Source organism: Ascaphus truei, unplaced genomic scaffold, assembly GCF_040206685.1.
Source record: "Ascaphus truei isolate aAscTru1 unplaced genomic scaffold, aAscTru1.hap1 HAP1_SCAFFOLD_329, whole genome shotgun sequence".
NCBI lineage: Eukaryota > Metazoa > Chordata > Amphibia > Anura > Ascaphidae > Ascaphus > Ascaphus truei.
Window position 1 is genome coordinate 277,893 of NW_027456279.1, and position 144,179 is coordinate 422,071.

The following is a 144,179-nucleotide window of genomic DNA, read 5'->3' on the forward strand; positions in this document are numbered from 1 at the left end:
AATCAACACTTAAACTGTAAAGTGCAGGTGGTTAGTGGAATCATAGGAGCAGTCTCTCTGCTCACAATGACACCAAGTCGTCTGGAAATTGTCCCTCCAGTGGTGTTTATGTGGAATGAGCAGTAGAGGGTTGTAGCAATAAGCCAACTAGTTACCAAGCTAAGAGTTCTGGTTAAGTACAGTTATAAGAAGTAAGATGATCATCTCTATGACCACTATTGGTAGTAATTGATGGATTAGTGTGGCCTCTCACTGCTAATGCTATACAGTAGGGCCCCGCTTCTCTGCGTTTCGCTTCTCGGTGATCTGCCAATACGGCGTTACCGAGAAGGGGGCCGCCATGTTTGCGCATGCGGGGACGGCCGAGGTCGCGCATGCGCAGAAGGGGGAGCGGCCGTGGTCGCTCATGTGCAGAAGGTGGGGAGCGGCCGAGGTCGCGCATGCGCATAAGGGGGAGCGGCCGTGGTCGCTCATGTGCAGAAGGTGGGGGAGCGGCCGAGGTCGCGCATGCGCAGAAGGGGTAGGAAAAATGGAAAATCGCCGGTGGACAAGCAAATGCTATGTTCTGCTTTTCGGCAAATTTTGCTTTCCGGCAGCAGCCTAGAATGAAACCCACCGTATGAGTGGGGCCCTCCTGTATATATCTCATAATATCAGAGATAAAGTCCATAGGTATCAGTACCCTTTCTTGGTATATTAATAGCTGATGATAATAGTGAGTTTGCCTCTCACTGTTACTGCTACAAAAATCTCAAAGTGCCAGAGATAAAGTCAATAGGGATCAGTACCCTCTACCAGTTTAGCTCATATCCTATGAAATCAACAAAGAACCAGAAGATGAAACAACCACTCATGTGCTAGCAACCTTGTATCAGTTTTAGTAGTCACTTTGTTGCACTGTACTGTACATAGGGTTGTTCCCTGCTAACAGCACAAACAAGCAGTAGCTAAATCCCCCTTTCACAGACTTACACTCTGCAGGGAACCGCTGGAGGATAAGGAACACCTCCGTTGGAAAGCTATTCCACGGATCAACCACCCTTTGCGTGAAGAAGTACGTCCTCGTGTATATATCACGGCTACGGAGATGGAGTTCTGTAGGTTACATCCAAAATTCCTTATCAATTCAATAAGAGGTCAATAAAACTCTTCCAAATGTCAAATAGTTTGTACTATTCCTAATACTCATGAGTACATCCCGGCGATAACATTACAGAATTCCTCGGGGGGGAACACATGCTCCAAGCAGCATTTCTTCCACTAGCTTGGCACATTGTGACCTGACCTGTTGGGGTCCTAATGATGTTAAAGAAGGGATCGCCCACATTTTCCCACCCGTGAGTGGCGTGCAATGAGGTCTTTTTGCAGCATAGAGAACAAATGTTCATTAAGTTATCCATTTAGGGGGATACAAAATCCTTACGGTATTTTGAGTTTCATTTCTAAACATATATTTCCCAGGCTGGTATACATGGTCATCACCATCATTTGCATTTAACCCAACAACAGAAATTGAAAACCACCCAGAGTATCTGCACCAAAGGTGGTTACATAATGGTTTACTCCAGCCCCCACCCACTTTCGTTACAGTTTCTGTGCAAGGAATGAGAGTACCCCAAGATATGGTAAACACGAGAGTTGGCTCAGAAACCGTTCCCTAATTAAGTGTTCCAAGCACTATTTGTATTGGACTATGCACAGATTGGTTGACAGCCCAGGAAATGAGGGACTCACTTGACATTTGAGGACATTTCCTTGATCGAGTCTATCTGTTAAGTATATAAGGACTGATCGGTTTGTATCAGTCTATCCAAAGCCATCTAGAAGAATCCTACAGTACAGTCAGAGTTCTCTGTCAGCTGAGGTAAGAACTTGGTGTGTTGTTGACGTCAGCTCTATACAACGAAGACCAATTTTCAATGTATCAACTATTCCTTTCCCTCGATCCCCAGACTTTACTCGGGCATGAGTTATACGTATGTTGTTGTGTTTGTGGGTTTCTGCACATTGTTGTTCCTCATCTCTCAGTCTTTAATGGTGTTGTATGCAGGTATCAGAAGCCAAGATGTTGAAGCTGTGGATCCTGGTGAATCTTGGGTTCCTGGCATGTATGGCCCAACCATCACAAGTACCGTACTGTTCATCACCAGACCTATTGGTTCCACGTAAGTACAAAGTTCTCTTTCCAGGATAGATTTTCAGTGTCCTTCTTGTGGCTTCTCTTTCTTCATCGTGTTACTTTAAAGCTAACAAAGGCTCTCAAGTGTGAAACAATGATGCGATCCTTCCAGTGTGGCCGTTACCTGTATAATAAAGACACTCACTTCTACACAGGTCCAAAAGTGAAGGAAACACAGTATCTGGTATATTTAGGAAAGCTAGCCACATTGCATTATCCAGTCTTATGTACTTCTCTGAGCACAACTTACGCAGACGGTTTCTAGAGATATTTGTACCAACGCTAGTTTTTTTCCAAGACTGTGTGTACCTGTAGTCAGGCTAAAAGCAGAACTGGGAGTACGTAACTCCTGAGGTAGCAGTGAGGCCCATACTGTAGATATGCCTTCCTGGTAGCTGCAGCACTCATCTCAATAACTTTCCTCATTTTCAGTTATAACAGATGGAATTAACACAATCAAAAGTTTAATCGGACCCCAGAAGGGAGACGCTCTTAGTGTCGGTGCGATTACCAAGTAAGTTGACCAGTCCCTTCTCGGTTAATGTAATAATGTTAACACGTTGATCGGTGGATGTTATCTGAGTGTTACAGTACATTTTACTGTGCAAAAAAAAAAACACAGCAGAAAAGTAGAGCCCTCGGGTGACAGACATGCTGCGCATGCAACAGCCACATGGCTTTTCTTGTATAGGGCTGACACTGTACACAGTGCTGTACATAGAATTCTGCAGGCACAAGGCATCACTCTATGTTTGGCGCCTGAGGCACAGGGAGATACAGTGACTCGCCCAAGGAGACCTTACTCACTGAGCCGTGTCATTTAATGTGCCAGCTCCATAAGACACCGCTCACCTTATTGCAAATTGATCCGTTCCCCTCCTATTAACTCTTTGGCAGCAAGAGGAGCTTGCAATGCTGTAGCAGTGAACAGGTTAATGTATCGTGGGTTATTTCAACATTTGGCAACTTGAAAGACGCTTTATCTACCTAGGACTGGCCAGGTGATCTCTCCCCCGCCACCCTCCTCAACCAATCCCCAATCCCCCCAATAAACGTTACTTCCTTGACTATTAAAATGTTATTAGCTCAGCGGGCCATAAGCATAAATAAATGCATTTAGAAATAAGGGGATAATACCCGTGTTTCTAGTGCTACTTCCTACGTTTTATGATGAAACGTTATATTAAAATACCCTGTTAGTGTCTATTTAATGAGATCCTCGCACAGAGCGCAAGAACCTGGGAAGGGAGACGGGTTCCGTGTCTCCTGTTCCCATGTTGTAAATAAACAGACAATTCATGTTTAGGGCGTACACTTTCAGACCCTACAGGATAAGAAAACCATTTAACTGATTATACAAATAACATTACACTCAATTCTAACTTGACAAACGACTTTGCGTTTCCCAGAATGATACCGTGTAATAATCTCTTTCATTTATCAGCATTGTTACCAAAACGGTCAACATAAAAACATTGACTATAACCCCCAAGCCCGGAGTCGCCCTCGACCTTGAAATTGAACTGGAAGTCACTCTGGGAAGTGATCAGTAAGTACATGTTCCATAATGGGATGGGATCAGTAAGTATATGTTCCAAACTGGGATGGGATCAGTAAATACATGTTCCAAAATGGGATGGGATCAGTAAGTATATGTTCCAAACTGGGATGGGATCAGTAAGTACATGTTCCAAACTGGGATGGGATCAGTAAATACATGTTCCAAACTGGGATGGGATCAGTATGTACATGTTCTAAACTGGGATGGGATCAGTAAATACATGTTCCAAACTGGGATGGGATCAGTAAGTACATGTTCCAAACTGGGATGGGATCAGTAAGTACATGTTACAAACTGGGATGGGATCAGTAAGGGCATGTTCCAAACTGGGATGGGATCAGTAAGTACATGTTCCAAACTGGGATGGGATCAGTAAGGGCATGCTCCAAACTTGGTTGTTTTTTGATCTTTTTCTACATGTTTCTGGATTATAAATCATTGTTCTGTAGCGAAACAGCTTTTCAGAAACACAGCGTAACAAGCTCACCATGTCACTCATAAATATATATATTTGTGTCAACACATTCCAAGGTGTTCAAACACACACAAATTGGTCATACATCCCTTCTCAGAAGTACTGCTGCGGCACAGTTTATTCGAGCATTTGCCCGTTCTGTGCCGCAGCAGTAGCCTGGCGCACGCCCGAGTGTGACGGGCGCACGCCGAAGCAGCGGAAGAGCGCCCTCCGATCGGGGCGCTCTCCCTACCGCTGCCGGGTCCGCCGGGTCCCCCGGAACCCCCTGCCGCTGTCCCGCGATCGCGGGACACCAGGGCTCCCTCGGGGAGCTCCTGGACACGCGTGCAGCGGGCGCACGCTCCCGATGACGCGTGACCGCGCGTCTATGACGCGCGGCACGCCGAGGGGCGGCCACTAGCAAGCCGGGAGATTTCCCGGCTTGCGGTAAAGACCACACTTCAATAAAGTGTGTCGGTAGTGTACATCTTTTATCTGATGTTATATACATAAAAAATGGGATTTATAGATGCACTACGCATGTTCTTGTCATAGCTGCCCACTGTGTGCTAGGAATCCACCGCAGACTATAGAAAAGACCCATTATATGAATGCTGACCCCACTACAAAACCTCTGTGAACTTTACCCTTTATCTGGGAAGAATTGACTGGACTATACTTCCTTCTTCATTGTGTAAGAAATGTATATTTACAAATCTCCACCGGCCATGGTTGGATGATAAGAGGTTAACAGATTTACCCTTTAGTCCATCGTCAATTCTCCCCAGATCATTCAGCCTGATAAAGCTGAAATAGGTTATTCTATAGGTCTCAAAAGGAATACCCCACAAATGACTGTACCCTATTGCTCCTACATGGGACCATGTTCAGGGAGATGCAGTACCCAATTTCATTTGGTTTAGGTAGTTGGATTTGGATATCACTGTATGGCAGGATTTGAAAGAAAATACAATATATTAGGTAATCCCCGGTCAGAGCTGCTAAACCTTTGCAGCATTTCAGTGCTATTGTGACCACGTGTGAAGTCTCAAAAGGGCAGCAAGGCAATTAGGGGTAATGATGTCATGTATTTATTATCATTATACATCCGCCATTTGTATTTTCACCTAGAGTTGCAGATATTAAGGTAATAGTGAAAGTCCATGCAGCGATCAAAGTGGGAATAAAAACTGGCTGCCTTATTCTGATCATGGAGAACCCGGACGACATTGCAGTTACAATTACGATATCGGGTCTGTAAGTACTTTTCTCACCAAACACTCACCTACCAAACCATTCATGTCCAAGTTTTAGGCAGAGATGAACTGAATAGTCGGACACTAAACAGGAAAGACAGGGACAATGAAACCAACGGGAACGATGCTGCCGACTGACACAAATTAAGGCACACATGGTGAACAAATAAAAATACACAAGATTATATCCCTAAAGGGAGACTGTATTTTGAACAGATCCCACAGAAGAAGATTTGCTTTTGTAACATATTTATCTGTAAAAACTATTAATAAGTAACACGTTCTTCCCATGACACTTAGCTCCTCTTATAGATTAAACATTTCAATTTTGGAAGGGCTTGTAGTACTCCGTGGAACAAGCATTCCTTGGTATGTATAATACTGTATATGTATATTTCCCTCTGTTAGTGGACTTCTTGACTCGATATCTGGCGCGCTGACGAAACTACTCAACGGCGTCTTCCAAAAAACGGTAAGTTTTAATTCCGAGAACTTGCAAGCACCTAGTAATTACATCTTCCCACACACGTGTATATGTGCAGGGGCTGCCGCACCACAAGAGTGCCTGCTCAGTGGGTCATTTCCTGTTTCAATCAGACTTCAGATTTCTTGTCACGCGCTAATATCAATTCCGTGTAATGATTGTAACATGGTTTTTTTTTGTAATAGCAAGCGTCTGTGCGTGTGTATTGTTGTAACATGATTGCACAAAGACACCACACACACAGGAATATAACAACACCTTCTCCTATGTGGTGACATATCTGGAGTACAGAAGGGCGATTTTTATTTTTTGCGAATCAGACATTTCCTTTGCGTTTTTTGTATTATTTTTTTTTACACCGGTGATCCATCCGCGGATCCTGCAATCCTTCGGGTTGGATTCCTAAAATCCGCCAGCGGATTGCGGAATCCCGCAGATGGATCATGGCAATCCGCCATCGTGTTGTATCCGAATGGCGGTTTTGGGTTCGGATTGTGAATGGCAAACTCGGGGGGGAAACAGATTCACCTAAATCTAGTCTGGACATACAATTCTCCGCTGTGAATGGTGTTTTATTAAACGTTCCTGTTACCAGCCCGGGCGCGCGTCATTATAATGGAACATGTGCCATGGCGTTTGTTTTTCTGTTGCAGCTTTACAGCGTCCTGCAGCAGGTGGTCACCGTCGTCAACGTGAATTTGTCAGCAATTCTAGGTACAAATCATTGCCTATATACGAATGCTTAATGTACTAGGGGGTCAGCCTGCCCAAGGACTAACGTGACGTGTTTAAGTGGTTACATCAGTGTGACTGCCACGTCATAACCGGACACCAAGACGTATTTTTTACATGTTAAAGTTAGTTTGTAAAAACGGAGGGGCTTGGGGTCGGTGCGGTGTCTTTTGTTCTTATGATATTCCTGTGTCCGGCAAACTCTGCAGAGGCGCCAGGATAATGACAGAGTGGTGGCTTCAAAGAGATTCAAACACTTGGTTGACAAACAATTCCTAATTATGCTTAATTTCCACAGAAATAAAAGCAGCAGCATCTTTGCTATAAGCACCGCTACATTTGTTGAAGGAAAACAATTAGAATGTTCTGTATGAAATGTTGTTTCTGGGTCAGAACCAGGGATTCAAAGTGCATTTCAGGGATAACACCTAAATCACACAACCTCAATCTCTCATGCGGGAGTTGGGCTGGAGTTGTAATATTTTGAGAACTAGCTGTACCCGGTGTAACATACGCCGATCTAGCAGATCTTAAAGCTTATTAATGAAACATTAATCTTTGTTTTCATCCCTCCCTGTAATGCCTTGCTGTCTCTTGTCCTCTCTTCCCCACCTTACTCTCTTCTCCATCATACCCTTCTCCTCTCTGTACTTCCTCCTCCCCTCTTTCCACTCTCTGTCTTACTGTGTCTGCTCCTGTCTGTGCACACTACACTCCCTCCTCGCCTACTTATCCCATCCTCTCCTTGCTGTCTTTCTGTCTCCTCCTCTCCCTGCTGTCTCTCATTTTCCTCCTCCTACTCACCTCACTGTCTCTCCTCTCCTCTCTGTGCACTCCCTCTTGTCCCATGTGCCCACTACGCTCCATTCCCTCTCCTCTTCATCCATCAGTCTCCACCTCTCCTTGCTGTCTCTCTATGTCTACTCTCCTTGATGTCTCTCCTCTCTCTTTACACTCCCTCCTGCCGTATGTGCACAATGCTCTTAATTCCCTATATGTCATCCCTCCATTTCCTCCCCTCCATGCAGTCTAATCTCCTCTCCACACCTTGCTATCTCTCTCCATCTCCTGCTGTCTCTCTGTCTCCTCTCCTTGCTGTCTCTCCTTCTCCCTCTCCTCTGCCCCTACTTGCTGTCTGTCTTCATCCTCTCCTTGCTGTCTCTCCTCGTCCCCTTCTTGCTGTCTGTCTTCTCATCTCCTTGCTGTCTCTCCTCCCCTCCTTGCTGTCTGTCTCCTCCTCTCCTTGCTGTCTCTCCTGCTCCTCTCCTTGCTGTCTCTCCTCCTCTCCTTTCTGTCTCTCCTCCTCTCCTTGCTGTCTTTCTTCCCCTCCTTGCTGTCTCTCCTCCTCCTCTCCTTGCTGCCTCTCCTCTCCTTGCTGTCTGTCTTCTCCTCTCCTTGCTGTCTCTCCTCCTCCCCTCCTTGCTGTCTGTCTCCTCCTCTCCTTGCTGTCTCTCCTGCTCCTCTCCTTGCTGTCTCTCCTCCTCTCCTTGCTGTCTCTCCTCCTCTCCTTGCTGTCTTTCCTCCCCTCCTTGCTGTCTCTCCTCCTCCTCTCCTTGCTGCCTCTCCTCTCCTTGCTGTCTGCCTTCTCCTCTCATTGCTGTCTCTCCTCCTCCCCTCCTTGCTGTCTGTCTCCTCCTCTCCTTGCTGTCTCTCCTGCTCCTCTCCTTGCTGTCTCTCCTCCTCTCCTTGCTGTCTCTCCTCCTCTCCTTGCTGTCTTCCTCCCCTCCTTGCTGTCTCTCCTCCTCCTCTCCTTGCTGCCTCTCCTCTCCTTGCTGTCTGTCTTCTCCTCTCCTTGCTGTCTCTCCTCCTCCCCTCCTTGCTGTCTGTCTCCTCCTCTCCTTGCTGTCTCTCCTGCTCCTCTGCTTGCTGTCTCTCCTCCTCTCCTTGCTGTCTCTCCTCCTCTCCTTGCTGTCTTTCCTCCTCTCCTTGCTGTCTCTCCTCCTCCTCTCCTTGCTACCTCTCCTCTCCTTGCTGTCTGTCTTCTCCTCTCCTTGCTGTCTCTCCTCCTCCCCTCCTTGCTGTCTGTCTCCTCCTCTTTTTGCTGTCTCTCCTGCTCCTCTCTTTGCTGTCTCTCCTCCTCTCCTTGCTGTCTCTCCTCCTCTCCTTGCTGTCTCTCCTCCTCTCCTTGCTGTCTTTCCTCCCCTCCTTGCTGTATTTCCCCCCCGTATCATATGGGAGAAAAAAGAACCCAGTCTTCCAGCACTCAATCACAAACAAATGTATAATTGTAAATTTTAAAATACTTTATTAATGCCAAGAATAAAAAAATGGGTGTTAAAACGTAATTAAACGATGTATTGCAACAGCACGTGACTGTGTCCAATTGTTACCCACCTAGAGCTGGATGGGTGGATGTTGTAATAAAATCCCTTATAGATATTCGGGATTTGGACTGCTATATGTTATAGCTTCCTAAAAGGTATAGGAAAGGAGCCTATAGAAACTCACCCAGAGGTGTTGTCAATATAAGTGTATCCGGGTATGTAATACACACTCACAAGATACACTTATGGCGCACTTGTATTCGTACAGTATAATGTGCAAGGTCAGACCGTGTATTTCCCCCCCTCCTTGCTGTCTATCCTCCTCTCCTTGCTGTCTTTCCTCCCCTCCTTGCTGTCTCTTCTCCTCTCCTTGCTGTCTCTCCTCCTCTCCTTGCTGTCTTTCCTCCCCTCCTTGCTGTCTCTTCTCCTCTCCTTGCTGTCTCTCCTCTCCTTGCTGTCTCTCCTCCCCTCCTTGCTGTCTTTCCTCCCCTCCTTCCTCCCCTCCTCGAGGAGGCATTCTGGTTGCTGCAGACATCCTTAGCTTATTGTTACATTGTTGCTTAGCAACCCTGTAACAGCTGAACCTTTGTATGGAAACACACCTAAGGCCAAGTCCCCGCTAGCGCTGAGCGGGCGGCGCTTGCGTCGGGGACTTGCATATATAAATATATGTAAGTCCCCGCTCACGCGGCGCGCGCAGCACTCGTGCGCGGGCACACATGCTCACATGCGCTTAGGTAAACAAAAACCTATACTTACCCGCGCGCTCAACTACCCGCAATGCCCCCCCCCCAACCCCCGCGTACAAGCAGGACACCCGGCACTCATGCTTGGAGCACTCTCCAAACATGAGCGCGCTCAGCGCTAGCGGGACTCAGCCTAAGCTATATATATAACACACACACATAGATACTCCTCAAAGTCTGAACCTACTGTAAACTGAACCAGGGCACAAGCCCCAAAAAAGCTGGAGAACACACGCATGGCTGCACCGCACACGTCACCCCTCGCCCACACGGACATCTTCATGCTCTCACACCCGTCGCTCAATCTGTTCAGGTGCACCTCTTCTTAACTTGCCGACTCTCTCTTACTTTGCAGTGAATCTCCCTATCGGTGAAAATGGCCTGATCAGTTACTCTGTCCTGTCGGTGGACCTGACGACGACCATTAATTTATTACTAGAGGTAAGTTTGTTACGTGTCCTTGCTTCAACCAGAAATGGGTTATTTTCCGGTCCCTAATTGGGAAGCAGTGCCACGTTACCATTGTTTATCTTTCTTTCTCCGTTACACCCGTTTCAGGGTATGAGTTAGTGGCTTGCCCCGAGAGACTTCACGGCTCTCCATGTTTGGTGTGAGGGAAGAATTGGCACCCTTGCCTAGCAGGCAGCAGTACCAGTTTCTAATTTTACTACACATGGGTCTCTTTATTACAGACAGTGGAGAAAATGTGCGGAAATGTAGCGTTGTCACACTGCGCCATTTTGTGCTCCCGCATGGTAACAAAGTTTAACCAAGTAGACTAATAGCCAGAGGTTTACTCCACATCAGACCTAGCGGGAGACGTGGCACACAGAGATGGAGATTGATGTCCACCCTTCTTTATATGACCTAGTGCCGGGGTTCTCAAGACTGCCCGCCCCTAATGGTTGGGTTTTCAGGATATCCCTGCTTCAGCACAGGGGGCTCAATCAGTGGCTCAGTCGAAGACTGTGTTGAAGCACAGATATCCCTAACACCTGGCCTGTTGGTGGCCCTTGAGAACGAGAGTGGGGCACCCCTGCCTTAGATCGGTCCCCTCACCGACTCCCCAAATGGCAAAGTTGAGTAGAGCAGCTTGACCGGTTGGCACAGAGAGGTGACCACGCCTCTCCCTGCATCCGTGGAAGCGAGAGCCCGTTTGGTGGTCTGCGTCCTGCCGCCAGCATGCGAGATGACGCAACCCCAACGGTGCCAGCCTTTCTTCCCAGGGAGCACCTCTACATCTGGCAAGAATGGGAGGAAACACTGGGGGGGGGGGTGCAAGATGGGTGGGGGTGCAGGACTTATAACAGCTTGAAGGGGCGAGGGTGCTGGTCATGGCAGTAGAGCTGCACCTCAAATTCTGATGTATGCAAGGGGATAACGGGGAAGGGCAGGGTGGCAGACCTGGCTGAGGCGTGTGAAGGTCTGCTTGAGTCTGCGTATGTCTGTGTGTGTGTGTGTGTGTGTGTGTGTCTGAATCTGAGTGTGTCTGCGTGTCTGTTTCTGTGTGTGTGTGTTTGTGTGTGTGTGTGTGTGTGTGTGTGTGTCTGTGTGTCTGTGTGTCTGTGTGTCTGCAGCTGCTGAGTAATGGTTTCATTTGTAAAAGACAGATTTCACAATGTTCAAAAAGATCATTTTTTGTGCTTTTATATATTTTCTAGCTTGTTCTCACAGTAGCAGGAACCGTTCTGGACACAAGTTGCCCCAAAATACCATCTCTACCACTGAATGTCGGACAGCTGTTGAATTATAGAGTTCCTGATTGCCTTTTAAATTCTGTTCTTAGAATAGTAAAGATTCCAACATCAATAGTAAGTAATAAAGTCTGTGTTATACGTGCGCCCACTGACAATTACTCGTTACCAGCAATCTAAGGCCCATATTCACTAAACAGTGCTAAGTTTCAGCATCCATTCATACCCTATGTTGGGTCTGTGCCAACGTGAATAACCTTCAATGTTATGAATAACTTTCCTTTTGCGTGTGCTGCTTTTATATAAAACTAAAAGGTTAAACTCCCCAACAATTTAACTGCAAAATGTGTTTGTTATCTGGGATGTGTATGCGCGCTTTGTACTGATGGCTACTGCATGGTGAAACGCGTGTGCACACTTTGTACTGACAGCTGCTGCATGGTGAAATGCGTGTGCACGTTTTGTACTAAAGGCTACTGCATGGTGAAACGCATGTAGACACTTCGTACTGTGACCGCTCTCCTTCATTGTGAAACGCGTTTGCACGCTTTGTACTGTGACCACTCCATTGTGAAATGCGTGTGTAAGCTTTGTACTGTGACGGCTCTCCTTCATGGTGAAAAGCGTGTGCGCGCTTTGTACTGTGACCACTCTCCTTCATGGTGAAACGCGTGTGCACTTGTTAAAAAATGTACGAGAACCCGCACAACCTGCACTCGTACACTTCTCTGCTGTGCAATCGTTTGAGTGTAAAATGTGTTTATTCAAAAGCAGCAAAAAAAATCAGAAAAACTGGAATTTACCACATTTCAGACATCTGTCGATTCTCTTCTCTGCTTATCTTGCTGCATACAGTTCTAGATTCGGGGTTGTCTTACATTCTCTTCTCTGCTTATCTTGTTGCATTCAGTTCTAGATTTGGGGTTCTCTTAGATTCTCCTCCCTGCTTATCTTGTTGCATTCAGTTCTAGATTAGGGGTTCTCTAACATTCTCCTCTCTGCTTATATTGCTGCATTCAGTTCTAGATTTGGGGTCCTCTTATATTCCCTTCTCTGCTTATCTTGCTGCATTACGTTCTAGATTGGGGGTTCTCTTACATTCTCCTCTCTTCTTATCTTGCCTTCAGTTCTAGATTTGGGGTTCTCTTAGATTCTCCTCTCTGCTTATCTTGCTGCATTCAGTTCTAGATTAGGGGTTATTTTACTTTCTCCTCTCTGCTTATCTTGCTACGTTCAGTTCTAGATTCAGAGTTCTCTTAGATTCCCTTCTCTGCTTATCTTGCTGCATTAAGTTCTTGATGGGAGGTTCTCTTAGATTCTCTTCTCTGCTTATCTTGCTGCATTCAGTTCTAGATTTGGGTTCTCTTACATTCTCCTCTCTGATTATATTGCTGTATTCAGTTCTAGATTCGGGGTTCTCTTAGATTCTCTTCTCTGCTTATCTTGCTGCATTCAGTTCTAGATTTGGGATTCTTTTGCACATTGGCAGAGCGAGTTTCTTGTTCCTCATGCTTTGAAAAATGTTCCAAAATGGCATCAATTTGACGGCCGCACAAACTGGGAGAGTTCCCCATGAGTGGGACGGGATATCACGTGCCAGTTGGAGAATATCACGGTGCCCGTTAATGTTGTTACTACCGGGTAATGATTTCTTGTTGCTTTCCCCACAGCTCGACCTATCCACACTCAAACTCATAGAAATTTTCCCTGGGGTAAGTGAATTTTATTAAACATTCTATGACTCGGGATGTGCTAAGCAGCAATGGCGTGTATCACACACTAACGCAGCGTTAACAGCCACAATGCCGAGTATAACGCAGCGTTAACAGCCACAATGCAGAGTATCACACACCAATGCAGCGTTAACAGTCACAATGCAGAGTATCACACACTAGCACAGTGTTGACTGTCATTATGCAGAGTATCACACACCAATGCATCGTCAACAGTCACAATGCAGAGTATCACACACCAACGCAGTCACGCAGTCACAATGCCGAGTATCACACACCAACACAGCGGTGACAGTCATTATGCAGAGTATCACACACCAACGCAGCGTTAACAGTCACAATGCAGAGTATCACACACCAACGCAGCGTTAACAGTCACAATGCAGAGTATCACACACCAACGCAGTGTTAACAGTCACAATGCCGAGTATCACACACCAACGCAGCGCTAACAGTCACAATGCAGAGTATCACACACCAACGCGACAATATTCCAAAATATTTAATTGGCCCATTTCAATGGAAAAGAATCTTCCCAAGTATGTTTTGTCGGTCTAAGGCAGTTGTGGTGGCTAACTTCCTTTTTTAAGGGCCACCAACAGGTCAGGTTATCAGGATATCCCTGCATCAGCACAGGTGGGTCAATCAGCGGCTCAGTCTTCGATATATATCAGGAATATCCTGAAAACCTGACCTGTTGGTGGCCCTAGAAGCCTGGAGTTGCCCCCTTTGTCTATGGGCGAAGCTTCTGACTTTGTAAAGCGCATCACAAGATCTGAGAATTTTGACAAAGTCCGTCATTAAATCAATGTCATTTTTAACCGACTGAGCCACCTGTGCTGACTCTGGGATAGCCTGAAAACCTGACCTGTTGGGGGCGGGTGGGGGGGGGGCAAAAGAAATACCAGTTTAACATCCTTCGATTGTTTTTCCGCTCAGGGAGCATTTGTGTTAGTGTCAGGATATCCAAATGGCCGCCCCTTTTCTTTAGCGACAGTTGAATGAAAGGTCACAATATTGTGCCCAATCTGTATATTTTAGGTGATTTAATAATATTATTATTATTATATTATACAGAGCATATATGAAATGCCGGCATGACCTCAGGACGATTCACGTTTCTGTGTTTGTTTTCCGTAGTTACTCGATGTTGCTGTAGGAGACGTCCTGAAGGTGGAAATTAACGCCAAAAATCCTGTGATAAAAACAATAGCTGGATCAGCGTCAGTGACCATTACCTTGAACGTGGTCATAAGCAGCGAATCCGACACGTTGATTGAATTAGATGTTGTAAGTATAAAAACGGGCTGCGGGGTACCGGGGACCCGGACAATATGGTTACGCGAGGAAGGGGAGGGGGGCTGAAGTTGGAATTTCTGCGGCTGGGATCGACCCCAGAGGTTTGGATGAGGGCCAAACGTGTCCGTTCCACCACGGGGCACAGGACACCACGGGGCACAGGACACCAGGTGTGACTCTGCCCGGCCTGAAAAACATTGATTCCATCACATCCACGGCTGCGCCGATCCACGTCTTCTGGTTGTATCATTAGAGGGCCCCTAAGACACGACGATTCAGTTGGGGGTCTCTTGCCACAGACGGCATGATGGGTTTTCATCTCAGGAAAACGTTAACAAACCCCCCCCCCCCAAAAAAAAAGAAATACTATTAACTTTATTTGGTTTATTGTAGACCGTGGATTTAGTTGCGACCCATAACATCATTGGAGGCAACTTGGAACTTGAGCTGTGTCTAAACAGGTAATATAATTTATAGGAATATTGGGAATATGTAGATAAGAGAACCTGGGTATACTTTATTAATAGGAGAAACAAAAATGTTACCCATAAAACAGCACAGGTCACAGATGGATACTTACAGCTGCTAGGAAGCAGAAAGTAGCAATGCCTCCTACTCTGTTATACTACTCATTGGCTTTTTCGAAGACCAAGCTACATTCAGTTCCGGGGGTTTCCCCTCCTCCCTCCTCCTCCTCCCCCCCTCCATTAATCCCCCACTCCCCCCTAATCCCCCCTACCAACCCCTCTCAGTTCCCGAGATAATTACCTGTGAAGTTCCCGGCCAAATATGGGGCACACAGGAAGTGGCCACATCCTCAGTTACAGCTTCCTATTGGTCAGTCATTTCAATCCCTTTAAAAAAGATGTCTTTCCAGCCAATGGGCTCTAAAGTGGTCTTATAGAATAGCATAGCTTAGTCACTATGGGCAACAATGTGCTCAGTGCTAGAGGTGAGAGTTACTGTATGCCTTCACAAAAATGTATTTATTCTAGTAACTATTTACATGTTAAATTATTATTTGTAGTGAAATTGAAGTTGAAATAACTGTGGTCACCACACACCAACAGTGCGGCTGCGCAGTAAGTATTCACACTGTAAATACACACGACTGTAACTCTGTGACATTACTGCACCGACACACTTTATTCGAGCAAATACCCGGTATGTACCTGGCAGATACCTGGAATGCGCCACTCCTAACCTCTGACAAGCCCCGTTGCATTTGCCTTCCCAGCCTGGGTTCATGCCTGGCTGATGGGCGGCTGATCTGTTAAATGATAATGATTAGGATTTAATAGGCTGCAATGCTTCGCGTGTCTACCAGATGGCATAAATTCATGAATTGTAATGCAGTTTATATATATATACTGTGCAGTATTGCAGCCAGCGGGAATAAAATGCTTCAATCCCTGCTTGGAAAATAACTCAATGTACTCGGGCAGAAAACAGTCACAAACCTCAATACACCCGGGTATATCCGAATTCGTGGGACTAGCCAAGCTCGAATAAAGTGTGTCGCCAGTGTATATGCCACTGAACTCCGTGACAGTGTAAATACATGCCAGTGTAACTCTGTGACATTATACGGCCACTGAACTCCGTGACAGTGTAAATACACGCCAGTATAACTCTGTGACAGTGTAAATACACGCCAGTATAACTCTGTGACAGTGTAAATACACGCCAGTGTAACTCTGTTTCAGCTTAAATACACGCCAGTATAACTCTGTGACAGTGTAAATACACGCCAGTATAACTCTGTGACAGTGTAAATACACGCCAGTATAACTCCGTGACAGTGTAAATACACGCCAGTATAACTCTGTGACAGTGTAAATACACGCCAGTATAACTCTGTGACAGTGTAAATACACGCCAGTGTAACTCTGTGACAGTGTAAATACACGCCAGTGTAACTCTGTGACAGTGTAAATACATGCAACTGTAATGCCAAGTAATTACAAGTCTCGATTTCTCTCACACTGCCGGGACAGAAGGAGTGAGTGTTTTCCAGAACTATTCTAGTTCTTTAGGGTAATTATATTGGGATAAAATGTATCGGAGTCTCTGAAGCAGCTTGTGTAAATCTCAGCGAGACCCTTTTAAGAACATCAATCAAATATACCCTCAAATGATCTACACAAAATGAAACCTTTTTGCCTTCAGGAGCAAGACATCTTTCTATGTCACTGAAAATAATGAGAAGGCCAAGAGACTTTGAGAGTCATTATTAGCCATTAAACGCCCCCGCTGCCCCGACTCACACTTAGGCCGAGAAGGGAATTGTGAAGTTTAAGAACCAGATCTCATAGGGAGAAGTAAAGTATCTCAACATATTTCTTATAAGCCCAGTATCATCAATGACAGCATACATCCAAGATGGCCGCCTCACAACACGCTAAGGATATTCCCATGGTTTCATTGAATTGGATTACATATTATGTAGCTCCAAGAACGTACAGTACGTGTGTTTCATTTCCTTAAATGAGTGGGATACACGGTGTAAACAAGCATCTGGATTACACAACGCTTTGATTAAACTAAAAAATGCTTTGTTTTCGTTCTGAAACATTTAGAACGCAGCCACCGAAGTCAAGCAGACGGTGATCGATCTACTCAACTTGTACCTGAACGTATGCCTAAAAGGTGAGTACAGATATTTACTAACCCACTGTGTCATATCGCTGAAGTGTTTCTTGGGTGGGCACGGATAATGAGAAACCTTCGATCTTTCCCCGAGCACTTCTGTGGGTATTTCCATTCGATCGCCACCTCCGGCATGCATATGCATTAGCACCAACGCGCTGTAGAACTGGGGCGATATATATATATATATCTACTATATATTTCTCAAAGTGTCCTATGTGTCGTTGTCTGTCTGTCTATATGTGTCTCCCTGTGTCCCTCCCTGTGTCCCTAGCGGCAATCAGATTGGACCTTGGGCCAGGCCAATGAGATTGCTCCCTTGGGCCGCCCGCCCCGCACACACACACACTTCCTCTCCCCGGGTCTCCCTCTTTCCCGTGCTTTTTCCTCCCCTCCCCCCCCCCCCCGCCGCTACAGTCAGTGAGGGAGCGGAGCGAGCGCCCGGGATACAGCGAGGGACTCTCACCTCACCACCCATAGGCCACTCCCTTACCCGGCGCTCTCCCTCACCCCCCCACCCGCTCACCCCCCCCCCCACACACACACACACACACACACACAGAGAGAGCACGTGGCTCTCCCCTCACAGAGGTTGCTCCCTCACCTGGCGCTCTCCTTCACCCCCCACCCGCTCACCCCCCCTCCCCACCCGACCTGCTCACCCCCCCATCCCCCCCACACACACACAGAGTGCGCTCTCTGCGGCATCTCCCCGTCCCAGAGGCCTCTCGTCCGGCTGTCTCCGCCTCTCCTCCGGCTGTCTCCGCCTCTCCCCGTGAGAGGCACAGCACCTCCTCACCGGAGCGTCTCAGCCTCTCCGCGGAGGACCCGAAGGGGGAGTAGGAGGGCGGCCGGGACCCGGAGGAACAGGAGCGCGGCCGTGTGCAAGGTGAGTAAACTTATTTACCGCGTCCCTGACTCCCCCCGCACTTTGCCCTCCCTGCCCTCCCTCCCCCTGCCCTTTGACCCCCCTTGCCCTCCCTCCCCCTGCCCTTTGCCCCCCCTTCCCCCTGCCCTTAGACCCCCTGCCCTCCCTCCCCCTGTCCTTTGCCCGCCCTGCCCTCCCTCCCCCTGCCCTTTGACCCCCCTTGCCCTCCCTCCCCCTGCCCTTTGCCCCCCCTGCCCTCTGCCCCTCCTGCCCTCCCTCCCCTCTGCCCCCCTGTCCTCCCTTCCCTCTGCCCTCCCTCTCCTCCGCCCCCTGCCCTTAGCCCCCCCTGCCCTCCCTCCCCGTCCTTTGCCCGCCCTCCCCCTGCCCTTTGACCCCCCTTGCCCTCCCTCCCCCTGCCCTTTGCCCCCCCTGCCCTCTCTCCCCTCTGCCCCTCCTGCCCTACCTCCCCTCTGCCCCCCTGTCCTCCCTCCCCTCTGCCCCCCCTGCCCTCCCTCTCCCTGCCCTTTGGCCCCCCCGCCCCTCCCTGCCCTTTGGCCCTCCCGACCCTCCCTGCCCTTTGGCCCCCCCGGCCGTCCCTGCCCTTTGGCCCCTCTGCCTCTCCCTGCCCTTTGGCCCCCCCCCCCGCCCCTCCCTTTGGCACCCCCGCCCCTCCCTGCCTTTTGGCACCCCTGCCCCTCCCTGTCCTTTGGCACCCCCGCCCCTCCCTGCCCTTTGGCCCCCCCACCCCTCCCTGCCCTTTGGCCCCCCCACCCCTCCCTGCCCTTTGGCCCCCCACCCCTCCCTGCCCTTTGCCCCCCCTGCCCTCTTGCCCCCCTCCCTCCCCTTAGCCCCCCCTGCCCTCTTGCCCCTCCCTGCCCTTAGCCCCCCACCCCTCCCTGCCCTTAGCCCCCCGAACCTCCCTGCCCTTAGCCCCCCCGCCGCTCCTGCCCTTAGCCACCCAGCCCCTCCCTGCCCTTTGGCCCCCCTGCCCCTCCCTGCCCTTTGGCCCCCTGCCCCTCCCTGCCCTTTGCCCCCCCCCCCCCGCCCCTCCCTGCCCTTTCCCCCCCCCACCCCTCCCTGCCCTTTTCCCCCCCAGCCCTTTGCCCCCTCCCTCCCAACCCTCTTCCCCCCTCCCTCCCTCCCTGCCCTCTTGCCCCTCCCTGCCCTTAGCCCCCCCGACCCTCCCTGCCCTTGGCCCCCCTGCCCCTCCATGCCCTTTGGCCCCCCTGCCCCTCCCTGCCCTTTGGCCCACACGCCCCTCCCTGCCCTTTGCCCCCCCCCACCCCCCCTGCCCTTTGCCCCCCCGCCCTTTGCCCCCCGCCACCCCTCCCTGCCATTTTCCCCCCTCCGCCCCTCCCTGCCCTTTACCCCCCCCACCCCTCTCTGCCCTTTGCCCCCCCCGCCCCTCTCTGCCCTTTGCCCCCCATGCCCTTTGCCCCCCTGCCCTTTGCCCTCCCCGCCCCTTGACCCCCCCGCCCTTCCACGCCCCTCCCCCCTGCCCCTCCACGCCCCTCCCCCCCCACCCTTCCACTCCATGCCCCCTGTCCTTCCACGCCCGGGCAACGCCCAACGCCGGGTATATCAGCTAGTATATATATTTTCCACCGCGATCAATTCCTATGGTAGAGTATGTACGGAAGTGCAGCACAAAACCAGATGATAATATATGCAGATAAATTTGAGAAGCACGCGCACGATATTAGGAGGAGGCGTGTGTATGAGGAACTCCTGTATAATGTGGATTTATTCAGACACTACTTGCAAATAATCAGTTTGCATCTGTGACCACAAGTCCAGGGACACATGAGTGTCTCTTTAATAACATACTAGGGTCAGAGTTATTTATAGGTAGGAATTCCTCCTTCCCATTACCCCCTCGCCCAGAGAAAACCTGGGGTCTCTGCACCCGAACATTGGATTATTTAATCACCGGGGAGCCCCTGGTTTCGGAGATACTTACTGCCAAGGTTCCCACCGATTGCATCTCATCCAGGGGGAAACAAAATGGAGGGAAAATCTCCCGCGTTACGATCGGCAGCGGCTTCCGATTGGCCGGCGTGACGCAGGGATTTTAATACCAGGGACTAACCAGTATATATCTCGGGATACAGGGGGTCCCCGTAGCTGAAAATAACGGTTTTAGACCCCCACTCCGGAGACCCCCTGCTTCCCACCCATGTAAGCAGGTGGTGGATTAGAGGAACAGCCTAGTCTGGCGCAGACCTTCACGGTCTCGCCATGCGCCTGCCACCATATTCTCCATGTCACGTGCGACAAATAAACCCCCATGTGTGAGCGGCACAACCTGTCCTCGTAGTAACAGAGCGCTGTCCAACGGTTCATGCCGTATCGAAAGGTAAATCGCCGTGTTGTACCGCGTGTAGTCCGGCCGCTACCTTGCAAAGCTCAACACTGGCCAAGGAAACCCTACGGGGTAACTCCACCCTACCTCTAATACCCTCGCTGCCTCCCACCATTAACAAAGTAATTTTCACCAAGTTACTGCCTTCTAAGCACTCACTGATGTGATTAATGCCTTGTCTTGCAGTCCCCACTATACCTTTACCAGTACCAATTCCGGTACCAATTCCAACGACACCAATACCACCATGCCAACAAGTCGAGGTGAGCACGTCCAAATTGATCCCATCCCTAAGAACGTTTATAAAACCTTTACAATGCACCGATACTCATCAACGAACCTCAAGGAAGTTATTTTACAGCCTCGATGTGTTACCCAAATAATGTGTCATTGGTATCAACAGTGCAGAAGTGGGAGGCTATACCAAATATATGTGAGGGTTACAGTGGGCATTGGGTCACTATGTTGGGTATACAGAATATATATATATATATATATATATATATATATATATATATATATATATATATATATATATATATATATATATATATATATATATATATATATATATATATATATATATATATATATATATATATATATATATATATATATATATATATATATGCACAGGATTAAGCCCCATGGGCGGGCTTCACTAAGCGCTGAGGTCTGAAATGGCAGTTAATACAAAATCAGGGGGCGATCCCCCTATCCAGTGAGAATAAAGGTTTGGATGTTTATTAGATCATGGGGAAAAAAAATATGTTAGGCAAGCACATGTTATACATATGTTAGGCACATGTTATACATATGTTAGGCACATGTTATACATATGTTAGGCACATGTTATTAAATCACTTTTCTAGCAGAAATCCGTAGTGCCTAGGTCTTTCCTTACATACATGCTATTGGGGGTACATGCTATTGGGGGTACCACGCAGAGATTCCTGGACCAGGAGCACTGGTATTTGTATTGTTTTGATTTCTTTTGGGGAGTGCAGCATTATCCTTCACATTTGTAGGCAAACGTCAGGCCATTTTCTTTCTTCGAGCTTCAATCTCATGCCCGCTTTGGTAAATAGCCTTGTGAATATTGTGTTCTGCCGCAGTGACGCGTCACCCTCACAAACCGCCAGAAAGTAACCGTTTCTCCGTCTCTCGTCAGGCATCTTGCTCTTGTGCCATTCCAAAGTGAAGCCTGGCCTCCCAGCCCCGCGAGGTAAACGCCTTCCACGCAGAAGAGCGTTGAGTTCTTCACATCCTTTCCTTATCTTTTGAATCAAACGCTGCTTCTTCCGCTCGCACACAACCTGGTTTGTGGTTAAAGAATTGAAACATCGCTGTGCGCCTTCAAAGCAAGACGCCCTATGTAACGCCTGGCGCTTTGTGTCGCTGTGTACGCACAGTGTAACCTGCACAATAAATGATTGAATTTTCTCTGCAATTTTGTTTGTTATCTTTTATAGAAAATGGTTTTGACACATTCTCCACTTTCCCCAGTTCATAGCTGCGTGTAAAACCTCGGCAAACTGCCGGTGAAGTGAATGTAGTGTTAGGGCAGAAATCCCAGCCAAATGACATACTCCATATGCATTATTTGTGGGCCAATCATGTCATGTTACTGTGTACACGACAGCTTGAGATGCATACAGCATATGCCCTGGGATATCTCTAGCCTGCCCATGCCCTGGGACATCGCTAGCCTGCCTATGCCCTGGGATATCTCTAGCCAAACCATTGTGACAGGAGGGGGTAACCAGGCTCTATAATAAAGGTCAAGCCCATTTGGTTACCCCTGCTCCGCGTATAAGGGTCCCAGAGAGTTAGCTCTTGGACCCAGTAACATAGTATGATCACATTGTACGCAGGGTAATAACAATGTGTGTGTGTGTTTCCCTTTCCGGGCATGCCATCAATCAGGGATTGCTAGTGTATGAGTTTCAAGGGGTGGGGAGGGGGTTTGCGGAGGAACCGTTGACAGAATGTGCCTGGGAGGTTGGAGTCCTGAGTTACCGGGTCCCCAATAAATGTACCAGGGAATCATGCCTGATTCTCGGATACATGTAGGCATATTGTCCCAGCAATACCTCCCCATGAAAACATAAGCGCAACTCACCACTAGGGTACCCTGCTTCAGCACAGCCCAGAAAGTTGAATGAGGCACAGGGATAAATATGTATCCCTGTAGCTGAGGGAATCACTAGATTAAGGGGGATACCCCGGCTAGTGTCAAGGTGACCCAGAACCAGTATAGGGTTTGTGGGTGCCCATCCGTATATAAGATTGGGGGTGGCGGGGAGTCAGAGTCCAAGGGAAAGTGTGTGGGGAATAAGGCAGACAGAAATAAAACGACAAGACTCGGTGTGTATTAAAATATAGTTTTAATATGTTTAAATATTCGTAACTGATGTCCAAACAGGCAGCCCGTGCAAACCCATAGGCGCCGGTAAGTCTGCTGGACATCGGAGTTCAAAGCAGCCAGAGGATGGCCAGAACGTGATGTGTGAACGGCATTTGGTCAGCGGGGAAAGGCGTAGTACCAAGTCCGGAGATCTATGGTTGTCCTCCGTTATGCCACTTGTTCTGCCAGACCTAGGGTCGTGCCTGCCCAGCGGGTGGCATTGGGATAGCTGGGGGGAGATGTGGCAGGCTTGCGCATGACCCGTGGCCATTTCAAATTTCATGCAGATCCGGATTTTCTACCCGGCTTGGCTCTGATTGGCTGCTTGATAAAGTTCCCACACGCTGATTGGCTGTCCGCTCTGCTTCTATTTAATGAATGAAGCAGAGAATACTATAAGAAGCCTTGAGCCAATCAGATTGTGTGTTCCCCTTGAGTCAGAGCCGGAAGAGAGCGGGCAGACTTTTCATAGATGCTTTGTTTGTAATAGCAAAGCTACGGTACTAGCTTCGATTTCGAGTCTGAAAAGCCTGCCCGCCAGAGACTAAGTCCAGCATTTTGCGCCCAAGTTCTCGGAATCGAACGTAGTGGTCGTGGCTGGGATCTTATGCCGATTTGAGTTCCTGGAGATTTGGAGTAGCTCGCGGTCAGGAGGGACCAAGTTATCAGAAGCGAACATAGCGGTGGCGTATGGCATTATATGCCGATTTGGGTACCAGGAGCTCCCGGGCTAAGTCTCGGTCAGGGTAAAACTCTCACAAAGAGTTCCCTGCACCTAGGAAAGTCTAGTTTCCTACCCCAGCCCCAAAGTAAGTGTGTCTTTCGTCTGTATTTTGTGTATCATTGTGTGTAAGCGAATTTATGCCGAATAAATTACAATTTATTTCAATAACCTTGTTTTGCTCAATGATCCCGATAAAAGGTGTAAATAACCCGGTCACCCGTGACACCCATGTCCTGGGCTATCTCTAGCCTGCCTATGCCCTGGGATATAATCTAGCCTGCTTTTGCAATGGGATATCTCTAGCCCGCCCATGCCCTGGGCCACCTCTAGCCTGCCCATGCCCTAGGCTATCTCTAGCCTGCCCATGCCCTGGGTCATCTCTAACCTGCCTATGCCCTGGACTATCCCTAACCTGCCTATGCCCTGGACTATCTCTAGCCTGCCTATGCCCTGGGATATCTCTAGCCTGCCTATGCCCTGGGCCATCTCTAGCCTGCATATGCCCTGGACTATCCCTAACCTGCCTATGCCCTGGACTATCCCTAGCCTGCCTATGCCCTGGGATCTCTCTGGCCTGCCCATGCCCTGTATGCCATCACTTTGCATCCCAGGTGAGGTGGCAAACTTGGTTCTAATGACACAAAGCTGTTTTAGGGCGAAGCTTCTGCGGGTGAGAAAGTGATGGAAAGGTAAACAGACGTCAGTTTAAAAAAAGGGGGGAATAATATTGCAGATTGCGTTCTGACGTTTGGGACGACAACAGCACTTCCGAGAGTTGTAAAACACACGTGTATTTCCAGGTCCAGCCGTGTTACACCGAATAACATGCGGTGTGAGAATTACATGCCAGGACGAGGGATAATGTCGGTAAAACGAGCTTGACACAATAATAAATAAATAAACATGTCCTGTAACTCATAGCAATCCCAGAATAAGCTTCCACCTTTATCTGGGCTCGGTGCATCAGGGATACGCTGGGATGACACATACTCTTCGCCCTCAGTCTGCTGTCTCTTTACAATCGGCCACAGGCGGGGACTTCTGCAGTGTCGTGTGACCAAGCAGGGTCCCTCTCAGGCTCTGCGAGCTGGTGGAGGTGATCTAGGAAAGGAAAATTCCAACGTTATACTCAGCAAGGTATCACGTCACAGATTACACCCAATGCAATACATCCCAGTATAGAGTATTACACCCAATGCAATACCTTCCAGTATAGAGTATTACACCCAATGCAATACCTTCCAGTATAGAGTATTACATCCAATGCAATACCTTCCATCAATAGAGTATTACACCCAATGCAATACCTTCCAGTATAGAGTATTACACCCAATGCAATACCTTCGAAGTATCGAGTATTACACCCAATGCAATACCTTCCATCAATAGAGTATTACACCCAATGCAATACCTTCCAGTATAGAGTATTACACCCAATGCAATACTTCGAAGAATCGAGTATTACACCCAATGCAATACCTTCCAGTTTAGAGTATTACACCCAATGCAATACCTTCCAGTATAGAGTATTACATCCAATGCAATACCTTCCAGTATAGAGTATTACATCCAATGCAATACCTTCCAGTATAGAGTATTACATCCAATGCAATACCTTCCAGTATAGAGTATTACACCTAATGCAATACCGTCCAGTATAGAGTATTACATCCAATGCAATACCTTCCAGTATAGAGTATTAAACCCAAATGCAATATGTTCCAGTATAGAGTATTAAACCCAAATTCAATACCTTCCAGTATAGAGTACAGGCATACCCCGGTTTAAGGACACTAACTTTAAGTACACTCGCAAGTAAGTACATATCGCTCAATAGGCAAACGGCAGCTCACGCATTCGCCGTTCAGCACGTCCTTAACAGCAATACCAGCTCCCTACCTGTACCAAAGCTGTATGCAAGCGGGGAGACTATAGAGCCTATTACAAATGCATTATTTACATCAGTTATGCATGTATATGACGATTGCAGTACAGTACATGCATCAATAAGTGGGAAAAAGGTAGTGCTTCACTTTAAGTACATTTTCGCTTTACATACATGCTCCGATCCCATTGCGTACGGAAATGTGGGGTATGCCTGTATGCAATACCTTCCAGTATAGAGTATTACATCCAAAGCAATACCTTCCAGTATAGAGTAATACACCCAATGCAATACCTTCCAGTATCGAGTATTACACCCAATGCAATACCTTCCAGTATAGAGTATTACACCAATGCAATACCTTCCAGTATAGAGTATTACATCCAATGCAATACCTTCCAGTACAGAGTAGTACACCCAATGCAATACCTTCCAGTATAGAGTATTACACCAATGCAACACCTTCCAGTATAGAGTATTACACCCAATGCAATACATTCCAGTATAGAGTATTACATCCAATGCAATACCTTCCAGTATAGAGTATTACACCAATGCAACACCTTCCAGTATAGAGTATTACACCCAATGCAATAACTACCAGTATAGAGTATTACATCCAATGCAATACCTTCCAGTATAGAGTATTACATCCAATGCAATACATTTCAGTATAGAGTATTACACCCAATGCAATACATTCCAGTATAGAGTATTACACCCAATGCAATACCTTCCAGTATAGAGTATTACACCCAATGCAATACATTCCAGTATAGAGTATTACACCCAATGCAATACCTTCCAGTATAGAGTATTACATCCAATGCAATACCTTCCAGTATAGAGAATTACATCCATTACAATACCTTCCACTATAGAGTATTACACCCAATGCAATACCTTCCAGTATAGAGTATTATACCAATGCAATACCTTCCAGTATAGATTATTACATCCAATGCAATACCTGCCAGTATAGAGTATTACACCCAATGCAATTCCTTCCAGTATACAGTATTACATCCAATGCAATACCTTCCAGTATAGAGTATTACACCCAATGCAATACCTTTCAGTATAGAGTATTACACCCAATGCAATACCTTCCAGTATAGAGTATTACATCCAATGCAATACCTTCCAGTATAGAGAATTACATCCATTACAATACCTTCCACTATAGAGTATTACACCCAATGCAATACCTTCCAGTATAGAGTATTATACCAATGCAATACCTTCCAGTATAGATTATTACATCCAATGCAATACCTGCCAGTATAGAGTATTACACCCAATGCAATTCATTCCAGTATACAGTATTACATCCAATGCAATACCTTCCAGTATAGAGTATTATATCCAATGCAATACCTTCCAGTATAGAGTATTACACCCAATGCAATGTATTCCAGTATAGAGTATTACACCTAATGCAATACCGTCCAGTATAGAGTATTACATCCAATGCAATACCTTCCAGTATAGAGTATTAAACCCAAATGCAATATGTTCCAGTATAGAGTATTAAACTCAAATTCAATACCTTCCAGTATAGAGTACAGGCATACCCCGGTTTAAGGACACTAACTTTAAGTACACTCGCAAGTAAGTACATATCGCTCAATAGGCAAACGGCAGCTCACGCATGCGCCTGTCAGCACGTCCTTAACAGCAATACCAGCTCCCTACCTGTACCAAAGCTGTATGCAAGCGGGGAGACTATAGAGCCTATTACAAATGCATTATTTACATCAGTTATGCATGTATATGACGATTGCAGTACAGTACATGCATCAATAAGTGGGAAAAAGGTAGTGCTTCACTTTAAGTACATTTTCGCTTTACATACATGCTCCGATCCCATTGCGTATGGAAATGTGGGGTATGCCTGTATGCAATACCTTCCAGTATAGAGTATTACATCCAAAGCAATACCTTCCAGTATAGATTATTACATCCAATGCAATACCTGCCAGTATAGAGTATTACACCCAATGCAATTCCTTCCAGTATACAGTATTACATCCAATGCAATACCTTCCAGTATAGAGTATTATATCCAATGCAATACCTTCCAGTATAGAGTATTACACCCAATGCAATGTATTCCAGTATAGAGTATTACACCCAATGCAATACCTTTAGAGAATTACACCAAACGTTATACTCAGCAAGGTATCACATCACAAATTACACCCAATGCAATATTCCAATATAGAGTATAAAACCCAAATGCAATACCTTCCAGTATAGAGAATTACACCCAATGCAATACCTTCCAGTATAGAGTATTACACCCAATGCAATACCTTCCAGTATACAGTATAAAATCCAATGCAAGCCTGCCAGTATAGAGTATTACACCCAATGCAATACCTTCCGGTATAGAGTATTACATCCAATGCAATACCTTCTAGTATAGAGCATTATATCCAATGCAATACCTTCCAGTATAGAGTATTACACCAAATGCAATACATTCCAGTATAGAGTATTACACCCAATGCAATACCTTCCAGTATAAAGAATTACACCCAACGTTATACTCAGCAAGGTATCACATCACAAATTACACCCAATGCAATACATTCCAGTATAGAGTACTACACCCAATGCAATACCTTCCAGTATAGAGAATTACACCCAATGCAATAACTTCCAGTACAGAGTATTACACCCAATGCAATACCTTCCAGTATAGAGTATTATATCCAATGCAATACCTTCCAGTATAGAGTATTACACCCAATGCAATACATTCCAGTATAGAGTATTACACCCAATGCAATACATTCCAATATAGAGTATTACATCCAATGCAATACCTTCCACTATAGAGTATTACAGCCAACGCAATACTTTCCACTATAGAGTATTACATCCAATGCAATACCTTCCACTATAGAGTATTACATCCAATGCAATACCTTCCACTATAGAGTATGGATGTGGCGATGCGCTCACTGAACGGCAGTTTCCAATCGGAGGAGATACGCCACCACGTCAATCAACGTGAGACGGGATGAGACACAGGTACTGGTATCGGCGCATCGTCACAGCGACGGTGGTGGATGTGAGGCTGGTCTCCCTATAGGGATTACCAACCTCCATTATATACCATACACACTGCTTGAAGGAAATTCACAATTGTGAATTTAAATATGTTGAGATTAAGCGATATAACCATACCTTGTATAGTACGATCTGCACCACCTTGCTGCTCTTTTGTTTCTGGGGGAACGAGTACTACATCTCTCCAACATACCACAGAGGAGAGGCCCTAAGCCTGGCCAAAGACGTTTCCGCCTGGGTTTACATATTAGATGTGTCTGCTATCGATGGATACTTTGTGAGTGTGCACGTGTGGCGCTTGTTTCCAATATATTCCAATACAGCATTGCACTATTATACATTTTTGTCTTGTTTCGGTTTTTGTGCTCCCCGTGTTTACAAAATCACATATTAAAGAAATTCAGAGGACGGTTCCTTTTCGGGTTCGGAGCTGCGTACTGGTTCTACTTGTTTCAACATATTGAACACTGTCATTAATTTAAAGTTGCACATAAGTTATATCACTATACTGCATCACGCGTATGTACATTTTGTATTGTTCACACTTTATTATCACATTTGTTGTGTGGGTTTTATATATTTAGAGCGCAAGGTTCTTTTTTTATTAGTTCCCGTGTCCATATACACCCATCCGGTACCTTGTCCATGTAAACCCATCTGGAACCGTGTCCATGTAAATCCACCCTGTACCATGTCCATGTAAACCTATCCGGTACGTGTCCATGTAAATCCACCCGGTATCGTATCCATGTAAACCCACCGGGTGCCGTGTCCATGTAAACCCATCCGGTACTGTGTCCATGTAAACCCACCTGGTACCGTGTCCATGTAAACCCACCCGGTACCGTGTCCATGTAAACCCACCCGGTACCGTGTCCATGTAAACCCATCCGGTACCGTATCCATATAAACCCATCCAGTACCGTGTCTGTAACAGGGTATTTATCCCTGTTCAGGAAATGTGCCTCTAATCCAGCAGTGTGGTGGTTAACTGCTGGTAGTCAATTAACAAACACCACCTGACTGATTAGGTTTGTTAGACAAGCCTGCCTTTGAGACAGGAAGTGAGATTTTTCCTGAGTCTCACAAATTGTGGGACTGACCATAGGAACAGATGTCTTAAGCCTGCCAAAAGAAACTGCACACTGCCTGCAAGACACAGGGGAAAGTACTTCTAAACCTGGAGAACAAAGAAGCCTTTCCCTACAAGAGAGAGATAAGACTTTCCTTTCTAAGACTTTTTGTATATCTACACATTACAAGATATATGTTTGGGGCTGAGAGACATGCTAATCTAAAGGGAGTTGTGGACTGCATAGGTTTCACTAGAAATACTCCCAAGTGGAACAGAAGCTTTGTTTGACCCCTTATTTGCATATGCTTGGATGATTTTCTTGTGTTAAAGAAACAGGCGCAATAAAAGCCTTATTTAATTTCACCTTAAAAAAGTCTCCATTGCATACCTCTGCACACATCCTCTAACATATGGTGTCAGAAGTGGGATTGAGGTAGCTCTTGAAGTTAAAAGGGGCCCCGGAGATTGCCTGTGAAATTTTTTTGTGCTTTTTGCCTACAAACAGCCTGAGCAACATTAGCAAAGAACACATGCAGCAGAGACCAGAATTAAAGGGATACACATCCAGGCAGGACATCTAAACTGCACTGAAAGCCACACAACCACACACGGACTCTTTTCCCCAATCCCAAGAGGAGAGAGAGAGACTGCTGAGCAGGTAAACCTTACTTGCCTATCACAATAAGTGTAATATGGTTATTGAAATAGGGGTTTTGCCTTCCAGCCGTAGTCAGGGTTCAAGAAGTAAGTTAGCCCTTAAAAGGGATAGGCGTTTGTTGTTTTCAAATGTTTCGCTGAAGCACTGAATACAGATGGTGACCCACAAGTGGTACAGATTCTGCAAGTAAAGGCTGCCACACCGCATAGGACTACCAGCTGTTAATGGAGTATATGCAGAAAAGTGTGAAAATTGATGCAAGACTGTGCTGAAGCAGGGGAATTTTCAGCAAACAAATGCTGAGTGTAAAATTGCCCCGCCGGGTAAAAAGGGATTGCTGAACTGTGTAAAAGGTATCCCAAAGCCAATTGCTGAGTGTTGAGTCGCCCTGCCGGGAGTGAAAGAAATATTCCACTGCAAAGAATATATTTTTTTTTCTGCAAGTAAAGTCTATCTATGTATCTTGGGAGTAAAACAGGCACCCAATTTGTGAAGAGTGAATGTCATAATACCCAAAGATGAGACTGAAAATTACTGAACTAAAGCAGAAAAACAAATTCTGTTGCTGAAGCGGAGGGATTGCACATGGCAAATAAATGGTGTAATGCAAATGCCTTTGCTGAAGCCAGAAAATGGGCAGCTAGCAAGCATTGTATTTAAAGAAAATAATGTCGCAAGCACGAACATGACAGCACGAGGCACGGGGAGTATTGGGCTCAAAGTCAGCTTCGTGTGGGAGTCCTAACTAAAAACACGTCTCCCAGGAAGAAGAGACGGGAACCTGCCGTCCAAGTTAAACAGGCGAGATCCGATCTTGCATCACTCCGGGAACTGGCGAAGAGTTTGCTTTACAGGGAGACGTTCTCGTGCTCTCCACACAGATTTTCAGGCAGGTCCGGGGCCCTCAACTTCAGTCCTCAAGCTTTCCCCCCCACCCCCAAAATGGTCAGGTTTTCAGGATATCCCTGCTTCAGCACAGGTGGCTCAATCAGTCCCTGCTTCAGTACAAGTGGCTCAATGTATCCCTGCTTCAGCATAGCTGGATCAGACTCTGCTTCAGCACAAGTGGCTCAATCAGTCCCTGCTTCAGCACAGGTGGCTCAATCAGTCCCTGCTTCAGCATAGGTGGCTCAATCAGATCAGATCTTCAACTGAGACTCTCATTGAGCCACCTGTGCAGAAGCTGGGATAACCTGAAACCCTGACCTGTTGGGGGGGGGGGCGAGCCTTGAAGACTGGTTTTGAGCCCCTTGGGGTAGATCATTGGAAAGTACGATGAGCAAACTGACAGATTAAAAACGTAAAACAGAAACAGCACAGGTTCTTTCTACTGATATTTAGCAGAATTTCCCTTCCCTCGGCCACAGGTGTTATATATGGGATTCTGAACCTATAGAAAAGAAGGCCTAAACACAATCTACTAAGAATCATATACCACCATATAGAAGATAATACATATAACAGCAATAGGTATACATATAGATACAAACAGTATAGGTAGTAACAGGATATCATGAACAAGAAATAAACAAATATTCACTATATACTTTGATAAGGTATAGATATAGGATAGAGTAGCACTATGTAATAGAAATATAGGGTACCTGTTGTGAATGGTAATGAATCTATGTATATATCAAATTATATATTTTAGCTGATAAAGCAAATAAAAGCGGAAAACATCAAGGCATGTGGCATGTATGTACAGTATGTATGTATGTATGTATGTATGTATGTATGTGCGTATGTCTTTATATAGCGCCTTTAATATACATAGCGCTTCACAGCAGTAATACACGTGACAATCATATAAATAACAAATAATACAAATAACAGATCATGGGAATAAGCGCTTCAGACATAACAGTAACAATTAGGAAAAGGAGTCCCTGCTCCGAAGAGCTTACAATCTAATTGGTGGGGAGAACGTACAGAGGCAGTAGGAGTGCGTTCTGGTAAGTGCGTCTGCAGGGGGCCAAGCTTTATGTATGAGATGTATATTGACGTTTATGACATGTGTAATTATATGTCATGGTTGTTTAGCAGAATGTACTGTAATTGTTCCAAAAGGTGATAGCATCTTAAACTCACCTTGTTGCTGGAAGTAAACTATCTTAGCGAACGAGCCAAATGAATGCTGAAGTATTTGTTTTATCATACATGAATGGGAGAGGCACACAGTGAGTTGCGTTCCCCGTTCATGCTGCCGGCTCCCTGGCTTGGAAGGTCTGCACTCGACTGCCAGATTCCTCATATATAAAAGCATTGTTCCACCCGAATCCCCAATAAGGCTGCGCCCATACTCCCCCTGACCGCGGCGTGAACAAAAGGCCGTGCCTCTATGAGGACGGCCATAGGTCACGCGATTCCCGGGCAGACAAAATAATTAGATTTTGATGCGTGACGGCTGGGTCATATGGGCGGTTCAGCCAATGAGAGCGAACCGCTCACGGGACGTCACGGGCACACCTCCGACACGCCTCTCCGTCCCATATGCCATGGATCGCCTCGGCAGCAGTTGCGCGGAACGTCTGCACTATGGCCTTGGCCTAAGACATACACTTTATTTGGATGTTAACGGTCACGGCATTTGGTAACGTAAGCTTGCCAGCTCCATAACATAAAAATAAAGCAATGGAACCAGCCACGGACCCTAAAGCCACGTCAAAACTATAACCAACCAAAGGTTAGCTCGACCTACGCCACAGAGCTGAAGGGTTGCGGTTACAGTACTTTCCCATAATACCCCAATTAGGGGCAAAACACATGTTTATTTTCCTTTTCTGTCTCGCTGCAAAGGTATCCCCCTAACCTTACCCCCAAAACCCCTAACATTAAGACCGTACCCTAATGTGTTAACCCAAATTCAGCTCCTTAATAACTTACCTTAGCGGTGAGACGGCCGACGGTGAGTTGCCCTCAGTAGCGGCGAGTTGGATGCAGCAAGATGTCACATTCCACCATTATTTGCCTTAGCTGGAAATGCCACCCCACCACCAGCAAGGCTACTCCACCACAAGCAAGGGAACCCTGCCACAAGCAATGCCACCCCACCACCAGCAAGGCTACTCCACCACAAGCAAGGGAACCCTGCCACAAGCAATGCCACCCCGCCACCAGCAAGGCTACTCCACCACAAGCAAGGGAACCCTGCCACAAGCAATGCCACCCCGCCACCAGCAAGGCTACTCCACCACAAGCAAGGGAACCCTGCCACAAGCAATGCTACCCCGCCACCAGCAAGGCTACTCCACCACAAGTGAGGCCACCTGCCACAAGCAATGCCACCCCGCCACCAGCAAGGCTACTCCACCACAAGCAAGGGAACCCTGCCATAAGCAATGCCACCCCGCCACCAGCAAGGTTACTCCACCACAAGCAAGGGAATCCTGCCACAAGCAATGCTACCCCGCCACCAGCAAGGCTACTCCACCACAAGTGAGGCCACCTGCCACAAGCAATGCCACCCCGCCACCAGCAAGGCTACTCCACCACAAGCAAGGGAACCCTGCCACAAGCAATGCAACCCCGCCACCAGCAAGGCTACTCCACCACAAGTGAGGCCACCTGCCACAAGCAATGCCACCCCGCCACCAGCAAGGCTACTCCACCACAAGCAAGGGAACCCTGCCACCAGCAATGCCACTCTGCCACCAGCAATGCCACCCCGCCACCAGCAAGGCCACCCCGCCACCAGCAAGGCCACCCCGCTACCAGCAATGCCACTCCACCACCAGCAAGGTCAACCTGCCACCAGCAAGGCCACCCCGCTACCAGAAATGCCACTCCGCCACCAGCAAGGCCACCCCGCCACCAGCAATGCCACTCTGCCACCAGCAATGCTACCCCGCCACCAGCAATGCCACGCCACCACCAGAAAGGCCACCCCGACACCAGCAAGACCACTCCGCTACCAGCAATTCCACTCTGCCACCAGCAAGGCCACCCTGCCACCAGCAATGTCACCCTGCCACCAGCAAGGCCACCCCGCTACCAGCAATGCCACTCCGCCACAAGCAAGGCCACCCCGCTACCAGAAATGCCACTCTTCCACCAGCAAGGCCATCCCACCACCAGGGAGGCCACCCCACCACCAGCAAGGCCACCCCGCCACCAGCAATGCCACTCCATCATCATCAATGTCACCCTAGCACCAGCAAGGCTACTCTACCACAAGCATGGCCACCCCACCACCAGCAAGGCCACAAGTGTTTTACCTCACACGGCTGACCGCCCTACACAAGCTTATCACCTTATAAAACTCACGGTAACACTCACTAGCCCCCCACCCCAATCACAACCCCTATCCGTGCCGGACTCGTCACTGCCGCCATCTGCCCACTCGCTATTATTCCCTGGCACAATGCTGTTGATTAACTGTATATGACAGAATAAAAGATGCCCGGAACTGGACATCGATACCTCTTGCTCTCTCCTCATTGGGTAACCCGGGAGGGTTGTGTCCGGCTACCCGACTTAGGCAAAGAGTGAGAGTTTGCTCGCCGACGTCGAAATTTTCCACTTGGCATTTATATATATATATATATATTTATATTTACTGTATATACAGTATACACAGGCAAGATCAGCTAAACCAGCATGGAATAGGTGATCAAATATTACATAACATTAAATATTAACCCCCTAGTAGCCCAAGTGTTAAACTAGTTATGCTGTAAGAAGGGGTTAATATATACATGACAATACACTACACTAATGTACCCACCCCTCCTTGGCCACCGTAGTGGCTAGTAAAGTATTACCATGCAATACTTCACTAACCGGTAAGGTAATCGAGGGGTTAACCCATAGCACCCCTCACGGGGAGGGGCCTAAACACCCCCGGGGAAAACTACCCCCACCCCATTCCTTTGCTGTGCAGGTGGTGTGTGACGCACATGTGCACATACTGAATGTGGTTACGGGCTCCCCAGAGTCACGCCGCGATTCTCATATTCAGCGCCAGCCTACCGCGTTGGTAGATTTAGAAGCTGGAACGATGGCGAGCGAATTGCGAGTAGATACGTGTATTTGATATCCTTTTAGATCCATGGGGGGTGGGGGGAAAGCCACGCACTTGCCGCCCCTTCTTGAAGTGAAAGTGTGTGTAAGAAGAACGCTGAGGATTCTTGGTATTGACTTGCTGATGTTTTTTTTTAAGTTCGTTTTAGGTGACGCAGAATATGGAGTCCGGCCGCGGCTTCTCACTCCTGTGACTGAAGCACGGCGTTCGTATAATGAGGCACACGTCCACTCGCAGTGTAACTCATCGGCGTGATTCGGGAGCCCGGATACATCAGGTGGTGTGCTGCAGTATTCCCCTGGTAACGTGGCTGACACGGTTTGGCTGGTTGTGTTTTTGCACAATACACTGTAGCCCTTTGCAATAACACAGCTGTAGAGATAGCTCAGGGGCGGCCAACTCCAGTCCTCAAAGGCCGTTAACAGGTCAGCTTTTCAGGATATCCCTGCTTCAGCACAGGGGGTTCAGTCAAAGACTGAGCCATCTGTGCTGACGAAGGGATATCCTTAAAACCTGACCTGTTTGTGGCGGTACTCAGCACATAGGCATGTTGCAGACAGTCCCTGCCCCGCAGAGCTTACACTATGTTTTTGGTGCCTGAGGCACAAGGAGATAAAGTGACTTGCCCAAGGTCGTTGAACCAGCTTGCCCTGCTTCACACACCGTGTCATTGGTTACAGAGTCAGCGTCTTTACTCACTGAGCCTTTACTCACTGAGCCTATACTCACAGAGCCTTTACTCACAGAGCCTATACTCACTGAGTCTTTACTTACTGAGTCTTTACTCACCGAGTCTTTACTCACTGAGCCTTTACTCACTGAGCCTTTACTCACCGAGCCTTTACTCACCGAGCCTTAACCCACCGAGCCTTTACTCACTGAGCCTTTACTCACTGAGCCTATACTCACTGAGCCTATACTCACAGAGCCTATACTCACTGAGTCTTTACTCACCGAGTCTTTATTCACTGAGCCTTTACTCACCGAGTCATTACTCACTGAGTCGTTACACACTGAGCCTTTACTCATCGAGCCTTTACTCACCGAGTCGTTACTTACCGAGTCATTACTCACCGAGCCGTTACTCTCCATGTCTTTACTCGCTGAGTCTTTACTCACTGAGCATTTACTCACTGAGCATTTACTCACCAAGTCTTTACTCACTGAGCATTAACTCACACCGAGTCATTACTCACCGAGTCGTTACTCACTGAGCATTTACTCACTGAGCATTTACTCACCAAGTCTTTACTCACTGAGCATTAACTCACGAGTCGTTACTCACCGAGTCATTACTCACTGAGTCTTTACTCACTGAGCCTTTACTCACTGAGCCTTTACTCACTGAGCCTTTACTCATGAGCCTTTGCTCACCGAGCCTTTGCTCACTGAGTCCCTTCTCTGACTTTTATAAATGTTCTACTTACTGATTTGGGTAACATAGCGTATATAGAAGGAAGTTGGTCAGTGTTTGGGGCAATAAAACCATTCATTATACTGTACATGTTAATGCTGCTTATTATTATCCAAATAATGTTTTACTAAGAACCATGCAGCGTGTTCAATTACTGTCGTTTCCTTTAATTGACTTGAACATGGAGCGGTTTCATCACCCGGCAGTAATGTGTTCTATACAAATGTGCTTATAAATCCTTAAATCCACCCAGGGGTTCTCAACTCCAGCCCTCAGGACCACCCCCGACAGGTCAGGTTTTGAGGATATCCCTGCTTCACAACAGGTGGCTCAATCAGTCCCTGCTTCAGCACAGGTGGCTCAATAAGTCCCAGCTTCAGCACAAGTGGCACAATCAGGTTTGTTTCCCCCAGAACGCGATACTATCACACTTTAACAAGAGTGCAATGTATCCAGGTCAATGTGTCAAACATCTCACCTTGGGAGGCCTCTAACCGCAGTGTTTCTTATGAGTTGTACACATGGAGATGCGTTTAGCGACTCACCCTAGCTAACCTCTGTGATATACAGGATTGGGACTATGGGGTGACTGTGTCTTCCAGAGCGGAACCCCCAACACTTCCAGGTCCTCGGATTGCTGAGATACTTTCTGTTTTATTTTTAATTTAAATGGCCATCCACAAGGCAGCCACCGGGAGAAACAGGCAGGGGCCATTTTTAGTGCGGTCCCATAATCATTCAAATGTCTGATAGTGCCGACCCGTGTAACAATACATATGTTGGAATTACACTGAAGTCAAAGCACTCAACAACATTGCAGCCTCAACGACATTTTAATATCTGTTTTCAAGATGTGTTTAGTGGCAGTGGAAGTATACACCCAAAATTAAATTCCATACAAGCAACATATAATGCTATCATACCTATCCATTCTCAGTTAGGTAAGTGCTTATATAAATTGCCCAAACGTCACTGAGAAAATCCCCCCCAGCACCCAGATTCTACGTCTCCTCGCGTAACCTCCGTGATAATTAATGTCATAAATACTTAAAGTACAGTACACAAGGGTGGTTTTTACCTGTGTGCCTGCCAGCCAATTAAAAATTGAAATGTCAACGATATTTGGCTGGAAACTAGTAACAAATCCGTGCAGGCTTCGAGATTGCTCAACTACCACAACAGCGCCGAATTCTACGTGGCGACAAGAATTATGCAACCAGATCAAAGTTAGCTAAGGCGATTTAAGAAAAATCCAGTAGATATTTACTGCAAAAAAGCCTTTCTGATGTATTAGGAATCACTTTGTAGTATCCCTTCTGCAAATCCCCGGGATATCCCAGCGCTGCTATCTTCCCCGGGATATCCCAGCGCTGCTATCTTCCCCGGGATATCCCAGCGCTGCTATCTTCCCCGGGATATCCCAGCGCTGTTATCTTCCCCGGATATTTCAGCGCTGCTATCTTCCCCGGGATATCCCAGCGCTGCTCTCTTCCCCGGGATATCTCAGCGCTGCTATCTTCCCCGGGATATCTCAGAGCTGCTATCTTCCCCGGGATATCCCAGCGCTGCTATCTTCCCCGGGATATCCCAGCGCTGCTCTCTTCCCCGGGATATCCCAGCGCTGCTATCTTCCCCGGGATATCCCAGCGCTGTTATCTTCCCCGCATATTTCAGCGCTGCTATCTTCCCCAGGAAATGCCAGCTCTGCTATCTTCCCCGGGATATCCCAGCGCTGCTCTCTTCCCCGGGATATCTCAGCGCTGCTATCTTCCCCGGGATACCTCTTCCCCGGGATATCCCAGCGCTGTTATCTTCCCCGGGATATCCCAGCGCTGCTATCTTCCCCGGGATATCCCAGCGCTCCTCTCTTCCCCGGGATATCCCAGCGCTGCTATCTTCCCCGGGATATCTCAGCGCTGCTATCTTCCCCGGGATACCTCTTCCCCGGGATATCCCAGCGCTGTTATCTTCCCCGGGATATCCCAGCTCTGCTATCTTCCCAGGGATATCCCAGTGCTGTTCTCTTCCCCGGGATATCCCAGCGCTCCTCTCTTCCCCGGGATATCCCAGCGCTGCTATCTTCCCCGGGATATACCAGCGCTGCTATCTTCCCCGGGATATCTCAGCGCTGCTATCTTCCCCGGGATATCTCAGCGCTGCTATCTTCCCCGGGATATCTCAGCGCTGCTATCTTCCCCGGTATATCTCAGAGCTGCTATCTTCCCCGGGATATCCCAGCGCTGCTACCTTCCCCGGGATATCCCAGCGCTGCTCTCTTCCCCGGGATATACCAGCGCTGATATCTTCCCCGGGATATCTCAGCGCTGCTATCTTCCCCGGGATATCCCAGCGCTGCTATCTTCCCCGGGATATCCCAGCGCTGCTCTCTTCCCCGAGATATCCCAGCGCTGCTATCTTCCCCGGGATATCCCAGCGCTGTTATCTTCCCCGCATATTTCAGCGCTGCTATCTTCCCCGGGATATACCAGCTTTGCTATCTTCCCCGGGATATCCCAGCGCTGCTCTCTTCCCCGGGATATTCCAGAGCTGCTATCTTCCCCGGGATATCCCAGCGCTGCTCTCTTCCCCGGGATATCTCAGCGCTGATATCTTCCCCGGGATACCTCTTCCCCGGGATATCCCAGCGCTGTTATCTTCCCCGGGATACCTCTTCCCCGGGATATCCCAGCGCTGTTATCTTCCCCGGGATATCCCAGCGCTGCTATCTTCCCCAGGATATCCCAGCGCTGCTCTCTTCCCGGGATATCCCAGTGCTGCTCACTTCCCCGGGATATCCCAGCGCTGCGATCTTCCCCGGGATATACCAGAGCTGCTATCTTCCCCGGGATATCTCAGCGCTGCTATCTTCCCCTGGATATCTCAGCGCTGCTATCTTCCCTGGGATATCCCAGCGCTGCTCTCTTCCCCGGGATATACCAGCGCTGCTATCTTCCCCGGGATATCTCAGCGCTGCTATCTTCCCCGGGATATCTCAGCGCTGCTATCTTCCCCGGGATATCTCAGAGCTGCTATCTTCCCCGGGATATCCCAGCGCTGCTATCTTCCCCGGGATATCCCAGCGCTGCTCTCTTCCCCGGGATATCCCAGCGCTGCTATCTTCCCCGGGATATCTCAGCTCTGCTCTCTTCCCCGGGATATCCCAGCGCTGCTCTCTTCCCCGGGATATTCCAGAGCTGCTATCTTCCCCGGGATATCCCAGCGCTGCTATCTTCCCCGGGATATCTCAGCGCTGCTATCTTCCCCGGGATACCTCTTCCCCGGGATATCCCAGCACTGTTATTTTCCCCGGGATATCCCAGCGCTGCTATCTTCCCCGGGATATCCCAGCGCTGTTATCTTCCCCGCATATTTCAGCGCTGCTATCTTCCCCGGGATATACCAGCTTTGCTATCTTCCCCGGGATATCCCAGCGCTGCTCTCTTCCCCGGGATATCCCAGCGCTGCTATCTTCCCCGGGATATCCCAGCGCTGCTCTCTTCCCCGGGATATCCCAGCGCTGCTATCTTCCCCGGGATATCTCAGCTCTGCTCTCTTCCCCGGGATATCCCAGCGCTGCTCTCTACCCCGGGATATTCCAGAGCTGCTATCTTCCCCGGGATATCTCAGCGCTGCTATCTTCCCCGGGATATCTCAGCGCTGCTATCTTCCCCGGGATACCTCTTCCCCGGGATATCCCAGCACTGTTATCTTCCCCGGGATATCCCAGCGCTGCTATCTTCCCCGGGATATCCCAGCGCTGCTATTTTCCCCGGGATATCCCAGTGCTGCTCTCTTCCCCGGGATATCCCAGGGCTCCTCTCTTCCCCGGGATATCCCAGCGCTGCGATCTTCCCCGGGATATACCAGCGCTGCTATCTTCCCCGGGATATCTCAGCGCTGCTATCTTCCCCTGGATATCTCAGCGCTGCTATCTTCCCCGGGATATCCCAGCGCTGCTCTCTTCCCCGGGATATTCCAGAGCTGCTATCTTCCCCGGGATATCCCAGCGCTGCTCTCTTCCCCGGGATATCTTAGCGCTGCTATCTTCCCCGGGATATCCCAGCACTGCTATCTTCCCCGGGATATCCCAGCGCTGCTCTCTTCCCCGGGATATCCCAGCGCTGCTATCTTCCCCGGGATATCCCAGCGCTGCTATCTTCCCCGGGATATCCCAGCGCTGCTGTCTTCCCCGGGATATCCCAGCGCTGCTATCTTCCCCGGGATATCCCAGCACTGCTGTTTTCCCCGGGATATCCCAGCGCTGCTCTCTTCCCCGGGATATCCCAGCGCTGCTCTCTTCCCCGGGATATCCCAGCGCTGCTATCTTCCCCGGGATATCCCAGCGCTGCTCTCTTCCCCGGGATATCCCAGCGCTGCTATCTTCCCCGGGATATCCCAGCGCTGCTCTCTTCCCCGGGATATCCCAGCGCTGCTATCTTGCCCGGGATATCCCAGCGCTGCTCTCTTCCCTGGGATATCCCAGCGCTGCTATCTTCCCCGGGATATCCTAGCGCTGCTATCTTCCCCGGGATATCCCAGCGCTGCTATCTTCCCCGGGATATCCCAGCGCTGCTATCTTCCCCGGGATATCCCAGCGCTGCTCTCTTCCCCGGGATATCCCAGCGCTGCTATCTTCCCCGGGATATCCCAGCGCTGCTACCTTCCCCGGGATATCCCAGCGCTGCTACCTTCCCCGGGATATCCCAGCGCTGCTCTCTTCCCCGGGATATCCCAGCGCTGCTATCTTCCCCGGGATATCTCAGCTCTGCTCTCTTCCCTGGGATATCCCAGCGCTGCTCTCTTCCCCGGGATATTCCAGAGCTGCTATCTTCCCCGGGATATCCCAGCGCTGCTATCTTCCCCGGGATATCTCAGCGCTGCTAACTTCCCCGGGATACCTCTTCCCCGGGATATCCCAGCACTGTTATCTTCCCCGGGATATCCCAGCGCTGCTATCTTCCCCGGGATATCCCAGCGCTGCTATCTTCCCCGGGATATCTCAGAGCTGCTATCTTCCCCGGGATATCCCAGCGCTGCTATCTTCCCCGGGATATCCCAGCGCTGCTCTCTTCCCCGGGATATCCCAGCGCTGCTATCTTCCCCGGGATATCTCAGCTCTGCTCTCTTCCCCGGGATATCCCAGCGCTGCTCTCTACCCCGGGATATTCCAGAGCTGCTATCTTCCCCGGGATATCTCAGCGCTGCTATCTTCCCCGGGATATCTCAGCGCTGCTATCTTCCCCGGGATACCTCTTCCCCGGGATATCCCAAGCACTGTTATCTTCCCCGGGATATCCCAGCGCTGCTATCTTCCCCGGGATATCCCAGCGCTGCTATCTTCCCCGGGATATCCCAGTGCTGCTCTCTTCCCCGGGATATCCCAGCGCTCCTCTCTTCCCCGGGATATCCCAGCGCTGCGATCTTCCTCGGGATATACCAGCGCTGCTATCTTCCCCGGGATATCTCAGCGCTGCTATCTTCCCCTGGATATCTCAGCGCTGCTATCTTCCCCGGGATATCCCAGCGCTGCTCTCTTCCCCGGGATATTCCAGAGCTGCTATCTTCCCCGGGATATCCCAGCGCTGCTCTCTTCCCCGGGATATCTTAGCGCTGCTATCTTCCCCGGGATATCCCAGCGCTGCTATCTTCCCCGGGATATCCCAGCGCTGCTCTCTTCCCCGGGATATCCCAGCGCTGCTATCTTCCCCGGGATATCCCAGCGCTGCTGTCTTCCCCGGGATATCCCAGCGCTGCTATCTTCCCCGGGATATCCCAGCGCTGCTATCTTCCCCGGGATATCCCAGCGCTGCTATCTTCCCCGGGATATCCCAGCGCTGCTATCTTCCCCGGGATATCCCAGCGCTGCTCTCTTCCCCGGGATATCCCAGCGCTGCTATCTTCCCCGGGATATCCCAGCGCTGCTATCTTCCCCAGGATATCCCAGCGCTGCTTTCTTCCCCGGGATATCCCAGCGCTGCTATCTTCCCCGGGATATCCCAGCGCTGCTATCTTCCCCGGGATATCCCAGCGCTGCTATCTTACCCGGGATATCCCAGCGCTGCTATCTTCCCCGGGATATTCCAGCGCTGCTATCTTCCCCGGGATATCCCAGCGCTGCTACCTTCCCCGGGATATCCCAGCGCTGCTACCTTCCCCGGGATATCCCAGCGCTGCTATCTTCCCCGGGATATCCCTGCGCTGCTATCTTCCCCGGGATATCCCAGCGCTGCTCTCTTCCCCGGGATATCCCAGCGCTGCTATCTTCCCCGGGATATCCCAGCGCTGCTATCTTCCCCGGGATATCCCAGCGCTGCTATCTTCCCCGGGATATTCCAGCGCTGCTATCTTCCCCGGGATATCCCAGCGCTGCTACCTTCCCCGGGATATCCCAGCGCTGCTACCTTCCCCGGGATATCCCAGCGCTGCTACCTTCCCCGGGATATCCCAGCGCTGCTACCTTCCCCGGGATATCCCAGCGCTGCTATCTTCCCCGGGATATCCCAGCGCTGCTACCTTTCCCGGGATATCTCAGCGCTGCTATCTTCCCCGGGATATCCTAGCGCTGCTATCTTCCCCGGGATATCCCAGCGCTGCTCTCTTCCCCGGGATATCCCAGCGCTGCTATCTTCCCCAGGATATCCCAGCGCTGCTCTCTTCCCCGGGATATCCCAGCGCTGCTATCTTCCCCGGGATATCCCAGCGCTGCTACCTTCCCCGGGATATCCCAGCGCTGCTACCTTCCCCGGGATATCCCAGCGCTGCTCTCTTCCCCGGGATATCCCAGCGCTGCTATCTTCCCCGGGATATCTCAGCTCTGCTCTCTTCCCCGGGATATCCCAGCGCTGCTCTCTTCCCCGGGATATTCCAGAGCTGCTATCTTCCCCGGGATATCCCAGCGCTGCTATCTTCCCCGGGATATCTCAGCGCTGCTAACTTCCCCGGGATACCTCTTCCCCGGGATATCCCAGCACTGTTATCTTCCCCGGGATATCCCAGCGCTGCTATCTTCCCCGGGATATCCCAGCGCTGCTATCTTCCCCGGGATATCCCAGTGCTGCTCTCTTCCCCGGGATATCCCAGCACTCCTCTCTTCCCCGGGATATCCCAGCGCTGCGATCTTCCCCGGGATATACCAGCGCTGCTATCTTCCCCGGGATATCTCAGCGCTGCTATCTTCCCCTGGATATCTCAGCGCTGCTATCTTCCCCGGGATATCCCAGCGCTGCTCTCTTCCCCGGGATATTCCATAGCTGCTATCTTCCCCGGGATATCCCAGCGCTGCTCTCTTCCCTGGGATATCTTAGCGCTGCTATCTTCCCCGGGATATCCCAGCGCTGCTCTCTTCCCCGGGATATCCCAGCGCTGCTATCTTCCCCGGGATATCCCAGTGCTGCTATCTTCCCCGGGATATCCCAGCGCTGCTGTCTTCCCCGGGATATCCCAGCGCTGCTATCTTCCCCGGGATATCCCAGCGCTGCTATCTTCCCCGGGATATCTCAGAGCTGCTATCTTCCCCGGGATATCCCAGCGCTGCTACCTTCCCCGGGATATCCCAGCGCTGCTCTCTTCCCCGGGATATACCAGCGCTGATATCTTCCCCGGGATATCTCAGCGCTGCTATCTTCCCCGGGATATCTCAGCGCTGCTATCTTCCCCGGGATATCTCAGAGCTGCTATCTTCCCCGGGATATCCCAGCGCTGCTATCTTCCCCGGGATATCCCAGCGCTGCTCTCTTCCCCGAGATATCCCAGCGCTGCTATCTTCCCCGGGATATCCCAGCGCTGTTATCTTCCCCGCATATTTCAGCGCTGCTATCTTCCCCGGGATATGCCAGCTCTGCTATCTTCCCCGGGATATCCCAGCGCTGCTCTCTTCCCCGGGATATCCCAGCGCTGCTATCTTCCCCGGGATATCCCAGCGCTGCTCTCTTCCCCGGGATATTCCAGAGCTGCTATCTTCCCCGGGATATCCCAGCGCTGCTCTCTTCCCCGGGATATCTCAGCGCTGCTATCTTCCCCGGGATACCTCTTCCCCGGGATATCCCAGCACTGTTATCTTCCCCGCATATTTCAGCGCTGCTATCTTCCCCGGGATATGCCAGCTCTGCTCTCTTCCCCGGGATATCCCAGCGCTGCTATCTTCCCCGGGATATCCCAGCGCTGCTATCTTCCCCGGGATATCCCAGCGCTGCTCTCTTCCCCGGGATATTCCAGAGCTGCTATCTTCCCCGGGATATCCCAGCGCTGCTCTCTTCCCCGGGATATCTCAGCGCTGTTATCTTCCCCGGGATACCTCTTCCCCGGGATATCCCAGCGCTGTTATCTTCCCCGGGATATCCCAGCGCTGCTATCTTCCCCAGGATATCCCAGCGCTGCTACCTTCCCCGGGATATCCCAGCGCTGCTCTCTTCCCCGGGATATACCAGCGCTGATATCTTCCCCGGGATATCTCAGCGCTGCTATCTTCCCCGGGATATCTCAGCGCTGCTATCTTCCCCGGGATATCTCAGAGCTGCTATCTTCCCCGGGATATCCCAGCGCTGCTATCTTCCCCGGGATATCCCAGCGCTGCTCTCTTCCCCGAGATATCCCAGCGCTGCTATCTTCCCCAGGATATCCCAGCGCTGTTATCTTCCCCGCATATTTCAGCGCTGCTATCTTCCCCGGGATATGCCAGCTCTGCTATCTTCCCCGGGATATCCCAGCGCTGCTCTCTTCCCCGGGATATCCCAGCGCTGCTATCTTCCCCGGGATATCCCAGCGCTGCTCTCTTCCCCGGGATATTCCAGAGCTGCTATCTTCCCCGGGATATCCCAGCGCTGCTCTATTCCCCGGGATATCTCAGCGCTGCTATCTTCCCCGGGATACCTCTTCCCCGGGATATCCCAGCACTGTTATCTTCCCCGGGATATCCCAGCGCTGCTCTCTGCCCCGAGATATCCCAGCGCTGCTATCTTCCCCGGGATATCCCAGCGCTGCTCTCTTCCCCGGGATATCTCAGCGCTGCTATCTTCCCCGGGATACCTCTTCCCCGGGATATCCCAGCACTGCTATCTTCCCCGGGATATCCCAGCGCTGCTCTCTTCCCCGAGATATCCCAGCGCTGCTATCTTCCCCGGGATATCCCAGCGCTGTTATCTTCCCCGCATATTTCAGCGCTGCTATCTTCCCCGGGATATGCCAGCTCTGCTCTCTTCCCCGGGATATCCCAGCGCTGCTATCTTCCCCGGGATATCCCAGCGCTGCTATCTTCCCCGGGATATCCCAGCGCTGCTCTCTTCCCCGGGATATTCCAGAGCTGCTATCTTCCCCGGGATATCCCAGCGCTGCTCTCTTCCCCGGGATATCTCAGCGCTGCTATCTTCCCCGGGATACCTCTTCCCCGGGATATCCCAGCGCTGTTATCTTCCCCGGGATATCCCAGCGCTGCTATCTTCCCCAGGATATCCCAGCGCTGCTCTCTTCCCCGGGATATCCCAGTGCTGCTCTCTTCCCCGGGATATCCCAGCACTGCGATCTTCCCCGGGATATACCAGCGCTGCTATCTTCCCCGGGATATCTCAGCGCTGCTATCTTCCCCTGGATATCTCAGCGCTGCTATCTTCCCTGGGATATCCCAGCGCTGCTCTCTTCCCCGGGATATACCAGCGCTGCTATCTTCCCCGGGATATCTCAGCGCTGATATCTTCCCCGGGATATCTCAGCGCTGCTATCTTCCCCGGGATATCTCAGAGCTGCTATCTTCCCCGGGATATCCCAGCGCTGCTATCTTCCCCGGGATATCCCAGCGCTGCTCTCTTCCCCGGGATATCCCAGCGCTGCTATCTTCCCCGGGATATCTCAGCTCTGCTCTCTTCATCGGGATATCCCAGCGCTGCTCTCTTCCCCGGGATATTCCAGAGCTGCTACCTTCCCCGGGATATCCCAGCGCTGCTATCTTCCCCGGGATATCTCAGCGCTGCTATCTTCCCCGGGATACCTCTTCCCCGGGATATCCCAGCACTGTTATCTTCCCCGGGATATCCCAGCGCTGCTATCTTCCCCGGGATATCCCAGCGCTGCTATCTTCCCCGGGATATGCCAGTGCTGCTCTCTTCCCCGGGATATCCCAGCGCTCCTCTCTTCCCCGGGATATCCCAGCGCTGCGATCTTCCCCGGGATATACCAGCGCTGCTATCTTCCCCGGGATATCTCATCGCTGCTATCTTCCCCTGGATATCTCAGCGCTGCTATCTTCCCCGGGATATCCCAGCGCTGCTCTCTTCCCCGGGATATTCCAGAGCTGCTATCTTCCCCGGGATATCCCAGCGCTGCTCTCTTCCCCGGGATATCTAAGCGCTGCTATCTTCCCCGGGATATCCCAGCGCTGCTGTCTTCCCCGGGATATCCCAGCGCTGCTATCTTCCCCGGGATATCCCAGCGCTGCTGTCTTCCCCGGGATATCCCAGCGCTGCTATCTTCCCCGGGATATCCCAGCGCTGCTGTTTTCCCCGGGATATCCCAGCGCTGCTCTCTTCCCCGGGATATCCCAGCGCTGCTCTCTTCCCCGGGATATCCCAGCGCTGCTATCTTCCCCGGGATATCCCAGAGCTGCTCTCTTCCCCGGGATATCCCAGCGCTGCTATCTTCCCCGGGATATCCCAGCGCTGCTCTCTTCCCCGGGATATCCCAGCGCTGCTATCTTGCCCGGGATATCCTAGCGCTGCTCTCTTCCCCGGGATATCCCAGCGCTGCTATCTTCCCCGGGATATCCCAGCGCTGCTATCTTGCCCGGGATATCCCAGCGCTGCTCTCTTCCCCGGGATATCCCAGCGCTGCTATCTTCCCCGGGATATCCCAGCGCTGCTATCTTCCCCGGGATATCCCAGCGCTGCTTTCTTCCCCGGGATATCCCAGCGCTGCTATCTTCCCCGGGATATCCCAGCGCTGCTATCTTCCCCGGGATATCCCAGCGCTGCTATCTTCCCCGGGATATCCCAGCGCTGCTATCTTCCCCGGGATATTCCAGCGCTGCTATCTTCCCCGGGATATCCCAGCGCTGCTACCTTCCCCGGGATATCCCAGCGCTGCTACCTTCCCCGGGATATCCCAGCGCTGCTACCTTCCCCGGGATATCCCAGCGCTGCTTTCTTCCCCGGGATATCCCAGCGCTGCTATCTTCCCCGGGATATCCCAGCGCTGCTATCTTCCCCGGGATATCCCAGCGCTGCTATCTTCCCCGGGATATCCCAGCGCTGCTACCTTCCCCGGGATATCCCAGCGCTGCTACCTTCCCCGGGATATCCCAGCGCTGCTACCTTCCCCGGGATATCCCAGCGCTACTACCTTCCCCGGGATATCCCAGCGCTGCTATCTTCCCCGGGATATCCCAGCGCTGCTACCTTCCCCGGGATATCTCAGCGCTGCTCTCTTCCCCGGGATATCCCAGCGCTGCTATCTTCCCCGGGATATCCCAGCGCTGCTCTCTTCCCCGGGATATCCCAGCGCTGCTATCTTCCCCGGGATATCCCAGCGCTGCTACCTTCCCCGGGATATCTCAGCGCTGCTATCTTCCCCGGGATATCCCAGCGCTGCTATCTTCCCCGGGATATCCCAGCGCTGCTCTCTTCCCCGGGATATCCCAGCGCTGCTATCTTCCCCGGGATATCCCAGCGCTGCTATCTTCCCGAAAGCCTCCCACCCGCTAAAAAATCTCCTGCGTGAGCAGGAGAGCATGAGCGTCAGCGCTGCCCAGCACCGCTCCCTGCACCATGTCCCAGGCCTTAGTATTAGATATCCAAATTGTGAAGGGAGCGATATTCAGGAACACCCCAAAAAAGAAACACAAATATAGTGTAATAAAATCACACAATGATTGGCTTATTAAAATCTTGGCTCGTATGAATCTTCTACTTACAAGAAGTAAGTGAAGAGTCAGCATTTAGCAGGATAGTGGAGAATCAGCATTGATCAGGAAAGCAGGATTGGATATGTTCTTATTCGGAGTTGTGGTCATGTAAAAAATATCAAAGGAAGACCATAGTGTGGACCAATTGGCACAGGTTTATCAAGTAATAAACGTAAGAAATGTACTCACAATATGTACATCAAATGTAGGCGCATAAAGGGATCTTTTGAGGTAGGGTGAGAGTCTGCTCTTTCAGTGTGAAACCTCCTCGATCTGTCCATGGTAACCGGCGTCTGACGTCACATCCTTCTGAGACGGACTGCTTCCGGTGCAGCGGAGGACAGGAGCGGATGGTAAGCGGATGGTAAGTCAGGAAGCTGACTGTGAGATCAGCGAAACGCGTAGAGCTACGCCTGTACACCGTATGCGACCATTCCTGTTCCAAGATTGTGGTGAAGAGTTTTTTCGTGCCGCCTTACCATCCGCTTACCATCCGCTCCTGTCCTCCGCTGCACCGGAAGCAGTCCGTCTCAGAAGGATGTGACGTCAGACGCCGGTTACCATGGACAGATCGAGGAGGTTTCACACTGAAAGAGCAGACTCTCACCCTACCTCAAAAGATCCCTTTATGCGCCTACATTTGATGTACATATTGTGAGTACATTTCTTACGTTTATTACTTGATAAACCTGTGCCAATTGGTCCACACTATGGTCTTCCTTTGATATTTTTTACATGACCACAACTCCGAATAAGAACATATCCAATCCTGCTTTCCTGATCAATGCTGATTCTCCACTATCCTGCTAAATGCTGACTCTTCACTTACTTCTTGTAAGTAGAAGATTCATACGAGCCAAGATTTTAATAAGCCAATCATTGTGTGATTTTATTACACTATATTTGTGTTTCTTTTTTGGGGTGTTCCTGAATATCGCTCCCTTCACAATTTGGATATCTACTACTGCTTATTAGGGAATTCGTACAAATTTCCCTGTGAAGGTTGAGAATTTCTCTGAACACCTTACATATTATTCCTGGTATTCACTATAATGTGTCAAAGCGCCTTCTAAATCACTTGGGTTAACCAGGCCTTAGTATGTCAGCGCTGCCCAGCGCCGCTCCCTGCACGACGTCCCAGGCCTTAGTATCTCAGCGCTGCCCAGCGCCGCTCCCTGCACCATGTCCCAGGCCTTAGTATGTCAGCGTTGCCCAGCGCCGCTCCCTGCACGACGTCCCAGGCCTTAGTATGTCAGCGCTGCCCAGCGCCGCTCACCTGCACCATGTCCCAGGCCTTAGTATGTCAGCGCTGCCCAGCGCCGCTCCCTGCACCATGTCCCAGGCCCTAGTATGTCAGCGCTGCCCAGCGCCGCTCCCTGCACCATGTCCCAGGCCCTAGTATGTCAGCGCTGCCCAGCGCCGCTCCCTGCACCATGTCCCAGGCCTTAGTATGTCAGCGCTGCCCAGCGCCGCTCCCTGCACCACGTCCCAGGCCTTAGTATGTCAGCGCTGCCCAGCGCTGCTCCCTGCACCATGTCCCAGGCCTTAGTATGTCAGCGCTGCCCAGCGCCGCTCCCTGCACAGTGTCCCAGGCCCTAGTATGTCAGCGCTGCCCAGCGCTGCTCCCTGCACCATGTCCCAGGCCTAAGTATTAGATATCCAAATTGTGAAGGACTACAATACGTGGGAAAAACTAAAAGAGCCATCAGAACACGTATTGTAGAACACCTCAGCAATATTAGGAGAAGCATACTAACGCATAGTGTGTCCAAACATTTGCTAAGTACCACAATTCCAATACTAAAGGACTAAAATTCACTGCCATTGAGCATGTGCGACAACACTGGAGGGGTCGCAGCAGAGATGTAGATCTGAGCAGACGTGAGATGTATTGGATACACAAATTAAAAACATTAATGCCAAATGGGCTTAATGCAGAATTTGAGATTATCCCATTTCTTATCTAATGCACGGTCTGCTCGGGCCCCTTATCTCTGTATATCCTTTCTGCGACCTCTCCCACTGACATTAGCTATATGTCAGGTGCCTTTTATTATCAATATTGGGTCACTTACTAAATGAACAAAGGTTTTTTTATATATATTTTTTTATATATATTTTATGTATATTTATATTTTTAATACTTTTGATACATATAAGTGTATATTTTAATCAATCTTAATATGTTACTAATATGTTACTAATTCACTCTTATATTCTTCTCCCCTCTCTCTCCCTCGTTTTTGCTCTGCGAGTACATAAGAACCAATTAGTTATGGCTCCCTATAAATACCTAGAATATTATCATGATTAGATCCTGAATTTTATTTACTTAGATATTTTATTTACTTAGATGTTGTTTTAAATGCCTATTTGTATTAACACTGCGCCGTTTTTTGAACACTGAGTTATGTACCTATTTATTGGAGAACCAGTGTATCTTTTAAATTTTCAATTATATAATTGTTATATTAAATTGGTTAATTGCTTATTTGTTCAATTGTTTAGTATATATAAACCCACAACTCATTAGAGAATTATTCATTGCTCCTGAGGAAGTTGTCTAGTACGACGAAACGCGTAGAGCCACTTTCATTGCTGCAGCTGCTCTTTCTACTGAAGGCTTCAGAGTTGCTGAGTTCCCCCACCGTTTGCCTCCAAGACCGGATGCCGTCACCCCAACAACGGATGTGACGTCAGACGCCATCTCCCACCCGGTCTGTTGTGAGTCTAAGGAGAAGATCCCCGATGAGCTGCTCCACACTGAACCAGCACTCCATTTGCCTCAAGTAAAGCCTTATGTGAACTATGATTATGTACACAATGTGAGTACAATTCCTAAAATTTGTTGTTTGTTTATATAAATTTTATGCACGATCGACACTATGGTCTGCCTTTCTTTTGCATGTCTCTGATCCACTCACATCTACTGACGTCTGAGCTGAGGTGCTGATTTCTTGTGCTGTAAACCTGGGCTGTTCCTGAAGATCTTGACACCTTTCTACCTGCTGTGTAGATCAATGCTTTTTACCTTTTGACCTGCTGTAAGTAGGCATTGCTATAGAGCCAAGACATACATGTTTTATCCAGATTGAAAAGAACTTATTACACTATTGTATGCATTTATTTTTTATTTTTCATGGTGTATCCCTGCTATCTTCGCTCCCTTCCCATCCCGGACAAGCTACCAGGCCTTAGTATGTCAGTGCTGCCCAGCGCCGCTCCCTGCACCATGTCCCAGGCCTTAGTATGTCAGCGCTGCCCAGCGCCGCTCCCTGCACCATGTCCCAGGCCTTAGTATGTCAGCGCTGCCCAGCGCCGCTCCCTGCTGTCCCAGGCCTTAGTATGTCAGCGCTGCCCAGCGCCGCTCCCTGCTGTCCCAGGCCTTAGTATGTCAGCGCTGCCCAGCGCCGCTCCCTGCACCATGTCCCAGGCCTTAGTATGTCAGCGCTGCCCAGCGCCGCTCCCTGCACCGTGTCCCAGACCTTAGTATGTCAGCGCTGCCCAGCGCCGCTCCCTGCACCATGTCCCAGGCCTTAGTATGTCAGCACAGCCCAGCGCCGCTCCCTGCACCGTGTCCCAGGCCTTAGTATGTCAGCGCTGCCCAGCGCCGCTCCCTGCATCATGTCCCAGGCCTTAGTATGTCAGCGCTGCCCAGCGCCGCTCCCTGCACCGTGTCCCAGACCTTAGTATGTCAGCGCTGCCCAGCGCCGCTCGCTGCACCATGTCCCAGGCCTTAGTATGTCAGCACAGCCCAGCGCCGCTCCCTGCACCGTGTCCCAGGCCTTAGTATGTCAGCGCTGCCCAGCGCCGCTCCCTGCATCATGTCCCAGGCCTTAGTATGTCAGCGCTGCCCAGCGCCGCTCCCTGCACCGTGTCCCAGGCCTTAGTATGTCAGCGCTGCCCAGCACCGCTCCCTGCACCATGTCCCAGGCCTTAGTATGTCAGCGCTGCCCAGCGCCGCTCCCTGCACCATGTCCCAGGCCTTAGTATGTCAGCGCTGCCCAGCGCCGCTCCCTGCACCATGTCCCAGGCCTTAGTATGTCAGCACAGCCCAGCGCCGCTCCCTGCACCATGTCCCAGGCCTTAGTATGTCAGCGCTGCCCAGCGCCGCTCCCTGCACCATGTCCCAGGCCTTAGTATGTCAGCGCTGCCCAGCGCCGCTCCCTGCACCACGTCCCAGGCCTTAGTATGTCAGCGCTGCCCAGCGCCGCTCCCTGCACCACGTCCCAGGCCTTAGTATGTCAGCGCTGCCCAGCGCCGCTCCCTGCACCGTGTCCCAGGCCTTAGTATGTCAGCGCTGCCCAGCGCCGCTCCCTGCACCGTGTCCCAGGCCTTAGTATGTCAGCGCTGCCCAGCGCCGCTCCCTGCACCGTGTCCCAGGCCTTAGTATGTCAGCGCTGCCCAGCGCCGCTCCCTGCACCATGTCCCAGGCCTTAGTATGTCAGCGCTGCCCAGCGCCGCTCCCTGCACCATGTCCCAGGCCTTAGTATGTCAGCACAGCCCAGCGCCGCTCCCTGCACCACGTCCCAGGCCTTAGTATGTCAGCACAGCCCAGCGCCGCTCCCTGCACCACGTCCCAGGCCTAAATGGGGACGCTGCTAGATAAATAACCTTATCATATTTGTCGATTGTTTTATAAATACTTTTTTCATGTGTCCCAGTTATTACTTGTGACAATCTGGTCCCCCTGTCCCTACAGAATTACTAATCAGGGTGAAACGTTTCCTTACAGTCAATGAAAATATACTTAACGAGCTCAAATAAGGCGATAGGCATTCAACCATCTTCAATCTAAATCAAGACATAACAAGTATCAGATGCAGTTATTAAAAATGATCTACCACAATATTTAACTTCCTTATAATGAAGCAATCCAAGTTAATCAGCTGCTGTTTGGCTTATTGGAATTAATTGTGTAGACATTGGCTCCATTTAGTCATTGAAGTAACTGAAATGTAAATACAACTGTTGCGTGTACGCATCACAGCGCTATTACCAGCCATTACTTGCCAAGAATGGAACAACCTCTGCACTGCGCTGTTTGCTAAAAGTTCAGGATCAATTATCTACTTTTTAAATTGAGTAACATAATACAGATAATTTGTATGGGTTTGGTAAATATCTTAATTCACAAATACCTACATGTGTTTTATTTAATTCATGCCATGTTTTATGAGTTTTAGTACTGTACTCTGAGCCTCCTTTGCAGGTTCAGCCCACCTCCCCAGCAGTGCAAGATCTTTCTAACACATTCCTGTTTGTGACAATTTGTTAAATAATACACTACGGAGGGAAGACCCCCGCTCAGCGTGACTATGTATAGGAAGGGAAGAGGTGCACTTCTGGGTAGAAGGGTTAGATACAACTGAACAAAGAAAAGTCAGCCCAGTTGTGGGCACTCAGCCTCCCTACTGGATGCCAAATTGCATATTTCAAATTGCAGAGCCAGTACCACAAGCCTCGCACAGATGAGACCCGAATGGTCAAAACAGCTGTCTGTGAAAAACCCACGCGGTGCTGAGCAGCTGTGTAAGGCTGGTTCTGTAGTGGCGGTGCGTGCTACGCCGTACACGCACGGCAGTTATAGATGGCTGAGGTTAGCCAGCCCTTCTATACAAGAGCCGCGCGCGCGCGAATGGCAGGGAGCGGGGAGCCGACATACAGCGGCGAAGACGGGGAAAATAATCTTTTCACGCCGTTACCGGCGCTGAATGTATGTATATGTGTGTGTGTGTGTGTGTGTGTGTGTGTGTGTGTGTGTGTGTGTGTGTGTGTGTGTGTGTGTGTGTGTATTTATTTGTGTGTGTGTGTGTATGTATGTATTTGTGTGTCTGCACAAATGTAATAAATATTTTATTTTTACCAATGTTTTTTTTTAATAAATAATAAATTACACACATAAACACACACACAAACACACAGTATCTTCACAGCTCACAGTATACTTACAAAAAGCATGCGGCACGTGCACGCGCCTTCGAACAGGCACGCGTGCGCGCACGGCCACACACACTATATAACAGCCTTAATGCAGCAAGCATAAGCTCGTAAGGGTTCCATGTAAAAATGGAGTTCAAGCAAAAGGTGACGCTGTGTGCTGATTCGCATGTCATTTCCCAGAATCCCTTGCTGCAGTGGGAGCACTGTATGCTGGGTGATAATGGTGAAAGGCAGGGTTGCAGACCTGTCTAAGACAATTTTCTTGCTATATGCTATACAGTGGCGGTTTCTTGTTGCCTTTTTCACCCACAATAACTTATTTATATCTATATATATATATCTATATATATATATATATATATATTTGAAAATATTGTATATCCCTGTGTCTAGGGGCAATCACATTGGACCTTTGGCCCATCACTCCGCCTCAGGCCAATGAGATGGCTCCCTTGGCCCACCCGCCGCCGCACACCTCTCATTGGCCGGTGTGGTCTAACAGTGACACACACACACCAGCCGCCGCCACAACCCGCCCAGGTAAGTAACTAAACCGCCGCCTCACACCCGTGCGCCTACAGCCTCCCCTCCCAGCTCACACCCCTGTGCCTACAGCCTCCCCTCCCAGCTCACACCCCTGTGCCTACAGCCCCAGCTCTGTTTTCGACCACCCCAGCTCCGTTTTTGATAACCCCCAGCTCCGTTTTTGACCCCCCCACAGCTCCTTTTTTGACCCCCCCAAACTCCGTTTTTAACCCCCCCCAGCTCCGTTTTTACCCCCCCCCCAGCTCCGTTTTTACCCCCCCCCCAGCTCCGTTTTTAACCCACCCCAGCTCCGTTTTTGACCCCCCAGCTCCGTTTTTTGACCCCCGCCCAGCCCCGTTTTTGACCTCCCCCCTCCGTTTTTGACATCCCCGACACACACAGTGAAAGACACACTGACACACACAGTGACAGACACACAGACACACTGACACACACAGGGACAGACATAATGACACACACAGGGACAGACATAATGACACACACAGGGACAGACACACTGACACACACAGTGACACCCCCCCTCGCCCCCCACCCCTGCCTTCCCTCCCCACCCCTGCTTTCCCCCACTGCCCCGGCCTTCACCCCCTGCCCCTGCTTTCCCCCCCCCCCCGCCCCTGCCTTTCCTCCCCTCCCGTTCCTGCCTTTCCCCCCCTGCCTTCCCACCCTCCCCCCTGCCTTTCCACCCCTCCCGTCCCTGCCTTTCCCTCTCTGCCTTTCCCCCCTCCCGCCCCTGCCTTTCACTCACCCGCCGCCCATACTCCCGCCACCTCCCGCCTCTCCCCCCCCTCCCGCCTCTGCCCCCCTCCCGCCTCGGCCTTTCACCCACCCGCCGCACTCCCGCCTCGGCCTTTCACCCACCCGCACTCCCGCCACCTCCCGCCTCTGCCTTTCAGCCACCCACCGCCTCACACCCCTGCGCCCCAAGGCCGCCGCCCTCACTCAACAGACACCTGCCGCCTCTCACCCACCTGCAACACTCGACACACACCCGTCGCCTCCCGCCTCACACCCACCCACCGCACTCACGCCCCTACGCACTGACATCACTGACCAGCCGCCGCCCTCACTCAACAGACAGCTGCCGCCTCAAACCCACCTGCCACACTCGACACACACCCGTCGCCTCCCGCTTCACACCCACCCACCGCACTCACGCCCCTACACACTGACATCACTGACCAGCCGCCGCCCGCACTCGCCAGACACCCGCCGCTTCACACTTTAGCGGCACCCCCACCCACAGCCAGCACTCACTACCCGTTCTGAACACCCAGCCGACGCCTCACACCCGCTCACACCATAGCGGGACACACACCTCACATTTTTACATCATTTATGTCACCAAAATATACATTGTACTGTAAACTGTATTGTACTGTGGTGTGTTTACAATAAACCATTTTTAAACAACATCGTATTACATTTTCTTCCATGTTTCTTTTCAACATTAATATACAACCTTTCCACCAAATAGTCATCCTATTGTTACCCTATTTATAAATAATACTACCTATTATGGATTTACATCCCGGGCAACGCCGGGTATATCAGCTAATATATATATATATATATATATATATATATATGGTTGTAGACCTAAATAGGTGAATCAACACTTAAACTGTAAAGTGCAGGTGGTTAGTGGAATCATAGGAGCAGTCTCTCTGCTCACAATGACACCAAGTCGTCTGGAAATTGTCCCTCCAGTGGTGTTTATGTGGAATGAGCAGTAGAGGGTTGTAGCAATAAGCCAACTAGTTACCAAGCTAAGAGTTCTGGTTAAGTACAGTTATAAGAAGTAAGATGATCATCTCTATGACCACTATTGGTAGTAATTGATGGATTAGTGTGGCCTCTCACTGCTAATGCTATACAGTAGGGCCCCGCTTCTCTGCGTTTCGCTTCTCGGTGATCTGCCAATACGGCGTTACCGAGAAGGGGGCCGCCATGTTTGCGCATGCGGGGACGGCCGAGGTCGCGCATGCGCAGAAGGGGGAGCGGCCGTGGTCGCTCATGTGCAGAAGGTGGGGAGCGGCCGAGGTCGCGCATGCGCATAAGGGGGAGCGGCCGTGGTCGCTCATGTGCAGAAGGTGGGGGAGCGGCCGAGGTCGCGCATGCGCAGAAGGGGTAGGAAAAATGGAAAATCGCCGGTGGACAAGCAAATGCTATGTTCTGCTTTTCGGCAAATTTTGCTTTCCGGCAGCAGCCTAGAATGAAACCCACCGTATGAGTGGGGCCCTCCTGTATATATCTCATAATATCAGAGATAAAGTCCATAGGTATCAGTACCCTTTCTTGGTATATTAATAGCTGATGATAATAGTGAGTTTGCCTCTCACTGTTACTGCTACAAAAATCTCAAAGTGCCAGAGATAAAGTCAATAGGGATCAGTACCCTCTACCAGTTTAGCTCATATCCTATGAAATCAACAAAGAACCAGAAGATGAAACAACCACTCATGTGCTAGCAACCTTGTATCAGTTTTAGTAGTCACTTTGTTGCACTGTACTGTACATAGGGTTGTTCCCTGCTAACAGCACAAACAAGCAGTAGCTAAATCCCCCTTTCACAGACTTACACTCTGCAGGGAACCGCTGGAGGATAAGGAACACCTCCGTTGGAAAGCTATTCCACGGATCAACCACCCTTTGCGTGAAGAAGTACGTCCTCGTGTATATATCACGGCTACGGAGATGGAGTTCTGTAGGTTACATCCAAAATGCCTTATCAATTCAATAAGAGGTCAATAAAACTCTTCCAAATGTCAAATAGTTTGTACTATTCCTAATACTCATGAGTACATCCCGGCGATAACATTACAGAATTCCTCGGGGGGGAACACATGCTCCAAGCAGCATTTCTTCCACTAGCTTGGCACATTGTGACCTGACCTGTTGGGGTCCTAATGATGTTAAAGAAGGGATCGCCCACATTTACCCACCCGTGAGTGGCGTGCAATGAGGTCTTTTTGCAGCATAGAGAACAAATGTTCATTAAGTTATCCATTTAGGGGGTTACAAAATCCTTACGGTATTTTGAGTTTCATTTCTAAACAGATATTTCCCAGGCTGGTATACATGGTCGTCACCATCATTTACATTTAACCCAACCACAGAAATTGAAAACCACCCAGAGTATCTGCACCAAAGGTGGTTACATAATGGTTTACTCCAGCCCCCACCCACTTTCATTACAGTTTCTGTGCCCGGAATGAGAGTACCCCAAGATATGGTAAACAAGAGAGTTGGCTCAGAAACCGTTCCCTAATTAAGTGTTCCAACCACTATTTGTATTGGACTATGCACAGATTGGTTGACAGCCCAGGAAATGTGGGACTCACTTGACATTTGAGGACATTTCCTTGATCGAGTCTATGTGTTAAGTATATAAGGACTGATCGGTTTGTATCAGTCTATCCAAAGCCAGCCAGAAGAATCCTACAGTACAGTCAGAGTTCTCTGTCAGCTGAGGTAAGAACTTGGTGTGTTGTTGACGTCAGCTCTATACAACGAAGACCAATTTTCAATGTACCAACTATTCCTTTCCCTCGATCCCCAGACTTTACTCGGGCATGAGTTATACGTATGTTGTTGTGTTTGTGGGTTTCTGCACATTGTTGTTCCTCATCTCTCACTCTTTAATGGTGTTGTATGCAGGTATCAGAAGCCAAGATGTTGAAGCTGTGGATCCTGGTGAATCTTGGGTTCCTGGCATGTATGGCCCAACCATCACAAGTACCGTACTGTTCATCACCAGACCTATTGGTTCCACGTAAGTACAAAGTTCTCTTTCCAGGATAGATTTTCAGTGTCCTTCTTGTGGCTTCTCTTTCTTCACCGTGTTACTTTAAAGCTAACAAAGGCTCTCAAGTGTTAAACAATGATGCGATCCTTCCAGTGTGGCCGTTACCTGTATAATAAAGACACTCACTTCTACACAGGTCCAAAAGTGAAGGAAACACAGTATCTGGAATATTTAGGAAAGCTAGCCACATTGCATTATCCAGTCTTATGTACTTCTCTGAGCACAACTTACGCAGACGGTTTCTAGAGATATTTGTACCAACGCTAGTTTTTTTCCAAGACTGTGTGTACCTGTAGTCAGGCTAAAAGCAGAACTGGGAGTACGTAACTCCTGAGGTAGCAGTGAGGCCCATAGATATGCCTTCCTGGTAGCTGCAGCACTCATCTCAATAACTTTCCTCATTTTCAGTTATAACAGATGGAATTAACACAATCAAAAGTTTAATCGGACCCCAGAAGGGAGACGCTCTTAGTGTCGGTGCGATTACCAAGTAAGTTGACCAGTCCCTTCTCGGTTAATGTAATAATGTTAACACGTTGATCGGTGGATGTTATCTGAGTGTTACAGTACATTTTACTGTGCAAAAAAAAAAAAACACAGCAGAAAAGTAGAGCCCTCGGGTGACAGACATGCTGCGCATGCAACAGCCACATGGCTTTTCTTGTATAGGGCTGACACTGTACACAGTGCTGTACATAGAATTCTGCAGGCACAAGGCATCACTCTATGTTTGGCGCCTGAGGCACAGGGAGATACAGTGACTCGCCCAAGGAGACCTTACTCACTGAGCCGTGTCATTTAATGTGCCAGCTCCATAAGACACCGCTCACCTTATTGCAAATTGATCCGTTCCCCTCCTATTAACTCTTTGGCAGCAAGAGGAGCTTGCAATGCTGTAGCAGTGAACAGGTTAATGTATCGTGGGTTATTTCAACATTTGGCAACTTGAAAGACGCTTTATCTACCTAGGACTGGCCAGGTGATCCCTCCCCCGCCACCCTCCTCAACCCAGCCCTAATCGCCCCAATAAACGTTACTTCCTTGACTATTAAAATGTTATTAGCTCAGCGGGCCATAAGCATAAATAAATGCATTTAGAAATAAGGGGATAATACCCGTGTTTCTAGTGCTACTTCCTACGTTTTATGATGAAACGTTATATTAAAATACCCTGTTAGTGTCTATTTAATGAGATCCTCCCACAGAGCGCAAGAACCTCGGAAGGGAGACGGGTTCCGTGTCTCCTGTTCCCATGTTGTAAATAAACAGACAATTCATGTTTAGGGCGTACACTTTCAGACCCTACAGGATAAGAAAACCATTTAACTGATTATACAAATAACATTACACTCAATTCTAATTTGACAAACGACTTTGCGTTTCCCAGAATGATACCGTGTAATAATCTCTTTCATTTATCAGCATTGTTACCAAAACGGTCAACATAAAAACATTGACTATAACCCCCAAGCCCGGAGTCGCCCTCGACCTTGAAATTGAACTGGAAGTCAATCTGGGATGTGATCAGTAAGTACATGTTCTAAACTGGGATGGGATCAGTAAGTACATGTTCCAAACTGGGATGGGATCAGTAAGTACATGTTCCAAACTGGGATGGGATCAGTAAGGGCATGCTCCAAACTGGGATGGGATCAGTAAGGGCATGTTCCAAACTGGGATGGGATCAGTAAGTACATGTTCCAAACTGGGATGGGATCAGTAAGTACATGTTCAAAACTGGGATGGGATCAGTAAGTACATGTTCCAAACTGGGATGGGATCAGTAAGTACATGTTCCAAACTGGGATGGGACCAGTAAGGGCATGCTCCAAACTTGGTTGTTTTTTGATCTTTTTCTACATGTTTCTGGATTATAAATCATTGTTCTGTAGCGAAACAGCTTTTCAGAAACACAGCGTAACAAGCTCACCATGTCACTCATAAATATATATATTTGTGTCAATACATTCCAAGGTGTTCAAACACACACAAATTGGTCATACATCCCTTCTCAGAAGTACATCTTTTATCTGATGTTATATACATAAAAAATGGGATTTATAGATGCACTACGCATGTTCTTGTCATAGCTGCCCACTGTGTGCTAGGAATCCACCGCAGACTATAGAAAAGACCCATTATATGAATGCTGACCCCACTACAAAACCTCTGTGAACTTTACCCTTTATCTGGGAAGAATTGACTGGACTATACTTCCTTCTTCATTGTGTAAGAAATGTATATTTACAAATCTCCACCGGCCATGGTTGGATGATAAGAGGTTAACAGATTTACCCTTTAGTCCATCGTCAATTCTCCCCAGATCATTCAGCCTGATAAAGCTGAAATAGGTTATTCTATAGGTCTCAAAAGGAATACCCCACAAATGACTGTACCCTATTGCTCCTACATGGGACCATGTTCAGGGAGATGCAGTGCCCAATTTCATTTGGTTTAGGTAGTTGGATTTGGATATCACTGTATGGCAGGATTTGAAAGAAAATACAATATATTAGGTAATCCCCGGTCAGAGCTGCTAAACCTTTGCAGCATTTCAGTGCTATTGTGACCACGTGTGAAGTCTCAAAAGGGCAGCAAGGCAATTAGGGGTAATGATGTCATGTATTTATTATCATTATACATCCGCCATTTGTATTTTCACCTAGAGTTGCAGATATTAAGGTAATAGTGAAAGTCCATGCAGCGATCAAAGTGGGAATAAAAACTGGCTGCCTTATTCTGATCATGGAGAACCCGGACGACATTGCAGTTACAATTACGATATCGGGTCTGTAAGTACTTTTCTCACCAAACACTCACCTACCAAACCATTCATGTCCAAGTTTTAGGCAGAGATGAACTGAATAGTCGGACACTAAACAGGAAAGACAGGGACAATGAAACCAACGGGAACGATGCTGCCGACTGACACAAATTAAGGCACACATGGTGAACAAATAAAAATACACAAGATTATATCCCTAAAGGGAGACTGTATTTTGAACAGATCCCACAGAAGAAGATTTGCTTTTGTAACATATTTATCTGTAAAAACTATTAATAAGTAACACGTTCTTCCCATGACACTTAGCTCCTCTTATAGATTAAACATTTCAATTTTGGAAGGGCTTGTAGTACTCCGTGGAACAAGCATTCCTTGGTATGTATAATATATGTATATTTCCCTCTGTTAGTGGACTTCTTGACTCGATATCTGGCGCGCTGACGACACTACTCAACGGCGTCTTCCAAAAAACGGTAAGTTTTAATTCCGAGAACTTGCAAGCACCTAGTAATTACATCTTCCCACACACGTGTATATGTGCAGGGGCCGCCGCACCACAGGAGTGCCTGCTCAGTGGGTCATTTCCTGTTTCAATAAGACTTCAGATTTCTTGTCACGCGCTAATATCAATTCCGTGTAATGATTGTAACATGTTTTTTTTTTATAATAGCAAGCGCCTGTGCGTGTGTATTGTTGTAACATGATTGCACAAAGACACCACACACACAGGAATATAACAACACCTTCTCCTATGTGGTGACATATCTGGAGTACAGAAGGGCGATTTTTATTTTTTGCGAATCGGACATTTCCTTTGCGTTTTTTGTATTATTTTTTTTTACACCGGTGATCCATCCGCGGATCCTGCAATCCTTCGGGTTGGATTCCTAAAATCCGCCAGCGGATTGCGGAATCCCGCAGATGGATCGTGGCAATCCGCCAGCGTGTTGTATCCGAATGGCGGTTTTGGGTTCGGATTGTGAATGGCAAACTCGGGGGGGAAACAGATTCACCTAAATCTAGTCTGGACATACAATTCTCCGCTGTGAATGGTGTTTTATTAAACGTTCCTGTTACCAGCCCGGGCGCGCGTCATTATAATGGAACATGTGCCATGGCGTTTGTTTTTCTGTTGCAGCTTTACAGCGTCCTGCAGCAGGTGGTCACCGTCGTCAACGTGAATTTGTCAGCAATTCTAGGTACAAATCATTGCCTATATACGAATGCTTAATGTACTAGGGGGTCAGCCTGCCCAAGGACTAACGTGACGTGTTTAAGTGGTTACATCAGTGTGACTGCCACGTCATAACCGGACACCAAGACGTATTTTTTACATGTTAAAGTTAGTTTGTAAAAACGGAGGGGCTTGGGGTCGGTGCGGTGTCTTTTGTTCTTATGATATTCCTGTGTCCGGCAAACTCTGCAGAGGCGCCAGGATAATGACAGAGTGGTGGCTTCAAAGAGATTCAAACACTTGGTTGACAAACAATTCCTAATTATGCTTAATTTCCACAGAAATAAAAGCAGCAGCATCTTTGCTATAAGCACCGCTACATTTGTTGAAGGAAAACAATTAGAATGTTCTGTATGAAATGTTGTTTCTGGGTCAGAACCAGGGATTCAAAGTGCATTTCAGGGATAACACCTAAATCACACAACCTCAATCTCTCATGCGGGAGTTGGGCTGGAGTTGTAATATTTTGAGAACTAGCTGTACCCGGTGTAACATACGCCGATCTAGCAGATCTTAAAGCTTATTAATGAAACATTAATCTTTGTTTTCATCCCTCCCTGTAATGCCTTGCTGTCTCTTGTCCTCTCTTCCCCACCTTACTCTCTTCTCCATCATACCCTTCTCCTCTCTGTACTTCCTCCTCCCCTCTTTCCACTCTCTGTCTTACTGTGTCTGCTCCTGTCTGTGCACACTACACTCCCTCCTCGCCTACTTATCCCATCCTCTCCTTGCTGTCTTTCTGTCTCCTCCTCTCCCTGCTGTCTCTCATTTTCCTCCTCCTACTCACCTCACTGTCTCTCCTCTCCTCTCTGTGCACTCCCTCTTGTCCCATGTGCCCACTACGCTCCATTCCCTCTCCTCTTCATCCATCAGTCTCCACCTCTCCTTGCTGTCTCTCTATGTCTACTCTCCTTGATGTCTCTCCTCTCTCTTTACACTCCCTCCTGCCGTATGTGCACAATGCTCTTAATTCCCTATATGTCATCCCTCCATTTCCTCCCCTCCATGCAGTCTAATCTCCTCTCCACACCTTGCTATCTCTCTCCATCTCCTGCTGTCTCTCTGTCTCCTCTCCTTGCTGTCTCTCCTTCTCCCTCTCCTCTGCCCCTACTTGCTGTCTGTCTTCATCCTCTCCTTGCTGTCTCTCCTCGTCCCCTTCTTGCTGTCTGTCTTCTCATCTCCTTGCTGTCTCTCCTCCCCTCCTTGCTGTCTGTCTCCTCCTCTCCTTGCTGTCTCTCCTGCTCCTCTCCTTGCTGTCTCTCCTCCTCTCCTTTCTGTCTCTCCTCCTCTCCTTGCTGTCTTTCTTCCCCTCCTTGCTGTCTCTCCTCCTCCTCTCCTTGCTGCCTCTCCTCTCCTTGCTGTCTGTCTTCTCCTCTCCTTGCTGTCTCTCCTCCTCCCCTCCTTGCTGTCTGTCTCCTCCTCTCCTTGCTGTCTCTCCTGCTCCTCTCCTTGCTGTCTCTCCTCCTCTCCTTGCTGTCTCTCCTCCTCTCCTTGCTGTCTTTCCTCCCCTCCTTGCTGTCTCTCCTCCTCCTCTCCTTGCTGCCTCTCCTCTCCTTGCTGTCTGCCTTCTCCTCTCATTGCTGTCTCTCCTCCTCCCCTCCTTGCTGTCTGTCTCCTCCTCTCCTTGCTGTCTCTCCTGCTCCTCTCCTTGCTGTCTCTCCTCCTCTCCTTGCTGTCTCTCCTCCTCTCCTTGCTGTCTTCCTCCCCTCCTTGCTGTCTCTCCTCCTCCTCTCCTTGCTGCCTCTCCTCTCCTTGCTGTCTGTCTTCTCCTCTCCTTGCTGTCTCTCCTCCTCCCCTCCTTGCTGTCTGTCTCCTCCTCTCCTTGCTGTCTCTCCTGCTCCTCTGCTTGCTGTCTCTCCTCCTCTCCTTGCTGTCTCTCCTCCTCTCCTTGCTGTCTTTCCTCCTCTCCTTGCTGTCTCTCCTCCTCCTCTCCTTGCTACCTCTCCTCTCCTTGCTGTCTGTCTTCTCCTCTCCTTGCTGTCTCTCCTCCTCCCCTCCTTGCTGTCTGTCTCCTCCTCTCCTTGCTGTCTCTCCTGCTCCTCTCTTTGCTGTCTCTCCTCCTCTCCTTGCTGTCTCTCCTCCTCTCCTTGCTGTCTCTCCTCCTCTCCTTGCTGTCTTTCCTCCCCTCCTTGCTGTATTTCCCCCCCGTATCATATGGGAGAAAAAAGAACCCAGTCTTCCAGCACTCAATCACAAACAAATGTATAATTGTAAATTTTAAAATACTTTATTAATGCCAAGAATAAAAAAATGGGTGTTAAAACGTAATTAAACGATGTATTGCAACAGCACGTGACTGTGTCCAATTGTTACCCACCTAGAGCTGGATGGGTGGATGTTGTAATAAAATCCCTTATAGATATTCGGGATTTGGACTGCTATATGTTATAGCTTCCTAAAAGGTATAGGAAAGGAGCCTATAGAAACTCACCCAGAGGTGTTGTCAATATAAGTGTATCCGGGTATGTAATACACACTCACAAGATACACTTATGGCGCACTTGTATTCGTACAGTATAATGTGCAAGGTCAGACCGTGTATTTCCCCCCCTCCTTGCTGTCTATCCTCCTCTCCTTGCTGTCTTTCCTCCCCTCCTTGCTGTCTCTTCTCCTCTCCTTGCTGTCTCTCCTCCTCTCCTTGCTGTCTTTCCTCCCCTCCTTGCTGTCTCTTCTCCTCTCATTGCTGTCTCTCCTCTCCTCTCCTTGCTGTCTCTCCTCTCCTTGCTGTCTCTCCTCCCCTCCTTGCTGTCTTTCCTCCCCTCCTTCCTCCCCTCCTCGAGGAGGCATTCTGGTTGCTGCAGACATCCTTAGCTTATTGTTACATTGTTGCTTAGCAACCCTGTAACAGCTGAACCTTTGTATGGAAACACACCTAAGGCCAAGTCCCCGCTAGCGCTGAGCGGGCGGCGCTTGCGTCGGGGACTTGCATATATAAATATATGTAAGTCCCCGCTCACGCGGCGCGCGCAGCACTCGTGCGCGGGCACACATGCTCACATGCGCTTAGGTAAACAAAAACCTATACTTACCCGCGCGCTCAACTACCCGCAATGCCCCCCCCCCAACCCCCGCGTACAAGCAGGACACCCGGCACTCATGCTTGGAGCACTCTCCAAACATGAGCGCGCTCAGCGCTAGCGGGACTCAGCCTAAGCTATATATATAACACACACACATAGATACTCCTCAAAGTCTGAACCTACTGTAAACTGAACCAGGGCACAAGCCCCAAAAAAGCTGGAGAACACACGCATGGCTGCACCGCACACGTCACCCCTCGCCCACACGGACATCTTCATGCTCTCACACCCGTCGCTCAATCTGTTCAGGTGCACCTCTTCTTAACTTGCCGACTCTCTCTTACTTTGCAGTGAATCTCCCTATCGGTGAAAATGGCCTGATCAGTTACTCTGTCCTGTCGGTGGACCTGACGACGACCATTAATTTAGTACTAGAGGTAAGTTTGTTACGTGTCCTTGCTTCAACCAGAAATGGGTTATTTTCCGGTCCCTAATTGGGAAGCAGTGCCACGTTACCATTGTTTATCTTTCTTTCTCCGTTACACCCGTTTCAGGGTATGAGTTAGTGGCTTGCCCCGAGAGACTTCACGGCTCTCCATGTTTGGTGTGAGGGAAGAATTGGCACCCTTGCCTAGCAGGCAGCAGTACCAGTTTCTAATTTTACTACACATGGGTCTCTTTATTACAGACAGTGGAGAAAATGTGCGGAAATGTAGCGTTGTCACACTGCGCCATTTTGTGCTCCCGCATGGTAACAAAGTTTAACCAAGTAGACTAATAGCCAGAGGTTTACTCCACATCAGACCTAGCGGGAGACGTGGCACACAGAGATGGAGATTGATGTCCACCCTTCTTTATATGACTTAGTGCCGGGGTTCTCAAGACTGCCCGCCCCTAATGGTTGGGTTTTCAGGATATCCCTGCTTCAGCACAGGGGGCTCAATCAGTGGCTCAGTCGAAGACTGTGTTGAAGCACAGATATCCCTAACACCTGGCCTGTTGGTGGCCCTTGAGAACGAGAGTGGGGCACCCCTGCCTTAGATCGGTCCCCTCACCGACTCCCCAAATGGCAAAGTTGAGTAGAGCAGCTTGACCGGTTGGCACAGAGAGGTGACCACGCCTCTCCCTGCATCCGTGGAAGCGAGAGCCCGTTTGGTGGTCTGCGTCCTGCCGCCAGCATGCGAGATGACGCAACCCCAACGGTGCCAGCCTTTCTTCCCAGGGAGCACCTCTACATCTGGCAAGAATGGGAGGAAACACTGGGGGGGGGGGGTGCAAGATGGGTGGGGGTGCAGGACTTATAACAGCTTGAAGGGGCGAGGGTGCTGGTCATGGCAGTAGAGCTGCACCTCAAATTCTGATGTATGCAAGGGGATAACGGGGAAGGGCAGGGTGGCAGACCTGGCTGAGGCGTGTGAAGGTCTGCTTGAGTCTGCGTATGTCTGTGTGTGTGTGTGTGTGTGTGTGTGTCTGAATCTGAGTGTGTCTGCGTGTCTGTTTCTGTGTGTGTGTGTGTGTGTGTGTGTGTGTCTGTGTGTCTGTGTGTCTGTGTGTCTGTGTGTCTGTGTGTCTGCAGCTGCTGAGTAATGGTTTCATTTGTAAAAGACAGATTTCACAATGTTCAAAAAGATCATTTTTTGTGCTTTTATATATTTTCTAGCTTGTTCTCACAGTAGCAGGAACCGTTCTGGACACAAGTTGCCCCAAAATACCATCTCTACCACTGAATGTCGGACAGCTGTTGAATTATAGAGTTCCTGATTGCCTTTTAAATTCTGTTCTTAGAATAGTAAAGATTCCAACATCAATAGTAAGTAATAAAGTCTGTGTTATACGTGCGCCCACTGACAATTACTCGTTACCAGCAATCTAAGGCCCATATTCACTAAACAGTGCTAAGTTTCAGCATCCATTCATACCCTATGTTGGGTCTGTGCCAACGTGAATAACCTTCAATGTTATGAATAACTTTCCTTTTGCGTGTGCTGCTTTTATATAAAACTAAAAGGTTAAACTCCCCAACAATTTAACTGCAAAATGTGTTTGTTATCTGGGATGTGTATGCGCGCTTTGTACTGATGGCTACTGCATGGTGAAACGCGTGTGCACACTTTGTACTGACAGCTGCTGCATGGTGAAATGCGTGTGCACGTTTTGTACTAAAGGCTACTGCATGGTGAAACGCATGTAGACACTTCGTACTGTGACCGCTCTCCTTCATTGTGAAACGCGTTTGCACGCTTTGTACTGTGACCACTCCATTGTGAAATGCGTGTGTAAGCTTTGTACTGTGACGGCTCTCCTTCATGGTGAAAAGCGTGTGCGCGCTTTGTACTGTGACCACTCTCCTTCATGGTGAAACGCGTGTGCACTTGTTAAAAAATGTACGAGAACCCGCACAACCTGCACTCGTACACTTCTCTGCTGTGCAATCGTTTGAGTGTAAAATGTGTTTATTCAAAAGCAGCAAAAAAAATCAGAAAAACTGGAATTTACCACATTTCAGACATCTGTCGATTCTCTTCTCTGCTTATCTTGCTGCATACAGTTCTAGATTCGGGGTTGTCTTACATTCTCTTCTCTGCTTATCTTGTTGCATTCAGTTCTAGATTTGGGGTTCTCTTAGATTCTCCTCCCTGCTTATCTTGTTGCATTCAGTTCTAGATTAGGGGTTCTCTAACATTCTCCTCTCTGCTTATATTGCTGCATTCAGTTCTAGATTTGGGGTCCTCTTATATTCCCTTCTCTGCTTATCTTGCTGCATTACGTTCTAGATTGGGGGTTCTCTTACATTCTCCTCTCTTCTTATCTTGCCTTCAGTTCTAGATTTGGGGTTCTCTTAGATTCTCCTCTCTGCTTATCTTGCTGCATTCAGTTCTAGATTAGGGGTTATTTTACTTTCTCCTCTCTGCTTATCTTGCTACGTTCAGTTCTAGATTCAGAGTTCTCTTAGATTCCCTTCTCTGCTTATCTTGCTGCATTAAGTTCTTGATGGGAGGTTCTCTTAGATTCTCTTCTCTGCTTATCTTGCTGCATTCAGTTCTAGATTTGGGTTCTCTTACATTCTCCTCTCTGATTATATTGCTGTATTCAGTTCTAGATTCGGGGTTCTCTTAGATTCTCTTCTCTGCTTATCTTGCTGCATTCAGTTCTAGATTTGGGATTCTTTTGCACATTGGCAGAGCGAGTTTCTTGTTCCTCATGCTTTGAAAAATGTTCCAAAATGGCATCAATTTGACGGCCGCACAAACCGGGAGAGTTCCCCATGAGTGGGACGGGATATCACGTGCCAGTTGGAGAATATCACGGTGCCCGTTAATGTTGTTACTACCGGGTAATGATTTCTTGTTGCTTTCCCCACAGCTCGACCTATCCACACTCAAACTCATAGAAATTTTCCCTGGGGTAAGTGAATTTTATTAAACATTCTATGACTCGGGATGTGCTAAGCAGCAATGGCGTGTATCACACACTAACGCAGCGTTAACAGCCACAATGCCGAGTATAACGCAGCGTTAACAGCCACAATGCAGAGTATCACACACCAATGCAGCGTTAACAGTCACAATGCAGAGTATCACACACTAGCACAGTGTTGACTGTCATTATGCAGAGTATCACACACCAATGCATCGTCAACAGTCACAATGCAGAGTATCACACACCAACGCAGTCACGCAGTCACAATGCCGAGTATCACACACCAACACAGCGGTGACAGTCATTATGCAGAGTATCACACACCAACGCAGCGTTAACAGTCACAATGCAGAGTATCACACACCAACGCAGCGTTAACAGTCACAATGCAGAGTATCACACACCAACGCAGTGTTAACAGTCACAATGCCGAGTATCACACACCAACGCAGCGCTAACAGTCACAATGCAGAGTATCACACACCAACGCGACAATATTCCAAAATATTTAATTGGCCCATTTCAATGGAAAAGAATCTTCCCAAGTATGTTTTGTCGGTCTAAGGCAGTTGTGGTGGCTAACTTCCTTTTTTAAGGGCCACCAACAGGTCAGGTTATCAGGATATCCCTGCATCAGCACAGGTGGGTCAATCAGCGGCTCAGTCTTCGATATATATCAGGAATATCCTGAAAACCTGACCTGTTGGTGGCCCTAGAAGCCTGGAGTTGCCCCCTTTGTCTATGGGCGAAGCTTCTGACTTTGTAAAGCGCATCACAAGATCTGAGAATTTTGACAAAGTCCGTCATTAAATCAATGTCATTTTTAACCGACTGAGCCACCTGTGCTGACTCTGGGATAGCCTGAAAACCTGACCTGTTGGGGGCGGGTGGGGGGGGGGCAAAAGAAATACCAGTTTAACATCCTTCGATTGTTTTTCCGCTCAGGGAGCATTTGTGTTAGTGTCAGGATATCCAAATGGCCGCCCCTTTTCTTTAGCGACAGTTGAATGAAAGGTCACAATATTGTGCCCAATCTGTATATTTTAGGTGATTTAATAATATTATTATTATTATATTATACAGAGCATATATGAAATGCCGGCATGACCTCAGGACGATTCACGTTTCTGTGTTTGTTTTCCGTAGTTACTCGATGTTGCTGTAGGAGACGTCCTGAAGGTGGAAATTAACGCCAAAAATCCTGTGATAAAAACAATAGCTGGATCAGCGTCAGTGACCATTACCTTGAACGTGGTCATAAGCAGCGAATCCGACACGTTGATTGAATTAGATGTTGTAAGTATAAAAACGGGCTGCGGGGTACCGGGGACCCGGACAATATGGTTACGCGAGGAAGGGGAGGGGGGCTGAAGTTGGAATTTCTGCGGCTGGGATCGACCCCAGAGGTTTGGATGAGGGCCAAACGTGTCCGTTCCACCACGGGGCACAGGACACCACGGGGCACAGGACACCAGGTGTGACTCTGCCCGGCCTGAAAAACATTGATTCCATCACATCCACGGCTGCGCCGATCCACGTCTTCTGGTTGTATCATTAGAGGGCCCCTAAGACACGACGATTCAGTTGGGGGTCTCTTGCCACAGACGGCATGATGGGTTTTCATCTCAGGAAAACGTTAACAAACCCCCCCCCCCCCCCAAAAAAAAAAGAAATACTATTAACTTTATTTGGTTTATTGTAGACCGTGGATTTAGTTGCGACCCATAACATCATTGGAGGCAACTTGGAACTTGAGCTGTGTCTAAACAGGTAATATAATTTATAGGAATATTGGGAATATGTAGATAAGAGAACCTGGGTATACTTTATTAATAGGAGAAACAAAAATGTTACCCATAAAACAGCACAGGTCACAGATGGATACTTACAGCTGCTAGGAAGCAGAAAGTAGCAATGCCTCCTACTCTGTTATACTACTCATTGGCTTTTTCGAAGACCAAGCTACATTCAGTTCCGGGGGTTTCCCCTCCTCCCTCCTCCTCCTCCCCCCCTCCATTAATCCCCCACTCCCCCCTAATCCCCCCTACCAACCCCTCTCAGTTCCCGAGATAATTACCTGTGAAGTTCCCGGCCAAATATGGGGCACACAGGAAGTGGCCACATCCTCAGTTACAGCTTCCTATTGGTCAGTCATTTCAATCCCTTTAAAAAAGATGTCTTTCCAGCCAATGGGCTCTAAAGTGGTCTTATAGAATAGCATAGCTTAGTCACTATGGGCAACAATGTGCTCAGTGCTAGAGGTGAGAGTTACTGTATGCCTTCACAAAAATGTATTTATTCTAGTAACTATTTACATGTTAAATTATTATTTGTAGTGAAATTGAAGTTGAAATAACTGTGGTCACCACACACCAACAGTGCGGCTGCGCAGTAAGTATTCACACTGTAAATACACACGACTGTAACTCTGTGACATTATATGCCACTGAACTCCGTGACAGTGTAAATACATGCCAGTGTAACTCTGTGACATTATACGGCCACTGAACTCCGTGACAGTGTAAATACACGCCAGTATAACTCTGTGACAGTGTAAATACACGCCAGTATAACTCTGTGACAGTGTAAATACACGCCAGTGTAACTCTGTTTCAGCTTAAATACACGCCAGTATAACTCTGTGACAGTGTAAATACACGCCAGTATAACTCTGTGACAGTGTAAATACACGCCAGTATAACTCCGTGACAGTGTAAATACACGCCAGTATAACTCTGTGACAGTGTAAATACACGCCAGTATAACTCTGTGACAGTGTAAATACACGCCAGTGTAACTCTGTGACAGTGTAAATACACGCCAGTGTAACTCTGTGACAGTGTAAATACATGCAACTGTAATGCCAAGTAATTACAAGTCTCGATTTCTCTCACACTGCCGGGACAGAAGGAGTGAGTGTTTTCCAGAACTATTCTAGTTCTTTAGGGTAATTATATTGGGATAAAATGTATCGGAGTCTCTGAAGCAGCTTGTGTAAATCTCAGCGAGACCCTTTTAAGAACATCAATCAAATATACCCTCAAATGATCTACACAAAATGAAACCTTTTTGCCTTCAGGAGCAAGACATCTTTCTATGTCACTGAAAATAATGAGAAGGCCAAGAGACTTTGAGAGTCATTATTAGCCATTAAACGCCCCCGCTGCCCCGACTCACACTTAGGCCGAGAAGGGAATTGTGAAGTTTAAGAACCAGATCTCATAGGGAGAAGTAAAGTATCTCAACATATTTCTTATAAGCCCAGTATCATCAATGACAGCATACATCCAAGATGGCCGCCTCACAACACGCTAAGGATATTCCCATGGTTTCATTGAATTGGATTACATATTATGTAGCTCCAAGAACGTACAGTACGTGTGTTTCATTTCCTTAAATGAGTGGGATACACGGTGTAAACAAGCATCTGGATTACACAACGCTTTGATTAAACTAAAAAATGCTTTGTTTTCGTTCTGAAACATTTAGAACGCAGCCACCGAAGTCAAGCAGACGGTGATCGATCTACTCAACTTGTACCTGAACGTATGCCTAAAAGGTGAGTACAGATATTTACTAACCCACTGTGTCATATCGCTGAAGTGTTTCTTGGGTGGGCACGGATAATGAGAAACCTTCGATCTTTCCCCGAGCACTTCTGTGGGTATTTCCATTCGATCGCCACCTCCGGCATGCATATGCATTAGCACCAACGCGCTGTAGAACTGGGGCGATATATATATATATATCTACTATATATTTCTCAAAGTGTCCTATGTGTCGTTGTCTGTCTGTCTGTATGTGTCTCCCTGTGTCCCTCCCTGTGTCCCTAGCGGCAATCAGATTGGACCTTGGGCCAGGCCAATGAGATTGCTCCCTTGGGCCGCCCGCCCCGCACACACACACACTTCCTCTCCCCGGGTCTCCCTCTTTCCCGTGCTTTTTCCTCCCCTCCCCCCCCCCCCGCCGCTACAGTCAGTGAGGGAGCGGAGCGAGCGCCCGGGATACAGCGAGGGACTCTCACCTCACCACCCATAGGCCACTCCCTTACCCGGCGCTCTCCCTCACCCCCCCACCCGCTCACCCCCCCCCCCCACACACACACACACACACACACAGAGAGAGCACGTGGCTCTCCCCTCACAGAGGTTGCTCCCTCACCTGGCGCTCTCCTTCACCCCCCACCCGCTCACCCCCCCTCCCCACCCGACCTGCTCACCCCCCCTCCCCACCCGACCTGCTCACCCCCCCATCCCCCCCACACACACACAGAGTGCGCTCTCTGCGGCATCTCCCCGTCCCAGAGGCCTCTCCTCCGGCTGTCTCCGCCTCTCCTCCGGCTGTCTCCGCCTCTCCCCGTGAGAGGCACAGCACCTCCTCACCGGAGCGTCTCAGCCTCTCCGCGGAGGACCCGAAGGGGGAGTAGGAGGGCGGCCGGGACCCGGAGGAACAGGAGCGCGGCCGTGTGCAAGGTGAGTAAACTTATTTACCGCGTCCCTGACTCCCCCCGCACTTTGCCCTCCCTGCCCTCCCTCCCCCTGCCCTTTGACCCCCCTTGCCCTCCCTCCCCCTGCCCTTTGCCCCCCCTGCCCCCTGCCCTTAGACCCCCTGCCCTCCCTCCCCCTGTCCTTTGCCCGCCCTGCCCTCCCTCCCCCTGCCCTTTGACCCCCCTTGCCCTCCCTCCCCCTGCCCTTTGCCCCCCCTGCCCTCTGCCCCTCCTGCCCTCCCTCCCCTCTGCCCCCCTGTCCTCCCTTCCCTCTGCCCTCCCTCTCCTCCGCCCCCTGCCCTTAGCCCCCCCTGCCCTCCCTCCCCGTCCTTTGCCCGCCCTCCCCCTGCCCTTTGACCCCCCTTGCCCTCCCTCCCCCTGCCCTTTGCCCCCCCTGCCCTCTCTCCCCTCTGCCCCTCCTGCCCTACCTCCCCTCTGCCCCCCTGTCCTCCCTCCCCTCTGCCCCCCCTGCCCTCCCTCTCCCTGCCCTTTGGCCCCCCCGCCCCTCCCTGCCCTTTGGCCCTCCCGACCCTCCCTGCCCTTTGGCCCCCCCGGCCGTCCCTGCCCTTTGGCCCCTCTGCCTCTCCCTGCCCTTTGGCCCCCCCCCCGCCCCTCCCTTTGGCACCCCCGCCCCTCCCTGCCTTTTGGCACCCCTGCCCCTCCCTGTCCTTTGGCACCCCCGCCCCTCCCTGCCCTTTGGCCCCCCCACCCCTCCCTGCCCTTTGGCCCCCCCCACCCCTCCCTGCCCTTTGGCCCCCCACCCCTCCCTGCCCTTTGCCCCCCCTGCCCTCTTGCCCCCCTCCCTCCCCTTAGCCCCCCCTGCCCTCTTGCCCCTCCCTGCCCTTAGCCCCCCACCCCTCCCTGCCCTTAGCCCCCCGAACCTCCCTGCCCTTAGCCCCCCCGCCGCTCCTGCCCTTAGCCACCCAGCCCCTCCCTGCCCTTTGGCCCCCCTGCCCCTCCCTGACCTTTGGCCCCCTGCCCCTCCCTGCCCTTTGCCCCCCCCCCCCCCCGCCCCTCCCTGCCCTTTCCCCCCCCCACCCCTCCCTGCCCTTTTCCCCCCCAGCCCTTTGCCCCCTCCCTCCCAACCCTCTTCCCCCCTCCCTCCCTCCCTGCCCTCTTGCCCCTCCCTGCCCTTAGCCCCCCCGACCCTCCCTGCCCTTGGCCCCCCTGCCCCTCCATGCCCTTTGGCCCCCCTGCCCCTCCCTGCCCTTTGGCCCACACGCCCCTCCCTGCCCTTTGCCCCCCCCCACCCCCCCTGCCCTTTGCCCCCCCGCCCTTTGCCCCCCGCCACCCCTCCCTGCCATTTTCCCCCCTCCGCCCCTCCCTGCCCTTTACCCCCCCCCACCCCTCTCTGCCCTTTGCCCCCCCCGCCCCTCTCTGCCCTTTGCCCCCCATGCCCTTTGCCCCCCTGCCCTTTGCCCTCCCCGCCCCTTGACCCCCCTGCCCTTCCACGCCCCTCCCCCCTGCCCCTCCACGCCCCTCCCCCCCGCCCTTCCACTCCATGCCCCCTGTCCTTCCACGCCCGGGCAACGCCCAACGCCGGGTATATCAGCTAGTATATATATTTTCCACCGCGATCAATTCCTATGGTAGAGTATGTACGGAAGTGCAGCACAAAACCAGATGATAATATATGCAGATAAATTTGAGAAGCACGCGCACGATATTAGGAGGAGGCGTGTGTATGAGGAACTCCTGTATAATGTGGATTTATTCAGACACTACTTGCAAATAATCAGTTTGCATCTGTGACCACAAGTCCAGGGACACATGAGTGTCTCTTTAATAACATACTAGGGTCAGAGTTATTTATAGGTAGGAATTCCTCCTTCCCATTACCCCCTCGCCCAGAGAAAACCTGGGGTCTCTGCACCCGAACATTGGATTATTTAATCACCGGGGAGCCCCTGGTTTCGGAGATACTTACTGCCAAGGTTCCCACCGATTGCATCTCATCCAGGGGGAAACAAAATGGAGGGAAAATCTCCTGCGTTACGATCGGCAGCGGCTTCCGATTGGCCGGCGTGACGCAGGGATTTTAATACCAGGGACTAACCAGTGGCACCTTTCTCAGTATATATCTCGGGATACAGGGGGTCCCCGTAGCTGAAAATAACGGTTTTAGACCCCCACTCCGGAGACCCCCTGCTTCCCACCCATGTAAGCAGGTGGTGGATTAGAGGAACAGCCTAGTCTGGCGCAGACCTTCACGGTCTCGCCATGCGCCTGCCACCATATTCTCCATGTCACGTGCGACAAATAAACCCCCATGTGTGAGCGGCACAACCTGTCCTCGTAGTAACAGAGCGCTGTCCAACGGTTCATGCCGTATCGAAAGGTAAATCGCCGTGTTGTACCGCGTGTAGTCCGGCCGCTACCTTGCAAAGCTCAACACTGGCCAAGGAAACCCTACGGGGTAACTCCACCCTACCTCTAATACCCTCGCTGCCTCCCACCATTAACAAAGTAATTTTCACCAAGTTACTGCCTTCTAAGCACTCACTGATGTGATTAATGCCTTGTCTTGCAGTCCCCACTATACCTTTACCAGTACCAATTCCGGTACCAATTCCAACGACACCAATACCACCATGCCAACAAGTCGAGGTGAGCACGTCCAAATTGATCCCATCCCTAAGAACGTTTATAAAACCTTTACAATGCACCGATACTCATCAACGAACCTCAAGGAAGTTATTTTACAGCCTCGATGTGTTACCCAAATAATGTGTCATTGGTATCAACAGTGCAGAAGTGGGAGGCTATACCAAATATATGTGAGGGTTACAGTGGGCATTGGGTCACTATGTTGGGTATACAGAATATATATATATATATATATATATATATATATATATATATATATATATATATATATATATATATATATATATATATATATATATATATATATATATATATATATATATATATATATATATATATATATATGCACAGGATTAAGCCCCATGGGCGGGCTTCACTAAGCGCTGAGGTCTGAAATGGCAGTTAATACAAAATCAGGGGGCGATCCCCCTATCCAGTGAGAATAAAGGTTTGGATGTTTATTAGATCATGGGGAAAAAAAATATGTTAGGCAAGCACATGTTATACATATGTTAGGCACATGTTATACATATGTTAGGCACATGTTATACATATGTTAGGCACATGTTATACATATGTTAGGCACATGTTATTAAATCACTTTTCTAGCAGAAATCCGTAGTGCCTAGGTCTTTCCTTACATACATGCTATTGGGGGTACATGCTATTGGGGGTACCACGCAGAGATTCCTGGACCAGGAGCACTGGTATTTGTATTGTTTTGATTTCTTTTGGGGAGTGCAGCATTATCCTTCACATTTGTAGGCAAACGTCAGGCCATTTTCTTTCTTCGAGCTTCAATCTCATGCCCGCTTTGGTAAATAGCCTTGTGAATATTGTGTTCTGCCGCAGTGACGCGTCACCCTCACAAACCGCCAGAAAGTAACCGTTTCTCCGTCTCTCGTCAGGCATCTTGCTCTTGTGCCATTCCAAAGTGAAGCCTGGCCTCCCAGCCCCGCGAGGTAAACGCCTTCCACGCAGAAGAGCGTTGAGTTCTTCACATCCTTTCCTTATCTTTTGAATCAAACGCTGCTTCTTCCGCTCGCACACAACCTGGTTTGTGGTTAAAGAATTGAAACATCGCTGTGCGCCTTCAAAGCAAGACGCCCTATGTAACGCCTGGCGCTTTGTGTCGCTGTGTACGCACAGTGTAACCTGCACAATAAATGATTGAATTTTCTCTGCAATTTTGTTTGTTATCTTTTATAGAAAATGGTTTTGACACATTCTCCACTTTCCCCAGTTCATAGCTGCGTGTAAAACCTCGGCAAACTGCCGGTGAAGTGAATGTAGTGTTAGGGCAGAAATCCCAGCCAAATGACATACTCCATATGCATTATTTGTGGGCCAATCATGTCATGTTACTGTGTACACGACAGCTTGAGATGCATACAGCATATGCCCTGGGATATCTCTAGCCTGCCCATGCCCTGGGACATCGCTAGCCTGCCTATGCCCTGGGATATCTCTAGCCAAACCATTGTGACAGGAGGGGGTAACCAGGCTCTATAATAAAGGTCAAGCCCATTTGGTTACCCCTGCTCCGCGTATAAGGGTCCCAGAGAGTTAGCTCTTGGACCCAGTAACATAGTATGATCACATTGTACGCAGGGTAATAACAATGTGTGTGTGTGTTTCCCTTTCCGGGCATGCCATCAATCAGGGATTGCTAGTGTATGAGTTTCAAGGGGTGGGGAGGGGGTTTGCGGAGGAACCGTTGACAGAATGTGCCTGGGAGGTTGGAGTCCTGAGTTACCGGGTCCCCAATAAATGTACCAGGGAATCATGCCTGATTCTCGGATACATGTAGGCATATTGTCCCAGCAATACCTCCCCATGAAAACATAAGCGCAACTCACCACTAGGGTACCCTGCTTCAGCACAGCCCAGAAAGTTGAATGAGGCACAGGGATAAATATGTATCCCTGTAGCTGAGGGAATCACTAGATTAAGGGGGATACCCCGGCTAGTGTCAAGGTGACCCAGAACCAGTATAGGGTTTGTGGGTGCCCATCCGTATATAAGATTGGGGGTGGCGGGGAGTCAGAGTCCAAGGGAAAGTGTGTGGGGAATAAGGCAGACAGAAATAAAACGACAAGACTCGGTGTGTATTAAAATATAGTTTTAATATGTTTAAATATTCGTAACTGATGTCCAAACAGGCAGCCCGTGCAAACCCATAGGCGCCGGTAAGTCTGCTGGACATCGGAGTTCAAAGCAGCCAGAGGATGGCCAGAACGTGATGTGTGAACGGCATTTGGTCAGCGGGGAAAGGCGTAGTACCAAGTCCGGAGATCTATGGTTGTCCTCCGTTATGCCACTTGTTCTGCCAGACCTAGGGTCGTGCCTGCCCAGCGGGTGGCATTGGGATAGCTGGGGGGAGATGTGGCAGGCTTGCGCATGACCCGTGGCCATTTCAAATTTCATGCAGATCCGGATTTTCTACCCGGCTTGGCTCTGATTGGCTGCTTGATAAAGTTCCCACACGCTGATTGGCTGTCCGCTCTGCTTCTATTTAATGAATGAAGCAGAGAATACTATAAGAAGCCTTGAGCCAATCAGATTGTGTGTTCCCCTTGAGTCAGAGCCGGAAGAGAGCGGGCAGACTTTTCATAGATGCTTTGTTTGTAATAGCAAAGCTACGGTACTAGCTTCGATTTCGAGTCTGAAAAGCCTGCCCGCCAGAGACTAAGTCCAGCATTTTGCGCCCAAGTTCTCGGAATCGAACGTAGTGGTCGTGGCTGGGATCTTATGCCGATTTGAGTTCCTGGAGATTTGGAGTAGCTCGCGGTCAGGAGGGACCAAGTTATCAGAAGCGAACATAGCGGTGGCGTATGGCATTATATGCCGATTTGGGTACCAGGAGCTCCCGGGCTAAGTCTCGGTCAGGGTAAAACTCTCACAAAGAGTTCCCTGCACCTAGGAAAGTCTAGTTTCCTACCCCAGCCCCAAAGTAAGTGTGTCTTTCGTCTGTATTTTGTGTATCATTGTGTGTAAGCGAATTTATGCCGAATAAATTACAATTTATTTCAATAACCTTGTTTTGCTCAATGATCCCGATAAAAGGTGTAAATAACCCGGTCACCCGTGACACCCATGTCCTGGGCTATCTCTAGCCTGCCTATGCCCTGGGATATAATCTAGCCTGCTTTTGCAATGGGATATCTCTAGCCCGCCCATGCCCTGGGCCACCTCTAGCCTGCCCATGCCCTAGGCTATCTCTAGCCTGCCCATGCCCTGGGTCATCTCTAACCTGCCTATGCCCTGGACTATCCCTAACCTGCCTATGCCCTGGACTATCTCTAGCCTGCCTATGCCCTGGGATATCTCTAGCCTGCCTATGCCCTGGGCCATCTCTAGCCTGCATATGCCCTGGACTATCCCTAACCTGCCTATGCCCTGGACTATCCCTAGCCTGCCTATGCCCTGGGATCTCTCTGGCCTGCCCATGCCCTGTATGCCATCACTTTGCATCCCAGGTGAGGTGGCAAACTTGGTTCTAATGACACAAAGCTGTTTTAGGGCGAAGCTTCTGCGGGTGAGAAAGTGATGGAAAGGTAAACAGACGTCAGTTTAAAAAAAGGGGGGAATAATATTGCAGATTGCGTTCTGACGTTTGGGACGACAACAGCACTTCCGAGAGTTGTAAAACACACGTGTATTTCCAGGTCCAGCCGTGTTACACCGAATAACATGCGGTGTGAGAATTACATGCCAGGACGAGGGATAATGTCGGTAAAACGAGCTTGACACAATAATAAATAAATAAACATGTCCTGTAACTCATAGCAATCCCAGAATAAGCTTCCACCTTTATCTGGGCTCGGTGCATCAGGGATACGCTGGGATGACACATACTCTTCGCCCTCAGTCTGCTGTCTCTTTACAATCGGCCACAGGCGGGGACTTCTGCAGTGTCGTGTGACCAAGCAGGGTCCCTCTCAGGCTCTGCGAGCTGGTGGAGGTGATCTAGGAAAGGAAAATTCCAACGTTATACTCAGCAAGGTATCACGTCACAGATTACACCCAATGCAATACATCCCAGTATAGAGTATTACACCCAATGCAATACCTTCCAGTATAGAGTATTACACCCAATGCAATACCTTCCAGTATAGAGTATTACATCCAATGCAATACCTTCCATCAATAGAGTATTACACCCAATGCAATACCTTCCAGTATAGAGTATTACACCCAATGCAATACCTTCGAAGTATCGAGTATTACACCCAATGCAATACCTTCCATCAATAGAGTATTACACCCAATGCAATACCTTCCAGTATAGAGTATTACACCCAATGCAATACTTCGAAGAATCGAGTATTACACCCAATGCAATACCTTCCAGTTTAGAGTATTACACCCAATGCAATACCTTCCAGTATAGAGTATTACATCCAATGCAATACCTTCCAGTATAGAGTATTACATCCAATGCAATACCTTCCAGTATAGAGTATTACATCCAATGCAATACCTTCCAGTATAGAGTATTACACCTAATGCAATACCGTCCAGTATAGAGTATTACATCCAATGCAATACCTTCCAGTATAGAGTATTAAACCCAAATGCAATATGTTCCAGTATAGAGTATTAAACCCAAATTCAATACCTTCCAGTATAGAGTACAGGCATACCCCGGTTTAAGGACACTAACTTTAAGTACACTCGCAAGTAAGTACATATCGCTCAATAGGCAAACGGCAGCTCACGCATTCGCCGTTCAGCACGTCCTTAACAGCAATACCAGCTCCCTACCTGTACCAAAGCTGTATGCAAGCGGGGAGACTATAGAGCCTATTACAAATGCATTATTTACATCAGTTATGCATGTATATGACGATTGCAGTACAGTACATGCATCAATAAGTGGGAAAAAGGTAGTGCTTCACTTTAAGTACATTTTCGCTTTACATACATGCTCCGATCCCATTGCGTACGGAAATGTGGGGTATGCCTGTATGCAATACCTTCCAGTATAGAGTATTACATCCAAAGCAATACCTTCCAGTATAGAGTAATACACCCAATGCAATACCTTCCAGTATCGAGTATTACACCCAATGCAATACCTTCCAGTATAGAGTATTACACCAATGCAATACCTTCCAGTATAGAGTATTACATCCAATGCAATACCTTCCAGTACAGAGTAGTACACCCAATGCAATACCTTCCAGTATAGAGTATTACACCAATGCAACACCTTCCAGTATAGAGTATTATACCCAATGCAATACATTCCAGTATAGAGTATTACATCCAATGCAATACCTTCCAGTATAGAGTATTACACCAATGCAACACCTTCCAGTATAGAGTATTACACCCAATGCAATAACTACCAGTATAGAGTATTACATCCAATGCAATACCTTCCAGTATAGAGTATTACATCAAATGCAATACATTTCAGTATAGAGTATTACACCCAATGCAATACATTCCAGTATAGAGTATTACACCCAATGCAATACCTTCCAGTATAGAGTATTACACCCAATGCAATACATTCCAGTATAGAGTATTACACCCAATGCAATACCTTCCAGTATAGAGTATTACATCCAATGCAATACCTTCCAGTATAGAGAATTACATCCATTACAATACCTTCCACTATAGAGTATTACACCCAATGCAATACCTTCCAGTATAGAGTATTATACCAATGCAATACCTTCCAGTATAGATTATTACATCCAATGCAATACCTGCCAGTATAGAGTATTACACCCAATGCAATTCCTTCCAGTATACAGTATTACATCCAATGCAATACCTTCCAGTATAGAGTATTACACCCAATGCAATACCTTTCAGTATAGAGTATTACACCCAATGCAATACCTTCCAGTATAGAGTATTACATCCAATGCAATACCTTCCAGTATAGAGAATTACATCCATTACAATACCTTCCACTATAGAGTATTACACCCAATGCAATACCTTCCAGTATAGAGTATTATACCAATGCAATACCTTCCAGTATAGATTATTACATCCAATGCAATACCTGCCAGTATAGAGTATTACACCCAATGCAATTCCTTCCAGTATACAGTATTACATCCAATGCAATACCTTCCAGTATAGAGTATTATATCCAATGCAATACCTTCCAGTATAGAGTATTACACCCAATGCAATGTATTCCAGTATAGAGTATTACACCTAATGCAATACCGTCCAGTATAGAGTATTACATCCAATGCAATACCTTCCAGTATAGAGTATTAAACCCAAATGCAATATGTTCCAGTATAGAGTATTAAACTCAAATTCAATACCTTCCAGTATAGAGTACAGGCATACCCCGGTTTAAGGACACTAACTTTAAGTACACTCGCAAGTAAGTACATATCGCTCAATAGGCAAACGGCAGCTCACGCATGCGCCTGTCAGCACGTCCTTAACAGCAATACCAGCTCCCTACCTGTACCAAAGCTGTATGCAAGCGGGGAGACTATAGAGCCTATTACAAATGCATTATTTACATCAGTTATGCATGTATATGACGATTGCAGTACAGTACATGCATCAATAAGTGGGAAAAAGGTAGTGCTTCACTTTAAGTACATTTTCGCTTTACATACATGCTCCGATCCCATTGCGTATGGAAATGTGGGGTATGCCTGTATGCAATACCTTCCAGTATAGAGTATTACATCCAAAGCAATACCTTCCAGTATAGATTATTACATCCAATGCAATACCTGCCAGTATAGAGTATTACACCCAATGCAATTCCTTCCAGTATACAGTATTACATCCAATGCAATACCTTCCAGTATAGAGTATTATATCCAATGCAATACCTTCCAGTATAGAGTATTACACCCAATGCAATGTATTCCAGTATAGAGTATTACACCCAATGCAATACCTTTAGAGAATTACACCAAACGTTATACTCAGCAAGGTATCACATCACAAATTACACCCAATGCAATATTCCAATATAGAGTATAAAACCCAAATGCAATACCTTCCAGTATAGAGAATTACACCCAATGCAATACCTTCCAGTATAGAGTATTACACCCAATGCAATACCTTCCAGTATACAGTATAAAATCCAATGCAAGCCTGCCAGTATAGAGTATTACACCCAATGCAATACCTTCCGGTATAGAGTATTACATCCAATGCAATACCTTCTAGTATAGAGCATTATATCCAATGCAATACCTTCCAGTATAGAGTATTACACCAAATGCAATACATTCCAGTATAGAGTATTACACCCAATGCAATACCTTCCAGTATAAAGAATTACACCCAACGTTATACTCAGCAAGGTATCACATCACAAATTACACCCAATGCAATACATTCCAGTATAGAGTACTACACCCAATGCAATACCTTCCAGTATAGAGAATTACACCCAATGCAATAACTTCCAGTACAGAGTATTACACCCAATGCAATACCTTCCAGTATAGAGTATTATATCCAATGCAATACCTTCCAGTATAGAGTATTACACCCAATGCAATACATTCCAGTATAGAGTATTACACCCAATGCAATACATTCCAATATAGAGTATTACATCCAATGCAATACCTTCCACTATAGAGTATTACAGCCAACGCAATACTTTCCACTATAGAGTATTACATCCAATGCAATACCTTCCACTATAGAGTATTACATCCAATGCAATACCTTCCACTATAGAGTATGGATGTGGCGATGCGCTCACTGAACGGCAGTTTCCAATCGGAGGAGATACGCCACCACGTCAATCAACGTGAGACGGGATGAGACACAGGTACTGGTATCGGCGCATCGTCACAGCGACGGTGGTGGATGTGAGGCTGGTCTCCCTATAGGGATTACCAACCTCCATTATATACCATACACACTGCTTGAAGGAAATTCACAATTGTGAATTTAAATATGTTGAGATTAAGCGATATAACCATACCTTGTATAGTACGATCTGCACCACCTTGCTGCTCTTTTGTTTCTGGGGGAACGAGTACTACATCTCTCCAACATACCACAGAGGAGAGGCCCTAAGCCTGGCCAAAGACGTTTCCGCCTGGGTTTACATATTAGATGTGTCTGCTATCGATGGATACTTTGTGAGTGTGCACGTGTGGCGCTTGTTTCCAATATATTCCAATACAGCATTGCACTATTATACATTTTTGTCTTGTTTCGGTTTTTGCGCTCCCCGTGTTTACAAAATCACATATTAAAGAAATTCAGAGGACGGTTCCTTTTCGGGTTCGGAGCTGCGTACTGGTTCTACTTGTTTCAACATATTGAACACTGTCATTAATTTAAAGTTGCACATAAGTTATATCACTATACTGCATCACGCGTATGTACATTTTGTATTGTTCACACTTTATTATCACATTTGTTGTGTGGGTTTTATATATTTAGAGCGCAAGGTTCTTTTTTTATTAGTTCCCGTGTCCATATACACCCATCCGGTACCTTGTCCATGTAAACCCATCTGGAACCGTGTCCATGTAAATCCACCCTGTACCATGTCCATGTAAACCTACCCGGTACCGTGTCCATGTAAACCTATCCGGTACGTGTCCATGTAAATCCACCCGGTATCGTATCCATGTAAACCCACCGGGTGCCGTGTCCATGTAAACCCATCCGGTACTGTGTCCATGTAAACCCACCTGGTACCGTGTCCATGTAAACCCACCCGGTACCGTGTCCATGTAAACCCACCCGGTACCGTGTCCATGTAAACCCATCCGGTACCGTATCCATATAAACCCATCCAGTACCGTGTCTGTAACAGGGTATTTATCCCTGTTCAGGAAATGTGCCTCTAATCCAGCAGTGTGGTGGTTAACTGCTGGTAGTCAATTAACAAACACCACCTGACTGATTAGGTTTGTTAGACAAGCCTGCCTTTGAGACAGGAAGTGAGATTTTTCCTGAGTCTCACAAATTGTGGGACTGACCATAGGAACAGATGTCTTAAGCCTGCCAAAAGAAACTGCACACTGCCTGCAAGACACAGGGGAAAGTACTTCTAAACCTGGAGAACAAAGAAGCCTTTCCCTACAAGAGAGAGATAAGACTTTCCTTTCTAAGACTTTTTGTATATCTACACATTACAAGATATATGTTTGGGGCTGAGAGACATGCTAATCTAAAGGGAGTTGTGGACTGCATAGGTTTCACTAGAAATACTCCCAAGTGGAACAGAAGCTTTGTTTGACCCCTTATTTGCATATGCTTGGATGATTTTCTTGTGTTAAAGAAACAGGCGCAATAAAAGCCTTATTTAATTTCACCTTAAAAAAGTCTCCATTGCATACCTCTGCACACATCCTCTAACATATGGTGTCAGAAGTGGGATTGAGGTAGCTCTTGAAGTTAAAAGGGGCCCCGGAGATTGCCTGTGAATTTTTTTTGTGCTTTTTGCCTACAAACAGCCTGAGCAACATTAGCAAAGAACACATGCAGCAGAGACCAGAATTAAAGGGATACACATCCAGGCAGGACATCTAAACTGCACTGAAAGCCACACAACCACACACGGACTCTTTTCCCCAATCCCAAGAGGAGAGAGAGAGACTGCTGAGCAGGTAAACCTTACTTGCCTATCACAATAAGTGTAATATGGTTATTGAAATAGGGGTTTTGCCTTCCAGCCGTAGTCAGGGTTCAAGAAGTAAGTTAGCCCTTAAAAGGGATAGGCGTTTGTTGTTTTCAAATGTTTCGCTGAAGCACTGAATACAGATGGTGACCCACAAGTGGTACAGATTCTGCAAGTAAAGGCTGCCACACCGCATAGGACTACCAGCTGTTAATGGAGTATATGCAGAAAAGTGTGAAAATTGATGCAAGACTGTGCTGAAGCAGGGGAATTTTCAGCAAACAAATGCTGAGTGTAAAATTGCCCCGCCGGGTAAAAAGGGATTGCTGAACTGTGTAAAAGGTATCCCAAAGCCAATTGCTGAGTGTTGAGTCGCCCTGCCGGGAGTGAAAGAAATATTCCACTGCAAAGAATATATTTTTTTTTCTGCAAGTAAAGTCTATGTATCTTGGGAGTAAAACAGGCACCCAATTTGTGAAGAGTGAATGTCATAATACCCAAAGATGAGACTGAAAATTACTGAACTAAAGCAGAAAAACAAATTCTGTTGCTGAAGCGGAGGGATTGCACATGGCAAATAAATGGTGTAATGCAAATGCCTTTGCTGAAGCCAGAAAATGGGCAGCTAGCAAGCATTGTATTTAAAGAAAATAATGTCGCAAGCACGAACATGACAGCACGAGGCACGGGGAGTATTGGGCTCAAAGTCAGCTTCGTGTGGGAGTCCTAACTAAAAACACGTCTCCCAGGAAGAGGAGACGGGAACCTGCCGTCCAAGTTAAACAGGCGAGATCCGATCTTGCATCACTCCGGGAACTGGCGAAGAGTTTGCTTTACAGGGAGACGTTCTCGTGCTCTCCACACAGATTTTCAGGCAGGTCCGGGGCCCTCAACTTCAGTCCTCAAGCTTTCCCCCCCACCCCCAAAATGGTCAGGTTTTCAGGATATCCCTGCTTCAGCACAGGTGGCTCAATCAGTCCCTGCTTCAGTACAAGTGGCTCAATGTATCCCTGCTTCAGCATAGCTGGATCAGACTCTGCTTCAGCACAAGTGGCTCAATCAGTCCCTGCTTCAGCACAGGTGGCTCAATCAGTCCCTGCTTCAGCATAGGTGGCTCAATCAGATCAGATCTTCAACTGAGACTCTCATTGAGCCACCTGTGCAGAAGCTGGGATAACCTGAAACCCTGACCTGTTGGGGGGGAGGGGGAGCCTTGAAGACTGGTTTTGAGCCCCTTGGGGTAGATCATTGGAAAGTACGATGAGCAAACTGACAGATTAAAAACGTAAAACAGAAACAGCACAGGTTCTTTCTACTGATATTTAGCAGAATTTCCCTTCCCTCGGCCACAGGTGTTATATATGGGATTCTGAACCTATAGAAAAGAAGGCCTAAACACAATCTACTAAGAATCATATACCACCATATAGAAGATAATACATATAACAGCAATAGGTATACATATAGATACAAACAGTATAGGTAGTAACAGGATATCATGAACAAGAAATAAACAAATATTCACTATATACTTTGATAAGGTATAGATATAGGATAGAGTAGCACTATGTAATAGAAATATAGGGTACCTGTTGTGAATGGTAATGAATCTATGTATATATCAAATTATATATTTTAGCTGATAAAGCAAATAAAAGCGGAAAACATCAAGGCATGTGGCATGTATGTACAGTATGTATGTATGTATGTATGTATGTATGTATGTGCGTATGTCTTTATATAGCGCCTTTAATATACATAGCGCTTCACAGCAGTAATACACGTGACAATCATATAAATAACAAATAATACAAATAACAGATCATGGGAATAAGCGCTTCAGACATAACAGTAACAATTAGGAAAAGGAGTCCCTGCTCCGAAGAGCTTACAATCTAATTGGTGGGGAGAACGTACAGAGGCAGTAGGAGTGCGTTCTGGTAAGTGCGTCTGCAGGGGGCCAAGCTTTATGTATGAGATGTATATTGACGTTTATGACATGTGTAATTATATGTCATGGTTGTTTAGCAGAATGTACTGTAATTGTTCCAAAAGGTGATAGCATCTTAAACTCACCTTGTTGCTGGAAGTAAACTATCTTAGCGAACGAGCCAAATGAATGCTGAAGTATTTGTTTTATCATACATGAATGGGAGAGGCACACAGTGAGTTGCGTTCCCCGTTCATGCTGCCGGCTCCCTGGCTTGGAAGGTCTGCACTCGACTGCCAGATTCCTCATATATAAAAGCATTGTTCCACCCGAATCCCCAATAAGGCTGCGCCCATACTCCCCCTGACCGCGGCGTGAACAAAAGGCCGTGCCTCTATGAGGACGGCCATAGGTCACGCGATTCCCGGGCAGACAAAATAATTAGATTTTGATGCGTGACGGCTGGGTCATATGGGCGGTTCAGCCAATGAGAGCGAACCGCTCACGGGACGTCACGGGCACACCTCCGACACGCCTCTCCGTCCCATATGCCATGGATCGCCTCGGCAGCAGTTGCGCGGAACGTCTGCACTATGGCCTTGGCCTAAGACATACACTTTATTTGGATGTTAACGGTCACGGCATTTGGTAACGTAAGCTTGCCAGCTCCATAACATAAAAATAAAGCAATGGAACCAGCCACGGACCCTAAAGCCACGTCAAAACTATAACCAACCAAAGGTTAGCTCGACCTACGCCACAGAGCTGAAGGGTTGCGGTTACAGTACTTTCCCATAATACCCCAATTAGGGGCAAAACACATGTTTATTTTCCTTTTCTGTCTCGCTGCAAAGGTATCCCCCTAACCTTACCCCCAAAACCCCTAACATTAAGACCGTACCCTAATGTGTTAACCCAAATTCAGCTCCTTAATAACTTACCTTAGCGGTGAGACGGCCGACGGTGAGTTGCCCTCAGTAGCGGCGAGTTGGATGCAGCAAGATGTCACATTCCACCATTATTTGCCTTAGCTGGAAATGCCACCCCACCACCAGCAAGGCTACTCCACCACAAGCAAGGGAACCCTGCCACAAGCAATGCCACCCCACCACCAGCAAGGCTACTCCACCACAAGCAAGGGAACCCTGCCACAAGCAATGCCACCCCGCCACCAGCAAGGCTACTCCACCACAAGCAAGGGAACCCTGCCACAAGCAATGCCACCCCGCCACCAGCAAGGCTACTCCACCACAAGCAAGGGAACCCTGCCACAAGCAATGCTACCCCGCCACCAGCAAGGCTACTCCACCACAAGTGAGGCCACCTGCCACAAGCAATGCCACCCCGCCACCAGCAAGGCTACTCCACCACAAGCAAGGGAACCCTGCCATAAGCAATGCCACCCCGCCACCAGCAAGGCTACTCCACCACAAGCAAGGGAATCCTGCCACAAGCAATGCTACCCCGCCACCAGCAAGGCTACTCCACCACAAGTGAGGCCACCTGCCACAAGCAATGCCACCCCGCCACCAGCAAGGCTACTCCACCACAAGCAAGGGAACCCTGCCACAAGCAATGCAACCCCGCCACCAGCAAGGCTACTCCACCACAAGTGAGGCCACCTGCCACAAGCAATGCCACCCCGCCACCAGCAAGGCTACTCCACCACAAGCAAGGGAACCCTGCCACCAGCAATGCCACTCTGCCACCAGCAATGCCACCCCGCCACCAGCAAGGCCACCCCGCCACCAGCAAGGCCACCCCGCTACCAGCAATGCCACTCCACCACCAGCAAGGTCAACCTGCCACCAGCAAGGCCACCCCGCTACCAGAAATGCCACTCCGCCACCAGCAAGGCCACCCCGCCACCAGCAATGCCACTCTGCCACCAGCAATGCTACCCCGCCACCAGCAATGCCACGCCACCACCAGAAAGGCCACCCCGACACCAGCAAGACCACTCCGCTACCAGCAATTCCACTCTGCCACCAGCAAGGCCACCCTGCCACCAGCAATGTCACCCTGCCACCAGCAAGGCCACCCCGCTACCAGCAATGCCACTCCGCCACAAGCAAGGCCACCCCGCTACCAGAAATGCCACTCTTCCACCAGCAAGGCCATCCCACCACCAGGGAGGCCACCCCACCACCAGCAAGGCCACCCCGCCACCAGCAATGCCACTCCATCATCATCAATGTCACCCTAGCACCAGCAAGGCTACTCTACCACAAGCATGGCCACCCCACCACCAGCAAGGCCACAAGTGTTTTACCTCACACGGCTGACCGCCCTACACAAGCTTATCACCTTATAAAACTCACGGTAACACTCACTAGCCCCCCACCCCAATCACAACCCCTATCCGTGCCGGACTCGTCACTGCCGCCATCTGCCCACTCGCTATTATTCCCTGGCACAATGCTGTTGATTAACTGTATATGACAGAATAAAAGATGCCCGGAACTGGACATCGATACCTCTTGCTCTCTCCTCATTGGGTAACCCGGGAGGGTTGTGTCCGGCTACCCGACTTAGGCAAAGAGTGAGAGTTTGCTCGCCGACGTCGAAATTTTCCACTTGGCATTTATATATATATATATATATTTATATTTACTGTATATACAGTATACACAGGCAAGATCAGCTAAACCAGCATGGAATAGGTGATCAAATATTACATAACATTAAATATTAACCCCCTAGTAGCCCAAGTGTTAAACTAGTTATGCTGTAAGAAGGGGTTAATATATACATGACAATACACTACACTAATGTACCTACCCCTCCTTGGCCACCGTAGTGGCTAGTAAAGTATTACCATGCAATACTTCACTAACCGGTAAGGTAATCGAGGGGTTAACCCATAGCACCCCTCACGGGGAGGGGCCTAAACACCCCCGGGGAAAACTACCCCCACCCCATTCCTTTGCTGTGCAGGTGGTGTGTGACGCACATGTGCACATACTGAATGTGGTTACGGGCTCCCCAGAGTCACGCCGCGATTCTCATATTCAGCGCCAGCCTACCGCGTTGGTAGATTTAGAAGCTGGAACGATGGCGAGCGAATTGCGAGTAGATACGTGTATTTGATATCCTTTTAGATCCACGGGGGGTGGGGGGAAAGCCACGCACTTGCCGCCCCTTCTTGAAGTGAAAGTGTGTGTAAGAAGAACGCTGAGGATTCTTGGTATTGACTTGCTGATGTTTTTTTTTAAGTTCGTTTTAGGTGACGCAGAATATGGAGTCCGGCCGCGGCTTCTCACTCCTGTGACTGAAGCACGGCGTTCGTATAATGAGGCACACGTCCACTCGCAGTGTAACTCATCGGCGTGATTCGGGAGCCTGGATACATCAGGTGGTGTGCTGCAGTATTCCCCTGGTAAAGCGGCTGCCACGGTGTGGCTGATTGTGTTTTTGCACAATACACTGTAGCCCTTTGCAATAACACAGCTGGTGATGTAGCTCAGGGGCGGCCAACTCCAGTCCTCAAGGGCCGCCAACAGGTCAGCTTTCCAGGATATCCTTGCTTCAGCACAGGGGGTTCAGTCAAAGACTGAGCCATCTGTGCTGACGAAGGGATATCCTTAAAACCTGTCCTGTTTGTGGTGGTACTCAGCACATAGGCATGTTGCAGACAGTCCCTGCCCCGCAGAGCTTACACTATGTTTTTGGTGCCTGAGGCACAAGGAGATAAAGTGATTTGGCCAAGGTCGTTGAACCAGCCTGCCCTGCTTCACACACCGTGTCATTGGTTACAGAGTCAGCGTCTTTACTCACGGAGCCTTTACTCACTGAGCCTATACTCATAGAGCCTATACTCACAGAGCCTATACTCACAGAGCCTAAACTCACTGAGCCTATACTCACTGAGCCTTTACTCACTGAGTCTGTACTCACTGAGTCTTTACTCAACGAGTCTTTACTCAACGAGTCTTTACTCACTGAGTCTTTACTCACTGAGTCTTTACTCACCGAGCCTTTACTCACTGAGACTTTACTCACTGAGACTTTACTCACTGAGCCTATACTTACTGAGTCTTTACTCACCAAGACTTTATTCACTGAGCCTTTACTCACGAGTCGTTACTCACTGAGCCTTTACTCATCGAGCCTTTACTCACGAGTCGTTACTCACCGAGTCATTACTCACCGAGCCATTACTCTCCGTGTCTTTACTCACTGAGCATTTACTCACTGAGCATTTACTCACCAAGTTTTTACTCACTGAGCATTAACTCACCGAGTCGTTTCTCACTGAGTCGTTACTTTTTGTGTATATAAACTCACTGAGTCTTTACTCACTGAGCATTTACTCACTGAGTCATTACTCACAAGTCTTTACTCACTGAGCATTTACTCCCTGAGTCGTTACTCACTGAGCATTTACTCCCTGAGTCGTTACTCATCGAGTCGTTACTCACAGAGTCTTTACTCACTGAGCCTTTACTCACTGAGCATTTACTCATGAGCCTTTGCTCACCGAGCCTTTGCTCACTGGGTCCCTTCTCTGACTTTTATAAATGTTCTACACACTGATTTGGGCAACATAGCGTATATAGAAGGAAGTTGGTCAGTGTATGGGGCAATAAAACCATTCATTATACTGTAAATGTTAATGCTGCTTATTATTATCCAAATAATGTTTTACTAAGAACCATGCAGCGTGTTCAATTACTGTCGTTTCCTTTAATTTACTTGAACATGGAGCGGTTTCATCACCCGGCAGTAATGTTTTCTATATAAATGTGCTTATAAATCCTTAAATGCACCCAGGGGTTCTCAACTCCAGCCCTCAGAACCACCCCCGACAGGTCAGGTTTTGAGGATATCCCTGCTTCACAACAGGTGGCTCAATCAGTCCCAGCTTCAGCACAGGTGGTTCAATCAGTCCCTGCTTCAGCACAGGGGCACAATCTGTCCCTGCGCCGGCAAAGGGGGCATAATCTGTACCTGCTTTAGCACAGGGGGCGCAATCAGTCCCTGCTTCAGCACAGAGGGCTCAATCATTCCTTGCTTCAGCAGAGATGGTGAAATATGTCCCTGCTTCAGCACAGGTGGTTCAATCAGTCCCTGCTTCAGCACAGGTGGCTCAATAAGTCCCTACTTCAGCACACGTGGCACAATCAGGTTTGTTTCCCCCAGAACGCAATACTATCACACTTTAACAAGAGTGCAATGTATCCAGGTCAATGTGTCAAACATCTCATCTTGGGAGGCCTCTAACTGCAGTGTTTCTTATGCGTTGGACACGTGGAGATGCGTTTAGCGACTCACCCTAGCTAACCTCTGTGATATACAGGATTGGGACTAGGGGGTGTGTAGACGGACGTTCACAGAGGTACACACTTGGAGTCGTTTATAATGTTAAATTATAATAAGGCTTTATTGTGCCTTTTCCTTTTCATCAGGAAATTCATCCAAACACAGGGGGGGAACAAAGCTTCTATTCACTTGGGAGTATTTCTAGTGAAACACTATGCAATAATTCACATCTCCCTTAGTCAAGCAGTTCTCGCAGCCCCAAAACATATAACATGAAATAAGCAGATATAAGCAGTCTCTTAAGAATAAAAGTCGTATCTGCTTCTTGGAGGGAAAATCTCACTTCCTGGTTCAGCTTCAGGTGCAGTAGTTTTCCCTGTGTCTTGAAATCAGCTCTGCTGTGCAGAGCTCAAGACTGGTCAGCTCCAAGGGTCAGCTCTCAGTCAGAGGTAAGGAGTCACTTCCTGTCTGAACAGACAGGTTTTTGTAAACAATCTAAATCGGGCAGGTGGTGTTTAGTAATTAACTACCAGAGGTTAACCACCACACTGAAGAAGAATCAGGGGAGCGTCAGTACCTAAATGAAAAAACGTGATACTCGCATAGTGCAGTAAATTAACAACACACATACACAGGCAGAGCTCTCATAAGAGCACAATGAAGCTAGATACCAATGGTCACTAAGTATCCGAGATACTAGCTATCTATGGACATCTATGTTAGTAAATGATGTCCCACACAAAGGAGCAACAATTAGGAGGTGGAAATCCAAAAGAGAGACACCAATCCAAAACTTAAAAAAGTAGATATTTGTTCGGGTGGTGACGTCACCACACATGCACACCTAATCCGGAGCTCCCTATTCCCCTCTGCTAAAAGGTGCTAGAAAGAGCGGAAAAACCTCCTGAAGCGCCAGCAAAACGAGAGGGCAACGAACACTAACACCCAGGATGGCTAAGCAGCAAAAAAAGGGGCCGATACAAAGCGTTTCGGCTTACTTTACCCCGACGAAGCGCCCGGGAGACCTGGAGGAGATCAGCCAAGATGGCGCGGACCCCAGCGTGCCAGCACTCCCGCCCGTGAGCAACCCCTTCCAGAGAATATAACGGCCAGCCATCTCATCACCAAAGACTTTCTGGAGGACTACATGTCCCAAATGTTTTCGAAACTACGAAAAGACGTTAGTCAAGACGTTTATAAAGCAATAAATAAAATAAATCAAGAAATATCTGAAATCTCCCACAGAACAGAGACCCTGGAAACCAGGGTTGAGGAGGTTGAAACTGTCCAGTCCTCGGCCGAGGACGAGATTAATCGCCTCAATCAGGAGATCAACCGTCTGAAAGACGGATTAGAGGACCAAGAAAACCGGGACCGGCGACAGAACTTAAGGTTCCGGAATATCCCAGAGTCGGTTCCCGCTGAGGCCCTCACGGCCTACCTACAAGAACTTTTCCTGCAACTAATCCCTGACCTTAAGAAGGAAGATATGGAACTTGACCGAGCTCATAGAGCCCTCGGTCCAAGACGTGAGGACCCAAAGAGACGGAGAGATGTCATCGCCCGTTTCCACTCATATTCGACGAAAGAGAAAATAATAATAAAAAGTAGAGGGATGAACCAAATCCCGTTCCAAGGAGAGCATATTCAAATCTACAATGACCTCTCCAGAACAACTATCTTCCGACGACAGGAGATGAAGCCCCTAACCCAGCATCTGCAAAACCACAATGTGCGTTATAGATGGGGCTTCCCCTTTAAACTAAGCGTTCTTGCGGGGGGCAAGCGCCACTCTATAACCCACATTGATGATGCCCCCGGCTTCCTGAGGCTCCTGGACCTGCCCGCTATCCTGAGAAGAGGACGAGATGAAGACGAGGAGGATGTCAACTTACCTCATCACCAGCGCGGTTCCAGGTCCTCTGAACGTCTGGCTCAACAGAAATCATCTAAGACGCCGTCGGGATCCTAAAGACCAGAAACCAACAGCACAAGAAAAGCCGTTCCACCGCCCAGCCCAGCTGAGATGACGCCGCCAACCCAGATGACCGCCCCTTCTGTCCATCCTTTAGACCCCCCCTCATACAACTCCCCGTTACCCCCATAAGAGGCCCCCCTCCCACCTATCCCCCCCCACGCACCCCCCCATAAAACCACTAATCCTACGCTGCAGCTGCAGTCCCCCCCACCACCCCCTCCCTCCCCCTCCTGCAACCCCCCTCACCCCCCTCCCCCACTACCCTTCTCCCTTGCTCCCCCACCCGACCACTAGCTCACTACCCCTAAATTAATTTTCACCTCGGAGATCTCCAAAACCTGTCTCGGTCCCACTTACCATCTCTCCCCCCCCCCTTTCTTAGTGGACCACGCAGAAGAGAAAAAACCCCACCCCCTCCTCTTTTCACTTACCTGAGAAGAAGACTCGAGGAGCGGGACAAGCAGAGGGGCAGGACGGTGCATAATCCAGGACCCAGCAGCAGTCCGGTAAAGTAATCTTCCCCAATAAAAAATAAGTCAAACACCAGCGTCGCTTCCTACACTCCAGGACATACTTGAAAACGAGAGGTAACTCTCAATGTATTACTTCCTGGTAAAATATTTTATAAATAAATAAATAAATACACTTAACTCCAATTTACTTAAAGCGACACAGCCCAATAAGCTGCAGTGGTCCATCGCAGACCTAAATCCCAAACGGCTCACCCCACACCCCCCCCTTCACCTCGATACCCCCCCAGTCCCCCTATTAAACTTACCGCCCTCCCCCCTTCTCGCAATCAATCTACTCCCCCCCCCTCATTCCAATGCCAATAATCTCGCCCTTCCCTCTGACCCTCCCGCCCCCATACCTCTCCATTCCCACAGTCTCGGCGACATGAGAGCAAAACTAAAGAGCACACAACTGCCCCTTCCCCCCCCTCCCCCCCACAGTTCCCCCTCTCCTCTCCCCTCCCTTCAATTCAAATACCACTCACCTGGAAATTAAAGCACCCCGCAGTAGCCCCCCATCACCCCCATCTACCCCCCTCCCCCCCTGCACACGACCCCTCCCCCCCCCACCTACCTTTGTACTGCTTTAACCCCCCCATCTCATCCTTCGAGATAATGCAGACGCTGGAGAATCAAGGGTGCTGTGACTTACCTCGAGGACGAAAGCAGGAGACCAGATCCAAAGGACTGAGAGAAGATTCAGCCGCACCCAAGGACAGACTTCAAACCAGCCGGGTACTGCACACACAAAACAAGCAACATGTACCAGACTTGGCCAGGAGAGAGCGCTCTTTCATTAGACACCAGACTCTAAACTCAACTGCAAAGAACCACTCATTTAAAAGATGGTTCAAAAGTCCCCATAAAGATTGCTCCTTCTACCATATGCCTCCCACCCCCTTTTCATGCTCCCCCCCTCTTTCACCCCTCCCCCTCCCACACCCTTTCCCCCCTTCCCTCTCTCCCCTCCTATCCTCCCCCCTCCTCTCCCCCCCCTCCCCTCCCTTCTCTCCCCCCCTCACCTTCCACTCCCCCCCAACTATAGCTGTAATCTACACGCCTCTCCCCCTCCACCCTCACCCCTCCCCCTCCCCCTTCCCACAAGACAAGAGCACAACCGCACCTACCCACTTAGAAACATAACCTCCTATCTCGCCCCCCCTCCCCCCCCCCCACCATCCCCCCTCTCTCCCCCTCCCCCCTTATGTATAAGGCCACAGTTGCATCTTACAAGATATTACCTCTGTAGCCCCCCTGTGTTGAAGAAAAGAGCTCTAGAACTACTTCCATCAAGAGTTCAAATATCCGAAATGTAATGCTGAAAATGTCTCATGTTTGAATAATTCCCAATATATGCCTTCCTTTTCCCCTCCATACCCCCTCCTCTTCCCCCAACCCCCCAATCCTTATCCCCCCCATGCCCCCCCCCCCCATACCTCATATACTCAGAATTATACTAAATAAAGCGGTACCCTAACCCCAACAGACCCACTTTACCGTAAGGGTTAAACAACAGGCCTAGATAAACATAAACCCCCTTTCACTTCTGAAAACACAGAAAATATCCCCGCACCATACCTATATTCAGGAGGCTTTCCTAATATCCTGAATCGAGGGCATAGGACCTTCCATAAGGCTCCGTGTTGTTCCCATGTCCCCGGAAGTCCCTTCAGGGGCATATCGCCCCACTACCTTTGACACACTTGTGCCAAAGGCTACCATTCTTAGGCCCTACCAAGGCCCACCCAGTTCTCCCTCCCCCTTTGTGTCTCCCTACCTTCCTACCCCCCTCCCCACCGCGCCCCCTCCCTCCGCGACTCCCTCAACTTGGGACTCAGACCTGAGCTCCGCCCCTTGCTCACACGCTCCTCACATGGGAAGATTAGGAGCCTCAGGACCAAAAGCCCTGAAAACACTCATAGTTAAATAATGGCCTCCATTAAATTAATATCAATTAACGCCAATGGCCTTAATTCAGCTAAAAAAAGGAAATTAGTCCTCTCTGACCTTAAACAGTCTAAAGGAGATTTAGGGCCTCATGCAGTAAGCGACGATTATGTGAAATCGGCAAGCTTACCGATTAGTCATGTTATTGGCGATTTTTCCTCTCCGTATGCAGTAAGTGCCGAATACATTCAAAATCAAGCCGAAAACAAATCTGCCCACTCTCACGATCATTTGCCGATCACACACAGGTGTATCGGCGTGCGTGGCGGGGTGCTGTTAGGTTGCCCAATCACAAATCTTGCTGAATCAGGCGAAACAAGCATGTATTGGATAGCGCGCCATATTTAAAGGCAACGTGTACTGGTAATCATTCTCTGTGTTGTTGGGAGTGAGAGAGAGAGAGAGAGACGCACAGAGCTGGACGATTGAAGATTTGCATATTGACTGAGAGACTTGTTGTGTATTGGGAGAGCTTTGTCCTTTGTTGTTTTGTTTACATCTTTGTCTTGTTTTATATGTGGAAGTGTTTCGTGTGATTGGCTGTACATTTCTTGTCTGTTTTTTGTGAGTGCTGGAAGTATGCCCGCAAAGCGTGGGAAGAGTGATGCTGGTGGGAGTGGGAGTGCTACTCGTGCGAGTACGCGTCGGAGTGAACGTTCTGTTCAGGGGAGTGATGTTGCTGGGAGTGCGAGTGCTGGTGCTGGGAGTGGGAGTGCTGGTGCTGCAAGTGCTGTTGCTGGGAGTGGGAGTGCTGTTGCTGGGAGTGGGAGTGCTGGTGCTGGTGCTGGGAGTGCTGTTGCTGGGAGTGGGAGTGCTGTTGCTGCGAGTGCTGGTGCTAGGAGTGGGAGTGCTGGTGCTAGGAGTGGGAGTGCTGGTGCTAGGAGTGGGAGTGCTGGTGCTAGGAGTGGGAGTGCTGGTGCTAGGAGTGGGAGTGCTGGTGCTGGGAGTGCTGCTGGTGGCGCAGTTGCTGATGGGGTGTCTGGTGGTGGCGTGCTTGCTGGTGAGCAGCTTTTGGAGTCTCTTCCATTGGAAGAAGGAGAGTCCAGTCAGCACCAGGCAAGCTCTGACCCTAAACCTGCTCGGAAGAAACGTGTGGAGAAGCCACGTAATCCTCGCTTCAATGACCAGGAAAATAGAGCTCTTGTCACTGGTATTATGGAGCACTATGACTGTATCTATGGACATTTACTAGGTAAGTGTACATTTCCATTTATTCTTCAAATACATGTGATCCTAGGTCATCTGAGTTTTGTTCATATGCAAATATGGGTACAGAATATCTTTCTATGTTCATTAGTGTGGAAACACAGCTTTTTATCATGCCTTACAAGGACAACTAAACACAGGCGGTCAATTTGCCATAACTGCATACAATATGAATGCAAGCTTGCTTACATGTATAGGTTTAGTAGTGAATGCTCATGTGCTTCACATATTACACATAAAACAGCATGTTTGCTATCTCTTGGAATAGCTAGCAGTGTAGGAAACTGGTGCTTATATTATTATTAATTTACCTCATATATTTTATATGTTTTTCAAGGGCGGACAAGTGCAACAAGCAGAAAAGAAATGTGGGACACAATAGTCATTGGTGTCAATGCGTGTGGGAATCATGTGAGGGACAAGCGGAATTGTCACAAGAGATTTGATGATATTAGGTCAAAATTTAAAAAAAAAATACAACAGCAACGCGTGCATGCTACTGGCACTGGAGGTGGGCCGACACCACAACGTCTCATATTAAGTCCATTGGAGGAGCTGCTTCGGGCAAAATTACTTCCCGTCATCGTGGAAGGCTTACCTGGTGACCGGGATATTGGAATTTATCCCTCACAATTTCCACCAGGTGAGAAATATTACTGTACTAGGCGTGTCGTTGCTTACAGTTATTTTGCATATTTACACTGCTTTTTATACTGTCTTCACAATATAAGCATACCTGCATCTATATATGTATATGTCTGATTCTGTATATATATATATATCTCAAAATAGACATATATGTTGTAGTCCTACTAAAAGCAGTAACTAATATAGCACGTGCCATTGCGTGCTCATTTACATGTGAATTTCCAAAATGCATTGCTGCAGTGGAAGCAATTGATGCTGGGCGAAGATGGGGAACAACAGGGTAGTACACATGTGTAACAGATGTTAATGAGAAATTATTAATAGCTACAGGTACAGAACATAAATATGTATAATATTATTGTGTATTTTATTTATTTTACTCCGACAAACATGACATTACTGCCTATTTTAAGCATGCATCAAATATATTGCATGCAACGGCCTACAAACATCACTTGCACTAACACATCTATAGTTGGTTATGAAAAGGTCCATTTGTACTTTAAGTCATATACAGACAGCATAATGAGGCACACGTATCATATGTTATGTCATTGTTTTCATAACTTAAACACTGCAGACGACTATTTAGCTCATCTACCATTGTGTTAAAGCAGCTGCAATTAATATCTCATCACAGCATACACTTCAACAGAGGGGGTGGGGTTCAGCACACACACTAATTACAGCCTCATTTTAGGCTCAACTTAGTTCACACCATTTTCACCTGTTTCAAGTAATTGAAAGGTGTGCCTGATTAGGCTTTTTGGGGAAGGGAATACCGTTCTTACAACCTGACTAGCACAACTGAAGTTAATCACACTCATTTGAAAACTTATCTTTAGCTACTAAATGCCCCAACAACTCACTACTTATCAAAGCGTACGTCACACATTAGTTCACTCATATCTATAGTTGAACTACTATCAACGACACATTATCACACACTGCATGTGTTGTCTTGTTGAGTCACAGCCACATTCAGGTGTGCCACATCTTATATTAATGTACCACACATATCCTGTATCAAAAACAAAACGTTTTGCAATATGACCACCTTCATGATAAACATTGTGAATGTTCATCTCATGATAGTTATGTACATTATGATACTGATATGACTACACAACTTAGGATTTTTATGTACAAATTTAAACTATTTATCCTCACGCATTACTGCAGAAACATAGTAGGTTGTATGTTAGGGAACTCAAAAGTTATAAGTACACAGGCATGTACATTGTTAGTAAAACTATTTATGTTCACTTTCACACACACATTTTGGGTTAAGAAACTGATGTTGTTAGGTACTCAGAAATACTCAACATACAATAAGTGTTTGTTCAATATTTACACATGTAAATGTACAACTAATGTTATTGTTATATATAGTTGCCCCTGGAGGACCTGTGTCACCTGAGATGGAACAAGTGTCTTCACCTGGGTCATGCAGCTCAACACACCTAGAAGGTGAGTGTATAAGTTGGTGGCCATATAATAAGTGCACTTCTATATGTTATGTTGTCATGGTCATTATTTGTTTTGCACATCTTCTTTAAATAGGAATACTTAGTGTCAGTCAAAATTAAGTGTAAGGCAACATGTATTGTGTTAGTGATGTTAACTATCATGTAGGAATTCTGAGTTTAGAGCAACTTTTCATTCATTCATATTTCATACTGAGTCCAAACATTATTCGTAAGTCAAGGTAGTTTTTAATGTGGTTATAAAACGTATGGAAACATGTTAGGTGTTACTTAGGACACAGTACAATTACATAGTAACACAGCATACATTAACATGCCATTTAATAATGTGTACATTTATTTTTAGAACATGATGATGATGATGAAGAGGATGCTGACGCCGCCATAGAGAGTGAAATACAATCAAGTGACCATGAACAGGTGCCAATAGAAACTGCTTTACCGCCAAATCGTCCATCAACTTCCACATACGATGCAATTGTAGCTTCAGAGGGAAAAATTGGGGACGCAGAAAATCGTCGCCATTCTGACATGATGACAGTGCTGGAAAGGATGATTGGACTGCAGGAAGAAACAGTATCACAATTGGCACATCTCCACAGAGTCTTCATTGAAGTGCCTAAACAGTTGCAAAAAATCAACACCTCATTCGAAGCATTAGTTGTTCAGCAAACCCAAGCTAATTACTTGAGAATGACTAATGTACCCCAATTCAACACCTCACAGGCTGGATCATTACATGCTGGGCAGTTTTCACCACATTCATCTGATCTTCAGTCACCAGGTCCGAATGTTACCGGTCAAGTAGCACACATTGCTGTGCAGGTTCCTGACGACATCCTACCGCTGCCATCTGTACTACATCACCAGCTGACACCTACAAAGGAGGCCACAAAAACCAAACACAAGCAGTTACTACTGACCAGTTTTTGGTCACAAACAAAAAAAGACACACATGAAACAGACCGACCATCACTTGTGCAGTGTCTACCAACTTGCTCACATGTGTCAGTGGGCACAAGCCCTGTCGGTGAGTCACTTGCCACAAGCCCTGTCCGTGAACAGTCAGTACCCACAAGCCCTGTAGGTGAGTCACTGCCCACAAGCCCTGTAGGTGAGTCACTGCCCACAAGCCCTGTAGGTGAGTCACTGGCCACAAGCCCTGTAGGTGAGTCACTGCCCAAAAGCCCTGTAGGTGAGTCACTGGCCAAAAGCCCTGCCCGTGAAGTGCCAGAGGCCACTCAAAGTGGCTCTGTTGTGGCTAAAGTTGGTGGCAAACGAAAAAAGAAAATGCAAGAGACAACAAGCAGGCCTGTTACTCGCTCTCAAAAGGAACCAAAAAAATAAATGTTATAATTCACTAAATATGTCTTTGGCCTTGTTTTGTTGACTTCACATTATCTAATTAATATTGTATGTATGCTGAAGACTGTGTTGTTTCCAAACTTTCAACTATGTTCTTGTACACGTGAAGTTTTGGAAATGTTAACACTCATAATTAATGAATAGTGTTATAAATATTGATGTATTAATCGTCTGTTCAGTAATGGTCCACCTGGAACCAGTTGCAAAGTTTAGAGAAGCTGCCATTGACTTTGCAGCAAAACATTGCATTTGGGTGTGTTAATTGATGTAATAATTGCATGTGCATATTATTCACATGCAATTATAAAAACACCTAAGTAACTGCAAACATCTTTCTTGTACGTGTACAGCAGGATTATGTGTAAATTATTACTTACCTTTGCCTTGCTTGGGCATTGTAATTTTGTCCTTTAATCATTTGTGTGTTCTTGTTTCAAGAACATCTCAGAATGTATAATAATATATACACACACACACACACAGTGTGTGTGTGTGTGTGTGTGTGTGTGTGTGTGTGTGTGTGTGTGTGTGTGTGTGTGTGTGTGTGTGTGTGTGTGTGTGTGTGTGTGTGTGTGTGTGTGTGTGTGTGTGTGTGTGTGTGTGTGTGTGTATATATAGTAATATCTAAACTGGTATAGATGTATTTTAAAAACTAATACACTTCATGCTTCCTTGTGAAAACACACTATTTTAATAATACAGGCCTAATGTTTGAAAAATATACTAACTGTGAGACTCTAACAGTATTGTGCTTAAACAAATGTTTATTACTTAATTCACTCATGTTTATCACCATTTAAATAGGTTTCATACAAGGCCTACTTACTGCCATCAATGTTGTGTGTACTCCTGCAATATATAAAAAAAAAAAAATATATAATATATATATATATATATATATATATATATATATATTTATATACATACACACATACACACAAAAACACACACACACACACAATATACATATAGTACAATATACACTTTATATATATATATTTATGAGAGAGATATATTTATATATATATATATATATATACACACGTATTAAAACTCATGCAGACAGGGAGTTAACCAGACTTTCAAATACACACAGAAAATTATGAGGACAAAAAAAATTTCATTTCGCAGGTGTCTGTATTTACTGATATGGCTGGCTAAGCACTATTTTCACACAGTGCTCTTTGTTAGTTTTCAAGAAAAAACAATGTTAATGATTTGAAAGTGTAGGAATGTTTTCCGAAACTAGATAAAAAAGGATACATGTTTCTCCCACAGTCGCATATCACAAACCACAAATGTTAAAACAATTACAATTACACATCCAATTGGCGTTTGAAATAAGGAGTCAAAGTAGTTAGTTTTGTTGACCTTGACAAGGAAACACAGGAATTTGTTAGCCATTGAGCAGATTCATTTTGATGAGCAAAGAACACAGACCTGCACACAGCTTTTGTGCTACTCTGACATGGCTGATGAATTCGTTAACAATATGAATCCGCAGTTAGGGTACAAATTCATGGTGTCACAAGCTATTTTGAACAGTCCCGGACAGAAAGCCAGCACAGCCCAAATCTATGATTGGATTCGAGCAAAATATCCTTATTACCAAAACCGTAGGCATGCGCGCAATTTTAATTCATCAATAAGATTCACTTTATCAACTAATGAATTTTTTGAACGTGTGCAGGATAAGCTAGAACACAACTATGGTTTCTGGAAGATTGCCCAGGAAAAACAATTTAGCCTGAAAGACGGCACATATATTGTGGTTAAAGGCATATTTATTCCTAATGCCAATAGCAATGGATCCGCTACTACTGTTCCGTGTGAATCGATACCTGCTGCAATATCTGCACCCTCCATTCCTGAAACCCACATTGTACAAGAACAAAAGTACTATGATTATGTACCAAGCCTTTCAGCTGAAAATGCATTGGAATGGGAACCGGAAGAAATGAACCTACCTCCCGACCAATTGTTTGAAGAAAGCAGTGGCGATTCCTATGAGCGCTTCATGGAGGAGATGTGTGTCATACTGGATTCAGCGGGTGGGTCAAGCGTGGATGAAAATGCCTTGCATTTCTGGAGCGACCAGTTGCAGCCAGGCGAAGAGTTAATTCTAGAAGAATGGTAAATATAACAACCGTTATGCGTTGACTGTGCGTTTAAATGTTTTTTTTTTTGTAACCACCATTTTCACTTTCAATGCGTGGATACAGCGTAACATTGCAGACTGCATAACATGTAGCGATCACAAAGAAATTGTTTCCGATTACAATATAGTATAACCTGAAAGAGTAGTACACATTGCTGACGGAATAAATATACGTACTTTGCTATCCCTTTAAACATATTAGCAACATTTTACCATAACTCTAACACATACCTGTTTTGTTATCATGCTACATCTACAACATTTAAAACCGGGTCCACCACGTATGACGTGGGACCCTTGTCATGGGCCAAGGCGTCCTTAAAAAGGATTACGGATGTAAGTCCCGCCCCCAAGCGACGTGCGCGCCTCAAAGCCTATTGGCTGTCATGTTTTGTTATAGTAACGGTAACTGCAGTGTGTAATGCGTGCGGCTCAATGTTTGTAGGCGTCAACTGGGCGTTAGCCCAATGTTAATTGAGTGGGAGGAGTGTTAGCGTGCGTTTCACGCTGGCTTAACATGACATCACACGTATTGCATTTGCGCATTGTGTTATCGGCCGTGCTTTCTGTCCAAATACGTCTGTTTAAAAAGAATACAGATGTACTAGTTTAGAACGAATGTAGTTTGATCTTCATTGTATTTGAAATAAAGATGTTATGTTTACTGGTATTTTCTACATGTATTGAACGCACAACGTTAGCTTTGTTTTGCGCATGGGCTAACAGTTAGTGGAGCCAAGCGTGAAGTGTGTGCGCACACTAAGATGTGCGCGCACATATTTCAGTATACAGGCAACGTTCACTTCATATACATAGTTATGCCTGCTACAAATGTTAAAAAAAAATACTTACTGATGTACACTTGTATTTCTAACATATAAGTGAGTGACGTGTGTATGTACACAATCATATAGAGGTGTGGAACGCGTTGTCACGGATACATATATAGTAAGGTGCCATATTTGACCATCATGTGTTTGCTGTATTTCAGAGATGTCGGGGAAGATACAATCGGATCAATGTATGATTTCAGAAGAGTCTACCTTTATATGAGATGATTGTGAGGAGGAGCCACCGACTACTATACTACATATGGAACTAAATTTATATTGCTTGCAGCGCTTATTAACAAAAAATTAAAAATGTGATACCCTTATGCCTATATTGCATAAGCACTTAATTAACATAATGATGTTGCAAAAGAGTGCCTCATGAATTTTTAATGAGTGTTCTTTAATGACTACTAACATTTTATGACATGGTGTGTTTTATATATAACAACCATTCCCACTCTGCTAACACATTTGTGTATTCTATTGTGTAATGGAACGTATGACTGTCGAAACTATGTAACAATAATAATAATAATAATAATATGAGCATGTTCATGTATAGGGCTGCTAGTTGTACGCAGCGATTTACAGACACATGTTTCAGCCTGAGGTCCCTGGCCCGTGGAACGTACAAATTTTTTTTTGCCGCATGAGGCACAGGGAGATAAAGTGACTTGGCCAAGGTCACAAGGAGCCCACACCGGGAATTGAACCAGACTCCCCTGCTTCAAACTATCAGTGCCAGTGTGTGTCTTTACTCAGTGAGCCACTCCTTCTCCCAATGTAAAGGACACTTACAACCAAGTAGCCATTTATTTTTAAAATCTCTTGTTACATGGGTATGTTGATAAAATGGTTTGGGACTGTAGCAAATAATGTTACTGGCCAGATGTTATGGTCCCCTCCAATGCATGATGTTCTGAATATGACATCAACATCATGTTATGAAGTACGTTTCTGTGTATATTTCATTAACCTAACTAACTATAGTTTACTGTGTTTATTAATAGTTGAAAAAAACATAGTATAGTCAATATGATGATATAAGCTACCATAATAAAGCTGGTGTTATCATTTGTCGGTGTTATACATGGATCCTACACAAATTGATACAGACACAAACAGTTGTCTTAAAAAGTGTGTCTATGCTAATGTGAACGTGATTGACGTTACAATTGTGAGAATACTTGATAATTATCATCATGATAATGATGAAGTGACGTGATTTATATTCCAAAAATATTACCTACATTGTCATATTGGTAAATTAGAAATGCTAAATGACAGTAACATTTGCGACAACATTGTCTTTTCTGTTAAGAGTTTTACACTTTAAACCAATAGGTTGGGTTTTTAGTTCCAATAATTATAGGAAGATTGAGGTAGCCACATCTTATGAGAGATGTCAGCAAATATACATACCATGATCAGTCATACTGCAAATATACCTATAATGCAAAGGAACAATATATAAATTGCAAACATTGACATGCCATCTTCAGTACCGTAAACAACACAGCAAAGTGTGTATTTGGTGTTAAATGTGCAACACCATGTATATTTAATCACATTCAAAATGTAAATCAGCCTGGTGTACACATCATCTGGATGTACATGTTACACTGCACCAATAACATTGTATGTAAGCATACTAGAAGCATGAATGAGTATGGGCATAATATGTGTTTTGTCTTAGCATAAGGAATAACACAATGCTAAAATATTAGTGCTTTGTTACCCCACTTGTATTCACATACACACAACTAAAGTACAATTGAAGAGGGATTATATAACCTGTGCAACAATAACATACCGGTGCCACATCCCTTTGTGCACACAGCAGAGAAAAGAAAGGTGTGCAACCCATATTCATCTGTGTCCTACCAGAAGGGTATATAAAAGAACATTCTTGTTAAGATAACATAATGTAACTATAAAAGTAGAACTTGGAACATATCTGTTTTTACTTACAAGAAAAAAATTAATTGATGAGATTCTGTCGTGTCTGGCCACCACTGGCTGTTTGTTCATTTTCTGCAGCTACATGGGTGGGATGCTCGTCTACCAAAGCCTCAGCTAGGTCTGACTGTACATTGTGCCTGAGTGCAACATTGTGCAAAATGCAACAGGCAAGGATAATATCAGACACTTTTTGAGGCTTGTATAGAAGAGCCCCACCAGTTCTGTCCAGACACCTAAACCTGGTCTTGAGTAGGCCAAATGTCCTCTCTATAACAGATCTTGTAGATATATGGGCTGCATTGTACCTCTCCTCTGCTTCAGTTTGAGGGTTTAGCACCGGAGTCAAGAGCCACGGCCTAATTCCGTATCCTGAGTCACCTATAATGAATGGAGCACACATAAGCTGACATTAGTGATCAAATTGTACAATGCCAACATTCCTAAATAAAAATGTGTTTTGTGTTAGAACATGTAAATGTGTACTCACCCAGCAGCCAACCATGTTCAAAATGTCCCTCTTCGAACGCATGGAAGACTGAAGAGTTCCTCAGGATAGAGGAATCGTGACTGGAACCAGGGAATTTGGGTACCACATGCATTATCCTCATGGTCGCATCACATACCACCTGTACATTGAGTGAATGGTAGTGCTTACGATTGCGGTACACATGCTCAGTCTGACTAGGTGCAATCAAAGCAACATGTGTGCAATCGATTGCACCCAGCACACATGGTATCCCTGCTATATTATAAAAGCCAGTCCTGACTTCCAGCCACTCTGTCGCCTCTGTAGGAAAATGAATATAATTCCTAGCGCGTTTATTGAGTGCATAGAGAAACTGGGTAAAGGCCCGCGAGAATGTAGATTGCGAGACCCCGCCCACTATGCCCACAGTTGTCTGGTATGACGCGGAAGCAAGATAATGTAATGAGCACAGCATTTTAACAAGCCCAGGGACTGCACGACCTCTGGCTGTGAAAAAAATCTAAATCTCCCCTTATCTCCTCATAAAGAGATAAGATTGCTGCTGAACTCAAACGATAGCGACTTACAATCTCCTCCTCACTCATCCCATCTAACAGGGTTCTCTCCCTGTACAGACGCGGACGAGGCACAACTTGTCTCCTCTGTCTTCTCCTCTGATCTCCTGTCCCTCTACCTGTCCCTCGGCCTGTCCCTCTCCCTGTCCCTGTCGTATCCGCGTGACTGTCCCTGTCACTGTCCCTCGGTCTGTCCCTCCCTTGCCCTATATGATTTTCTTGATCAGCAATCATGTCATAGAAAAGAATGTTCCTCCGTCTCCTAAACAATCGCAACATTTTGAAATGAGTAACTGTGAATGAGCAGGTAATGGGCGTCCTTTAAATAGGTATGTGATGATGTCAGGTGACATAGTAAAATGCAAGGTGTTACATTAACATAATAAAGTACTTCTGTGGCAAGCTGTGTGTAGTTGTTGTTATAAGTATTTGTTGTGTGTATTCTGCAGGGAATGATGATATTTGCCAATGATGTGACGTGAAGCTTTGTACAAAGATTGCTTGCAAATAAATAGTTGCATGTGCAATGCATGTAAAACTTCTGAACGCAAGAGTCAGTCATGTAATGAGACAAAAAGGCTGAGATTGACGTGGGAAAAGTTTTGTGTAACATGTGTAATTAGCCATGTTATTGTCACATGTTGCCAACAATGAATAGTCGTGTGCATATGCATGCATTTCTGTAAGGAGGATAGTTGCTATAGAATAAGTTTACAAGGTGTCCCAATGATGAATTACTGTACATGTGTGTATAAGTTAGGTTGAAGTGCTTGTAATGCAACGGTTATAATGTAAACATGCAATGTGATTGTGCGTCCAATAAGTGACGTCATGAAAATAGGCAGGACCAAACCTAGATGTAAACATGAGAATTTAGATGTACATGAACCTTTACAGATGCGTGACACATTACAAGCATTGTGTAATGTAAAGGAACATGAATATACGGTGTATGTGTGACATGTGTGACATGTGTAACATCATGTAAATAATTGTCGCTGAGTTCAGTAAAATGTGTGATATGATGTGAGGTTCTCCTTTAAGAGTTGAGTATAGTATTTTCCCTTGCCACATCATCACATGATGAGTAATGTGACCCGCAAATGCTGAAAACATGTAAAAGTAGAATGTTATGCAAATAATACACGTCAGCTGTGACACAATGCAGGGAATGCCCCCACACTGTACTGCAAATGACGTTTGTATTGTGAGCAATGAAACGTAAACAGTACTATACTGTTATACGTCCCCGCTCCATTGACTTCCATTGATGTACAGAAGTTTTTTTTTTTCTAAGTGCCGTTCCGGCAGCCTTAGCGATCGTTTTCCCCTCCAAACTGCCAACTTTAGTTGGCGGGACAAATTGGCCATAACATCTCAATTTCGTAGTGCCGATCAGCCCCGATAAGCTGTTTTTTTTTGTTGAATCCAGCCGATTTAAAAAAGTGTCGATTAGTGTCGAAAACAGGCTTATAGGCAGCCGACTGGCCATAACAAAATTATCGGCTCCGAAACCTGGCGAAATCAAGCACTTATCGGCGCTTACTGAATCTCAAACCCAATTTTGGCTATAAAATGGCCATAATTCCCTTATCAACGCTTACTGCATGAGGCCCATAGTCCTAATCCAGGAAACCCACTTCAACACACAGACGCCCCCAAACACGTTCAGAAGTGTATTCCCCCAAGCATTTTACGCCTCCTCCCCTAGCAAAAAAAGAGGAGTAGCCATCCTCATCAGAACTGGTGTCCCTTTTGTTCTAACAAAATCATACTCGGACCCAGAGGGGCGCTCACTAACACTTCAAGGCACCCTAGCAGGATCCCCGATCACGATTGTGAATATATATGCTCCCAACGACAACCAATTACTTTTCCTGTCTAACTTACTAGAAGACCTAGACCAGCAGTCTCTGTCCTCCCTAATCATTGGAGGCGACTTCAACATGGTCGCATCCCATATAAATGACAAATCTGGCCCAGATCAAAAGAGCCCAAATTATACCCCCTCCCCAAGTAGTGCTCAGGCCCAAAAAAAAGCTAAAAAATTCCGAGAGATCATGGAGAACTACTCACTGATCGATATATGGAGGGCCCAGCACCAGGGCCAGAGGGACTACACTTTCTTCTCCACCCCTCATCAGTCCTACTCGAGAATCGATTATTTTCTGGGCACCAGTAACGTCTTCCAGGCCTCCTCCCATTCCAATATTGGACCCATCACGTGGTCCGATCACGCGCCAATTGACCTTTCCCTAACAATCCCCTTTGTTAAACACTCCCAATATAAATGGAAATTGAATGATTCCCTTCTTAGAGAAAACTCTACATCTAAAACTAATAGAATTCTTTCAGATCAACAAAGGCTCCGCCTCAACCCCGGCCATGTTATGGGAGGCCCACAAAGCCTCTATCAGAGGAGACTTAATCTCCATGGCCTCATACAAAAAAAAGCAAAAATTTAAACTTCAAAAGGAGCTTACAGAAAAGATCTCTCTCCTCGAAGCCCAACACAAAACCTTGTTGTCTAAAAAGACTCTAAAGTCACTAAATTTAGCTAGAGCAGCCCTCAAACACATACAACTAGAGGAAGTTGAAAAAGCCCTTAGATGGTCAAAACAAAAATACTTCAACAAAGGTAATAAAGCTGAAAAACTCCTGGCCTCGAAGCTACGAGGTATAAAAGCAAAAGCCCAGATAGCAAAAATCCAAACAGACACAGGTCAAATCACATACCTAGAGAAAGAAATTACCCAGGAATTTGCGAAATTTTATTCGGACCTGTACAATTTCCACCCCCCAGACCATGACCCAGTAAACTTAAACAAAATAACTCAATACCTAGACCACTGTAACCTCCCCACGCTTACCCCCCAAGAAACAGAATCCCTCAACAAACCTATAACACAAGAAGAACTTTCCCAAGCTATACAATCCCTTCAGCTAGCAAAAACACCGGGCCCGGACAGTTTTTCCAACATTTATTATAAAATGTTCTTATCTATATTATCCCCCTACCTCATCCAAATGTACAACTCCTTCCTACAGGGAGAGTCAATACCCTCTACGATAATAGCAGCGAACTTAGCGATCATCCATAAGGAGGGTAGAGACCCACTTTTGTGTGGGAGTTATAGGCCTATATCCCTGTTAAATACCGATCTCAAAATCTACAGCAAGATCCTGGCAAACAGGCTAAACCCAATTCTCCCTAGACTGATACATATAGATCAAGTAGGATTTGTGTCTGGAAGACAGGCCTCCAACAACACCCGCAAAATAGTGGATATAATTGACCACGTGCATCTCTCTGGGTCCAAAGCAATGATCCTAAGCCTCGACGCTGAAAAAGCATTCGATAGGATTAGGTGGTCCTTCCTAGACCAAACCATGCTGAGGTTTGGATTCTCAGGTCCTTTCCTGGAAGGAGTGAGAGCCCTATATCACAATCCAACAGCATATGTCAAATTAGCAGGGGGGTTTTCAGACCCCATAAAGATTAGAAACGGGACTAGACAAGGTTGCCCGCTCTCGCCCCTCTTATTTGCCTTAACTATAGAACCCCTAGCAGCTTCAATTAGAGAAGAACCAATATAAAAGGAATTAAAATCGGGGACAGAGAACACAAAATTTCACTGTTTGCAGACGACGTAATATTGACTCTCGCGGCCCCCCATACCTCCCTCCCTAACCTCCAACAGCACCTGACACAATTTGGCCAAATATCTGACTATAAAATAAACATAGACAAATCTGAGTCCCTAAATTTAACCCTTCCCCAACAGAACTGGAAACTCATCCAAGCCAATTTTAAATACCGCTGGAGTTCCTCCTATATTAAATACCTAGGGGTCAAAATCTCTACTTCTTATAATACTCTATATCAATACAACTATCCTCCCCTATTTAACCAGATTAAGAAAGACCTGGAAATCTGGAAAAAGCACCAAATCTCATGGTTCGGAAGAATGACGGCAGTAAAAATGAACGTTCTTCCAAGACTGTTATATAACTTCCAAACCCTCCCAATTTCGATCCCACAAACATCTCTTAAAAACATGCAGTCTTTAATCCTTCAATTTATCTGGAACGACAAGAAGCCCAGAGTCCCACGATCGGTGTTGCTGTCGAGTAGAGACAGAGGAGGCTTGGGGGTCCCCGACCTGGCAAAATACTATCTTGCTGCACAGTTGAAGCAGGCTGTAGTTTGGAATTGCGACCCGGCCTTAGCTTCATGGTTAGAGATAGAGACTCACTACGCCTATCCCCTCTCCTTCCAGGTGGCAATGTGGCCTTCTGGCAGCAGCGGGGCTAAACCACCAAGGTTTGCCCTGGGAGCAATGAGATGCACGTGGGAAGCATGGCTTAAAAGCAAGGGGAAGTACGGTCTGGTAGCATCCCCCTCACAGCTCATCCCCATCTTTGGGAACCCCAAATTCCCCCCTGGGTGTTCCCCAAGTCAATTCGACCAATTTCAGAGTCACAATATTAGGATGGTGGCCGATCTGCTGCAGAAAGATGAGATCGCTACGTTTCAGGTGATTAGAAACAAATTTGATATCCAAAGCCTGCACCTTTTCAAATATATGCAAGCAGACACTTCCTTTTATCCCTCTCCCCAACCTCTAAATTCCCTAAATTAACCAAATTTGAATCCCTATGCACTAAAAGAACTTACCAAAAAGGATTGATCTCACAATTATACAAAGCACTAGAGTCGCCCTCGACCCCACCCATCCATCGATACATGCAAAAATGGTCTGCACAACTAGGCCTATCGGTAGACCCAGAGGATTGGGAGGAGATCTGGGAGCAAGCCCCCAAAACTTCAATTTGCACAACCATAAAAGAAAACATATACAAAATCCTATTTCACTGGTACCTGACTCCCGTTAGACTGAGCCAGATCTACCCCGGCGCAATTGACCTGTGCTGGCGTGGATGTGGTCAAAAGGGCGACATGGCCCATATTTGGTGGTCATGTCCGGAGATACAAAGATTCTGGGCGATGATCCTGAGGCTTACAAACCAAGTCACAGGACTAACCCTACCCATGGACCCCCTGACCCTGGTGCTGAACAAACCAATCTCAGATCTTCCCCCGCCAATGGCAAGACTAATAACGTCAATATTGACGGCAGCTAGGTGCTCCATTGCGGCTGCATGGAAGCAGATAAAAGCCGCCTCTAGAGCTACGGTCACTAGGAGGATCAATGAAGTAATGACGATGGAGAAATTAACTGCCCTCATTCAAAAAAAAATACCCCAATTTCTGAATACCTGGGATCCCTGGCTAGCAAAATAATCCCATCCGAGAGGAGTTGCGGAGGTAGGAGCGTCCCCCCCCCCCCCCCCCCCCCTCCGCAATCAGGAGGAGAAGATCTACCTGAACCTGATGCAAGACTTCCCCCCCCTCCCCACAGCTTCCCCCCCACCCCCCCTAGTCTACCCCTGTTTGTCTTCTTCCCACCTCTTCCCTCTCCCCAGTTAATTCCTTCCGCCCAGAAAATAGAAAATGTTTTTTTTTTGGTCACATTCAGTATGTCAAAAGCCTTACTGTCATGGGATCATGACACCCATTCCTGTGTTGTACTACCTTTACGTGTCCAATAAAAAAATTGATACAAAAAAAAATGTAGACATTTATCCAGCATTGATAAAAATTGGAGGCTTACAGGATTCCGGAAGATAAACAGCAAGTTTGTATACATGTAGATTCCAGCCGAGTCGCGTTCTCGGGATCTCTGCACGATGCTGCTTTCTCACACGGTCTCCGACCTGCACTGCTTCAAGGGGCCGATACGTCACTTCCGGGTTCTTCAACTCATATAGCGGACGCCACCGGAACTCCACAGCAGGCTCTCTCCCTCTGGATCTCACAAGAGGGGTTACGCTCTACGCGTTTCGCCGTACGTAGTGATGGCTTCGTCAGGAGTGACGTTACCCCGTAAAGAGATGCTATTTATACCCTTTAATCTATGCTGACCTTTCCTCCTATTGGACAGCAGAATAAATTGGTGATTGACTTCATGTGTCCTCCCAATTCTTACACAACACCGTTATACAATTAACCTTAAAATACACAACAATGTTTATACACTTCAAAATAAAATACAGCTTTAATAATACAAAAATCCTATTCTAAAAATTGCCGAAGTGGTCTCATATACAACTGTGCTATTTCAAGAATTGTATATAAAATATATAAGATGCATAAAATATAATAAAATCGCTCAAAATCTAACATATACGTTGAAACGGTGATTGATGTATCTCAAAGATAAGAACATAGGGAAAAAACACACAATTAGTTCATAGTATATGCATTTTAACCTAAGTCACAGTTTGACATGTAAAAAATGACCCTGTGCTAGGAGAGATTGTCCCTGAAAACCCAAGCGTGATCTTTAGAAGAGCAAAATCATTGAAAGACAAATTAGCCCCCAGTGCCCTCCCTAAAAAAACTAGTGAGGGAAATAGATGGCTAACTAGATCTAAAGGTTTTTTTGGCTGCACCACATGTACTGCATGTAAACACAGGCCAGAGGATAAATTTAGTTTTGTGTCTAATACCTCAGGGCAAAGATATAATATTAAACAACTTTTGTCATGTAAATCCAACTATGTGGTATATCTTATTTCCTGTCCATGTGGATTACAATATGTAGGCCAAACTAGAAGAACTGCTAACACACGTATACTTGAGCATATTGGCAATGTAAGGAGAGGTGTTACTACACATTACCTATCCAACCATTTTTTACAAAAACATAATGGGGATACATCTGGGCTCAAATTTACTGTGATAGAACAAGTGTTAACACATTGGAGAGGTGGAGACAGACAAGCTGCTCTTAAAAAAAGAGAAAGCTTCTGGATCTTCACCTTACAAACACTTGTACCACTAGGTCTCAATGTGGATTTTGAGCTGAGTGCTTTCCTATAAAAATGTTTTAAACTGTGACCTAGGTTAAAATGCATATAGTATGAACTAATTGTGTGTTTTTTCCCTATGTTCTTATCTTTGAGATACATCAATCGCCGTTTCAACGTATATGTTAGATTTTGAGCGATTTTATTATATTTTATGCATCTTATATATTTTATATACAATTCTTGAAATAGCACAGTTGTATATGAGACCACTTCGGCAATTTTTAGAATAGGATTTTTGTATTATTAAAGCTGTATTTTATTTTGAAGTGTATAAACATTGTTGTGTATTTTAAGGTTAATTGTATAACGGTGTTGTGTAAGAATTGGGAGGACACATGAAGTCAATCACCAATTTATTCTGCTGTCCAATAGGAGGAAAGGTCAGCATAGATTAAAGGGTATAAATAGCATCTCTTTACGGGGTAACGTCACTCCTGACGAAGCCGTCACTACGTACGGCGAAACGCGTAGAGCGTAACCCCTCTTGTGAGATCCAGAGGGAGAGAGCCTGCTGTGGAGTTCCGGTGGTGTCCGCTATATGAGTTGAAGAACCCGGAAGTGACGTATCGGCCCCTTGAAGCAGTGCAGGTCGGAAACCGTGTGAGAAAGCAGCATCGTGCAGAGATCCCGAGAACGCGACTCGGCTGGAATCTACACGTATACAAACTTGCTGTTTATCTTCCGGAATCCTGTAAGCCTCCAATTTTTATCAATGCTGGATAAATGTCTACATTTTTAAGTTTTGGATTGGTGTCTCTCTTTTGGATTTCCACCTCCTAATTGTTGCTCCTTTGTATGGGACATCATTTACTAACATAGATGTCCATAGATAGCTAGTATCTCGGATACTTAGTGACCATTGGTATCTAGCTTCATTGTGCTCTTATGAGAGCTCTGCCTGTGTATGTGTGTTGTTAATTTACTGCACTATGCGAGTATCACGTTTTTTCCTTTAGGTACTGACGCTCCCCTGATTCTTCTTCTTTGTACTTTGCGGACCGTGAAACAGTCCATAAGGGTTTGAGTGTTTGTTTTATCACTTCGTGCACTTTATTTTTTTACATATTTTGATATTATTAGTCACTATATTTCACTGCATGGTTTATGTGTTCTTAGAGTGTATGAGCGCCATCTAGTGGTTTTTTTTATAGCGTTTTTTATAGCGTTTGTATAGCGTTTATTTTTGTATAGCGTTAACCACCACACTGCTGGATTAAAGGCACATTACTGAACAGGGATAAATCCCCTGTTACAGGGTAGCTGTGTCTTCCAGAGCGGAAACCCCAACACTTCCAGGTCCTCGGATTGCTGAGATACTTTCTGTTTTATTTTTAAATTTAAATGGCCATCCACAAGGCAGCCAACGGGAGTTACAAGCAGGGGCCATTTTTAGTGCGGTCCCATCATCATTCAAATGTCTGATAGTCCCGACCCGTGTAGCAATACAAATGTTGGAATTACTCTGAAGTCAAAGCACTCAACAACATTGCAGCCTCAAAGATATTTTAATATCTGTTTTTAAGATGTGTTTAGTGGCAGTGGAAGTATACACACAAAATTAAATTCCATACACGCAACATATAATGCTATCAGACCTATTCATTCTCAGTTAGGTCAGTGCTTATATAAACGGCCCAAACGTCACTGAGAAAATCCCCCCAGCAGCCAGATTCTATGTCTCCTCGCGTAACCCCCGAGATAATTAATGTCATAATTACTTCAAGTACAGTACACAAGGGTGGTTTTTACCTGTGTGCCTGCCAGCCAATTAAAAATTGACATGTCAACGATATTTGGCTGGAAACTAGTTACACATCCGTGCAGGCTTCGAGATTGCTCAACTACCGCAACAGCGCAGAATTCTACGTGGCGACAAGAAATATGTGTAACACTTCCCCCCCCCCCCCCCCCTATCGCAGGGACCATGTGGGAAAATCTACACTTATGTTACCGGGTGTGGTGCATTACCTGATAGGCTCACAGAAGACCTGAACCTGCGCCACTGGGAGCCTGGGGTTACCTGATCATTAGTTGAACACAGCGCCTCCACTTGTAAGGGTTCCCACCTGAGTGGGATGGTCCTCTTACAGGAACCGCAATAATAAAACATGCACACAGTGTATGCTAATAACTGTTTACTATTGTAACTACTAATAATAACTCCGGTACCTGTACCACACAGAATAATGTGTATACACACACACATGGACGTGCACCGGGTGCACACATCACCATAGGTATTCCCCAAAGTACCTTATGTCCAAACCCCACCCACGTGTGATGGAGATAGCGCTATCCCTGGACGTGTTGGTGCACTCTTTATAGATACCTGCCCGGGCTCCAGCCACGGGTGCCGCTATACACTGAAGTGGATCCGCCTGATCCGACGTGATGTCCTCCTACGCGTGGGGTGACTTCCAGCGTGGATAATATCACCGCAGCTCTGCACCGTCTGTACTTTGATGGGGATCCATCTGCAACCGGCCGCAGTCACTGCTTTGCAGGGCCTCCGAGTAGATAGTCTCTATATAACTCTGGGAAGTCTGAGCCCAGACCCAGTAATCAGGCTGCGCACTACTGAGTGGCTTCTAACTTAACCAAATAGCTAAAGGGGCAGATCTCCTTAAGTAGGGCCTGTCCCTGAAGCAACCACAAATTGGGGAATAGTAACTTATCTGGGACCTCTGGGGGTAACTAGGCCTAGTGCTAGGGGCTACTGCTCCCTGCACACACCCTAACTCCCCCAGCTCCCAGCTCCAACTGCTAACTCTTTTTAAAAGCTGTTTAAACTGTCATCTCTCACAGCTTCACTGGTTGCCTAGCAACATGTAACTGCAGCCTTAACTGTCTCTATTCAGAACTATTCAAAACTGCCAGCGCAGGCTCCCTTGCACTGAAAAGGCCTTAATTGCAAATGCAGCCGCCCTATTGACTAAGCCGCAGCATGTGACAATCCCCTGAGGGATACGGGAGCTATACATGCAACCAGATCAAAGTTAGCTACGGCGATTTTAGAAATATCCGTTAGATATTTTCTGCAAAAAAACCCTTTCTGATGTTTTGGGAATCAATTTGTACTATCCCTTCTGCAAATCCCTGGGATATCCAAGCACTGCTCTCTTCCCCGGGATATCCAGGCGCTGCTCTCTTCCCCGGGATATCCCAGCGCTGCTATCTTCCCCGGGATATCCCAGCGCTGCTCTCTTCCCCGGGATATCCCAGCGCTGCTATCTTCCCCGGGATATCCCAGCGCTGCTCTCTTCCCCGGGATATCCAAGCACTGCTATCTTCCCCGGGATATCCCAGCGCTGCTCTCTTCCCCGGGATATCCAAGAACTGCTATCTTCCCAGGGATATCCCAGCGTTGCTATCTTCCCCGGGATATCCCAGCGCTGCTATCTTCCCCGGGATATCCCAGCGCTGCTATCTTCCCCGGGATATCTCAGCGCTGCTATCTTCCCCGGGATATCCCAGCGCTGCTCTCTTCCCCGGGATATCCAAGCACTGCTATCTTCCCAGGGATATCCCAGCGCTGCTCTCTTCCCCGGGATATCCCAGCGCTGCTCTCTTCCCCGGGATATCCCAGCGCTGCTCTCTTCCCCAGGATATCCAAGCACTGCTATCTTCCCCGGGATATCCCAGCGTTGCTATCTTCCCCGGGATATCCCAGCGCTGCTATCTTCCCCGGGATATCCCAGCGCTGCTCTCTTCCCCGGGATATCCCAGCGCTGCTATCTTCCCTGGGATATCCCAGCGCTGCTCTCTTCCCTGGGATATCCCTGTGCTGCTCTCTTCCTCGGGATATTCCAGCGCTGCTATTTTCCCCGGGATATCCCAGCGCTGCTATTTCCCCCGGCATATCCCAGCTCTGCTATCTTCCCTGGGATATCCCAGCGCTGCTCTCTTCCACGGGATATCCCAGCCCTGCTCTCTTCCCTGGGATATCCCAGCGCTGCTCTCTTCCTCGGCATATCCCAGCTCTGCTATCTTCCCTGGGATATCCCAGCGCTGCTCTCTTCCACGGGATATGCCAGCCCTGCTCTCTTCCCTGGGATATCCCAGTGCTGCTATCTTCCCCGGGATATCCCAGCACTTCCATCTTCCTCGGGATATCCCAGCGCTGCTATCTTCCCCGGGATATCCCAGCGCTGCTCTCTTCCCCGGGATATCCCAGCGCTGCTATCTTCCCCGGGATATCCCAGCACTGCTCTCTTCCCCGGGATATCCCAGCGCTGCTATCTTCCCCGGGATATCCCAGCGCTGCTATCTTCCCTGGGATATCCCAGAGCTGCTCCCTTCCCCGGGATATCCCAGTGCTGCTATCTTCCCTGGGATATCCCAGCGCTGCTAACTTCCCCGGAATATCCCAGAGCTGCTATTTTCCCCGGGATATCCCAGCGCTGCTATCTTCCCCGGGATATCCCAGCGCTGCTCTCTTCCCCGGGATATCCCAGCGCTGCTCTCTTCCCCGGGATATCCCAGTGCTTCTCTCTTCCCCGGGATATCCCAGCGCTGCTATCTTCCCCGGGATATCCCAGCGCTGCTATCTTCTCCGGGATATCCCAGCGCTGCTATCTTCCCCGGGATATCCCAGCGCTGCTATCTTCCCTGGGATATCCCAGCGCTGCTAACTTCCCCGGAATATCCCAGCGCTGCTATCTTCCCCGGAATATCCCAGCGCTGCTATCTTCCCCGGGATATCCCAGCGCTGCTAACTTCCCCGGAATATCCCAGCGCTGCTATCTTCCCCGGGATATCCCAGCGCTGCTATCTTCCCCGGGATATCCCAGCGCTTCTCTCTTCCCCGGGATATCCCAGCGCTGCTATCTTCCCCGGGATATCCCAGCGCTGCTATCTTCCCCGGGATATCCCAGCGCTGCTATCTTCCCCGGGATATCCCAGCGCTGCTAACTTCCCCGGGATATCCCAGCGCTGCTCTCTTCCCCGGGATATCCCAGCGCTGCTATCTTCCTGGGATATCCCAGCGCTGCTCTCTTCCCCGGGATATCCCAGCGCTGCTATCTTCCCCGGGATATCCCAGCGCTGCTATCTTCCCCGGGATATCCCAGCGCTGCTATCTTCCCCGGGATATCCCAGCGCTGCTATCTTCCCCGGGATATCCCAGCGCTGCTATCTTCCCCGGGATATCCCAGCGCTGCTATCTTCCCCGGGATATCCCAGCGCTGCTCTCTTCCACGGGATATCCCAGCGCTGCTATCTTCCCCGGGATATACCTGCGCTGCTCTCTTCCCCGGGATATCCCAGCGCTGCTATCTTCCCCGGGATATTTCAGCGCTGCTATCTTCCCTGGGATATCCCAGCGCTGCTATCTTCCCCGGGATATCCCAGCACTGCTCTCTTCCCCGGGGTATCCCAGCGCTGCTATCTTCCCCGGGATATCCCAGCGCTGCTCTCTTCCCCGGGATATCCCAGCGCTGCTATCTTCCCCGGGATATCCCAGCGCTGCTATCTTCCCCGGGATATCCCAGCGCTGCTATCTTCCCCGGGATATCCCAGCGCTGCTATCTTCCCCGGGATATCCCAGCGCTGCTCTCTTCCCCGGGATATCCCAGCACTGCTATCTTCCCCGGGATATCCCAGCGCTGCTATCTTCCCCGGGATATACCAGCGCTGCTATCTTCCCCGGGATATCCCAGCGCTGCTCTCTTCCCCGGGATATCCCAGCGCTGCTCTCTTCCCCGTGATATCCCAGCGCTGCTATCTTCCCCGGGATATACCAGCGCTGCTATCTTCCCCGGGATATCCCAGCGCTGCTCTCTTCCCCGGGATATCCCAGCGCTGCTCTCTTCCCCGTGATATCCCAGCGCTTCTCTCTTCCCCGGGATATCCCAGCGCTGCTCTCTTCCCCGGGAGATCACAGTGCTGCTATCTTCCCCGGGATATCCCAGCGCTGCTACCTTCCCCGGGATATCCCAGCGCTGCTCTCTTCCCTGGGATATCCCAGCGCTGCTCTCTTCCCCGGGATATCCCTGTGCTGCTCTCTTCCCTGGGATATCCGAGAGCTGCTCTCTTCCCCCGGATATCCCAGCACTGCTATCTTCCCCGGGATATCCCAGCGCTGCTCTCTTCCCCGGGATATCCCAGCGCTGCTCTCTTCCCCGGGATATCCCAGCGCTGCTCTCTTCCCCGGGATATCCCAGCGCTGCTCTCTTCCCCGGGATATCACAGCGCTGCTATCTTCCCCGGGATATCCCAGCGCTGCTATCTTCCCCGGGATATCCCAGCGCTGCTATCTTCCCCGGGATATCCCAGCGCTGCTCTCTTCCACGGGATATCCCAGCGCTGCTATCTTCCCTGGGATATACCAGCGCTGCTCTCTTCCCCGGAATATCCCAGCGCTGCTATCTTCCCCAGGATATTTCAGCGCTGCTATCTTCCCTGGGATATCCCAGCGCTGATATCTTCCCCGGGATATCCCAGCGCTGCTCTCTTCCCCGGGGTATCCCAGCGCTGCTATCTTCCCCGGGATATCCCAGCGCTGCTCTCTTCCCCGGGATATCCCAGCGCTGCTCTCTTCCCCGGGATATCCCAGCGCTGCTATCTTCCCCGGGATATCCCAGCGCTGCTATCTTCCCCGGGATATCCCAGCGCTGCTCTCTTCCCCGGGATATCCCAGCGCTTCTCTCTTCCCCGGGATATCCCAGCGCTGCTCTCTTCTCCGGGATATCACAGCGCTGCTATCTTCCCCGGGATATCCCAGCGCTGCTACCTTCCCCGGGATATCCCAGCGCTGCTCTCTTCCCTGGGATATCCCAGCGCTGCTCTCTTCCCCGGGATATCCCAGTGCTGCTCTCTTCCCCGGGATATCCGAGAGCTGCTCTCTTCCCCCGGATATCCCAGCACTGCTATCTTCCCCGGGATATCCCAGCGCTGCTAACTTCCCCGGAATATCCCAGCGCTGCTATCTTCCCCGGAATATCCCAGCGCTGCTATCTTCCCCGGGATATCCCAGCGCTGCTAACTTCCCCGGAATATCCCAGCGCTGCTATCTTCCCCGGGATATCCCAGCGCTGCTATCTTCCCCGGGATATCCCAGCGCTTCTCTCTTCCCCGGGATATCCCAGCGCTGCTATCTTCCCCGGGATATCCCAGCGCTGCTATCTTCCCCGGGATATCCCAGCGCTGCTATCTTCCCCGGGATATCCCAGCGCTGCTAACTTCCCCGGGATATCCCAGCGCTGCTCTCTTCCCCGGGATATCCCAGCGCTGCTATCTTCCTGGGATATCCCAGCGCTGCTCTCTTCCCCGGGATATCCCAGCGCTGCTATCTTCCCCGGGATATCCCAGCGCTGCTATCTTCCCCGGGATATCCCAGCGCTGCTATCTTCCCCGGGATATCCCAGCGCTGGGATATCCCGGGGATATCCCAGCGCTGCTCTCTTCCACGGGATATCCCAGCGCTGCTATCTTCCCCGGGATATACCTGCGCTGCTCTCTTCCCCGGGATATCCCAGCGCTGCTATCTTCCCCGGGATATTTCAGCGCTGCTATCTTCCCTGGGATATCCCAGCGCTGCTATCTTCCCCGGGATATCCCAGCGCTGCTCTCTTCCCCGGGGTATCCCAGCGCTGCTATCTTCCCCGGGATATCCCAGCGCTGCTCTCTTCCCCGGGATATCCCAGCGCTGCTATCTTCCCCGGGATATCCCAGCGCTGCTATCTTCCCCGGGATATCCCAGCGCTGCTATCTTCCCCGGGATATCCCAGCGCTGCTATCTTCCCCGGGATATCCCAGCGCTGCTCTCTTCCCCGGGATATCCCAGCACTGCTTTCTTCCCCGGGATATCCCAGTGCTTCTATCTTCCCCCGGTATATCCCAGCGCTGCTATCTTCCCCGGGATATACCAGCGCTGCTATCTTCCCCGGGATATCCCAGCGCTGCTCTCTTCCCCGGGATATCCCAGCGCTGCTCTCTTCCCCGTGATATCCCAGCGCTTCTCTCTTCCCCGGGATATCCCAGCGCTGCTCTCTTCCCCGGGATATCACAGTGCTGCTATCTTCCCCGGGATATCCCAGCGCTGCTACCTTCCCCGGGATATCCCAGCGCTGCTCTCTTCCCTGGGATATCCCAGCGCTGCTCTCTTCCCCGGGATATCCCAGTGCTGCTCTCTTCCCTGGGATATCCGAGAGCTGCTCTCTTCCCCCGGATATCCCAGCACTGCTATCTTCCCCGGGATATCCCAGCGCTGCTCTCTTCCCCGGGATATCCCAGCGCTGCTCTCTTCCCCGGGATATCCCAGCGCTGCTCTCTTCCCCGGGATATCCCAGCGCTGCTCTCTTCCCCGGGATATCCCAGCGCTGCTCTCTTCCCCGGGATATCACAGCGCTGCTATCTTCCCCGGGATATCCCAGCGCTGCTATCTTCCCCGGGATATCCCAGCGCTGCTATCTTCCCCGGGATATCCCAGCGCTGCTCTCTTCCACGGGATATCCCAGCGCTGCTATCTTCCCCGGGATATACCAGCGCTGCTCTCTTCCCCGGAATATCCCAGCGCTGCTATCTTCCCCAGGATATTTCAGCGCTGCTATCTTCCCTGGGATATCCCAGCGCTGATATCTTCCCCGGGATATCCCAGCGCTGCTCTCTTCCCCGGGGTATCCCAGCGCTGCTATCTTCCCCGGGATATCCCAGCGCTGCTCTCTTCCCCGGGATATCCCAGCGCTGCTCTCTTCCCCGGGATATCCCAGCGCTGCTATCTTCCCCGGGATATCCCAGCGCTGCTATCTTCCCCGGGATATCCCAGCGCTGCTCTCTTCCCCGGGATATCCCAGCGCTTCTCTCTTCCCCGGGATATCCCAGCGCTGCTCTCTTCTCCGGGATATCACAGCGCTGCTATCTTCCCCGGGATATCCCAGCGCTGCTACCTTCCCCGGGATATCCCAGCGCTGCTCTCTTCCCTGGGATATCCCAGCGCTGCTCTCTTCCCCGGGATATCCCAGTGCTGCTCTCTTCCCCGGGATATCCGAGAGCTGCTCTCTTCCCCCGGATATCCCAGCACTGCTATCTTCCCCGGGATATCCCAGCGCTGCTCTCTTCCCCGGGATATCCCAGCGCTGCTCTCTTCCCCGGGATATCCCAGCGCTTCTCTCTTCCCCGGGATATCCCAGCGCTGCTCTCTTCCCCGGGATATCACAGCGCTGCTATCTTCCCCGGGATATCCCAGCGCTGCTACCTTCCCCGGGATATCCCAGCGCTGCTCTCTTCCCTGGGATATCCCAGCGCTGCTCTCTTCCCCGGGATATCCAAGCGCTGCTCTCTTCCCTGGGATATCCGAGAGCTGCTCTCTTCCCCCGGATATCCCAGCGCTTCTATCTTCCCTGGGATATCTCAGCGCTGCTATCTTCCCTGGGATATCCCAGCGCTGCTATCTTTCCCGGAATATCCCAGGGCTGCTATCTTCCCCGGGATATCCCAGCGCTGCTATCTTCCCCGGGATATCCCAGTGCTGCTATCTTCCCCGGGATATCCCAGCGCTGCTATCTTCCCCGGGATATCCCAGCGCTGCTCTCTTCCACGGGATATCCCAGCGCTGCTATCTTCCCCGGGATATACCAGCGCTGCTCTCTTCCCCGGGATATCCCAGCGCTGCTATCTTCCCCGGGATATCCCAGCGCTGCTCTCTTCCCCGGGGTATCCCAGCGCTGCTATCTTCCCCGGGATATTTCAGCGCTGCTATCTTCCCTGGGATATCCCAGCGCTGCTATCTTCCCCGGGATATCCCAGCGCTGCTCTCTTCCCCGGGGTATCCCAGCGCTGCTATCTTCCCCGGGATATCCCAGCGCTGCTCTCTTCCCCGGGATATCCCAGCGCTGCTCTCTTCCCCGGGATATCCCAGCGCTGCTATCTTCCCCGGGATATCCCAGCGCTGCTATCTTCCCCGGGATATCCCAGCGCTGCTATCTTCCCCGGGATATCCCAGCGCTGCTCTCTTCCCCGGGATATCCCAGCACTGCTATCTTCCCCGGGATATCCCAGTGCTTCTATCTTCCCCCGGTATATCCCAGCGCTGCTCTCTTCCCCGGGATATCCCAGCGCTGCTCTCTTCCCCGGGATATCCCAGCGCTGCTATCTTCCCCGGGATATCCCAGCGCTGCTATCTTCCCCGGGATATCCCAGCGCTGCTATCTTCCCCGGGATATCCCAGCGCTGCTCTCTTCCCCGGGATATCCCAGCACTGCTATCTTCCCCGGGATATCCCAGTGCTTCTATCTTCCCCCGGTATATCCCAGCGCTGCTATCTTCCCCGGGATATACCAGCGCTGCTATCTTCCCCGGGATATCCCAGCGCTGCTCTCTTCCCCGGGATATCCCAGCGCTGCTCTCTTCCCCGTGATATCCCAGCGCTTCTCTCTTCCCCGGGATATCCCAGCGCTGCTCTCTTCCCCGGGATATCACAGTGCTGCTATCTTCCCCGGGATATCCCAGCGCTGCTACCTTCCCCGGGATATCCCAGCGCTGCTCTCTTCCCTGGGATATCCCAGCGCTGCTCTCTTCCCCGGGATATCCCAGTGCTGCTCTCTTCCCCGGGATATCCGAGAGCTGCTCTCTTCCCCCGGATATCCCAGCACTGCTATCTTCCCCGGGATATCCCAGCGCTGCTCTCTTCCCCGGGATATCCCAGCGCTGCTCTCTTCCCCGGGATATCCCAGCGCTGCTATCTTCCCCGGGATATCCCAGCGCTGCTCTCTTCCCCGGGATATCACAGCGCTGCTATCTTCCCCGGGATATCCCAGCGCTGCTATCTTCCCCGGGATATCCCAGCGCTGCTATCTTCCCCGGGATATCCCAGCGCTGCTCTCTTCCACGGGATATCCCAGCGCTGCTGTCTTCCCCGGGATATACCAGCGCTGCTCTCTTCCCCGGGATATCCCAGCGCTGCTATCTTCCCCAGGATATTTCAGCGCTGCTATCTTCCCTGGGATATCCCAGCGCTGATATCTTCCCCGGGATATCCCAGCGCTGCTCTCTTCCCCGGGGTATCCCAGCGCTGCTATCTTCCCCGGGATATCCCAGCGCTGCTCTCTTCCCCGGGATATCCCAGCGCTGCTCTCTTCCCCGGGATATCCCAGCGCTGCTATCTTCCCCGGGATATCCCAGCGCTGCTATCTTCCCCGGGATATCCCAGCGCTGCTCTCTTCCCCGGGATATCCCAGCGCTTCTCTCTTCCCCGGGATATCCCAGCGCTGCTCTCTTCTCCGGGATATCACAGCGCTGCTATCTTCCCCGGGATATCCCAGCGCTGCTACCTTCCCCGGGATATCCCAGCGCTGCTCTCTTCCCTGGGATATCCCAGCGCAGCTCTCTTCCCCGGGATATCCCAGTGCTGCTCTCTTCCCCGGGATATCCGAGAGCTGCTCTCTTCCCCCGGATATCCCAGCACTGCTATCTTCCCCGGGATATCCCAGCGCTGCTCTCTTCCCCGGGATATCCCAGCGCTGCTCTCTTCCCCGGGATATCCCAGCGCTTCTCTCTTCCCCGGGATATCCCAGCGCTGCTCTCTTCCCCGGGATATCACAGCGCTGCTACCTTCCCCGGGATATCCCAGCGCTGCTCTCTTCCCTGGGATATCCCAGCGCTGCTCTCTTCCCCGGAATATCCCAGCGCTGCTATCTTCCCCGGGATATCACAGCGCTGCTCTCTTCCACGGGATATCCCAGCACTGCTATCTTCCCCGGGATATACCAGCGCTGCTCTCTTCCCCGGGATATCCCAGCGCTGCTATCTTCCCCAGGATATTTCAGCGCTGCTATCTTCCCTGGGATATCCCAGCGCTGCTATCTTCCCCGGGATATCCCAGCGCTGCTATCTTCCCCGGGGTATCCCAGCGCTGCTATCTTCCCCGGGATATCCCAGCGCTGCTCTCTTCCCCGGGATATCCCAGCGCTGCTCTCTTCCCCGGGATATCCCAGCGCTGCTATCTTCCCCGGGATATCCCAGCGCTGCTATCTTCCCCGGGATATCCCAGCGCTGCTCTCTTCCCCGGGATATCCCAGCGCTTCTCTCTTCCCCGGGATATCCCAGCGCTGCTATCTTCCCCGGGATATCCCAGCGCTGCTCTCTTCCCCGGGATATCCCAGCGCTGCTCTCTTCCCCGGGATACCCCAGCGCTTCTCTCTTCCCCGGGATATCCCAGCGCTGCTCTCTTCCCCGGGATATCACAGCGCTGCTATCTTCCCCGGGATATCCCAGCGCTGCTACCTTCCCCGGGATATCCCAGCGCTGCTCTCTTCCCTGGGATATCCCAGCGCTGCTCTCTTCCCCGGGATATCCAAGCGCTGCTCTCTTTCCTGGGATATCCGAGAGCTGCTCTCTTCCCCCGGATATCCCAGCGCTTCTATCTTCCCTGGGATATCTCAGCGCTGCTATCTTCCCTGGGATATCCCAGCGCTGCTATCTTTCCCGGAATATCCCAGGGCTGCTATCTTCCCCGGGATATCCCAGCGCTGCTATCTTCCCCGGGATATCCCAGCGCTGCTATCTTCCCCGGGATATCGCAGCGCTGCTCTCTTCCCCGGGATATCCCAAGTTAAACAGGCGAGATCCGATCTTGCATCACTCCGGGAACTGGCAAAGAGTTTGCTTTACAGGGAGACATTCTCGTGCTCTCCACACAGATTTTCAGGCAGGTCCGTGGCGCTCAACTTCAGTCCTCAAGCTTTCCCGCCCCCACCCCTACCCCCAAAATGGTCAGGTTTTCAGGATATCCCTGCTTCAGCACAGGTGACTGTGACGATCGTGAGGGTTTGGCCTGGGATTAACGGGGTTACCCCCCAATTGGCCACCCTCTAACCTCACCAGGGAGACAAGGGGTTAACTGGGCTGAGGTCCAGAAATGTGAATCAACCCTTGTTATGACATGAAAATACTTATTTCCCTGTGTAACTGTATTGTGTCTTTTCAGAAATCTGGACTTCAAAAAGCTTAGTTGAAGGTGAATGTGAAAAGCAGAAGGGGTTTTTTTTGTGTGTGTACAGTATGTTAATACCTAATTTGAAGGCTAAGGGAATTTTGCTAGGAAATAGCCCTGATCAAAGTCTACTTACCTAATTGGATATGCGTGACCAAGGGACTGTTTGGGTGGTGAGCGTTAAAACTCACACCTTACAGCAAAAGTTATCCTGCCAGGGTAATCTGAAACCAGGTGACAACTGTCTTCCCTGCTTCAAAGGTTTTATTGACGGGGGCAGGGGTGGAGCTACACCAAGAGATATCAGAATGGGTGACCTTATTAAATATAAGAATATTTTGAGATGTCCTTGGCTGAACATGCTAAGAGTTACATATGTGTGTTCGTGGGATTTAGCCCCACCTGGGAAGTCTAAACACTTTATCCCTAACAGTTACTAAGGGCCAGATATTAATATCTCTCTTAATTACACTGTATGTTTGGTCGCTCTGGGAGCGTCAGGTGTGACGGAATGTATTAATATTTCTCACCTGCCTGTAAGTACTTTTGAACTGAAGTTATGAAGTTAGGTAGGTATTTACAGCAGATATGGAATTTTAGGTTCCATTCTGCTATGGTAATAAGCAGGAAACCCATCCTGCCGGAATTTACATAGCCTGGTCATCAAAGGCTAAATTGCTAATTGTTTATGCTTGGCCTAGGGATCAAAGGAAGTGAATGGTTTTGTAACTGGGGTACTTCACACTTCAATGGAAGTCCAAAATCAGCTTCAAAAGCTTCAAAGGGACTTTTGCTAGACGGCTCGGCGCCGTAACTGGGAAAGAAGGGTTAAAATGATATATAAGTCAGAGCCACCCTTTACCCATGGTTTCATGTGTTCATTGTCTTCATGCCTGCATGTCATCAGGCCTGTTGTGCTATACCATCTTGATTGCCAAGGGGAAGAAGAGGATGTTGGTACATGACTGTCGCAGGCTGCTCCACAGCCTGCTCAAGGACTATTCCATCTTTGACGGTCCTGAGGAGGAGGACTAAACACCCCCCTCCCTTACTCCCCCGCCCCAAAAGATTTTCTGTGCAATAAAGTTAGAGATAATGTGTGTATGATATGTCATGTCTGTGGTGCGGTGCATACGTATAAATGTACTGCACCGCCGTGTTCGTCACAGTTTTTTTACTTTTGGGGAAACCATTAATAAAAATTTATGTGAGTTGTGTGGGATATGCACTGCGCCGTTGTTAACGTCACGGTTTTTTTTCCGTTTGGAAAATGATTTATGTACTGTTATAATCTTGTTGTAAAGATTCGCTGCATAATAAAAGAATTTTCAAAACAAAAAATCTTGATAGCTGAGAAGAAATGGCATGCAATGTCTTGGGCTGATTGCTGTATAAAACTGCCAGTCCAGATGGGACTGTTTTCATCATTTTCATCTTTTAAGTAAGTGTCTATATTTTGCTGTTATTTGTACATTTTGTGTGTTCACCTTTATCAAGGAATAAATTATATTTTATCATATCTAAGTCTCGTCCCAGTTCAAACCCAGGTATATATATATTTACTAGCTGAGAGCCCCGGCGTTGCCCGGGATGTTTGTGGTGTGGGGGTGGCATTTGGGTGGGGAGTGGTCCACGCGGCCCATGGCAGTGTGCGGTGGTACTGCTGCTGTGGCTGTACTGATGGTGATTGTATCGGTGTGCTGATTTGGGAGGGTTTGTTGCTGATGTGGGGGTGCGGATGTGGGTGTGCCGATGGGGAGGTGCGAAGGTGCCAATGTGTGGGTGCTGATGGTGTTGATGGGGGCTGGGAATGGTGGGGAGCCGAGAATGCCAGTGTGCTGGGGGGGGGGGGGGCATGGGATACCGGTGTGCTGATGTGGTGGTGCTGGGGATAGTGTATGTGTGTGTATACGTGTGTGTGTGTATATATACACACATGTGTGTATACATGTGTGTATACATGTATGTGTGTGTGTGTGTATACATGTTTGTTTGTATACATTGTGTATGTGTACGTGTGTGTGTGTATACATGTGTGTGTGTGTGTATACACGTGTGTGTGTATACACGTGTGTGTATACACGTGTGTGTGTATACACGTGTGTGTGTGTACACGTGTGTGTGTGTATACACGTGTGTGTGTGTGTATACACGTGTGTGTGTATACACGTGTGTGTGTATACACGTGTGTGTGTATACACGTGTGTGTGTGTGTATACACGTGTGTGTATACATGTGTGTGTGTGTGTATACACGTGTGTGTGTGTATACACGTGTGTGTGTGTGTACACGTGTGTGTGTGTGTACACGTGTGTGTACACGTGTGTGTGTACACGTGTGTGTGTGTACACGTGTGTGTGTGTACACGTGTGTGTGTGTGTACACGTGTGTGTGTACACGTGTGTGTGTGTACACGTGTGTGTGTGTGTACACGTGTGTGTGTGTGTGTACACATGTGTGTGTGTACACGTGTGTGTGTGTGTGTGTACACGTGTGTGTGTGTGTGTGTACACGTGTGTGTGTGTGTGTGTGTGTACACGTGTGTGTGTGTGTACACGTGTGTGTGTGTGTGTACACGTGTGTGTGTACACGTGTGTGTGTGTACACGTGTGTGTGTGTGTGTGTGTACACGTGTGTGTGTGTGTGTGTACACGTGTGTGTGTGTGTGTACACGTGTGTGTGTGTGTACACGTGTGTGTGTGTGTGTACACGTGTGTGTGTGTGTGTGTGTACACGTGTGTGTGTGTACACATGTGTGTACACGTGTGTGTACACGTGTGTGTGTGTGTGTGTGTACACGTGTGTGTGTGTGTACACGTGTGTGTGTGTGTGTGTGTGTACACGTGTATGTGTGTGTACACGTGCGTGTGTGTACACGTGTGTGTGTGTGTACACGTGTGTGTACACGTGTGTGTGTACACGTGTGTGTGTGTACACGTGTGTGTGTGTACACGTGTGTGTGTGTGTACACGTGTGTGTGTACACGTGTGTGTGTGTGTACACGTGTGTGTGTGTGTACACGTGTGTGTGTGTGTGTACACATGTGTGTGTGTACACGTGTGTGTGTGTGTGTACACGTGTGTGTGTGTGTGTGTACACGTGTGTGTGTGTGTGTGTGTGTGTGTACACGTGTGTGTGTGTGTACACGTGTGTGTGTGTGTGTACACGTGTGTGTGTACACGTGTGTGTGTGTACACGTGTGTGTGTGTGTGTGTGTACACGTGTGTGTGTGTGTGTGTACACGTGTGTGTGTGTGTGTACACGTGTGTGTGTGTGTACACGTGTGTGTGTGTGTACACGTGTGTGTGTGTGTGTGTGTACACGTGTGTGTGTGTACACATGTGTGTACACGTGTGTGTACACGTGTGTGTGTGTGTGTGTGTGTACACGTGTGTGTGTGTGTACACGTGTGTGTGTGTGTGTGTGTGTACACGTGTATGTGTGTGTACACGTGCGTGTGTGTCTACGTATACGTGTGTGTACGTGTCTGCGTGTGTCTGCGTGTGCCTGCGTGTCTACGTGTGCCTGCGTGTCTACGTGTGCCTGCGTGTCTACGTGTGCCTGCGTGTCTACGTGTGCCTGCGTGTCTACGTGTGCCTGCGTGTCTACGTGTGCCTGCGTGTGCCTGCGTGTCTACGTGTGCCTGCGTGTCTACGTGTGCCTGCGTGTCTACGTGTCTACGTGTGCCTGCGTGTCTACGTGTGCCTGCGTGTCTACGTGTGCCTGCGTGTCTACGTGTGCCTGCGTGTCTACGTGTGCCTGCGTGTCTACATGTGCCTGCGTGTGTATGTGTACGTGTGTGTGTCTACGCGTGTGTGTCTACATGTGTGTGTATATATGTGCCTACGTGTGTGTGTACGTGTGTATACGTGTGTGTACGTGTGTGTACGTGTGTAGGGCAGGGAGGGTGGGGGCGAAGGGCAGGGAGGGTGGGGGCGAAGGGCAGGGAGGGTGGGGGCGAAGGGCAGGGAGGGTGGGGGCGAAGGGCAGGGAGGGTGGGGGCGAAGGGCAGGGAGCGAAGGGCAGGGAGGGTGGGAGCGAAGGGCAGGGAGGGTGGGGGCGAAGGGCGGGAGCGAAGGGCAGGGGTAAAGGGCAGGGACAGGGGGGGTGAAGGGCAGGGCCGGGGGGGGGGGCGAAGGGCAGGGCCGGGGGGGGGGCGAAGGGCAGGGCCGGGGGCGAAGGGCAGGGCCGGGGGCGAAGGGCAGGGCCGGGGGGGGGGTGAAGGGCAGGGCCGGGGGGGGGGAGGGGGTGAAGGGCAGGGGGGGGGTGAAGGGCAGGGCCGGGGGGGGGGGTGAAGGGCAGGGCCGGGGGGGGGGGTGAAGGACAGGGCCGGGGGGGGGGTGAACGGCGGCCCGGGTGAAGCGCCGGGCCGGGTGAAGCGCCAGGCCGGGTGGGGTGAAGCGCCGGGTGGGGTGAAGGGCCGGGCCGGGGGTGAAAGATCTCTTCCCGTGCGGTTACTTACCTCGCACCGGGCCGCGCTCCTCCTCGGGTTCCTCGGCGGTTCCCCCCGGCGATGCAGAGCTGAGACGCTCAGGTGAGGGGGTTTGTGGGCCGCGGCCCGTGCAGCTCCCGACAGAGACAGCTAGGCCTGAGAGCCGGAGCAGCGCGCGCGGGGATGGGGAGCTGGGGGCGCGGCCTCTAGGCCTGAAGGTGAGAGCGGCGACAGCGTGCTCTGGGTGGGGGGAGCACCGGGAGAGCGGGTGCTCTGGGGGGGGGGGGGGGGAAGGAGGGTGCTCTGGGGGGGGGGAGGGGGGGGGAGGGGGGAGAGGGTGCTCCGGGAGAGCGGGTGATGTTGAGGTCCCACGGAGTGGTGATAGGGGTTAGTTCCGTTGTTGCGGGCCAGCGGCCAGGAAAGGGGGGGGGGGCGGACAGAGGGTGAGGAGGGGGGTGAGGGGCTCCGGAGCAGCATCGTGCGGTGGATGTTCGGGTGAGTGGGGGGGGGGGGGTGAGGGGCTCCGGAGCAGCATCGTGCGGTGGATGGTGGGGGGGGGGGGGTGAGGGGCTCCGGAGGAGCATCGTGCGATGGATGTATGGGTGAGGGGGGTGGGGTAGTTTTGGGTGTGCTCCGGGGATGTTCGGGTGAGGGGGGGGGGGTGTGATGGAGCATCGTGCGTTGTATGTTCAGCAGCGTGCGTTTGCTGTTGGTGTGAGGGGGGGGGTGATGGAGCATCGTGCGTTGTATGTTTGGGTGAGGGGGGTTGGTGATGGGCTGCTGTAGCGGGAGAGCTGTGGCGTGCGTTTGTAGTGTGCATGAGGTTGGGGGGGGTGATGGTGGAGGGGGGTGCATGAGGTTGAGGGGGGTGGTGGTGGAGGGGGGTGCATGAGGTTGGGGGGGTGGTGGTGGAGGGGGGTGTTTGTAAGAGGCAGTGCGGTGAGTGTTAGGTGCTTAGAAGCATTCCCAAAGGTCACTGAGGGGTGGGACAATGTGGCAGTGGTGTTGGCCAAAGGCCAATGAGAGTCAGTGAGGGGTGGGACAGTGGGGTGAGGGGTGGGACAGTGTGGCAGTGGTGTTGGCCAAAGGCCAATGAGAGTCAGTGAGGGGTGGGACAGTGGGGTGAGGGGTGGGACAGTGTGGCAGTGGTGTTGGCCGAAGGCCAATGAGAGTCAGTGAGGGGTGGGACAGTGTGGTGAGGGGTGGGACAGTGTTGAGGTGGAGTGACAGGCCAAAGGTGCAATGCGATTGGCCCTAGGGACACAGGGCATGCAGACAAACATACAGACATTTCAGAAATATATAGTAGATATACACACCACACATACATATATACACACCACACATTATATATATATATATATATATATATATGAAAAAAGAAAAGAAAACAGGCGCACACCTAGTGCATTAAAGTTTAACAATAATTTTATGGAACATTTAAAATCAGACAAATGCCCACTCACAAGTATAGCGTTATTAGAAAGCAGTTATGAGATTGGCCCTCATAAGCCTGTGGTGCTGTTCGAGCCTGTAATGGTGTCCTCTCGTGCGCGGTCTCCTTCTACCGGAAGTGACGCTCACCCGGTCTGGTGTCCCGCACAAAACGGAAGTCCCTCCAGGAAACCGAGGCCTCTCCTGACTGCCCCTGAAGAAGTCATCATCGATGACGAAACGCGTAGGGCGTGGCTAGAGCAGAGCAGACATTTGTCCCACTGAGAGCAGACCGAGAGGAACACAGCTTGTGGGAGGCTCAGCAAAGCAGATCATTGGACACATCGGTTGGCTTGATTGGTGGTGCAGCAGCTAGAGGCAGTCAGGAGAGGCCTCGGTTTCCTGGAGGGACTTCCGTTTTGTGCGGGACACCAGACCGGGTGAGCGTCACTTCCGGTAGAAGGAGACCGCGCACGAGAGGACACCATTACAGGCTCGAACAGCACCACAGGCTTATGAGGGCCAATCTCATAACTGCTTTCTAATAACACTATACTTGTGAGTGGGCATTTGTCTGATTTTAAATGTTCCATAAAATTATTGTTAAACTTTAATGCACTAGGTGTGCGCCTGTTTTCTTTTCTTTTTTCTTTCATAGGTATTCCTAGGGAGTTGTGATCCCTTATAAACGGGCTGCCTATACCTGGATGCATTCACTTGGAACAGGACTCTGTGACTTTTAAGGTTTTTCAAAAGTTTTTAATAGTTTTTTGGAAAAAGTTTTTATTTTCATTTTTTCATATTTTTTATATTTTTCATTTTTCTATATATTTTTTGTATTACAACATATATTTTTATTTTTTCCAGAAGCATTTTTTAACAATTTTGTCATGTACACTTTGTTTTAAAGTTATTACACATTTTATCTTAGAATCACATAGGGTTTTTTAATTATAATATTCCACTTTAGCCACCCCATAGGTTGTATCAACGCAGTTGGCTACTTATTCACAGTTAGGCAGGTTGTTGCATTAGGCGCTCCTTTATTATTTCTGTTTTGTTTTGTTATATATATATATATATATACACACACCACACATACACACACATATATACATATATACACACACACACACACCACACATATAACACACACACCACACATATATACACACACACACCCTGCAGCCCGTTTTTCACACACACACACACACACACACACACACACACACACACACACACACACACACACACACACACACACACACACACACACACACCCTGCAGCCCGTTTTTCACACACACACACACACACACAACACACACACACCCTGCAGCCCGTTTTTCACACACACCCTGCAGCCCGTTTTTCACACACACACACACACACACACACACACACACACACACACACACACACACACACACACACACACACACACACACACACACACACACACACACACACACACACACACACACCCCCTGCAGCCCGTTTTTCACACACACACACACACACACACACACACACACACACACACACGCCCCATTGGATGGGAGCGGTCACGTGACCGCTCCTCTGCTTCCCCTCAGAGGTTTTTTTTTTTTTTTTTTTTAATGAGCTAGCAGCCCTTGTTTCCCGCTGCTGGCGGCCCTGATCACGGCGCACCAGGGCGCCGCGGCGCACAGTTTGGGAAACACTGCTGTACCTGATTCGGCAGTCTGTGGTAGCAGACGTGAAGGTTTTGATAGCTGTGAAGCGTGGCCCCAGAGCAGGTTGAGGATTAGAGGATTAGGTGTTGCAAAAGCAAAGCGTGAGGGGTGGGACAGTGTGGAAGTATTAGGGCATTGGTGTTGGACGCAGGCCAATGAGAGGTGTGCGGGGGCGGGCATTGGACGCAGGCCAATGAGAGTCAGTGAGGGGTGGGACGCAGGCCAATGAGAGGTGTGCGGGGGCGGGCATTGGACGCAGGCCAATGAGAGTCAGTGAGGGGTGGGACGCAGGCCAATGAGAGGTGTGCGGGGGCGGGCATTGGACGCAGGCCAATGAGAGTCAGTGAGGGGTGGGACAGTGTGGCATTGGTGTTGGACGTAGGCCAATGAGAGGTGTGCGGGGGCGGGCATGGCCTGAGCAGGAGTGACAGGCCCAAGGTCCAATGCGATTGACCCTTGGGACGCAGACATACAGTGATTTCACAAATATATATATTTATATATATGTTTGGTGTAAATTACAGCCTGTCATAAGCTACCGTGACAGTGACTCAATCAGTCCCTGCTTCAGTACAAGTGGCTCAATGTATCCCTGCTTCAGCACGGGTGGCTCAGACTCTGCTTCAGCACAGGTGGCTCAATCAGTCCCTGCTTCAGTACAGGTAGCTCAATGTATCCCTGCTTCAGCACAAGTGGCGCAATGAGATTCTGCTTCAGCACAAGTGGCTCAATCAGTCCCTGCTTCAGCACAGGTGGCTCAACCAGTCCCTGCTTCGCATAGGTGGCTCAATCAGTCCCTGCTTCAGCACAGGTGGCTCAATCAGTCCCTGCTTCAGCACAGGTTGCTCAATCAGACTTTGCTTCAGCACAAGTGTCTCAATCATTCCCTGCTTCAGCACAGGTGGCTCAATCAGTACCTGCTTCGCACAGGTGGCTCAATCAGTCCCTGCTTCAGCACAGGTGGCTCAATCAGTCCCTGGTTCAGTACAGGTGGCTCAATCAGATCAGATCTTCGACTGAGCCTCTCATTGAGCCGCCTGTGCAGAATCTGGGATAACCTGAAAACCTGACCTGTTGGGGGAATTACTCTGAAGTCCAAGCACTCAACAACATTGCAGCCTCAAAGACATTTTAATATCTGTTTTTAAGATGTGTTTAGTGGCAGTGGAAGTATACACACAAAATTAAATTCCATACAAGCAACATATAATGCTATCATACCTATCCATTCTCAGTTAGGTAAGTGCTTATATAAACGGCCCAAACGTCACTGAGAAAATCCCCCCAGCACCCAGATTCTACGTCTCCTCGCGTAACCTCCGAGATAATTAATGTCATAAATACTTCAAGTACAGTACACAAGGGTGGTTTTTACCTGTGTGCCTGCCAGCCAATTAAAAACATAAATATCAACGATATTTGGCTGGAAACTAGTAACACGTCCGTGCAGGCTTCGAGATTGCTCAACTACCGCAACAGCGCAGAATTCTACGTGGCGACAAGAAATATGCAACCAGATCAAAGTTAGCTAAGGCGATTTCAGAAATATCCGTTAGATATTTACTGCAAAAAAAGCCTTTCTGAGGTATTGGGAAACAATTTGTATTATCCCTTTTGCAAATCCCCGGGATATCCCAGCGCTGCTCTCTTCCCCGGGATATCCCAGCGCTGCTATCTTCCCTTGGATATCCCAGCGCTGCTCTCTTCCCCGGGATATCCCAGCGCTGCTATCTTCCCCGGGATATCCCAGCGCTGCTATCTTCCCTTGGATATCCCAGCGCTGCTCTCTTCCCCGGGATATCCCAGCGCTGCTATCTTCCCCGGGATATCCCAGCGCTGCTATCGTCCCCGGGATATCTCAGCGCTGCTATCTTCCCTAAAGCCTCCCACCCGCTGAAAAATCTCCTGCTTGAGCAGGTGAGCATGAGCGTCAGCATGTCCCAGGCCTTAGTATGTCAGCGCTGCCCAGCGCCGCTCCCTGCACCATGTCCCAGGCCTTAGTATGTCAGCGCTGCCCAGCGCCGCTCCCTGCACCACGTCCCAGGCCTTAGTATGTCAGCGCTGCCCAGCGCCGCTCCCTGCACCACGTCCCAGGCTTTAGTATGTCAGCGCTGCCCAGCGCCACTCCCTACACCATGTCCCAGGCCTTAGTATGTTAGCGCTGCCCAGCGCCGCTCCCTGCACCATGTCCCAGGCCTTAGTATGTCAGCGCTGCCCAGCGCCGCTCCCTGCACCACGTCCCAGGCCTTAGTATGTCAGCGCTGCCCAGCGCCGCTCCCTGCACCACGTCCCAGGCCTTAGTATGTCAGCGCTGCCCAGCGCCGCTCCCTGCACCACGTCCCAGGCCTTAGTATGTCAGGGCTGCCCAGCGCCGCTCCCTGCACCACGTCCCAGGCCTTAGTATGTCAGGGCTGCCAAGCGCCGCTCCCTGCACCATGTCCCAGGCCTTAGTATGTCAGCGCTGCCCAGCGCCGCTCCCTGCACCATGTCCCAGGCCTTAGTATGTCAGCGCTGCCCAGCGCCGCTCCCTGCACCATGTCCCAGGCCTTAGTATGTCAGCGCTGCCCAGCGCCGCTCCCTGCACCATGTCCCAGGCCTTAGTATGTCAGCGCTGCCCAGCGCCGCTCCCTGCACCATGTCCCAGGCCTTAGTATGTCAGCGCTGCCCAGCGCCGCTCCCTGCACCATGTCCCAGGCCTTAATATGTCAGCGCTGCCCAGCGCCGCTCCCTGCACCATGTCCCAGGCCTTAGTATGTCAGCGCTGCCCAGCGCCGCTCCCTGCACCATGTCCCAGGCCTTAGTATGGCAGCGCTGCCCAGCGCCGCTCCCTGCACCACGTCCCAGGCCTTAGTATGTCAGCGCTGCCCAGCGCCGCTCCCTGCACCACGTCCCAGGCCTTAGTATGGCAGCGCTGCCCAGCGCCGCTCCCTGCACCATGTCCCAGGCCTTAGTATGTCAGCGCTGCCCAGCGCCGCTCCCTGCACCATGTCCAAAAATTTAGTATGTCAGCGCTGCCCAGCGCCGCTCCCTGCACCATGTCCCAGACCTTAGTATGTCAGCGCTGCCCAGCGCCGCTCCCTGCACCATGTCCCAGGCCTTAGTATGTCAGCGCTGCCCAGCGCCGCTCCCTGCACCACGTCCCAGGCCTTAGTATGTCAGCGCTGCCCAGCGCTGCTCCCTGCACCACGTCCCAGGCCTTAGTATGTCAGCGCTGCCCAGCGCCGCTCCCTGCACCACGTCCCAGGCCTTAGTATGTCAGCGCTGCCCAGCGCCGCTCCCTGCACCATGTCCCAGGCCTTAGTATGTTAGCGCTGCCCAGCGCCGCTCCCTGCACCATGTCCCAGGCCTTAGTATGTCAGCGCTGCCCAGCGCCGCTCCCTGCACCATGTCCCAGGCCTTAGTATGTCAGCGCTGCCCAGCGCCGCTCCCTGCACCATGTCCCAGGCCTTAGTATGTCAGCGCTGCCCAGCGCCGCTCCCTGCACCACGTCCCAGGCCTTAGTATGTCAGTGCTGCCCAGCGCCGCTCCCTGCACCACGTCCCAGGCCTTAGTATGTCAGCGCTGCCCAGCGCCGCTCCCTGCACCACGTCCCAGGCCTTAGTATGTCAGCGCTGCCCAGCACCGCTCCCTGCACCACGTCCCAGGCCTTAGTATGTCAGCGCTGCCCAGCGCCGCTCCCTGCACCACGTCCCAGGCCTTAGTATGTCAGCGCTGCCCAGCGCCGCTAACTGCACCACGTCCCAGGCCTTAGTATGTCAGCGCTGCCCAGCGCCGCTCCCTGCACCATGTCCCAGGCCTTAGTATGTCAGCGCTGCCCAGCGCCGCTCCCTGCACCATGTCCCAGGCCTTAGTATGTCAGCGCTGCCCAGCGCCGCTCCCTGCACCATGTCCCAGGCCTTAGTATGTCAGCGCTGCCCAGCGCCGCTCCCTGCACCATGTCCCAGGCCTTAGTATGTCAGCGCCGCCCAGCGCCGCTCCCTGCACCATGTCCCAGGCCTTAGTATGTCAGCGCTGCCCAGCGCCGCTCCCTGCACCATGTCCCAGGCCTTAGTATGTCAGCGCTGCCCAGCGCCGCTCCCTGCACCATGTCCCAGGCCTTAGTATGTCAGCGCTGCCCAGCACCGCCCCCTGCACCGTGTCCCAGGCCTTAGTATGTCAGCGCTGCCCAGTGCCGCTCCCTGCACCATTTCCCAGGCCTTAGTATGTCAGCGCTGCCCAGCGCCGCTCCCTGCACCGTGTCCCAGGCCTTAGTATGTCAGCGCTGCCCAGCGCCGCTCCCTGCACCGTGTCTCAGGCCTTAGTATGTCAGCGCTGCCCAGCGCCGCTCCCTGCACCGTGTCCCAGGCCTTAGTATGTCACCGCTGCCCAGCGCCGCTCCCTGCACCGTGTCCCAGGCCTTAGTATGTCAGCGCTGCCCAGTACCGCTCCCTGCACCACGTCCCAGGCCTTAGTATGACAGCGCTGCCCAGCACCGCTCCCTGCACCATGTCCCAGGCCTTAGTATGTCAGCGCTGCCCAGCACCGCTCCCTGCACCATGTCCCAGGCCTTAGTATGTCAGCGCTGCCCAGCGCCGCTCCCTGCACCATGTCCCAGGCCTTAGTATGTCAGCGCTGCCCAGCGCCGCTCCCTGCACCATGTCCCAGGCCTTAGTATGTCAGCGCTGCCCAGCGCCGCTCCCTGCACCATGTCCCAGGCCTTAGTATGTCAGCGCTGCCCAGCGCCGCTCCCTGCACCATGTCCCAGGCCTTAGTATGTCAGCGCCGCCCAGCGCCGCTCCCTGCACCATGTCCCAGGCCTTAGTATGTCAGCGCTGCCCAGCGCCGCTCCCTGCACCATGTCCCAGGCCTTAGTAAGTCAGCGCTGCCCAGCGCCGCTCCCTGCACCATGTCCCAGGCCTTAGTATGTCAGCGCTGCCCAGCGCCGCTCCCTGCACCATGTCCCAGGCCTTAGTATGTCAGCGCTGCCCAGCGCCGCTCCCTGCACCATGTCCCAGGCCTTAGTATCTCAGCGCTGCCCAGCGCCGCTCCCTGCACCATTTCCCAGGCCTTAGTATGTCAGCGCTGCCCAGCGCCGCTCCCTGCACCATGTCCCAGGCCTTAGTATGTCAGCGCTGCCCAGCGCCGCTCCCTGCACCGTGTCCCAGGCCTTAGTATGTCAGCGCTGCCCAGCGCCGCTCCCTGCACCATGTCCCAGGCCTTAGTATGTCAGCGCTGCCCAGCACCGCTCCCTGCACCATGTCCCAGGCCTTAGTATGTCAGCGCTGCCCAGCACCGCTCCCTGCACCGTGTCCCAGGCCTTAGTATGTCAGCGCTGCCCAGCGCCGCTCCCTGCACCGTGTCTCAGGCCTTAGTATGTCAGCGCTGCCCAGCGCCGCTCCCTGCACCGTGTCCCAGGCATTAGTATGTCAGCGCTGCCCAGCGCCGCTCCCTGCACCGTGTCCCAGGCCTTAGTATGTCACCGCTGCCCAGTACCGCTCCCTGCACCACGTCCCAGGCCTTAGTATGACAGCGCTGCCCAGCACCGCTCCCTGCACCATGTCCCAGGCCTTAGTATGTCAGCGCTGCCCAGCACTGCTCCCTGCACCATGTCCCAGGCCTTAGTATGTCAGCGCTGCCCAGCGCCGCTCCCTGCACCATGTCCCAGGCCTTAGTATGTCAGCGCTGCCCAGCGCCGCTCCCTGCACCGTGTCCCAGGCCTTAGTATGTCAGCGCTGCCCAGCGCCGCTCCCTGCACCATGTCCCAGGCCTTAGTATGTCAGCGCTGCCCAGCGCCACTCCCTGCACCACGTCCCAGGCCTTAGTATGTCAGCGCTGCCCAGCGCCGCTCCCTGCACCATGTCCCAGGCCTTAGTAAGTCAGCGCTGCCCAGCGCCGCTCCCTGCACCATGTCCCAGGCCTTAGTATGTCAGCGCTGCCCAGCGCCGCTCCCTGCACCATGTCCCAGGCCTTAGTATGTCAGCGCTGCCCAGCGCCGCTCCCTGCACCATGTCCCAGGCCTTAGTATCTCAGCGCTGCCCAGCGCCGCTCCCTGCACCATTTCCCAGGCCTTAGTATGTCAGCGCTGCCCAGCGCCGCTCCCTGCACCATGTCCCAGGCCTTAGTATGTCAGCGCTGCCCAGCGCCGCTCCCTGCACCGTGTCCCAGGCCTTAGTATGTCAGCGCTGCCCAGCGCCGCTCCCTGCACCATGTCCCAGGCCTTAGTATGTCAGCGCTGCCCAGCACCGCTCCCTGCACCATGTCCCAGGCCTTAGTATGTCAGCGCTGCCCAGCACCGCTCCCTGCACCGTGTCCCAGGCCTTAGTATGTCAGCGCTGCCCAGCGCCGCTCCCTGCACCGTGTCTCAGGCCTTAGTATGTCAGCGCTGCCCAGCGCCGCTCCCTGCACCGTGTCCCAGGCATTAGTATGTCAGCGCTGCCCAGCGCCGCTCCCTGCACCGTGTCCCAGGCCTTAGTATGTCACCGCTGCCCAGTACCGCTCCCTGCACCACGTCCCAGGCCTTAGTATGACAGCGCTGCCCAGCACCGCTCCCTGCACCATGTCCCAGGCCTTAGTATGTCAGCGCTGCCCAGCACTGCTCCCTGCACCATGTCCCAGGCCTTAGTATGTCAGCGCTGCCCAGCGCCGCTCCCTGCACCATGTCCCAGGCCTTAGTATGTCAGCGCTGCCCAGCGCCGCTCCCTGCACCGTGTCCCAGGCCTTAGTATGTCAGCGCTGCCCAGCGCCGCTCCCTGCACCATGTCCCAGGCCTTAGTATGTCAGCGCTGCCCAGCGCCGCTCCCTGCACCACGTCCCAGGCCTTAGTATGTCAGCGCTGCCCAGCGCCGCTCCCTGCACCATGTCCCAGGCCTTAGTATGTCAGCGCTGCCCAGTGCCGCTCCCTGCACCATGTCCCAGGCCTTAGTATGTCAGCGCTGCCCAGCGCCGCTCCCTGCACCGTGTCCCAGGCCTTAGTATGTCAGCGCTGCCCAGCGCCGCTCCCTGCACCATGTCCCAGGCCTTAGTATGTCAGCGCTGCCCAGCGCCGCTCCCTGCACCATGTCCCAGGCCTTAGTATGTCAGCGCTGCCCAGCGCCGCTCCCTGCACCACGTCCCAGGCCTTAGTATGTCAGCGCTGCCCAGCGCCGCTCCCTTCACCACGTCCCAGGCCTTCGTATGTCAGCGCTGCCCAGCGCCGCTCCCTGCACCATGTCCCAGGCCTTAGTATGTCAGCGCTGCCCAGCGCCGCTCCCTGCACCACGTCTCAGGCCTTAGTATGTCAGCGCTGCCCAGCGCCGCTCCCTGCACCATGTCCCAGGCCTTAGTATGTCAGCGCTGCCCAGCGCCGCACCCTGCACCACGTCCCAGACCTTAGTATGTCAGCGCTGCCCAGCGCCGCTCCCTGCACCATGTCCCAGGCCTTAGTATGTCAGCGCTGCCCAGCGCCGCTCCCTGCACCGTGTCCCAGGCCTTAGTATGTCAGCGCTGCCCAGCGCCGCTCCCTGCACCATGTCCCAGGCCTAAATGGGGACGCTACTAGATAAATAACCGTATCATATTTATTTTTAAAGTGATGTCGATTGTTTTATAAATACTTTTTTCATGTGTCCCAGTTATTACTTGTGACAATCTTGTCCCCCCGTCCCTACAGAATTACTAATCAGGGTGAAACGTTTCCTTACAGTCAATTAAAATATACTGAACGAGCTCAAATAAGGCGATAGGCATTCAAACATCTTCAATCTAAATCAAGACATAACAAGTATCAGATGCAGTTATTAAAAATGATCTACCATGGCGTGTCGATGACGTCATCCAGGACGGTCGGGTAAAGGAAGAGCTCCGGAGACCCCTCTGAATAAACCCTAATTTCCGCGAATTTCGGCCCGACTAAAAACACATAAAAAGCCCCTAACAGGTCCCCGAACCCGGAGGGATGGCTAACAAGGGGAAAAAAACCCCGATCCAGGGAGGTAGCAACTTTTTTACCCCCGCGAAGCGGCCCGCTGAGGCAGGGGGAAAACGACAAGATGGCGCCCAGACTCCGGGCTCACGAGGCAAACAAGGCCTCTCAGACCCAACCAGCCCTGCCGAGTCCCCTCCCTCCGCAGACGGCAGGATCACGAAAGAGTACCTGGAAGATCTCCACGCCAAACTTCAGCGCTCTCTACAAGCCAACATTAAAGAAGCGGTGGCAGAAATCAGGCAGGACATTCACGGCCTGCAAGAACGCACCACTACGTTAGAGACCAGACTAGACGAGGCCCTGCACCATCAATCAGAGGCCGACGACGAAATCATACATCTGGGCCATGAAATAAATACCTTGCGGGATGGCCTGGAAGACCAGGAAAACAGAGATCGCCGCCAAAATCTGCGCATCCGCGGCATCCCCGAAGCGGTGCTACCTGCACACCTGCGGCCCTACCTGGTAGACTTCTTCCTATCCATTTGTCCAGACCTCGAGCCGCGGTACCTGGAAATAGAAAGAGCGCATAGAGCTCTGGGCCCACGATCTGAGGACCCTAACCGCCGGCGGGACGCGGTCGTGC

The 144,179-nt window shown here is 49.4% G+C and overlaps 2 protein-coding genes and 2 long non-coding RNA genes across 4 annotated transcripts; 2 read left to right on the forward strand and 2 right to left on the reverse strand.

Annotated features, from left to right (window-relative positions):
* The first annotated feature begins 1,821 nt into the window (after nt 1-1,821).
* LOC142483504 (uncharacterized) lies at nt 1,822-21,731 on the forward strand. The gene is made up of 16 exons (XM_075583501.1): nt 1,822-1,864; nt 2,051-2,165; nt 2,612-2,693; nt 3,624-3,728; nt 5,326-5,451; nt 5,859-5,922; nt 6,588-6,648; nt 10,032-10,117; nt 11,338-11,487; nt 13,041-13,082; nt 14,244-14,393; nt 14,796-14,863; nt 15,430-15,484; nt 16,982-17,051; nt 20,468-20,544; nt 21,453-21,731. Exons 2-16 carry the CDS (start codon nt 2,066-2,068, stop codon nt 21,480-21,482), a joined length of 1,266 nt encoding a protein of 421 aa, XP_075439616.1. The 5' UTR covers nt 1,822-1,864; nt 2,051-2,065; the 3' UTR covers nt 21,483-21,731.
* A 920-nt stretch (nt 21,732-22,651) lies between these two features.
* Nucleotides 22,652-117,919, reverse strand: LOC142483505 (uncharacterized). The gene is made up of 3 exons (XR_012797362.1): nt 117,474-117,919; nt 79,373-80,247; nt 22,652-23,882 (listed from the first exon to the last, which is right to left on the reverse strand). It is a non-coding gene; the product is annotated as an uncharacterized LOC142483505 (long non-coding RNA).
* LOC142483503 (uncharacterized) lies at nt 58,259-77,465 on the forward strand. The gene is made up of 16 exons (XM_075583500.1): nt 58,259-58,392; nt 58,579-58,693; nt 59,135-59,216; nt 60,149-60,253; nt 61,393-61,518; nt 61,921-61,984; nt 62,650-62,710; nt 66,117-66,202; nt 67,426-67,575; nt 69,129-69,170; nt 70,332-70,481; nt 70,888-70,955; nt 71,522-71,576; nt 72,675-72,744; nt 76,202-76,278; nt 77,187-77,465. Exons 2-16 carry the CDS (start codon nt 58,594-58,596, stop codon nt 77,214-77,216), a joined length of 1,266 nt encoding a protein of 421 aa, XP_075439615.1. The 5' UTR covers nt 58,259-58,392; nt 58,579-58,593; the 3' UTR covers nt 77,217-77,465.
* Nucleotides 99,382-107,522, reverse strand: LOC142483496 (uncharacterized). Its single transcript, XR_012797357.1, has 4 exons — nt 107,019-107,522; nt 106,628-106,653; nt 104,182-104,336; nt 99,382-101,726 (listed from the first exon to the last, which is right to left on the reverse strand). It is a non-coding gene; the product is annotated as an uncharacterized LOC142483496 (long non-coding RNA).
* Nucleotides 117,920-144,179: the final 26,260 nt, after the last annotated feature.

What these genes read in the sequence shown, in the direction of transcription:
- LOC142483504 (XM_075583501.1), top strand. Translation starts at nt 2,066, where the DNA reads ATGTTGAAGCTGTGGATCCTGGTGAATCTTGGGTTCCTGGCATGTATG. An exon ending in GAATTTGTCAGCAATTCTAG is followed by an intron (nt 6,649 to 10,031) that starts GTACAAATCATT and finishes CTTACTTTGCAG; the next exon opens with TGAATCTCCCTATCGGTGAA. An exon ending in CCATTAATTTATTACTAGAG is followed by an intron (nt 10,118 to 11,337) that starts GTAAGTTTGTTA and finishes TATATTTTCTAG; the next exon opens with CTTGTTCTCACAGTAGCAGG.
- LOC142483503 (XM_075583500.1), top strand. Translation starts at nt 58,594, where the DNA reads ATGTTGAAGCTGTGGATCCTGGTGAATCTTGGGTTCCTGGCATGTATG. An exon ending in ACCAGACCTATTGGTTCCAC is followed by an intron (nt 58,694 to 59,134) that starts GTAAGTACAAAG and finishes CCTCATTTTCAG; the next exon opens with TTATAACAGATGGAATTAAC. An exon ending in AGTGTCGGTGCGATTACCAA is followed by an intron (nt 59,217 to 60,148) that starts GTAAGTTGACCA and finishes TTCATTTATCAG; the next exon opens with CATTGTTACCAAAACGGTCA.